Below are 121985 nucleotides of genomic sequence, written 5' to 3'. Positions count from 1 at the left end.
GAATAAAAAAAATTGTCATAGTTGGCTGAATGTTTGGGAAAACATGAAAACATGACACCCGGAAGGTGTTCCATTACAGAGGGTGCTCTTGTCTCTCTGGTTATGCAAATAAATACACAAATGCCATTAAGTCAACAGTTGGGTTATGGAAAAATTGAATAGGCCTACATGTCGGTCGTGATCAATGTTTTTTTAATGCAAATTAGAGATAACAATGAACTGAATATGGTAATATGTTTTTTATCCGACCATCTGTATCAGTTTAAAAGAAAAAACATCATGAAAATGAATGTTACCTGTTTAAGTCCAGAATTGCTCTACTACTGGACAGGACCCAAGCATGTGTGTAGCCTAAGTGTAACAGTCCCACCACAGCCATGCCAGCACAATTACGAAGCATTAAGGTTCCTTTTTATTTATTCAATATGATGTGATTTGTGATATAAATTTGGCTGATCTTTGTGAAAGCTGCATGAAAACATGACACCAGGAAGGGGTGACATTACAGCAGGATGGTGATGTCTCCTTGGTGATACAAATAAATACTGAAATACATTGAATTCAACCTGCCTTAAAGGGTAATTCCGGTGTAAAATGGATTTGGGATATGTTTTGTATGATAACGAGTTTAAACATTCGTTTTGGATCACAAAAACCGCATATTGACGCATTTTACAGTTGGCTGTTTTCAGCCGATTCTATCAAAACGCTATAAACTTGGAACGATGGGGGCACTGGTTATGGTAAAAGCTAAATCGCTATTTTAAACCACTTAGAGGGCTAAAAGTATCCCGACACTTCTTTAGTAGTATAATAAGGGTCTTAACCTATAAAACGAAGCATTGAAACCTTTGTAAGTGTACAGATTGTTTATTAAAAAGGACATTTTATACACACAATACCATCAGTAGATCACCCGTCGACACCATTTAGTTTTTAAGACTTGATAAGTAGATTGGCGAACACAGAGTTTGCGTGTTACTGACGAATGTAACAATCTCTATGTTCGTCAATCTACCTATCGAGTCTTAAAAAGATTAAGTTTGCAACTAGAGGTTGAGCGAGTTCGAAAACTCTAGTATTAATAACATAAGTCATCTAGCTTATTTGTTTATCTGAAATGCAAAGATTATCTTTTGCATTTCAAAAATAAATCAACATTCTTAAAGTTGGTGCCATGTTTTCTTTGATAAAAAAAAACAGTGTTACCCTTTATGTTTTATTTTATGACAGCCGATAAAAAACGACAGTGTTACCCCTTATGTTTTATTTGATTAAATACGAGAGGCTTACCCCTTACGTTATATTTCATGAAGGGCAATAAAAACCGACAGTTACCCCTTACGTTTTAATTGACGACGGCCGATGAAAAAAACGACAGTGTTACCCCATACGTTTTATTTGATGACGGCGGATAAAAAAAACAACACTGTTACCCCATACGTCTTATTTGATCTTATACAATAAAAAACGTATAACCTTGGTGAAATGGATTTTGATTATCCTGTGCATCATGTAACAACATGTTAAAGGATCTTGGGGTTAAGTCCTCTGAATGATATTAATAATTTAAAGTCAACCAAATCCAGGAATTAATCTCATGGATTTTCTCAAGGGCCTTGTGTGTTCAATTTATATATTGATTTCATATACTCTTTAGTTTCTCTAAATGATAAACCACGTGTTTCTTTTGTTTTAAAGAAAAACAAAGTGACCGTATCCTCTCAAAATTTTTATCAAAAGAAAATGAATCATTAACAAGTTTATAAAACAGTGATCCAGTTACATAAATAAATTGATATTACTGTATCAAACCTTAAAATTCCATTTCATCAGCAAGTTGAAACAGTGGTACAATCTTTTTACGCAATATAATAAATAAAATGATCATAGTTATTTTATAAACAAGGGAGCTAGTAACAGACCTATAGTGAGGACAGGGGAAAGTCACACTGATCATTTTCACAGAAAAACAAGAAAAAAGGGCTTTTAAAGCACAGAATACAGAATATAAAAACGAAACTAGAGTAAAAGAAATTTGTTGATTTGTTATTTTTAAATGAACAAGGTTTGGTAGTTACAAATGGTCATTTGGTTATTTTAAAGCAGCCAAACAAATGAAAAAACAAAATCATGGACCATATACAGTAGGCTATAAAAAGCTGAACAGTCAAGACCTAAACAGTTACTTTCTGCCCCGCACAAAGTCTGTATCACAACAGAGGAGGCAAATATACATTTCTTGGGCCTAAACAAGTTTTCCTTTAAAGGCCGACAAAGGGCAAGAAACCAGTTTTACTGTACCCATGTTATACTGTAGTTTTAAAGGTAAAAATTTTAATTAAAGAGAAATTCCACTGTCAAGCAACATTAGCTTGTTCAACAGAAAAAGGCATACATGTTTAAGGTTCCCCTTTTATTTTTTTTTGTCTTGCAAGCAAATCAGCAACAAAACTGGTAGTTGCACTATAAGGGTAAAAAAAAAAGTAAAGAGTAGAGTTGTAAATCGCTGTTGATTCAGGAAGAGCTTGGAAAAAACGACAACAGACACATTAGCCACCTTGCTACCTAGCATAGCAGACACTGAAGTAGTAATAGTGGACTTGTTGTAGTCCAGGGTGAAGCAGAAAGCAGTAGCTGTGCCATTCCAAGTTATAACGGGTAGACTGGTGGACATATTACATCTACGAATAGAGATTGGCCCACCAGTGGAATTTTCCTTATAAAAGGCCCATAACAGAGCGCTATGGGCCTTATTCACATAGTGGCCATCTTTGGTCCTCCTTAGAACCAAGATGGCCGCCTGGGGAATGTGGTCGGCTGTACGCCTCGTGCCCACTGCCTCCGTCCGTTGACTGATCCCCATTGACTTTGAATGGGGACGGACGCGCAATGCATTGTGGATCCGTTCGCTCCGTCAAAAAGTTGAAAAATTTCCAACTTTTTCGGCAGCGACGGATCCGTCATCCAATCAGATCGCCTATGCAAATGTGTGCAATGTCTCGGGCTCAGAAACGTAAACAGCGATGGGACAGCGATGGCTGACTGACTGATTTATCAAAGAGTTCACAAAATTTTCCAAAATGAAAGGTTTCTCGTTATAAGTTCGGCCTTTAGGGTGCACTCACACTAGGCCATCTGGCCGTGGCCGTGGCCGTTTTCACACCTAACCGTGCTCAAATCTGCCAGTGTGAGTGTGGCCAGTCTGGCCAGGCCAGGCCAACTTGGCCACTTGGGAGAGGTGTGCTGCTACGGTACGGGCCGCCACGGTACAGATGCTAATGAGCCGACACGCGCACACTCACGGCTACGCAACCTGAGCTGGATGACGTATAGCCCATGCGATGACCATGGACATAATAAAGGCGACGAGCCTTCTTTCCCATTAAACGTTAAACTTGGCGTCAAGCGGTTCAACTGTTGGTGTGTTCTCTGTGTTGTTGTCCATTGTTGATAAAACTCTGACTGGCGGCAGACTTTATTATGGTCCATGCAGCGGACGCTTGGTGATGACGTGTGAGGATGTGATGACGTATGTACAAGAGCCTACCGTGGCCAGGCCACAGTTGCGACGGCCAGATGGCATAGTGTGAGTGAAGGCTAGAGAACAATGGGGCCATTTGAGCACGGTTAGGTGTGAAAACGGCCAACGGCCACGGCCAGATGGCCTAGTGTGAGTGCACCCTTAGGCCCCGTCCACACGAAGCCGATTACATGGCGAAACCGCAAAGATCTTGTACGGTTCGGCCTTCCGCCACACGAAGCCGGCAAATCTGCTGACCGAAACTGTAAACTTCTGAAACCACCCTCGGAGGTGGTTTCAAATCTACCCGGTTTCGTTTTGGATTCGTGCTGACGCCTGAAACCGACTGAAACCGTAAACCATGACGTCATCGCCCCACCCCTCGACCCTCTAGCCAATGACTGTTAAGCCCGCGGAGTCTCAGAACTCACAGCAACAAAGATTTCCGTAGCAGAAGCAGCGGCCCTTATGGGCCTGGAATGTACGACAGCGTTTCTACAGATCTACCCGGTTTCGCTTGACTCCGTCTTTACGGAGATACTCCGAAACCGGATAGATCGAAACCGTAACGGTTTCGCCTGTTTCGGCTTCGTGTGGACGGGGCCTTAGAGTAGGGGTTGTGTCCTATGCAACCTATGTCATTTTGAGAGGGATGTCATGTGAGTTATAATGTCATGTATCCCCTCTGATTATCGATAATTCATTATTGATAGCCTAATTGAATGTTGTCCCTGTCCCAGTGTTGCACTGGAGCGCACTGGAGCGCACTGTTGGATAACCCTCTGGAGACCAGGGTTAAATTCCTTCTGATGTTTGTTTCTAATGAATAATGAATGTAATAATGAATATGTCATATACGACCTCCGACCGTATCAATTACCCACCGACCATGTGGAAGCGGAGAGAGCTGTCGACTAAAGCTCTGGACACCAGGTTTCAGGTTAACTTTCAATTGAATCCACAATTGCATGTATTTGTTTATGTGGAAATATGGCTCTATTTTGATCTCTGTATCACACCATGTACAATATTCTTGACTTATCGAGTTGAAAAATATAAATATGAAAAATATATGATGTAAAAAAAAAGCGCAAGTATGGGTTGCGTGTGGAAAATCGATATAGTGGCCCTTTAAACCGGCAGCCATGTTTTGATAATCAATTGATGGACTTGTTGAGGTTGCGAAAAACTGAGCGTTGTTGCTCCTCTTGTGATGATGAAGATGTCGGGAGGAAGATAATGGGGTGGCGGTCCGAATTTCTGTTTCTGCATCCATCCTCTAGTATTATGTTTTATCCGACTTCTGACGGCTGCAGTTGTGGTTTAACGTACAGAAAAGGAGGGAAACGCTCAGCGCCCGGAAATAAATAAATATATCGACGGTATTTGCAAGGTAGGTTTGTTTTTAGGAGCGCATTATCCTAAGACAAATAGAATAGTGATTGTATACACGCGTTTTGTTTGATAATAATGGAAACTGCTTTATTTTGTTTATAATTGCAGCCTAAGGTGTATTTAGCGTTTAGTTATTTGTCGTCGTTGTTATCACTACTACCATGCATGAAGCAGTAGTGCAACACGGATTCTCACTGGCCCTTCTATTATGTTCCGAGTCCTGTCTGATTTTTCCTGCCTGCTCTCTCCCTGTTTACCCCAATCGTCATCGGTGTTCGGGGGGGGGTTATAATACCCGTCAGCTCGATGTGTATTTACAGAAATAAACACTAGGATATCACGTTGCTCCCACACAGAGGCAGCAGCGTCTGGGTGGAGATGGCGTTCATGTCCCGTTTCTCCAGGTCTAGGAGCAGCTCAAGGAGTCCGAACAGGAAAGACTCGGAGCGCGTCTCGCCGATCCTGTCCGTGTCCGAACTGGAGCGGCTACTGTACACGGGGAAAACCGCCTGTAACCACGCGGATCAAGTGTGGCCGCGGCTCTACATTGGCGACCAGTGAGATTTGATACATTTCCATTTTACTATTAAAGCGTTGCACATAGTTGGCCTATTCAAATTATTTGGCATATATGGCGTAATTTTATTATTTATGTTCCGTGTGTGTGTGTGTGTGTGTGTGTGTGTGTGTGTGTGTGTGTGTGTGTGTGTGTGTGTGTGTGTGTGTGTGTGTGTGTGTGTGTGTGTGTGTGTGCCAAATTGTGTTCCTCTAACTCACCCCCCCTTGTGTGTGCTTCACAGGGACATTGCGTCGGACAGGCGCGAGCTGGCTAAACTGGGCATCAGCCACATCCTCAACTGTGCGCAGAGCAAGTGGCGCAGCGGTGCCGAGTACTACGCCGGCATGAACATCACCTACCAGGGCATCGAGGCCCACGACTCCCCCTCCTTCGACATGAGCGTCCACTTCTACCCCTCGGCTGAGTTCATCCACAAGGCGCTGTGCGGCGGAGGTGAGTGGGACGCCCAAACAGATCGCGACTGACACCAGAGAGACACTCATGGAACAGTACTGGTAGAGAGCACCAATGAATCATATGGTTTACACCTCGTTCCTCTAAACCAAACCACACCACAGGCACACGCACACGCACACACACACACACACACACACACACACACACACACACACACACACACACACACACACACACACACACACACACACACACACCAAAACACACACACCTGCCTGCACACCTGTGCATAAATACACACAGACACATTACAGATAAATGATTGTTCCATTTTATGTGTGTGTGTGTGTGTGTGTGTGTGTGTGTGTATGCGTCTATGTCTGTGTGTGTGTGTGTGTGTGTGTCTGTGTATGCGTCTATGTCTGTGTGTGTGTGTGTGTGTGTGTGTGTATGCGTCTATGTCTGTGTGTGTGTGTGTGTGTGTGTGTGTGTCTGTGTGTGTGTGTGTGTGTGTGTGTATGCGTCTATGTCTGTGTGTGTGTGTGTATGCGTCTATGTCTGTGTGTGTGTGTGTGTGTGTGTGTGTGTGTGTGTCTGTGTATGCGTCTATGTCTGTGTGTGTGTGTGTGTGTGTGTGTGTGTGTCTGTGTATGCGTCTATGTCTGTGTGTGTGTGTGTGTCTGTGTATGCGTCTATGTCTGTGTGTGTGTGTGTATGCGTCCATGTCTGTGTGTCTGTGTATGCGTCTATGTCTGTGTGTGTGTGTGTATGCGTCCATGTCTGTGTGTGTGTGTGTATGCGTCCATGTCTGTGTGTGTGTGTGTGTGCGTCTGTGTGTGTGTGTGTGTGTGTGTGTGTGTGTGTGTGTGTGTGTGTGTGTGTGTGTGTGTGTGTGTGTGTGTGTGTGTGTGTGTGATGGACCAGGCACGGTGCTGGTGCACTGCGCGGTGGGCGTGAGCCGCTCGGCCAGCCTGGTGCTGGCCTACCTGATGATCCGCCAGAACCTGACCCTGGTGGAGGCCATCCGCACGGTGAAGGACCACCGCGGCGTCACCCCCAACCGGGGCTTCCTCCGGCAGCTCAGTGGCCTGGACGGCATCCTGCGTGAGAGCCGCAGGACTTCGCCGTAGACCCCGGGGAACCCCCCCCCCCCACCCCCGCCACCGCCGCCACCCGTTTGTCTTCATCGGGATCCAAAAAGACAATGTCAGACCCCCGAACCCTGGGACCCCCGAACCCTGGGACCCCCTCCGACCGCTGTACACTGGGAGCACCCTGGATTTGGGGATCCTTTGGTTTTAAGGATCCCCAATTTTGGTGTGTTTTGTGTTCCACTTTCTTGAACCCTTTCTGCGTGTTCTGCGCGCGACCTCTGCCCCACTACCGACTAGATCCCGATTCATTTTGGGGTCCCGACCTTTTAAGTCATTCTTCAGTCGGCAATATATCGACACACGTTCTCATCTTCTAAAAAACACATGAAACATGAGGTCGAAACATATTGGTAATCTGAGCAATTACAAATATTTTGTCCACAAACTAGGAGAAAACGTTTTTGTTATCGTTTGTACGATGTCAAAAACATTTCATGTTTGCTTTTTATTGATGAGTTCAAATCGACTTTTAGATTTACTTCAGGTAGCCCTCCAGAGGGCCAATCAGATGTCTCGGGGGGGCATGTGCCACCCCAGGCCCCCTCCCTTGACAAGCCCCTGCCAAAGACCCCTCTGTCCTTCCTGGAAGAAAAGTCTCAGTCTCACCGAAGGCTGGTACAAGCCGACAGGTAAGATCTTATCTGCTCTGTTCTGCTTCCAGAACCAGGTTCCTTCATCCCAAACCATGCCAGGCGTTTGAATTCCATCTTGATTCCAGAGAAGTGAGGTAGCAAAAGGTTGTGGTGTCGAATGCAATGGCATGCAATTCCCTTTACCTGTTAGTTATGTCTCAGAGACGATGCCTATCTAGGAATCTAACTCAATGCGGTAAGATACTAGCAATTCATCTATTAATTGGTGTAAGCATTGGTGCAACTACAAATACGTAAGTATTCAAACAAGTGTATAGGCTTCAACCCTTTCCTTTGGTTCATATGCTCACGTTTCATTATAACTTTCAGAGCTACAGAATGGCTGTTAATTCCAAATGTGTACTTCACACTAAAAGACTTAAAAGTCAGGCGGTATGGTACTGTTGGTATCGTCACCAGTATGGATCAGTATAGCTTTCACTTTAATTTGACTCATAATCTGTCCACAATACCTACTTAACTAATTGTTTTACTGTTGCACGTTAATTGTATTTGTATTTTTATTTATTCATTCATTTCACATCCATCCTTTACCTTTTCAGAATTGGTGGAGGCAAACCTTGGGCTACTTAATGCTTACAGGAGCCTCTAGTGGACAACGGTGATCACTAGCACATTATTTTAGTACATTATACCATTATTCAGATGACCCCAGATCGTGTCTGTTTACAAGAACACCGTACAATGACTGTTAGCCCTTTCAGAAAACATTTGAAAGTGATCATGTAGTGTTTTACTAGCACATCAATAGTTTGAAGCAGAGCTACAGGTAAGAACGCTGCCACACATTACCAGTAAAAAGCTACAAACTGCCTGGGTAACGGACCAATCCTCATGATAAAGGATATAACTTCAGGTTTTACGGTTTGATTATGCTACAAAACGAGTCTTAATATTGTTAAATGTTTTATCTAGTTTGTGCAGATAATACTAATAATTCCAAGACAATGAAAATTTGATTATCTGATGCTGATGCGGTCCAAATCATGTTGAAATTCTGTTTTATTAATGAATAATTATGTCCACAACAATGTTTGACCTTGGATGGTTTTGTGGTCTGTGTTGTTTGAGTCCAGCTGTGTTACGGCGTTTATCGCATCTGGGTGACAAATGTGCTGTTGAAGTGATTTATTTATTTAATTTTGTAAAAAATGTAACTGACGGCATTAAAGCTTGGAGAAATAGAATGAATTCTCGAGGAATTACTACGTATAGTTTAGTATCTTATTAGCTGTCTACGCTGACATTTTTCAACATGGTGACTGAAAGTATATTTAAAAAGGCATTATTTGTTGTCCTTGAGCATGAATCCCAATTTTGTTGTAGCTTTGATATCGATGCATAGGAATCCAACTTTCTATTCGTTGTCAGTTAATACTGCCATTTTGTCAAAATGTTCTCGACTGATGTTAGAATTTGTATTCAGTTCAGCCAAAAGCTATGGATTCCTATTCAAATCTGTCATTTGATGTGATAGCTTGGTTGTATTGGTCTGCACTTTTGTATTTGTCTTTTTTATACACTGAATGGTTGCTCCCAATTACTGTTTATATTCTTGTACTTTTAATTTTCCTACAGACAAAACATTTTATTGGATTTATTTATGGTCTTTTTTTTTATTTTTCTACAACTCAGAGATGAATTTGAAAAGTTGCATTGCAATGGAAGTATTTATGCCTTAATCCATATATGTATCTGTGATTATTTATGTGGTGGTGTTCCTTGTCTTATTTTATTTTGCGCAATGTTGACTATTGAGATTATTGTTTTGATAAATTATGTACTGTCCAAAATTCCAAAAATAAATTAATACAAAAGTCTTGTGAAATGGACGCTAGCTATTTCCATTATTGTGGTTAAGAACAATAAGTTGGCATGAAAACATATTAGTGCTGCCAAACCAAACTGAGATGGATCTTGGTCCTTCACGTGTTCAGGCCTTTGAGGAAGAGGTCAAACCAATTTCTCTAACCGGTTTTTATATACCACTGCATAAAATTGTGTAGAGTTGTTTTATCGCGGTTATCGTTTAGAAATAAGTGTATTATGTACGAATGTCAAGCCCACATCAATAACAAATTCTACTTCCGGTCTGAAATGACAAAAAATAAAGGTCACCATTAGCCTAGAAATCTAGACACCCCTAGCGGCAGCAAATTTTATTTGCAGCCAGGGAGGCTGCTGATGCTGGCGAACAGCTGTCTTTCGACTCGGCTTTGGCCGCGACTCTTCAAGACTTGAAGTTATCATTTTCTTTGAGAAATGAACAAAGAACTGCACTGAAGTCTTTCCTGGAAAAGAAAGATGTATTTGGAGTTTTGCCGACCGGATACGGTAAAAGTTTCGTCGTTGGTCTCCATTCTCTCAATCCACCATTCGCAACATTTCCCCATGGAAATTTCCATCGCTTCAGGAAAAAAAACATAAGGGGTTATGTTTTTTTCCATGACGACCAATAAAAGACGACAGTGTTACCCCTAGTGTTTTTTTTCATGACGACCAATAAAAACAACAGTGTTACCCCTTATGTATTTTTTCATGACGACCAATAAAAACAACAGTGTTACCCCTTATGTTTTTTTTCATGACGACCAATAAAAAACGACAGCGTTACCCCTTATGTTTTTTTTCATGACGACCAATAAAAGACGACAGTGTTACCCCCTATGTTTTATTTGATAAATATCAACCCTTATGTTTATTTCATGACGACTGATATAAAACGACAGTGTTACCCCTTATATTTTATTTGACAAAAACAACAGTGTTACCCCTTATGTTTTTTTTGATAAATATCAACCCTTATGTATTTTTTCATGACGACCAATAAAAACAACAGTGTTACCCCTTATGTTTTTTTTTTTTTCATGACGACCAATAAAAAACGACATTGTTACCCCTTGTGTTTTTTTTCATGACGACCAATAAAAAACGACAGTGTTACCCCTTGTGTTTTTTTTCATGACGACCAATAAAAAACGACAGTGTTATCCCTTGTGTTTTTTTTCATGACGACCAAAGTAAAATAACAGTGTTAACCCTTATATTTTATTTGACAAAGACAACAGGGTTACACTTTATGTTTTTTTTCATGACGACCAATAAAGAACAACAGTGTTACCCCTCATGTTTTTTTTCATGACGACCAATAAAAAACCACAGTGTTACCCCTTATGTTTTATTTCATGACGACCAATAAAAAACAACAGTGTTACCCCTTGTGTTTTTTTTCATGACGACCAATAAAAACAACAGTGTTACCCCTTATGTTTTTTTTCATGACGACCAATAAAAACAACAGTCCATTAAATCCATTAAAACATAGGGAGTAATAACACTGTCGTTTTTATCAAATGATACATGAGGGGTGACACTGTTGTTTTTCTTTGGTCGTCATGAAAAAAACCATAAGGGGTAACACTGTTGTTTTTTATTGGTCGTCATGAAAAAAAACATAAAGGGTAACACTGTTATTTTACTTTGGTCGTCATGAAAAAAAACACAAGGGGTAACACTGTCGTTTTTTATTGGTCGTCATGAAAAAAAACATAAGGGGTAACACTGTTGTTTTTATTGGTCATGAAAAAAAACATAAGGGGTAACACTGTTGTTTTTATTGGTCGTCATGAAAAAAAACATAAGGGGTAACACTGTTGTTTTTGTCAAATAAAATATAAGGGGTAACACTGTTGTTTTACTTTGGTCATCATGAAAAAAAACACTAGGGGTAACACTGTCGTCTTTTATTGGTCTTCAGGAAAAAAAACATAAGGGGTTATGTTTTTTTCCATGACGACCAATAAAAGACGACAGTGTTACCCCCAGTGTTTTTTTTCATGACGACCAAAGTAAAACAACAGTGTTACCCCCTATGTTTTATTTGATAAATATCAACCCTTATGTTTATTTCATGACGACCAATAAAAAACAACAGTGTTACCCCTTATGTTTTTTTTCATGACGACCAATAAAAAACAACAGTGTTACCCCTTATGTTTTTTTTCATGACGACCGATAAAAACAACAGTGTTACCCCTTAGGTTTTTTTTCATGACGACCAATAAAAAACCACAGTGTTACCCCTTATGTTTTTTTTCATGACGACCAATAAAAAACCACAGTGTTACCCCTTATGTTTTTTTTCATGACGACCAATAAAAAACAACAGTGTTACCCCTTATGTTTTTTTTCCATGACGACCAATAAAAAACAACAGTGTTACCCCTTATGTTTTTTTTCATGACGACCAATAAAAAACGACAGCGTTACCCCTTATGTTTTTTTTCATGACGACCAAAGTAAAATAACAGTGTTACCCCTTATGCATCATTTGATAAAAACGACAGTGTTACTCCCTATGTTTTAATGGATAAATATCGACAGCGTGACAACAGTGTTACCCCTTATGTTTTTTTCATGAGGACCAATAAAAAACGAGTGTTACCCCTTATATTTTATTTGACAAAGACAACAGTGTTACACTTTATGTTTTTTTTCATGACGACCAATAAAAAACCACAGTGTTACCCCTTATGTTTTTTTTCATGACAACCAAAAAAAACGACAGTGTTACCCCTTGTGTTTTTTTTCATGACGACCAAAGTAAAACAACAGTGTTACCCCCTATGTTTTATTTGATAAATATAGACCCTTATGTTTATTTCATGACAGCCGATAAAAAACGAAAGTTACCCCTCATGTTTTTTCCATGTTGACCAAAATAAAATCGACAGTGCCACCACTGTCTACGTTTTTGCGGGGATCCAATAATGAGCTGTTTAAAGTGTTAACATCCGACCTTAACAATGCACCAACAAGACACCGGACATAGGCATCACGAAGGTTATACTTGACTTTATAATTCACATGAAATATATACAATAGTCTTCCAACAGACGACATCAACCGGACTTGAACCCCGGTCTCCAGGGGATTAGGCAGAGTGCACTCCACTGCACCACTGAGGCGATGAAGTTACACAATAATCAATCATCAATAAAGAGGATATACATGACATTAAAATGTATGTGTGTATTTCTATTATTTTCCTTATGTTTTTTTTTATGACGACCAATAAAAAACGACAGTGTTACCCCTTATGTTTTATTTGACGAAGACAACAGTGTTACCCCTTATGTTTTTTTCATGACGACCAGTAAAACACAACAGTGTTACCCCTTATGTTTTTTTTCATGACGACCAATAAAAAACGACAGTGTTACCCCTTATGTTTTTTTTCATGTCGACCAATAAAAAACCACAGTGTTACCGCTTATGTTTTTTTTGACAAAGACAACAGTGTTACCCCTTATGTTTTTTTTCATGACGACCAGTAAAAAACAACAGTGTTACCCCTTATGTTTTTTTTGATGACGGCCGATAAAAAACGACAGTGTTACCCCTTACGTTTTATTTGATGACAGGGAATAAAAAACAACAGTGTTACCCCTTTTGTTTTTGTAATTGTACTATAATTGCGCAATTTGGAGGAGCTGGGGATCGAACAACCAACCTTTCAGTTACAAGACAACTGCTCTACCTCCTGAGCTAAGCCACCCCCTTTATAATGCTACGACAGTGGTACCACTTATTTTTTATCTGATAAAAAACGACAGTGTTACCCCTTATGTTTTTTTTGATGACGGCCGATAAAAAACGACAGTGTTACCCCTTATGTTTTATTTGATAAAAAACGACAGTGTTACCCCTTATGTTTTTTTTGATGAAGGCCGATAAAAAACGACAGTGTTACCCCTTATGTTTTATTTGATAAAAAACGACAGTGTAACCCCTTATGTTTTTTTTGATGACGGCCGATAAAAAACTACAGTGTTACCCCTTATGTTTTTTTTGATGAAGGCCGATAAAAAACGACAGTGTTACCCCTTATGTTTTATTTGATAAAAAACGACAGTGTAACCCCTTATGTTTTTTTTGATGACGGCCGATAAAAAACGACAGTGTTACCCCTTATGTTTTATTTGATAAAAAACGACAGTGTTACCCCTTATGTTTTTTTTGATGACGGCCGATAAAAAACGACAGTGTTACCCCTTATGTTTTATTTGATAAAAAACAACAGTGTTACCCCTTATGTTTTTTTTGATGACGGCCGATAAAAAACGACAGTGTTACCCCTTACGTTTCATTTGATAAAAAACGACAGTGTTACCCCTTATGTTTTTTTTGATGACGGCCGATAAAAAACGACAGTGTTACCCCTTACGTTTTATTTGATGACTGGGAATAAAAATTGACAGTGTTACCCCTTATGTTTTATTTGATAAAAAACGACAGTGTTACCCCTTATGTTTTTTTTGATGACGGCCGATAAAAAACGACAGTGTTACCCCTAATGTTTTATTTGATAAAAAACGACAGTGTTACCCCTCATGTTTTTTTTGAGGACGGCCGATAAAAAACGACAGTGTTACCCCTTACGTTTTATTTGATGACTGGGAATAAAAAACGACTGTGTTACCCCTTATGTTTTATTTAATAAAAAACGACAGTGTTACCCCTTATGTTTTTTTTGATGACGGCCGATAAAAAACGACAGTGTTACCCCTTATGTTTTATTTGATAAAAAACGACAGTGTTACCCCTTATGTTTTTTTTGATGAAGGCCGATAAAAAACGACAGTGTTACCCCTTATGTTTTATTTGATAAAAAACGACAGTGTAACCCCTTATGTTTTTTTTGATGACGGCCGATAAAAAACTACAGTGTTACCCCTTATGTTTTTTTTGATGAAGGCCGATAAAAAACGACAGTGTTACCCCTTATGTTTTATTTGATAAAAAACGACAGTGTAACCCCTTATGTTTTTTTTGATGACGGCCGATAAAAAACGACAGTGTTACCCCTTATGTTTTATTTGATAAAAAACGACAGTGTTACCCCTTATGTTTTTTTTGATGACGGCCGATAAAAAACGACAGTGTTACCCCTTATGTTTTATTTGATAAAAAACAACAGTGTTACCCCTTATGTTTTTTTTGATGACGGCCGATAAAAAACGACAGTGTTACCCCTTACGTTTCATTTGATAAAAAACGACAGTGTTACCCCTTATGTTTTTTTTGATGACGGCCGATAAAAAACGACAGTGTTACCCCTTACGTTTTATTTGATGACTGGGAATAAAAATTGACAGTGTTACCCCTTATGTTTTATTTGATAAAAAACGACAGTGTTACCCCTTATGTTTTTTTTGATGACGGCCGATAAAAAACGACAGTGTTACCCCTAATGTTTTATTTGATAAAAAACGACAGTGTTACCCCTCATGTTTTTTTTGAGGACGGCCGATAAAAAACGACAGTGTTACCCCTTACGTTTTATTTGATGACTGGGAATAAAAAACGACTGTGTTACCCCTTATGTTTTATTTAATAAAAAACGACAGTGTTACCCCTTATGTTTTATTTGACGAAGACAACAGTGTTACCCCTTATGTTTTTTTCATGACGACCAGTAAAACACAACAGTGTTACCCCTTATGTTTTTTTTCATGACGACCAATAAAAAACGACAGTGTTACCCCTTATGTTTTTTTTCATGTCGACCAATAAAAAACCACAGTGTTATCCAATAAAAAACCAATAAAAAACCGCTTATGTTTTTTTTGACAAAGACAACAGTGTTACCCCTTATGTTTTTTTTCATGACGACCAGTAAAAAACAACAGTGTTACCCCTTATGTTTTTTTTGATGACGGCCGATAAAAAACGACAGTGTTACCCCTTACGTTTTATTTGATGACAGGGAATAAAAAACAACAGTGTTACCCCTTTTGTTTTTGTAATTGTACTATAATTGCGCAATTTGGAGGAGCTGGGGATCGAACAACCAACCTTTCAGTTACAAGACAACTGCTCTACCTCCTGAGCTAAGCCACCCCCTTTATAATGCTACGACAGTGGTACCACTTATTTTTTATCTGATAAAAAACGACAGTGTTACCCCTTATGTTTTTTTTGATGACGGCCGATAAAAAACGACAGTGTTACCCCTTACGTTTTATTTGATGACTGGGAATAAAAAACGACTGTGTTACCCCTTATGTTTTATTTAATAAAAAACGACAGTGTTACCCCTTATGTTTTTTTTGATGAAGGCCGATAAAAAACGACAGTGTTACCCCTTATGTTTTATTTGATAAAAAACGACAGTGTAACCCCTTATGTTTTTTTTGATAAAAAACGACAGTGTTACCCCTTATGTTTTTTTTGATGATGGCCGATAAAAAACGACAGTGTTACCCCTTCTGTATACTTGACTTTATATTTCACATGAAATAGATACATGAGTCTTCCAACAGATGACATCAACCGGACTTGAACCCCGGTCTCCAGGGGGTTAGGCAGAGTGCACTCCACTGCACCACTGCGGCGATGACAATACAAAATAATCAATCATCAATAAAGAGGATATACATGACATTAAAATGTATGTGTGTATTTCTATTATTTTCCTTACGTTTTTTTTCATGACGACCAATAAAAAACGACAGTGTTACCCCTTATGTTTTATTTGACATAGACAACAGTGTTACCCCTTATGTTTTTTTTCATGACGACCAATAAAAAACCACAGTGTTACCCCTTATGTTTTTTTTCATGACGACCAATAAAAAACAACAGTGTTACCCCTTATGTTTTTTTTCATGACGACCAATAAAAAACAACAGTGTTACCCCTTATGGTTTTTTTCATGACGACCAATAAAAAACGACATTGTTACCCCTTATGTTTTTTAAAAAAAACGACAGTGTTACCCCTTACGTTTTATTTGATGACGGGGAATAAAAAACAACAGTGTTACCCCTTATGTTTTTTTTGATGACGGCCGATAAAAAACGAGTGTTACCCCTTATGTTTTATTAAAAAAACGACAGTGTTACCCCATACGTTTTATTTGATGACGGGCGATAAAAAAACGATAGTGTTACCCCTTATATTTTATTTGATAACGGGGAACAAAAAACAACAGTGTTACCCCTTATGTTTTTTTTGATGACGGCCGATAAAAAACGACAGTGTTACCCCTTCTGTATACTTGACTTTATAATTCACATGAAATAGATATAAGAGTCTTCCAACAGAAGACATCAACCGGACTTGAACCCCGGTCTCCAGGGGGTTAGGCAGAGTGCACTCCACTGCACCACTGAGGAGATGATAATACACAATAATCAATCATCAATAAAGAGGATATACATGACATTAAAATGTATGTGTGTATTTCCATTATTTTCCTTATGTTTTTTTTCATGACGACCAATAAAAAACGACAGTGTTACCCCTTATGTTTTATTTGACAAAGACAACAGTGTTACCCCTTATGTTTTTTTCATGACGACCAATAAAAAACAACAGTGTTACCCCTTATGGTTTTTTTCATGACGACCAATAAAAAACCACAGTGTTACCCCTTATGTTTTTTTTCATGGCGACCAATAAAAACAACAGTGTTACCCCTTGTGGTTTTTTTCATGACGACCAATAAAAAACGACAGTGTTACCCTTTGTGTTTTTTTTCATGACAACCAATAAAAAACGACAGTGTTACCCCTTGTGTTTTTTTTCATGACGACCAAAGTAAATTAACAGTGTTACCCCTTATGTTTTTTTTCATGACGACCAATAAAAAACAACAGTGTTACCCCTTATGTTTTTTTTCATGACGACCAATAAAAACAAGTGTCATGTTTTTTTTCATGACGACCAATAAAAAACGACAGTGTTACCCCTTATGTTTTTTTTCATGACGACCAATAAGAAACGACAGTGTTACCCCTTATGGTTTTTTTCATGACGACCAATAAAAAACAACTGTGTTACCTTCTGTTTTTTTTCATGACGACCAATAAAAAACAACAGTGTTACCCCTTATGTTTTTTTTCATGACGATCAATATAAACAACAGTGTTACCCCTTATGTTTTTTTTCATGACGACCAATAAAAAACGACAGTGTTACCCCTTATGTTTTTTTTCATGTCGACCAATAAAAAACCACAGTGTTACCCCTTATGTTTTTTTTCATGGCGACCAATAAAAACAACAGTGTTACCCCTTATGTTTTTTTTCATGACGACCAATAAAAAACGACAGTGTTACCCCTTATGTTTTTTTTCATGACGACCAATAAATAACAACAGTGTTACCCCTTATGTTTTTTTTCATGACGACCAATAAAAAACGACAGTGTTACCCTTTGTTTTTTTTCATGACAACCCATAAAAAACGACAGTGTTACCCCTTGTGTTTTTTTTCATGACGACCAAAGTAAATTAACAGTGTTACCCCTTATGTTTTTTTTCATGACGACCAATAAAAAACAACAGTGTTACCCCTTATGTTTTTTTTCATGACGACCAATAAAAACAACAGTGTCATGTTTTTTTTCATGACGACCTATAAAAAACAACAGTGTTACCCCTTATGTTTTTTTTCATGACAACCAATAAAAAACGACAGTGTTACCCCTTGTGTTTTTTTTCATGACGACCAAAGTAAATTAACAGTGTTACCCCTTATGTTTTTTTTCATGACGACCAATAAAAAACAACAGTGTTACCCCTTATGTTTTTTTTCATGACGACCAATAAAAACAACAGTGTCATGTTTTTTTTCATGACGACCAATAAAAAATGACAGTGTTACCCCTTATGTTTTTTTTCATGACGACCAATAAAAAACAACAGTGTTACCCCTTATGTTTTTTTTCATGACGACCAATAAGAAACGACAGTGTTACCCCTTATGTTTTTTTTCATGACGACCAATAAAAAACAACTGTCTTACCTTGTGTTTTTTTTCATGACGACCAATAAAAAACAACAGTGTTACCCCTTATGTTTTTTTTCATGACGATCAATATAAACAGTGTTACCCCTTATGTTTTTTTTCATGACGACCAATAAAAAACGACAGTGTTACCCCTTATGTTTTTTTTCATGTCGACCAATAAAAAACCACAGTGTTACCCCTTATGTTTTTTTTCATGGCGACCAAAGTAAATTAACAGTGTTACCCCTTATGTTTTTTTTCATGACGACCAATAAAAAACAACAGTGTTACCCCTTATGTTTTTTTTCATGACGACCAATAAAAACAACAGTGTCATGTTTTTTTCATGACGACCAATAAAAAACGACAGTGTTACCCCTTATGTTTTTTTTCATGACGACCAATAAAAAACGACAGTGTTACCCCTTATGTTTTTTTTGATGACGGCCGATAAAAAACGACAGTGTTACCCCTTACGTTTCATTTGATAAAAAACGACAGTGTTACCCCTTATGTTTTTTTTGATGACGGCCGATAAAAAACGACAGTGTTACCCCTTACGTTTTATTTGATGACTGGGAATAAAAATTGACAGTGTTACCCCTTATGTTTTATTTGATAAAAAACGACAGTGTTACCCCTTATGTTTTTTTTGATGACGGCCGATAAAAAACGACAGTGTTACCCCTAATGTTTTATTTGATAAAAAACGACAGTGTTACCCCTCATGTTTTTTTTGAGGACGGCCGATAAAAAACGACAGTGTTACCCCTTACGTTTTATTTGATGACTGGGAATAAAAAACGACTGTGTTACCCCTTATGTTTTATTTAATAAAAAACGACAGTGTTACCCCTTATGTTTTATTTGACGAAGACAACAGTGTTACCCCTTATGTTTTTTTCATGACGACCAGTAAAACACAACAGTGTTACCCCTTATGTTTTTTTTCATGACGACCAATAAAAAACGACAGTGTTACCCCTTATGTTTTTTTTCATGTCGACCAATAAAAAACCACAGTGTTATCCAATAAAAAACCAATAAAAAACCGCTTATGTTTTTTTTGACAAAGACAACAGTGTTACCCCTTATGTTTTTTTTCATGACGACCAGTAAAAAACAACAGTGTTACCCCTTATGTTTTTTTTGATGACGGCCGATAAAAAACGACAGTGTTACCCCTTACGTTTTATTTGATGACAGGGAATAAAAAACAACAGTGTTACCCCTTTTGTTTTTGTAATTGTACTATAATTGCGCAATTTGGAGGAGCTGGGGATCGAACAACCAACCTTTCAGTTACAAGACAACTGCTCTACCTCCTGAGCTAAGCCACCCCCTTTATAATGCTACGACAGTGGTACCACTTATTTTTTATCTGATAAAAAACGACAGTGTTACCCCTTATGTTTTTTTTGATGACGGCCGATAAAAAACGACAGTGTTACCCCTTACGTTTTATTTGATGACTGGGAATAAAAAACGACTGTGTTACCCCTTATGTTTTATTTAATAAAAAACGACAGTGTTACCCCTTATGTTTTTTTTGATGAAGGCCGATAAAAAACGACAGTGTTACCCCTTATGTTTTATTTGATAAAAAACGACAGTGTAACCCCTTATGTTTTTTTTGATAAAAAACGACAGTGTTACCCCTTATGTTTTTTTTGATGATGGCCGATAAAAAACGACAGTGTTACCCCTTCTGTATACTTGACTTTATATTTCACATGAAATAGATACATGAGTCTTCCAACAGATGACATCAACCGGACTTGAACCCCGGTCTCCAGGGGGTTAGGCAGAGTGCACTCCACTGCACCACTGCGGCGATGACAATACAAAATAATCAATCATCAATAAAGAGGATATACATGACATTAAAATGTATGTGTGTATTTCTATTATTTTCCTTACGTTTTTTTTCATGACGACCAATAAAAAACGACAGTGTTACCCCTTATGTTTTATTTGACATAGACAACAGTGTTACCCCTTATGTTTTTTTTCATGACGACCAATAAAAAACCACAGTGTTACCCCTTATGTTTTTTTTCATGACGACCAATAAAAAACAACAGTGTTACCCCTTATGTTTTTTTTCATGACGACCAATAAAAAACAACAGTGTTACCCCTTATGGTTTTTTTCATGACGACCAATAAAAAACGACATTGTTACCCCTTATGTTTTTTAAAAAAAACGACAGTGTTACCCCTTACGTTTTATTTGATGACGGGGAATAAAAAACAACAGTGTTACCCCTTATGTTTTTTTTGATGACGGCCGATAAAAAACGAGTGTTACCCCTTATGTTTTATTAAAAAAACGACAGTGTTACCCCATACGTTTTATTTGATGACGGGCGATAAAAAAACGATAGTGTTACCCCTTATATTTTATTTGATAACGGGGAACAAAAAACAACAGTGTTACCCCTTATGTTTTTTTTGATGACGGCCGATAAAAAACGACAGTGTTACCCCTTCTGTATACTTGACTTTATAATTCACATGAAATAGATATAAGAGTCTTCCAACAGAAGACATCAACCGGACTTGAACCCCGGTCTCCAGGGGGTTAGGCAGAGTGCACTCCACTGCACCACTGAGGAGATGATAATACACAATAATCAATCATCAATAAAGAGGATATACATGGCATTAAAATGTATGTGTGTATTTCCATTATTTTCCTTATGTTTTTTTTCATGACGACCAATAAAAAACGACAGTGTTACCCCTTATGTTTTATTTGACAAAGACAACAGTGTTACCCCTTATGTTTTTTTCATGACGACCAATAAAAAACAACAGTGTTACCCCTTATGGTTTTTTTCATGACGACCAATAAAAAACCACAGTGTTACCCCTTATGTTTTTTTTCATGGCGACCAATAAAAACAACAGTGTTACCCCTTGTGGTTTTTTTCATGACGACCAATAAAAAACGACAGTGTTACCCTTTGTGTTTTTTTTCATGACAACCAATAAAAAACGACAGTGTTACCCCTTGTGTTTTTTTTCATGACGACCAAAGTAAATTAACAGTGTTACCCCTTATGTTTTTTTTCATGACGACCAATAAAAAACAACAGTGTTACCCCTTATGTTTTTTTTCATGACGACCAATAAAAACAAGTGTCATGTTTTTTTTCATGACGACCAATAAAAAACGACAGTGTTACCCCTTATGTTTTTTTTCATGACGACCAATAAGAAACGACAGTGTTACCCCTTATGGTTTTTTTCATGACGACCAATAAAAAACAACTGTGTTACCTTCTGTTTTTTTTCATGACGACCAATAAAAAACAACAGTGTTACCCCTTATGTTTTTTTTCATGACGATCAATATAAACAACAGTGTTACCCCTTATGTTTTTTTTCATGACGACCAATAAAAAACGACAGTGTTACCCCTTATGTTTTTTTTCATGTCGACCAATAAAAAACCACAGTGTTACCCCTTATGTTTTTTTTCATGGCGACCAATAAAAACAACAGTGTTACCCCTTATGTTTTTTTTCATGACGACCAATAAAAAACGACAGTGTTACCCCTTATGTTTTTTTTCATGACGACCAATAAATAACAACAGTGTTACCCCTTATGTTTTTTTTCATGACGACCAATAAAAAACGACAGTGTTACCCTTTGTTTTTTTTCATGACAACCCATAAAAAACGACAGTGTTACCCCTTGTGTTTTTTTTCATGACGACCAAAGTAAATTAACAGTGTTACCCCTTATGTTTTTTTTCATGACGACCAATAAAAAACAACAGTGTTACCCCTTATGTTTTTTTTCATGACGACCAATAAAAACAACAGTGTCATGTTTTTTTTCATGACGACCTATAAAAAACAACAGTGTTACCCCTTATGTTTTTTTTCATGACAACCAATAAAAAACGACAGTGTTACCCCTTGTGTTTTTTTTCATGACGACCAAAGTAAATTAACAGTGTTACCCCTTATGTTTTTTTTCATGACGACCAATAAAAAACAACAGTGTTACCCCTTATGTTTTTTTTCATGACGACCAATAAAAACAACAGTGTCATGTTTTTTTTCATGACGACCAATAAAAAATGACAGTGTTACCCCTTATGTTTTTTTTCATGACGACCAATAAAAAACAACAGTGTTACCCCTTATGTTTTTTTTCATGACGACCAATAAGAAACGACAGTGTTACCCCTTATGTTTTTTTTCATGACGACCAATAAAAAACAACTGTCTTACCTTGTGTTTTTTTTCATGACGACCAATAAAAAACAACAGTGTTACCCCTTATGTTTTTTTTCATGACGATCAATATAAACAGTGTTACCCCTTATGTTTTTTTTCATGACGACCAATAAAAAACGACAGTGTTACCCCTTATGTTTTTTTTCATGTCGACCAATAAAAAACCACAGTGTTACCCCTTATGTTTTTTTTCATGGCGACCAAAGTAAATTAACAGTGTTACCCCTTATGTTTTTTTTCATGACGACCAATAAAAAACAACAGTGTTACCCCTTATGTTTTTTTTCATGACGACCAATAAAAACAACAGTGTCATGTTTTTTTCATGACGACCAATAAAAAACGACAGTGTTACCCCTTATGTTTTTTTTCATGACGACCAATAAAAAACGACAGTGTTACCCCTTATGTTTTTTTTCACGACGACCAATAAGAAACGACAGTGTTACCCCTTATGTTTTTTTTCATGACGACCAATAAAAAACAACAGTGTTACCCCTTATGTTTTTTTCCATGACGACCAATAAAAAACGACAGTGTTACCCCTTGTGTTTTTTTTCATGACGACCAATAAAAAACGACAGTGTTACCCCTTATGTTTTTTTTCATGTCGACCAATAAAAACAACAGTGTTACCCCTTGTTTTTTTTCATGACGACCAATAAAAAACGACAGTGTTACCCCTTGTGTTTTTTTTCATGACGACCAAAGTAAAATAACAGTGTTACCCCTTATGTTTTTTTTCATGACGACCTATAAAAAACAACAGTGTTACCCCTTATGTTTTTTTTCATGACGACCTATAAAAAACAACAGTGTTACCCCTTATGTTTTTTTTCATGACGACCAATAAAAAACAACAGTGTTACCCCTTATGTTTTTTTCCATGACGACCAATAAAAAACGACAGTGTTACCCCTTGTGTTTTTTTTCATGACGACCAATAAGAAACGACAGTGTTACCCCTTATGTTTTTTTTCATGTCGACCAATAAAAACAACAGTGTTACCCCTTGTTTTTTTTCATGACGACCAATAAAAAACGACAGTGTTACCCCTTGTGTTTTTTTTCATGACGACCAAAGTAAAATAACAGTGTTACCCCTTATGTTTTTTTTCATGACGACCTATAAAAAACAACAGTGTTACCCCTTATGTTTTTTTTCATGACGACCTATAAAAAACAACAGTGTTACCCCTTATGTTTTTTTTCATGATGACCAATAAAAACAACAGTGTCATGTTTTTTTTCAAGACGACCAATAATAAACGACAGTGTTACCCCTTGTGCTTTTTTTCATCCATCAAGACACCGGACATAGTCATCACAAAGGTTATACTTGACTTTATAATTCACATGAAATAGAGATTAGAGTCTTCCAACAGATGACATCAACCGGACTTGAACCCCGGTCTCCAGGTGGTTAGCCAGAGTGCACTCCACTGCACCACTGAGGCGATGACAATACACAATAATCAATCATCAATAAAGAGGATATACATGACATTAAAATGTGTGTATTTCTATTATTTTCCTTATGTTTTTTTTCATGACGACCAATAATAAACGACAGTGTTACCCCTTATGTTTTATTTGACAAAGACAACAGTGCTACCCCTTATGTTTTTTTTCATGACGACCAATAAAAAACAACAGTGTTGCCCCATATGTTTTTTTTCTTGACGACCAATAAAAAACAACAGCGTTACCCCTTATGTTTTTTTTCATGACGACCAATAAAAAACAACAGTGTTACCCCTTATGTTTTTTTTCATGACGACCAATAAAAACGACAGTTACCCCTTAGGTTTTTTTTCATGATGACCAATAAAAAACCAGTGTTACCCCTTATGTTTTTTTTCATGACGACCAATAAAAAACATCAGTGTCACCCCTTATGTTTTTTTTCATGACGACCAATAAAAACAACAGTGTCATGTTTTTTTTCATGACGACCAATAAAATACGACAGTGTGCCACCCCTGTCGACGTTTTTGCGGGGATCCAAACATGAGCTGTTTAAAGTGTTAACCTCCGACCTTAACAATGCACCATCAAGACACCGGACATAGTCATCACAAAGGTTATACTTGACTTTATAATTCACATGAAATAGAGATTAGAGTCTTCCAACAGAAGACATCAACCGGACTTGAACCCCGGTCTCCAGGTTAGGCAGAGTGAACTCCACTGCACCACTGAGGCAATGACAATACACAATAATCAATCATCAATAAAGAGGATATACATCACATTAAAATGTATGTGTGTATTTCTATTATTTCCCTTATGTTTTTTTTCATGACGACCAATGAAAAACGACAGTGTTACCCCTTATGTTTTTTTCATGACGACTGATAAAAAACGACAGTGTTACCCCTTATATTTTATTTGACAAAGACAACAGTGTTACCCCTTATGTTTTTTTTTTTTCATGACGACCAATAAAAAACAAGTGTTACCCCTTATGGTTTTTTTCATGACGACCAATAAAAAACGACAGTGTTACCCCTTATGTTTTTCTTCATGTCGACCAATAAAAAACCACAGTGTTACCCCTTGTGTTTTTTTTCATGACGACCAATAAAAAACGACAGTGTTACCCCTTATGTTTTTTTTCATGAAGACCAATGAAAAACGACAGTGTTACCCCTTATGTTTTTTTCATGACGACTGATAAAAAACGACAGTGTTACCCCTTATATTTTATTTGACAAAGACAACAGTGTTACCCCTTATGTTTTTTTTTTTTCATGACGACCAATAAAAAACAAGTGTTACCCCTTATGGTTTTTTTCATGACGACCAATAAAAAACGACAGTGTTACCCCTTATGTTTTTTTTCATGAAGACCAATAAAAAACAACAGTGTTACCCCTTTTTTTTTTTTTCATGAAGACCAATAAAAAACAACAGTGTAAGCCCTTATGTTTTTTTTCATGACGACCAGGAGAATCCTTGAGAAAGAAAGCGAGTCCTGAAACACCAAAATGCGGTCAGTCTCTTACTTATTTTTTCACAATTTAGCAAACTTTGTACGAAAATAAAGCGTTCATGCCTCCAACACACACCATAACCCTTTGGTGTATAAGATATGGTGTATGTTAAACACGCGTTGGATTAATTTCATGATTTCACTTTGTTCAGTGTACAATGATTTCAACAACACTTTCTTTTCAGAACTTTTCTGTATTCTTATTAAAAATAAATCCTGTTTCCTTGAATCGAAGACCGAGGAACTGGGAGCTGAGTCCCATTGAACAGCCAAAGATCCCGCACGGATGAGCCCCTTCCCACCTGCAGGACTTCATTATTCCGTTTCGTCCTCCTCGGCCCCTCCGTCCATCAACAGCGTGTCTTCTTTCAATCCCCGATTATCCATATCCAAAGCCGAAACTCATTGCAAACATTTTGTTCATCCGTTTGTCCGAGGAAATACAAAGCCAGCAACTCTCACGACCGGTGGCGGTGGGTCATTAGGGGGCGCTAGGGCGCCGCCCCTCCGTGAAATATTCACTTGAATATCTGCCAACTATTAATAAACTATTATCATTACGAAATAAATCAACAAAAATACATAGCATTTATCCTCGATTAATTGTGTGACATGCTTGTCACTTCCAGCAACCATTTAAATGCGTCATGATTTGGGCTAGGCTAGTTATTGGTCATTCGAAATAAAGCCCTCCTCCAAGTCAGGAGCGCCTGACTTGGCCACGTTGAAGTCGATGTAAGCTCGCTAATTTTTCCAATTTTCAAGAAAATTCGCCCTCGGGTCGCACCAGTGTGCGCCCCAGTCCAATGGTATCGCTTTTTTTTTTTGTTATCACCACATGATGACAATTCAGCGAATCAAATAGGCTACTTCCCTCAGCAGCATTCGCGCACCACAACTACATGTAGAAAGGAGATAGATCGCTAACTAGCAGAGAGTTGTAAGCACTTTCCACCCTTTTCAGTGGAGGAATTGGACTCCCCAAGCAATGTTATACTTAAAAGGAGCAAGTAAGTTACATATTAATTTAGTCATTCGGCCTGTAGCATACAAACAAAATGAAGCAACTGGCCCATATTTCTAACTGCATTTGAAGTAGACATTGATAATCACAAAAAATGGACGCTACAGGACTGATCATGATTTGTCTCAATATCAGAATAACAATGGGTCAAATAGCAATGGCTGGTGGAATGGCCATGAGGTAGGTCTGTATATGCAGTGTAAGCTTGTCCAGGCCCTGCAAGTCGGGATGTAGGCTATGAATCTGAATGAAAAGTAGGTAAATATAGTGGCCATCCCCAAAATGCACCAGAATACAGGAAATCAAATCTATTAAATAAAAATAAAAATATGGGGGGGGGGACCTCAGACCCCCTGTCTATTACTGTGCCCCACCAACATGTTTGATCGCCAGCCGCCACTGGACGTGTGGAACGATCAGGAAAGTTATCGATCCTAACCCTACTGGCGTTGACAGCCTCAAACGTCACGCTGGGAACCGGAAGCTGTATGGAGGTGAAGGGGGGCCTGAGACTTGAGGTCTGAAGCTAGACCTTTGTAACCTGGCAAGCCAGACCCATATCGGAAAGATATTGGTTGCATGGCTGCAAATTAAATTTGCTGCCGCTAGGGGCATCTAGATTTCTAGGACGGTGCAGTGGACCTTTGCACAATGCTTGGAAGTTTACTATAAAATACCCAATTAAAAGTAGGATGCAAGGAATTCATCCCTGGCCCTTTGGAAGGCATTGTAAAAGCTTTCTCAACTAACATAATGTTCAAAAGAAGATGTTTTAAAATGGTAGTTAGTTTGCACTAACTATATCAAGACTCAATTAAACATGTTTTACTTTCGAACCTACTTCAATATTACCGACCTATTTTAAACGAAGCTGCTTGATCTTTGGAATCACATCAGCTTGAGGCAACAAGGCTCATGAAATATAAAGTAGCCCGGAAGAACCAATGCATTACAAATAGCTTAAGAGCAACATACAATCAACCTACCTCATTCTTCTCAACACCATCAATAGTTATGGCAAAGAAAACTCTTAATATCCCCATTTAAAATAAGGCATGCAAGCCGAACAATGATCTACTAAAACAGTATAACATGATCTGTTTAATATGCTAGTGTTGAGGGGTAGGGAATGAGTGGGACCAACTCTTAAAATTCCCAGATTAACCAGCCAGCAGACTTTTAACGTTGAACCCTGAAATTAACTAGCGTTCCAAAATACTTTTTAATTGGTCACATGCTTGTTTATTGACTCTGTGGGGTGTAACCATTCATCCAACAGTTAATAGACATGATACACATATTGGGTATCCTACACGAAAATAGGTCATAAACATTTGCCTCATAATAGGGCCGAATAATAAATGGTATTTTAATGAATATTTACTTTAGATGGTACAGTTGTCAGGATATTCAACGGGATGGACGTTTACAGATTTAAGTGCTCATGTTAAGGGAATGGTAATACACAAAGGCCCATTTAAAGTTGACCACAATCTGCGATATTGACTTTTGTTTTGACATTGCCACCGCTAGAGCCTTCTTTCTCCATCTTCTTGACAACATCCATTCCTTCCACCACTTCGCCGAAAACCACATGCTTGCTGTCCAGCCTGTAAGGAAAAATATCTTTTAAGAACATGAAAATGGGCAAACACATCGATTTGGCTGCTTTTGCATTAATTTAAAGCCTCAATGTCTAACATTTCAACCAGCTCATATTATAAAATGACCGGGCCGTATCTGTAGTCAAAGCTGATCGATGGGGATTCCATAATGTTAATAAAAATAAATAATGTGCTGGCCAGCCCATACCTCTCCCACCAACTCCCCCCACACCCAAAGCTACGCTACCTAACAGTCGACAGCCAGTAGAATGGACAGAACATTGTTTATTACCAAGTATGACTTTAAGAATAACACTGTTGTAGAAAACGGTCATTAGTTTGGTCAAAGTCTCAAGAATCAGAATTTAGATCGAAAATCTGAAGGCACTGCATCTCAAATCTAGGTTTCACTTTCTTCCGCATCATATTGGTTTCAACCAATCATGTGGCTGCAGGGTTCTGCAAGTGCGTTTTACGCCCTTACAGATAGAGACAAGTAAAACAGAAGCACATGAAACATACCAGTCAGTGGGTTTGGTGCAGAGGAAGAACTGAGAGCCGTTGGTGTTGGGACCAGCATTGGCCATGGACAGGATACCTGGACCGGTGTGCTTCAGCACAAAGTTCTCATCAGCAAACTTCTCTCCATAGATGGACTTGCCCCCTGTTCCGTTATGTTTGGTAAAATCCCCTCCCTGTAAAAAAAGAAAAGATAGAAATTAGCTCCGCAATTCAACCATTCACCCTTCTTATTTTTCTGCCATTGGGTGTGTGCAAATAGTAGATCCCTCCAGACATTCAGGTTTGCAGGGGTCCACAATGCACATGTCCACCCATGTTATGAATATGTATCTCAGAACCACAGCTCCAAGCAGATGCTTCCACAATGATGGAGGCAAGGTGCGCCGTGGTGCCTGAGGAATTCAAAAACCATTTTATCCCAAATAGACCTATTCTAAATAATGATAAAGAAGAAGGCATTAAGGCATTTCCAAGATAATGAGATGTTTCTGCTTTACTTCCAACTGGATTTGGCAACGGCGAACCGAGCAAGAGCGTTTAATCCGATTGTTTAACAACCTAAGGCCACACCCATATTTGGACATGATTAATGAGGCAGCCATGTCCAGACACGGAAAGTAACTTCGTAACGCAGGTTTGAATATCTGGATGATCTCACGAGGATAGCTGGGAGAATTAGAATTAAAAATACCTGAAAGCGCTCCCTTCATGAGCTAGGCAAGTTCTGTGGTACACACTTGATTTCGATAAGGGGCTTTCTATATTGCAGGTCAGACTTTCGCTACCTCCACTCTGATCAGATTTGGGGTGTAGCCAGAGTATTTGAATGATGTTACCTGGTACCCCAAAACGGCCAATAACAAAGAACCCAATGCAACAGCATGCATTTAACCCATCAAGGGTTCTCCTATAATAAGCATCAAAATGTCATTGATAACTTCTTGGATCAAGTTAAAAGTGTCGACAAATCAGAGTAGGACAATTAGAAGGTTTTTGCATTACCTGACACATGAAGTTGGTAATGATACGATGAAAACCGGAGCCTTTGTAGCCAAAGCCCTTCTCTCCTGTGCACAATGCCCGGAAATTCTCTGGAAACATAGATAAGTAATTGTACACAGACTTGCAAAAATATAGCATCAACTTTGAACTTGAATGTCTCAAACTCAATTTCCAAGCACGAAACACAAGGCACCATACGATTTATAATGTTTTAATAGTGACTGTTTTTTTTTTGTTGTTTTCTTTGTTGATTTTTTTTTAATTGTACATGCGTTTATTTTTCTATTGAGTTAACTGAGCCTGAGCCTTTACTTACCAGCAGTCTTTGGAACCACATCAGCCCGCAGCTGTAAACAGTAGATATAAATATAAACTGCATTACTTTTACCATGAACATATTTCCTAACCCCTTTACAGCTGAATGTTAAACCTAATGCATTTAACCCAAAATAAAATAAACATAATTACGATATAATGAATAATATTATCAAATCAAATGTTGGCCTACTATTGCAAGGGATACGGAGTGAACATTGACAACATATCAAATGTAAAATAGTAGGCTATTATAAGGCCTTATAATATTATTTAGCTTAAAACATAGCTTTTTAGATTCAAAGGCTATATCTAATTTATTGTTAAACATACGCTGATGTGTCGTGTTTACCTTCTTCGTTATTGCTGTCAGAACAATTGTTGTGACGCATAATCATTCAACATGTAAAATAACCACTAGTAGGCTACATGGGTAGCCCACACCGATTCGGATTAAATCCTAGAGGGCAGTTGTGCCTAACCAGTGTGGCAAGGTGAGGCGTGTTGTAACCGCCTCCCGTCGTTTACATCTAGGTGTGTCCTTAAACTTGAACCATAGGCCTCTATTCTGACACAGGCTACTGCAGCGATTGTGAGCGAGGGAAGCATGCGTTGAAAGTAGACCGCTTCCTGGTGCGGCCTACAATGGGCCTATATTTCCTACTATGCACGATGTGCTTCGTTGTTGATTAATAATTCCAAAATGCAAGTTATTGCTTCATTTCAATATATTTATTTAAAATAATGCAATTGCGAGTCCGATTGGTTTGAGCCTGCAACCGTGGGACTTTCTCGACTGCTGTATCCTACACTACATCATTTTTTTTGTTTGTTGCGACGGTCTTCTCTGTGTGAAACCGATTGTTCATATAACCTTATCCTAACGTTAGTTATGTGTCCAAGCGTATTCTTCATCTTCATTCCCTATATTGCAATGTCTCTTTGGGGTGTTGCGTGTCTTACCCTCATAATGGTTCGGAACCACAATAGCATACCCAAACCAACAACAAAGCCTAATAAAGACTGGCTACATTTGACGACAATTAAAGATCCAACTCCATCCAATTAAGCAACAAATGAATTAACATCAACATACCACCATTTCAATCCTGCCAGCGGGGGCACCTCCAATAGTGATGTCGAAGAAAACTCTAGGGTTTGCCATTTTTAAGGAGAGTTGGAGTCTTGCCAGGTTGTGAGACTCAACTGCGGAGGAATGGTCTGCACAGTCCTAGTTATGGGAGGAGAAGGAACGCCTCATTATTCAGTACACTGGCTGCTTTTCTGCGCGCGCGCGGAGAGCTCTGAACGCCAATGGCTTTAACCAATGAGAAACGTAGGCTGGTGTTACTGCTGTGTTATTTCAGTTTACTTTTAACCTACGTTCTGGGCGCTGTTCATATTAGTATTAATCATCATGGTCAAGAGGCTATTGGCAGCTAAGGAAACGCTTTATTTAGTAGCATATTTATTTATAACACGATGTAAAGCGCTTTGGGTGAAAAGCGCTTTATAAATGCAATACATTCTTAGTTATTACTTTTCCTGGTTTATTCCCGTTATTTGGATTCGAAACTTCGCCCATCAGCTTTCCACATACGTAATATCAGGAATAAATATCCATCCCTACTCTCAAATGTGGATTGTTTTATTTTTCAGTTACTTGTTTGCCCTCAATCGCAGGCCTAGGCGGCCTATGTTTATACATTTCATGTTTGCCTCTTCAATGTTATCGTGTGCGACGACATACTATATATATTATTAATTTTATTCCTATTATTATTCATTTACAATTATTCATTCAAATGGTTAAATTAGTTAAGAGAGGCAGCGATTATATGTAATCGAACCATGTGTAGACCGTTCAAGCTCTAGCAAATTCATTATAAAACTAAAAGATTACAAATAGAGACGATGTCGGACGCTTAAAATGAGAGCGCTGAACAGCTGTGTGTGACGGCTGCGTTCATCCATCAGACAATGCGTTGGCCCGCCAGGTTACCATCTCCATCGTCCTTGCTGTCCACTACACGGAGAGTTAAAAGCTCTCCAATGCACACAAAGCCATACGGGAGAGACAGACGGCTTAGCATGACAGCAATAAGTACAAGACACGTAGAACGTGAACACACTTGGGCTACTTCAGTCAGGCTCACAGCCCCGACAGACTGCCACCTGTCAGGTTCTGGTCCGACAGAACCCCGACTTGCGCAGTCTGTAGACCTAACTTTAGGCATCCCTCAGCGGGCGACCGGAACAAGAGCCCTACTTTCTCATTAATGATGTATGTAAATTATGCAAACCTGGAACAGGCCTAATGACAGCAGACAGCAGTATTGCATCCAAACATATGCGTTCATCTAAGATCGTTCTTTTAATTAGTATAACAGGGCTTTTGTAATCCTTAAAGTGCCAAATCCAGCAAGATCAAAGACACCTATTTCTGTAACGTTATCCCAGTTATTTTAAAAGGCCTGTACGGTCATTAACAACGCACCAGCCTCTAGACAAGGAAAAACACCCCAAACCCAGAAGGAAGGAACATGGAACAAAGCAGAGGGATCCATCCTTCCAGGGGTGGTTAGATACTTAAAATGTCACCAAGTTAGTAACGATGAATGGTGTGCCTTTATCCTCCCCGTGAGCCATGTTCAATTGGTTGTACAGTCTAGTCAACCATGACGAAATTATGTTCATCCAGAACATACCTGGTTGAGATGAAAAAGGCCCGATGATTCAGTAAGGGAGTGTGGTTTGTGTATTTATTGGTGGATTTAAGTTGAGCAGCTGATTGAGGTCAAAGAGGGGCACGTTTTTCGAGGGAAGTCTTGTTGGGTTACCGATGACTCAACGAATGAAACTAGTATGCTAGTGCAGTTACCCCTGCCTCGTTTCCGCTTCCTTTGAATTGAAATGAATGTTGACCGAAGGAAAGTGTTTTTAGTTCCTAGGCCCCCCTAGAGCGAAGAGCAACACGAACACACGGAGGGACAATGGAGCAGTCTGTATTGTGGTTGGTTTGGGGATCGTGCAGCTTGCTATGTAGAATGTGATATTTGATATCGCATTCGCAGCCCGTCTATTGAGCCCCTCCCAGTTAACAGGCGGGAGACTTCAGAATTCAAAACACTAACGGTCTTTCGCCTCCAACTGGCTTTGCCAATGTATGACGCGGCCTGGCGTGACTCAGATGTGGGCGGGGCTTTGGGAGTGACGATAGTGTCACTCCCAAGAATCAATTAAATCACTATGGATCAGTATTTAGATAGATCAAATACATCTGCAGAAGTCAACAGGCCCACTCAGGGCCGACGGACTGCGGGGGATAGTGAGGCAGTCCTGGGGGGCCCAAGCCAGAGGGGGGGCCCCATGGCAATAAAAAAAATAAAAATAAAATATTTTTAAATGATCCACCAGCCCATAGTGTTAGGAATCGCACACGACCACGTCTCCCCCCCCCTCAACAATTCAGCGCAAGGGGCTGGTAGGTGGAATTCGGGGGGAAGGCATCAGTACCTCTTGTATACAGGGCCCAGGATTTGGTGCCACGGCCCTGGGCCCACTTAGGCAATATTTTATGTGGTCACATGAAATCGAACGTTGATAGGATGGGGGAAGTAATTTTAAATAGTGTAGTATTTCTGAAAACTGCATGGAATGTTTACATTCAGAAATATATGCGCTGTACATCTCAGTGCTACATAGTGTGATCAACAGCAACTCCTGTAAAATAACTCAACGTTCCAAGCTTCTTCAATCCAACCAAATGTTAAATCATTTTTATACTCAGAATTACAAAAGATTCACTCACTCGCTTGCGAACAAAGAAATCATCTTACATTCTGCATGACTCATTTCTCCCAAACACCTTATCATCCATTGGAACCAAATCGGTTCCTTTGCTGACCTCATATTCTTGACCACCCGTTGTAGAGGTCCTCAGCATACTTTAGGACTTGATATTTTGTATGATTACCCAACCATACCAACAAGACCAACAATGAACCCTGAATGACTCGTCACTACAAAATAATTTACTTGATCACGCTTGTTAATTTACTGTTTATTATCAAAGGGTGTCACCAATCATCCAACAATTTATAGCAATGATACAGAGTATCCTACATGAAAAAAAAAAACATTTGCCTTATAAGTGGGCCGAATAATAATGTTTCTTTAATAATTGGTCAATTTAGATGTTGCAGTTAAGATATTCAAGGGGATGGGTGTTTACAGATTTAAGATGTGCTCATCTTAAGGGAATGGTAATACACAAAGCCCCATTTAACATTCGCCGCAATCAGCAATCACAATTTTAGCTTTTGGTTTGCCACCGTTAGTTCCTAGTTTGTCCATCTTCCTGACAACATCCATGCCTGACACCACTTTGCCAAAAACCACATGCTTGCCGTCCAGCCTGGAAGGAAGAAGAACTTGATGTTAGAACATGCAAATGTGATCAATTGGGCTGGTTTAGCTTCCCATTACAAGTTACATTTCAATAGTGTTAATAAAATCACCGATATATTATACAATTCAAATGCTGTCCAGACAGTACCCAGTCACGCCCTGCACAAAGCCAAGCTTCTCTAGCTAGTGTCAGTTCCAAAGACAGAACAGTTACTCATTGCACCTCAAAGCTTAACATGGAAAAGTGTTTGTTGTAGTTGGGTTGGTCAGTCTCACAAAACCCAAATTTAGATTAACATCCAAAGTACCTGGACATATCAGTGGTCAATGCTGATCGATGGGGGGTACCATGATATCAATAAGCCCACACCTATCCCACTCCCTCACCCGCCCACAGCCAGCCAAGCTATGCTAGTTAGCAACCCAGTTGCACTGCCAGTACACTTAATTACCCAGTTAACTTTAAGAATAACACCGTTTTAGTAGTCAGTAGTTAGTCGTAGTCTCACAAAATAGAATTTAGATGAATATCTAAAGTCTAGCTTTATTCTAGGTTAACAGGACGTTTCCCCTTCATATTCGTTTCAACCAATTATTTGGATCTCCACGTGAGAAATTAAAAGGCAGAAGTTAACTAGAAAGTGTCGGAAAAGGTTTTGAAGCAACATGTAGACTGGGTACTGTACAAATAACCACATTAAAAGCCTCAAGCCCTTGTACAAATTAGTTTTCTAGATTAGTCTAACAGCAAAAGGATGAGGCGCAATTCTGCCCACTGTAGTTGGTTTCCGCCCAGACGTTGTGCCGTCTCCACAATAAGTTCTGCCATGACATTAGGACTGCTGGGGCAGAGATTAGGTTGGTCGCAACAGAGAGAAGTATCAAATAAGCACATCAAACATACCATTGAGTTTTTGCTGTGCAGAGGAAGAACTGGGAGCCATTGGTGCCAGGACCCGCATTGGCCATGGATAGGATACCTTCACCTGTGTGCTTCAGCTGGAAGTTCTCATCAGCAAACTTCTCCCCATAGATGGACTTGCCACCGGTTCCATCGCCTCTGGTGAAATCACCTCCCTGTAAAAAAAAAATAGCACAAATTAGCTCTACCATTAAAACTTTTTCTTCTGCCAAGGTTAATGAATGATGGACAGACTTCCATTGGATGAACCCCACTACACATGCCGGGGCATTATTGGTTTACAGGGAAGCCTTGAGGAAGTATAATGCGACCATCCTAATCTTGAGGGTTCACATTTACTTTCCCTTTGCACAATAGTGCGACCTTGAACCCTTTGAAATCTTCCATAAAACAAAGAACTAAAGGACCAATCAGCACCGATGGAAGGAACTTTCAGTTCACAATGACAGAGCTCATCCATCGGTCACTTCAGAAGTGTAGCCCAATCTGACTATCACAATTAGGCTGTTTTGCTTTACCTGGCACATGAAGCCTGGGATGACCCGATGGAAACTGGAGCCTTTGTAGCCGAAGCCCTTCTCCCCTGTGCACAGTGCCCGGAAATTCTCTGCAAAAATAGATCATGTTTAATGTAATTGTATATCATATACACACACAAATGTTTGATAAAGTATCCGTTAAGGGTCAATACACTCATATTGTGATAATTTGCCTTTACTTACCAGCAGTCTTTGGAACTACGCCAGATTCCAGCTGCAAGAAACAGACATGTTAGTTCACATAACTAAATATACATATAAACTGCATACCATTACTCTTCTCATAAACGCTTCACAAATGAAGGTTTACGAATTCATTCGATTCAAAATGAAATATAATCCGTATTCGTCTACGACTGCAAGTTATTTAGAGGGATCATTTACAAAAGATGAAACCATGTGTAATCGTATCATAAGGCCTTATATTATTTAGCGTACAAAACATGTACCACGGGCTACAATACACAATTTACCCCAAATATTGACGAACATTTCTATATCAAGTAAAAATAGTGTAGGCTCTATTGATTTTATTGTAAAACATCCTGGTGTTAAAACCTTTGCTAAGGCTGCATGTTATCGGTGGAAACAATCCAACGATTGTTGAGGAAAAATCACGTGTAAAATAACCACTACCTGAAGGGGAAGCTTTGCCCGATTTATATTCAATCCTACAGCACGTTGGTACCCAACCAGTTTGCCGTGTTGCAGTCCCTTTAACTGCGTTTTCATCTAGGATCCGTTGAATCTCTACGCCTTCAACCATAGGCCTCTATTCTAGCAACGTTACTGCAGCGATTGTGAGCGAGGGAAGCATGCGTTGGAAGGAGACCGCTTCCTGTTTAGGCCTATACTTCCTACTATTGTGATTTGCCTCTTGGTTGATTAAAAATTCCATAATGAATGTTCTACTTCATATCCATACATATGAGTGGGATTGCCCGTCTGATGATTTGTATGAACCTGTATCCTTGGGGCATTATTTGACTGCTGTAGTTATATTCTACGGCCGTGTCTGCGGTGCGTGAAAGCGATTCTTCATACATCATGCTAATGCGCATTTTTCATAATCCTTCCCTAAACACCGATTTTGTGTTGGGTGTGGCGTGCATTATGTCCCAAAAAGGTTAGAAGCCACATAGAATACATTATATCCTAAACAAATATATATATATATCAACGATGTACAATAAAGTCGATCTTAATTTTTCGACAACCAAAGATCAAAATACCAATAAACATATACCGTCAACATACCTCCATTTCAATCCGTCCAGCTTTTTCACCTGAGACGGTGATTTCGAAGAAAACTTTAGTTGTCATTTTGAGGATTGGGTTTGAGTTCTCCAAGGCGGAATGCGGATGAACGGTTTGCTGGGGAACCTTTATGGGAGAAGCAGACTCATTGCCCGCTACACGTGGCGCGGTTGTGCGCATGCGCGGGGAGTTCTGAAACCGCGCAACTGCGTGGTTCCGGAAGTTAGAATCCTATTCATTGTCTTCTTAGAGGTTTTGATATTATCCATCCGTTACCATCCAATGTATACTTAACACGAACCATACTATTGTGAAACGATGCTATATGCTCATGGGGCCAAGTTAAAGAAACGTTTTCAGAAAAAAGAAAAAAACAGTTTGATTCGTGATGTCACTGAAAATAAGTACACCACCCATAACACAACGTCTCTGATTGGTGGAGCTCGCTATTACCGTTGAAACATTTACCGCACCGGCGAAAATCAAGGCGTCGAATAGTGGACTGGAGTCTGTCTAGTTTACCACAGCGCAACCAAGATTTCCCTTTCTGACGAGATGTGCAGTTATTATTTAAAGATGAATTCAAGAGTGTCCAAAGGGGGGAAATCACGCTAGTCACGTCAGTGAATTCAAGTCAGGCCATGTACTGGAGTTTAGGGTTTGTTAGGGCCAGCTCGTGGGTTGTCAGGGCCAGTATGAAGGAGAACTTGTGCCGAGTTTTAGTTTTTGGCTAGTTAGGTAGCTGCATTAGTTTATCCAATCATGTTGCAGTGCAGTGCATATTTAAAAAATACAATTAGCCTACAGAACATACCAAATTACATGTAGGGCCAAGTTAATGTTGATAACAACAAAAGCGTACAGTTAGTGAACTGTAACCAAGTCGACCAAGCTGTAGATTAAAAAGCTGTAACTGGAGAAAGACAATGGTGTAATAGAAGATAGCTAACCTTAGCTAATTTAGGTGTTTAAAAAGTGAGTGAAATAATAAGAAAAGTAGAAATAACATGACAACTATTTGGATAATATTATAAAGGTGTTACACCGTATTCTTTCAGGAGGGGAATAGTTGAGAGTTGTGATTGGTGAAACCAAGAGACACTTGGTTTGTACTTAGCCTTAAAGGCACCCAGTGCAACTTTCGAGGCTTAAAAATAAACATTCAATTTCTAGTCTTTTTTACACGTAGTAAGTTTCAATAACTCCATACCATTACATACCGACATTCAAGCAGCAAAGATGAGACGTCGTTGTGTGGTGAGAACTGATAGAAAATCGATAACAACAACAATGCCGCCATTTTCTTTATTTTTTGTAACCTACAATAAATAAAGCAGGCTTCCAGTCAATGGAAAAATGGCTTCTCCCCACCGGCGATTGTTGTTGTTTACGATTTTCTATCAGTTCTCACCACACAACGACGTCTCATCTTTGCTCCTTGAATGTCGATATGTAATGGTATGGAGTTATTGAAACTTACTACGTGTAAAAAAGACTAGAAATTGAATGTTTATTTTTCATTGAATGTTTACATAAAGTTGCACTGGGTGCCTTTAAGGGACACCGGTGTCAAGAGTGCAGGGTTTGGACAAGGAGCCATTCCATGTGCCCTGATAGTTGCAATTCGTCAGGTAGGATGTGAACCAGGATAGCCAGAGTCAGTGATGCTGAGTTCAGCTAGAGTGGCGAGGAGGATCCGTGAACAGGTCGTGGAGAATGAGAACTGATGAGAGGGACGAGGCTCCGTCTACACGAGCCCACTCTATCCCCGCGAGGAGGGCCATCTCAGTGGAGTTTGTAGTCTTGAAGCCAGACTGATGAGGGGCAAGCGGATTTGTAAGAGATAGGAGGACAATCAGAAGCATCTGGAGTTCATCTCAGAACTCTAAGTGTGTTCTAAGTTTCTTTCATTCAAACAAGGTTAAAACTTTGAAAATCACTGCACATCATACTATAAACTCTCTCTCTCTAACACACACATGCTTAAGTACATATCTACAAAGAAATTATCTTGCAACATCGTTATACGGCATCATTTTTATTTCTCCAAACCCATAAAATAATATAAAAAATAAATAGATTTGATTTTTTTTTATGTCCTTCGGCAGTGAAGATGTTCATAATGATTGTACAGGGAGGTTATTGAACCGTGACTATAATGAAGAGACATAAATTAAATGAGTTGAACAAATTGAATAGCTATCTTCCAGATGTTGAGATTACTTTATTATATCAAATTTAGAAGATTGGCTACTTAGGAATCTTTTATAATTTGTCTATAACAAAATAGTAGAATCTCTGTTCGTTTTTTGAATTAACTAATGAACAAAAAAAATAAAATGAATATTTAAATATATTTAAAGCTAAACGTATTGAGCTTTAAATATAATTATTTGTGCGTTGCTGATAAAATGTGTAAAATATCCAGAAATAAAGGCACTTAATTGGGCTTGGATTTAAAATCATGTAATATGTTTTTCATCACCCAAAATTGCAATGTCATTCTTGTTCCAACAGTAATTAACGCATGCAAAACTTGCATATTTTTCTGAAATGTTGGAAAAGCTACGGCAACAGCCACATCCAAGATCAAGGTCAATGTATACTGTACTACATTCATCAGGTAAAATCCCTTCAATGCCTCCTCTTCATTTGGATAGTATGTTCTCCCTGGTAACAGCCGGAAGAAGCAAATGTACAGCCGCACAGGTCACTGATCCCCCGAGGTCCATGGGAGGTCAAACGCCGTATCCAGGAACCGCTGGAGCTCCGCCAGGTGGGTTTGCTTGTTTCCTGTTGCGGGGGCTGCTGCCGGCCCGCGACCAGCGTACCTACACACACAAATAAAGACACGATGTACCTTCGGACATTCTTTGCTGAATAAATACGATAACTGTGAAAAAGACAGTTCACACCAAAATACAACGATGCGCTAAGGCGAAAAGTGGTCGTCACTTTCCCAAACCAATCGGAACGCGGCACTCACAGAACAGGGCGTGTGCGTGCGACGGCGGTGCGGATGCGAGGCTTAACGTAGTCGTGGTAACCCTGGTTCTTGTGCTCCTCCTGACACCACATCAGGTCGGCGCGGTGGAAGCGCTCCACCTCTCCCTTCACCAGGTCAAAGGGGAACGGGGAGAGCTGGGAGAGAGTGGAGCACACAGCGTGGATCCTCCGTTTACCATGCTGGGACGTGACCAGTGTTTGAAAGAGACATACTGTAGGTGTGAGTGTGTTTAGCCGTTACAAGCCGTTTTTTCAAAACCTGCCTCTTCTGACATCACAAGTGGGCGTGTTCACTTAGATGTGTGCTCGTGGTATAATATGTCACCTTTAAAGACATTGTTTGCATTGTTACATTTATATTTAGGGTATTTAGCAGACGCTTTCATCCAAAGCGACTCACGATGGTTCATACACACATTCACACACCGACAGCGGAGTCAACCATGCCAGGCGACAGCTAGTTTGTTGGAAGCAGTTAGGTTAGGTGCCTTGCTCATGGACACCTTGACACGCTCTGAGGAGCCAGGGAACGCACTAGAAACCTTTTGGTTATGAGGCAACCCGCTATATATCAATAACTAAGCCAACCCCAATTATCACTCACATACTCTTTAAGAATGAATGTGTGGAATGTGTTTCATACACAACAGCTATTACTATTATTAATAGTACGGTACTTCATTAGTTTAGCAGTAGTCATGCCGGCCACTAGGGGGGCCTATTGAGGGGTCCTATGGGCAAGTTTATCCTAAATACCATGGATGATGATATTATATGGAACCAAATAGTCAAAGATTTTCAATTCAAAATGTTTGGATTTAGAATGGTAATATTGAAAACGGGCAGGGATGTCAGAAGACAGTCAGTTATCTGTGCAGACCTGGTTTTGCTTTTTTTTCCCATTTAGTCGGTCTGAGACAGATGTCCAGTAGAGACGCCCAGTGGTTGATAAGCGTAACAGCCGATAGGAAATTAAACAAAGGAAGAATCTATTTATGGATGTTGTCCGTAAGATCCTTTAGTTTAATCAATTAGCTTTTCTATTTGTCACCTTTGGGTCTAGTGTGCAACCATCTCTACAGGGACATGGTTGTCAAAGTTTCACAAACTACTAGCCTACAATGCTATCTTTCCCCTATCTATCCTCCTCTTCCTCTTCCTCCTCTTCCTCCTCCTCCCCCTCCCCCCTCTTCCTCCTCCTCCCCCTCCCCCTCTTCCTCCCCCTCTTCCTCCTCCGTGGTTGGAGATGGAGGAGGAAGGAGGAGTTGTGGTTACCTGTTCAACGCGTACGATGGCCACCTGTTCCTCCATGCCTCTGTGTTTGCGTTCCCGAGCCAGCTCGTAGTAGACCTTCCCTGTGCAGAAGATGATTCTGCGGACCCTGTCTGGGCTTGCTAAGGGGGGCCCCTCTTCTGAAATGATGCGCTTGAACTCAGTGCCTTGGGAACACACACACACACACACACACACACACACACACACACACACACACACAGACACACACACACACAGACGCGCGCGCACACACACACACGCACACACACACACGCACACACACCAATCTACAGTTAGTCACTAGGATTTTTGTAGTGGGTGGAAGTTTATAAGGGCCAAAACAGCAGTAAACAAAGATAATGCTACAAGAGAGACCAGTTGTAACACCGCCTGCTTCCCCCAGAAGCAGCCTTCCCAGTTCGTGCTCCACCACTTTAATTATTTTACGGAGCCCGAAACCCTCACCGGGCAGCATCTGGTCGAAGCTGGACTTTGCCTCCGGGTGCCGCAGCAGAGACTTGGGTGTAAACACGATGAGCTGGGGCCGGAACAAACAAACAAGGGGGAAGAGAACAGAGAAGAAAAACTGCTGAATATAGTTCCACGTTTGACAGGTGACAGGACGATGAAAAGGACATGGCGCAGACCGTAGTGACAATGATGTCCTAGTTAGCCGTTTAGCAGACGCTTTAATCCACAGCGACTGACAGGGGGCTGTAGTGTATCATTAAGGGTCCATAACATAATAACACAACAGGAGTCGGGGCGTCTGGCTTGAGTCTGCCCGAGAGGTGATACTGAATACTGTACGTCGTGGGCTTCTTACAGGCTTTCTTAAGGGCTGCACAATCTGTCTGCGCAGCACGTGGAAGAAGTTGGCCGGGGTGGAGCAGTTGACCACGATCCAGTTACAGTCGTACAGCTGACGCACTGCAAAGTCCTCCGGCGGAAGTTTCTGGAAACATAAGACGATGCTCTAGTCAGACCTCATCAAAACCATGGGAGGAATAACATTAGGTTCCATCGGGAGCAGCAGCCAAACCATACCTCTGCATGCATTATACTTACTCATATATAACAAAGAATGTGTGTGTGTGTGTGTGTGTGTGTGTGTGTGTGTGTGTGTGTGTGTGTGTGTGTGTGTGTGTGTGTGTGTGTGTGTGTGTGTGTGTGTGCGTGCGCGTGTGAGTGTGCGTGTGCATGTGTGCGTGCACGTGTGAGTGTGTGCATGTGTGCGTGCACGTGTGTGTTTGTGTGTGTGCATGTGTGCGTTTATGTGTGCGTCTAAGACCCGCAAGGGACTCACAGGGAAAACATCTTGATCGTCGTTGCACATCTGAAGGAAGCGTTCAGGGCGGGCGGAGGAGTGTTCAGGACCCTGTGGGTCGGGGGGGGGGGGAGAAAGACCTGTCGTCACTTGTATGGAGTGTCTCTGTTCTTTCTCTGTTCTGTCTCTGCCAGGGCAGCATAGCTGCAACCAGGTGGAGCTGACCCTGGCGGTTGGCCAACAGAGCACGAGTACAGGAGTGTGTTGACAGAGCCTGTGTCGTTAAAAGAGGCACAGAGGCAAATCGAACCCCCATCTCTGGGCTAGTACCGCGAATCTCAGCGTTTATAACGGTGTACCTTAACTTAAACCGCCAACAGATCTGTGGAGAAGCTGCACCATCATTTCTCTCAAAATCGTACTGATGAAGAACACAAATCCAAGGTTCTGACGTTTTTTCACGAAATTGGAGTTGACGTTGCAGACTGGTAAACATACCATCTTCTAGCTTTATCTTTGGAAAATAGAGGGACTGACTTGTCTCTGCTAAACGTTTACAAGGATTCTCTCTATTTATTATAGAGAGAATCGTCAGCATACCGATCCCTGCCCAAATTCTAAACAATGAATAAAGTATCTAACAGAAGTCTGGCGAGCCATCACCCGCAACACAGCCACTCCTATTTCAATTCAAGCCATCGGATTGAACCGACCAATAGAAAACCAAAGGGTTGACTTGGGTCCCTACCATGCCCTCCATGCCGTGGGGCAGCAGCAGCACGATGCCGTTCTGCCGGGCCCACTTGGCCTGGCCCGGGCAGATGAACTGGTCGATGATGCACTGGGCTGTGTTGTGGAAGTCTCCGAACTGGGCCTCCCACAGCACCAGGGCGTTGGGGCTGGCCATGGCGAAGCCCAGCTCGAAACCTGGGAGGAAGGCACCCGTAAGAATAGCAAAGGAAACAAGTGCAACTGTCGCTCACACAAGCCCCTCCCACTCGCTCCGATTTGATTAGTCGAGGTGTCGCCAGACGGCTGGATTGAAATGGTAAAACCTTGTAACCCAAACCTCCCAGTAGCATTAAGGTAATGCAAATAGCATGTATTCACCCAATAGAGGGCATGCAATAGCATGCCTTTAATCCATAGAGGGCAATCTAAGTCCATATTAAAAACTCATCATACTGAAAGCTTTTTGCATTCAAGTTGAGATTTGGACCAGTTTCCATCCATAGCTGCCGTCCATAGCTCTTTTTTAGGGTTTGGTTTTCCCTCAACAGAGATATATATTGTATCGACCTCAGACGTTTTGGTAGTTCATCCCACATATGTGGTGGTGCCTAAAAAAATTAAATCGGCTCACCTTCCTTTTTCTGAACAATGTCTTTCCGAAGTGTCTGTACAACATTCCAAATGTCCCATTGGGGACCCAGAAGGTGAGAAAGGGCCTGGGTTTGATCCAGTACTCACCCAGTACCCCGTACTCAGAGAGGGAGCTGTTGCAGACGGTGTAGGGCGCCTGGTCTTTGGCGATGTGGTTCATGGGGATGCAGATGCTCTTGTCCACGTTCTGGTGGTGGAGAACGTGGTGTCGGTGACTGCGGAGCGACGACAACACACGCCACCGGTTACAAGCCAAAGTCACTATTCACTATTTAGCAGAAGTCTGTCGTTTAGCAGAAGTCATGCTAAGTCATTTAGCAGCGACTTACACTGACACAAAATGAACTCGCTCTCGTATTCTTTGAATTGAACCTATTACCGTGTCTCGTCAGATACCCTAACCCCCTTTACTCTCTCCTGCTCTCCCGGAGTGAGTTTCAAGAGATATGCTAGGATCTAACTATGAATATTAATAAATATGGACCCTTTCTTCCAAAGTGCTGCCATGTTCTTAGCTGCAGGGACCCCCTTACAGGGCATGGACCCCCTAACCCAGACACGCTGCACCAGTGGACGGGACCCCAGTGGGAGTGGACCCCCTAACCCAGACACGCTGCACCAGTGGACGGGACCCCAGTGGGAGTGGACCCCCTAACCCAGACACGCTGCACCAGTGGACGGGACCCCAGTGGGAGTGGACCCCCTAACCCAGACACGCTGCACCAGTGGACGGGACCCCAGTGGGAGTGGACCCCCTAACCCAGACACGCTGCACCAGTTAAGACGTACCAGACCGACTACGGAGCCGTGGCTCACCTGAAGGTTCCTCTCTCCGCGTCCTGTCCGCTCAGACGGACGTGGACCCCCTCTTTGAGCAGAGAGCCAAAGGCCATGTACTCGGCCAGGGCCCAGTCACACACGCGCTGCTCCACCATGGCCGCACGCGCCTTCAGGATACGACTGAGGCCTGGTGAAGGAGACGCAGACACACACAATGTAGAATAGACCACCGGGGGCGACCATACTGTTTCTGGTAAGAGGGTAAAGGAGAGGTTATGGGAGGGTACCTCCATGTATGGACCAATGGGGAGCGACCACTGCTGGGAACCATAGTGTAAAGGAGAGGTTATGGGAGGGTACCTCCATGTATAGACCAATGGGGAGCGACCACTGCTGTGAACCATAGTGTAAAGGAGAGGTTATGGGAGGGTACCTCCATGTATGGACCAATGGGGAGCGACCACACTGTGAACCATTGGAGGGTAAGGGAGAGGTTATGGGAGGGTACCCCCATGATTAGACCAATGGGGAGCACCCAATGCTGTGAAGCGTAGGAAAGGTCAAGGAGAGGTTATGGAGGGGTACCTCCGTGTATGGTGAAGGAGAGGTTATGGAGGGGTACCTCCGTGTATGGTGAAGGAGAGGTTATGGAGGGGTACCTCCGTGTATGGTGAAGGAGAGGTTATGGAGGGGTACCTCCGTGTATGGTGAAGGAGAGGTTATGGAGGGGTACCTCCGTGTATGGTGAAGTCCTTGTCGGGTACAGAGGAGGCGATGTTCCCGATGTGGCTCAGGTCCTCCTCACTGATGCCCGTAGAAGGAACGCTCATGCTTTTGGGCTGGCCGTCAAAGGTGAAGAAACCTGCGCACGTACATAGACACACATGCACAACCTAGATTTAGGTTTACATTTTAAAAGATCGGAATTGAGTGTTACAATTACACACAAAAAATACACATATACACGTTCAAAGGGCATCAATTACACAGGGGCAGACACACACACACACACACACGGGAGCCTACCGGGCCAGGGTGAATCCAGCCAGTGGTTGACGTGCAGGATCTTCTCGTCTTTGGAGCGAGTGTAAGCATCTTCACACACTTTGTCGTACTCTGCTACCATTTCCTGCAGACAGAAAATAAAAACCAAGACCAACCATTGTCATCCAGTAATAGTCCAGCTTTTACTTTTGCTACTTTAATTCTTTATTGGAAATGCAGTTACTGTTTCCGACCAGCATTTGCTACAGATGTATACTTAGAGGAGGAAGGAGGGTAGATGGAGGATATACATGCATATATATATATATATATATATATATATATATATATATATATATATTCTATGTTTTAGTGGCTAATTTTGACATTAACAATGCTGGAAATTATCAAAAATAGATATCAATATTTATGAAAATGTTCCTTGGTCTGAAAAAAACTAAATATGAAATAAGCGAAGAAATGTTAAGAAGGGGAAGAAGAGTGGGTCTTGACCTCATACTCCTGACTGGTGACCACCCCTTCAGAGATGAGGGCTGTGGCGTACTTCTGCAGGACTCCTTTCTGCTGCTTGATCTTCTTGTACATCAGCGGCTGGGTGAACATGGGCTCGTCCATCTCGTTGTGGCCGTTGCGTCTGTAACAAACCTACACATGTGTTTTATAATCAGTGTCAAAGGATTAAGATCTTCCCTTGCAGTAGGCAGTAGAGCAGCAGCATTGGTCCCATGAATCACACGGATAGGTTGTTGAGATGTTACACATTGGACCAGTCTATGTAGCGCCATCTTTTATTTTTTATTCTCATATTTATTGTAATTTTATCATTTTTAGTTTAGTTTGTGGTTGAACTGCACTATTTGCTGCTTTAACCACACATTACACACATTATCTAGATTTACCTTTGGGGATTCATTAATTGTCGTTATCTACAAGAAGAAACAGTCACACAAAGAAATTGGGGTAATTGAAATGCATTTTGTCCAAACTTAGACGACAGAGAAGGCAAAATCTTAGCCTTCATCAAGATTTTTCCGGGATATTTTTTAAGTAAAATTAAAACAATCTCAAATATTATTTTGGACAAATCATGTTGATGGAGGCGGGGATCTGTAGGTGCTTGATCTGCGAACACAGACTCGGCCGGGCACTGGCGACCTCTCCTGGTTCAGGAACCCGGCCTCCACTCACCAGGTCCACCACCACGTCCTTGTGGAAGGTGTTCCTCCAATCGGCCGCCACCTTGCAGACGTACACCACCGCCTCGGGGTCGTCGGCGTTGACGTGGAAGATGGGGGCGTTGACCACGCGCGCCACGTCGGTGGGGTAGGCGGAGGAGCGCGCCATGCGGGGGTCCGTGGTGAAGCCGATCTGACGGAGGCGGGGACAAGAGATGGAGGGACGAGCGGAAGATGAGTGGATCAGGAGTGTCAGATCCATCCTCCAGTAAGTGAACGTTTTTTTTGGTTTATTTTGTTAATTTTGTGTGTTTTATGTCCATTTTCCTGTTATACATTAAGCATATGTTTTATGTGTAATGGGTCATTTTATCTTTCGACTCGTACAAAGATGTGTGTAAGGTTATTTTAGTTATTCTGGTTATAGTTCCTTTTGGTGCGTCTGTTAACATCGGCCTATGGTCGACAGATGCAAAATAGCCATTTTGGCACTGCCCATGTCTGAATAAACCTCAAAATAAAATAAATAAACCCTCCCCTGTGACGTGGAAGGTGTTGGAGGTGGGCTCTACCTGGTTGTTGACCACAACGTGGATGGTGCCGTGGGTGGTGTAGGAGGGCAGGTCGGACAGGTGGAAGGTCTCGTAGACGACACCCTGACCGGCGAAGGCCGCGTCGCCGTGCAGCAGGATGGACATCACCTGGGAGAGCCAATCAGAACCAAGGAGCCAATTAGAATAGGAACAGGACTGACGGAGGGAGGGAGGGAGAGAGGGAGGGGGAGAGAGAGAGAGAGAGAGAGAGAGAGAGATAGAGAGATAGAGAGAGAGAGAGAGAGAGAGAGAGAGAGAGAGAGAGAGAGAGAGAGAGAGAGAGAGAGAGAGAGAGTCTCCTGAATGGCAACATGGAGGAGATCTCCCTTGAGTAGGGTCAATTGCTGGTTTAGCCAGCCAGGTTAAACCCCACCTAGCCCCAGAGTACAATGAGCCTGCCCTAAGCCAGGTCAGGCTGCTTAAACCAGCCATCATCCCCCACACACTCCCATAATGACCTATCTTCAATATTTGTGGTTTGATTGGATTTCCATAGATTCTGAAACTGCGGTGTACACAGGACCCACGTGTCCATAACACAGATGTGGTGAACCCACCCTCTTGCCCTCGGTGTCCCCGCAGTAGAACTGCTCGGCCTTGGTCTTCCCCTGGACCACGGGGTCCACTGCCTCCAGGTGGGAGGGGTTAGCCATGAGTGACAGGGTGATCTCCCTATCGGTCACTCGGTTCATCCTCCGGTGGTACATCCCCAGGTGATATTTCACGTCACCAGAACCCTACAAGAGGAGAAGGGGAAGAGAGAGACATAAAGTTTTATTGATATATTTATAGATACTTTTATTGAACAATCGTTGAAATGGCACAATGCACAATGGCACAGAGAAACATTACAAATAAACAATAAAGAATATATAGATCTGCCGTAATTGTATAAACTTCAACAACTTTGTCCTAATAGGAGAAATATAGTTTAAATCAAATTTGGACACCAAATTAAAAATACAGAGCAGAAAATTGACCAGTAATATGTGGAGAGATTGCACTGAAAACTATACTGAAATATTCAGACTTCGTCTGCAGCCTCCAGCTTAGAGTCAAACTGGCAGAAGATCTGGTCCAGCTCCGTGCGGATCACATTGGCCAACACGTTCAGCCTTCCTCTGGAGGGGAGAGGACAAACGTTTAGCAGAGAGAAGAGACCAGGCCGAAGGACCGACTGGACAACACCGGCGTCAACGTTTGTCACAGGTCATTGTGAAAAGTACATACTTTCACTTATAATCAAGCATGTTGACCTTTCCCCGTCACTGCTCACTTCATTCTCACTGCAAGACTACAATGGATACTACCACTACTGTGTAGTTATTATTTCATTTAAGATATGAGATATGGAATCTCTAGAGCTCCGTGTGACTCTACAGACAGTGGCTCAGTCAATCTATACATTTCCAGGTATGTACCAGGAGATGCCTAGACTCAGCATATGTTCCTCCGTTTGCTGTCACGACACTCATGCTGTGGCGGTGTTCACCTGTGGGGCATGCCCATGATGACGCTGTCCACGCCCCTCCCGCTGGACACGTCGATCAGGGTCTTCAGGGCGGGGATCAGCGCCTCGCAGCCCTCCAGGCCGAAGCGCTTCTCCGACGACCACTTCCTCTGCAGGAACTCCTCGAACCTGGGGGGCCGCAGGGGGACAGGGCCTCCTCAGTGGGGGCCTTCAGGGGCCTTCTCCGTGGAGGCCTTCAGGGGCCACCGCTGCACAATGGCTGCCTAGTATACATGTGTCTGTTGTTTTTTTTAAATAGTTTTTTGCAAAATTATTTTCTTTTTTTATTCTCCTATGATTTTGCTGCAACCCAATTTTCCGTCTGGGATTAAAAAAGGTGCTCTCATGTTTTCCAGAGACTCTTCTGGTATATTACGTATATGTGATATTAATATAACATTCATAATCCATATACTCTACTATTAAGTGATATTAATATAACATTCACATTGATATTACGTAAACTCTACTATTATGTGATATTAATATAACATTCATCATTATATGAACTATACTATATTATCATGTAATATTTATACAAAATTCATATTGATATAACATATACTCATATATTATGTTATATACTATATGAACGGAGGCGAGCCAACTTAGTTGGCTCACTCACATGTGTTTTACATAGTTACATAAGAGTAAACCAGGTAGAAAGAACTGCTGTGTTTGGCAAGAAAGACCAGTTCAGCAGCTTGAACATGTTTGAAATTCAGTTCTTTACTAGCACGACAGGGAAAAGCAAAGAGGGAGAATTTTAAAAAGGTTGCATCCAATTTTTTAAAGGTAGAATTCATTACCGTTGTACAAAAGCATATATGAAAAGGTACCTGGGATATTATATTCATTATATTTATCGATGCCTACATTTACCAGATTGCAAGGTAAATATAGGTCGAACCAGCATTTGTTTAACTTTTATTGTTCTGACAACTAATAGGCAGAATCGAAACTAGGCCTTCAGTACCGAGGTCATTTTGAAACCGAGAATGACATATAACATATACTTGCATACAAACTAGTTCTAGTGTTCTAATCCATCCTTGTTTTGGTCTAGTCATCCCAGGCCAAGACGTGTCTGTGATGACCAGCACATACCTGACAGGACCAGGATGTGTGTGTGGGCCAGGACTTTAGACACACCTTGTGGAGCGCACCATTCTGGCCAGCAGGGTCCTCTTCTCCTCCACACTGAAGTGCATGGCCCCGGGCCGCTCAAACCTCTCCCTGATCCACTGGCACTGCTCCATGTTATTGATGAACATGAACTCTACGCCGATCTGCTGGCAGTACGCCATCTGGAGGGGGGGGGGGAATGAGACGGAGGAGGGGGTGGAGGATGAGGGGAGAGACAAGAAGAAGAAGAAGAAGGAGAGGATGGAGGAGGATGGGAGAGAAGGAGAGGTAGGAGGAGAAGGAGGAGGGGTTGGAGGATGAGGGGGGAGACAAGAAGAAGAAGAAGAAGAAGAAGAAGGAGAAGATGGAGGAGGATGGGAGAGAAGGAGAAGGAGGAGAGCTAGGAGAAGAAGAGAGAAGAGCAAAGAGGAGGAGGAGAAGGAGGAAGAGGCAAAGACAACAACAATGAGAGAGGAGATTGAGAGGAAAGGTCAGTGGTCAACATCTCATAGGATCTGGTGTCCACCAACAGGAGGAACCTGCTGGGTGTTCTTCAGGCAGTCGGGCAGTAAGTAGGTCATGGACCGTACCTCCAGGCGGTGTATGATCTCCCTGAGAGGCAGAGCACTCTCATCCCCCCCGATGAAGGTGGTAGTGGGCAGCCGGAACACCTTGTCCAGGTCGGACTCCAGCAGGCCGTAGAACCCTGGGGGCAGAAGAGCCCCGGGCTGTTTACTAAGAGGAGAGCTCACTGCTTCATACACGCCCACGGAAATGATGATGACTGACACCAACCAAGTCAAAATGGTCATCTTTTTGACTTAGTGTAAGTCAAAAAGTCAATCTACGTTAGAGGGGGATAAACGTATCTACTTTCATTGACTGTGCAGCACTATGTTGGGGTGCACTAATACATGTATATTTATATGTATATATCATTTAAATATATGTATTTTTGGGCTTTATATTACCATGGGAATCAAACACCCAACCCCCTGACACACATTCTGTACCGTACTGGTTCAAAGTCAAAGTACTTTATCCATCAACTGCACAGTATAACACAGGGTCAATATTAACAGTGACATTCTAAGAACATGGCAGCAAACAACGTGCAGTTGGCCGAGAACCATATCGACGCCATACAGGACTACATACATCATATCACATGGTCCACTTGACCTTTGGCGAGCCCAAAGGGCCTGACGTCCTCCCGCACGACAAGTTAAGCAATAAAGCTGACACTGCCCTGTGGTGTTGAGCTGGGATACTGTCATCATTGTGTTAGGGGGAGGGGGGGGCGCATTTGAGTGTTGCACAAGAGAACTTTAGCCCGGCTATCCCTGAATCTATGGAGGGACACAGAGCAGCACAGTGGTGGTGTCGTCACTCTGTAATCTAATCAAAGCGTGGACTTCCACTCAAGTCCACGCTGAGATAAAACTGTAAACCGGCTGTCTGATTCCTTTCGACCAATCAAAGGTCACGATCAAAGGTTGGGGACTCAGGAAAAAAACACATGCCCTCCCCTCGGGATGAGGCTTATGTAAATCATAAGTTGCGTTCAATAACGCTTGAGCTTGTCTATTCGTCTCGTCTTGCCCATCTATTTCAGGAAAGAGTTCTGCAGAGAAAGATTTCAAATTCTAGCTGGCCAGGGGAACTGAATGTGATAGTCTGCTTTCAGTTCCCCCAGTCAGCTAGCATTTAGCATAAAGATCGCGGCTAACTGAAAAAGGCTCATAACACGGCGAGGGGGGTTAAGGGTTAGATTCCAGTGTGGGCCACCTCGAACAATGGTAGCCCACAGTGTTCTAAGACGGTTTCTATAAAATTGCTCACCAAAAGGCTTTATTATTTATATTTTCTTCGTGGAAATCAAACCTGCCGCCTTGGGGTACCTCTTGCAGACAGTTTATAGAGATAGTATGAGAACAACAGCCAACTCTTGACCCCTGGAGATCCACACGGATACACAGAGGGCTTTTAACACACTCCCATGGCCAATCAGACAGTGATGTGACACCTACACACAAAGCTGTTGTCCAAGCCCTCTGTGGGCGGCCGTGACTCGGTGACCTGGCTCACCCCGCCAAGGCCCTAGCTCAGAAAGAGCAGGCTGAACCCTACCAAGGCCTTTATGATGCTCTATTGTGGAAGCATCCTATTAGAAATCACAACAATAACCCTCTTTTGTAGTTCGGGCCCCAACTCTTTCGAGAGTACAATGCGAGCATGTTCTGTGGAGATATGTTGTAAAGGGACATAAACTCACGTGCACACGTGCACTCACACGCCCACTCAGAGACCATCCCACACACATTCAGACACACAGGCACACACACACACACACACACACACACACACACACACACACACACACACACACACACACACAAATTCGTGCACACACAAACACAGATGCACACACACACATACATCACACACACACACACACATATATAAGCAGAAATATATGCACAAGGTCAAAGTACAACAATTTCCATGCTTTGTCCCTATTATAAAAAGGGTATGAGTGTCCCACCTCCTGAATAGCTTCAATTAAAGGGGACGATTATTCAATAAAGCTTGATGACATGGAGCTCTAAACAAATGTTTAGACCAGAAGAGACTCATCATCGGGAACCATATCACCTGGTTGTTCTTTAATAGGTAGGTTATAAAATATAAACCATATCTCCCTTGGAGGTGATAAGCCCTTCCAAAGAAATAGACAAGAGCAGAATAAGAAGCCTCAGGGGATCATCCTGCACTGTGGGCCTTTCCCCTGGGTGTTTTTTTCGGCCTCTTGGGTCATCGGGGTACCGTCTAAATCCGAACCCTTACCCTAAAGCTAAATGCTTACATTAAAACCAAACTCTACACTAAAAACTAAGGGTGCACTCACACTAGGCAAAGTTGCCCTGTACCGTACTCAAGTATGACTGCGCTTTCTCCACAGAGACAATGCAGCGATATGATCATGAACAGTTCTAACTGGAGAGAAAGTTAAAGCCACGAGCTGCTGATCATGTGAGAGAAGGTGATGTAGTCGTATTAAACAAAGACGTTGAAGATGGTGCAATCTACGAGAGAGACGTCCTTTGCACTTGTAAATAGTTAATCGCGTTTGTAGCCTTACGCCCAGACGTCAACTTATTCTTGCATGCGGGTGTCTTCATTCATAAAAAAATCAAAACTTTAGGGAGAATGCAAATTATTTGTAAAGAGGTCTAGACTCCGTGCGCAGCCCCGCCTTCCCCAGTGAGCCAAGAAAGCCCGCGCAGTGACGAATGGGGGATTTTTGATCAAGCATTCAACTTCGCTACCGCAGCAACGTGAACCCACTCGTGAACCGCTGGCCTTCCTGTTGATTGTTTACTGGGACAGAAGAGTCGCATGGACTACACGTCGTCCAGCTCAGGTTGCGTATCTGTGCGTGTGCGCGTGTCGGCTCATTAGCATCTGTACCGTGGCCTGAGCACACCTCTCCTCTCTAAGTGTACTCAGGCCACGGAATTGAACTGTACTTGAGTACGGATGGCGTGCTCACGCTAGCCAAACGATGGGCACGGTACAGATGGCCTAGTGTGAGTGCGCCCTAAGAGTAGAACCAAATCCTAACCGTAAAACCTAAACCTTAAAAAAAACGTCAACCGTAATACCAAACCCTAAAACAAAACTAGTAAAACCCAACCCTCAAACCCCACCAAGAACCGAAAAAACCCTAGAACCGAAAACAAAACCTTAAACCCAACCCATTGGATCCACCAAACCCTAAACCTTAATTCAAACCCTAAATCCTAACGTTTACTCTATTGCCGACCCCAGCAGCTGAAAGGGCCTGGGTTCGAAACCCAATGTCGGACTGAAGGCCACCTAAAACCTAACCCTTACTCTATTGATAACCCCAGCAGCTGAAAGGTCCTTGGTTCGAAACCCAATACCTCCTTGAGCAGGACACCCTAGCCCCTAGCGCCTGCAGCTGAACGGCCAGACAGGAAACAGGAAGCAGCTGAAGGTTAGGCTCACCTACGTTCTGGAAGCCCACTTTACACGGAGCGTCGTCAAAGTCTACGCAGCTGATCTCTAGAGGGTCCAGCTTGGCTATGTGGTGTCCACGAACCTACACACACACACACACACACACACACACACACACACCCAATCACACACAGACATTTACATTTAGGGAATTTAGCAGACAATTTTATCCAAAGCGACTTACAATAAGTACATTTGTGACAGGAAGTGGAACAATATATTGCTGTTTGCTGTTAGGCGAACAGAAATCTTTTTTTGCTTTTTAAATATACCATCAATCAATGTCCTACAAGAGACATCGTGCTCTGAAGCCGGCGCTGTTCCGGTTCATGTCCAAACAAGCATTGTTAAACAGTCTAGATTAGCAGAACAAACAAGCCACCAAAGAGAACTAAGAGAGAACACACTAATAGTGTAGAGTTTCAGTTATCGTTCCACGTCTCCGCATCGCGATGACCACGCCGACTCCTCGACGCGGACGCCGTGAAGCTGTCGTGAACCTGTCTTGGTTCTGAGTCGGCTTTAAGTGAACATCCCTTGCTGCTGTGTCGCCTCGGCGCAAGGATAACATTGGGCGCACGTCAGGCCCTTGCGCTGGCCGCAAGGACGTAATGGGTCCGTAAACCCCCTTGTTTTGCGTCGACGTGGAACCATGACTAAGCCTTTACTTCTAATTTCACGGCTATGACTGCGAGTACGACAGACCACCTGTCTGGAGGTGGGTGGTGTAGGTGGTGCAGGTGGTGCAGGTGGTGCAGGTGGGTGCAGGTGAGTACCAGTCTACCTGGTAGGCCCGTATGAGGGACTGGACGGCCAGGTGATCTTCAATCAGCTTCTCCACGTCGGGCCGGGCCCCCACCACGGACTTGGCCCCGCCGGCCGGGACCTGGCAGGGGCCGGAGAGGCCGGGGGGGCTCTGGTAGGCCGCCCCGGGGGGAACCCCAGCGTTGGCGTTCCGGAAGAATACGTCCCAGGACTGAATAGATGAAGGGGGCGGAACGTGGGAATGTCAGGAAAGATATTTTTTTTTAAGATAAGGACGTTTTAAATGTTGAATAAATGAAAAGCATTTCTTTATAATTGCTGAAACTTTCTCCCCGGACCCATCTCATTAGTTATTAACCTTAACCTTTAGGTATTTGATATTCAGAATATTATTCACCAGCTGGTTAGTTTCCAGAAGACATAATTACTTGTCATGTGTCGAATCAGATAGAGTACATTGAGAACCCCTGTTCTAGGTGAACGGCCATTCCTCTGTTTATAATACAATTTAGATACTCAGTTTTAAGATCTGACTAAATTAACTGTGGTGACCAAATTGTTTAGCACTTCAGAGTACATAATAATCGTGATTTTAGCTGTGTTGTCCTTCATTAAGGACATGGTACAGCAGCATCGGTTTCTAATGGATGCACAGTATGTATGATGGTGTATGTCCTCATGGTTTATAACAGGTATTTATTTGTTTCTTGCTTGATTCATCTGTTATGTTTGCTGGATTTTATTTTAGGTTTTTGTGCATTGATACTTATATTTGCAGTTCGGCTGCTGACAAAAACAAGAACATAGAGCATTTATGAGAGCATACACACACACACACACACACACACACACACACACACACACACACACACACACACACACACACACACACACACACACACACACACACACACACACACCTTGGATCTATGGCTCTAATCTAGAGGATGTTATTTACTTAATTCACACACACACAGACACACAAAGACACACACACACACACACACACACACACACACACACACACACACACACACACACACACACACACACACACACACACACACACACACACACACACACACCTTGGCTCTATGGCTCTAATCTGAAAGAAAGTTATTTAATTAATGCGCGAGAACATGATGACAAGATTGAAGTTGCCATGGTGACACAAAGCCCTCGCCTGTAGTTTGTTTAGAAACACTTGTAATAGCACAGTAACGCATACCCTGTAAACTGTTAAATCATTATTAGACCAAATGATTAATGTGTCGAAGTGATTGTTTTATGAATGAATTCAAGTTAGCCACTGAGGGAAAGCAGGTGATGTTCTTCAATACGATTACAGGGGCCGTATTAGTAGTATGATTGCCTGGAGTTTTATTTTGTTTTTTAAATGTAGGCCTGCTACTTCAATTGTGAAAGGAGGTGTGTGTGTGTGTGTGTGTGTGTGTGTGTGTGTGTGTGTGTGTGTGTGTGTGTGTGTGTGTGTGTGTGTGTGTGTGTGTGTGTGTGTGTGTGTGTGTGTGTGTGTGTGTGTGTGTGCGTGTGTGGTGTGTGTGCTGCTGCCAAATGTTTACTTAAACCCCTCGACTGGTCATCGGCTGACCCTTCTACCTTGATGCGCTTGCATGAGCCAATTTGACTTGAATTCTGAATTCAGATTTTGACCCTTGCCTCAGTGGATATTGCACACACACACACACACACACACACACACACACACAATTCTATTAGTGCTGACTCAGCTCTCGACAGAAAGACGGAGACCACTCAAAGTGACACTACACACACACACACACACACATTACGTTTCTCAAACAGACTCGCGCGTGCACTTGCCTTGTGCACGTTCCCGGGATTCTCGAGCCACGCAAAGTACATTTCCTCCACATAGTTGGAGCTGGTTCCGTTCAGGAAAGGTTCGGCTGCCCCGGGCGCCTCCAGGCGTCGCGCGGACGGAAACGTTCGTAGTGCCCGTTCCCCTGGCCCCCCCTGCACGGGCTGGGACGCACACCTGGCGGTCTGGAGAGCAGCCATCGGCCGGAGCCTGGCTATGGTAGTCCTTAAATGTTGCATTCTCTTAAACGGCCGAATAATTAGCAGCAGTAGCCAGTTCAAAGAATAGTTCCACGGATGAGAGTCGTGGTTTCTCTTGGCGGGTGGGTTTTCGAAGTTTGTCCTTTCTGCTTTAATTTCGTTTGCCCCGACGCTCAACCTGAAAGTTGGAAAACGCCAATAACAATCATACTTAATGCATCAGAACATAGCCTTCTAAAGTCACGACAAAAGTCCTTTGCAAACTCCCTGAGATATTAATGAATACTTTACTTTTGGTTTGGGAACTTACCTTTATAGAGGAATAGAGGAGCCTATAGCAACACTCCCTCCGAAAGCCGCATTATGCGAGCAGGTGAAAGAAAAATAAAAAATAAAGGGTCGAGAGCACGCTGTGTGCTCTGTGGCGGAGGAGGCGCTGGCGCGTGTCCACAGCTCCCATCCGAGTTGTGACGTCATCCACTGATATTATGGAGTTGACATACAGGTCGCACTGTGCACCAAGGGTTCAGACCAACTGTACTTTTTTTATGCGAAAACCCTGATTTTCAGAATAAAGAGACAAACATGTGTGATTTTACGACAGTCCGTTGGTTGTGAATGTGTATTTGATCTTGGCCATTGTTCAAATGTTTATTTGTACTACACAAATGTCTTGTGTAGTAGGCCTACTAGGGTTTTTACTGTCTGCTAATATGCATGGATATTTTTTGAAATATTTTGAGGACTAGTCCAATTACTAATGAGGCGTCATATTGTCACATTATTGCAATTCTAAAGTTTTGTACCTTTGGACTCATTTTTTTCTGAATCGCATCTTTAGTTTGGTGTGTGTTGGGTTTAGCTCCCTCCCCTGGAAAAATGAGTTACTCTCTGAAAAATACCTGAATTTGTCCACATTTATTGAAAATGTATTCAATCATTGTGCTACTGTGAATCTTAACTCCTATATCTCCTTGGATGTACTTGCTGAGTCTTTTTAAGTACCTTCGTTTTTTTCACCATTGAGAAACAAACCCTGTTTGTTAATAATGAGTTGTAACCTGGAAAGGGGGGTCCAGCTCAATTGTTTAATGAACGTCTCTTTCTCATCCATGACAGCGTAATCATAGGAGAACAATACATCTTGTACAATTACAAAGATCAGAAAATATAGAAGCAGAGTGTATAAGTCACCAGCAGCCACCGTCAGAAATCAATCGATCGACCAATCCTAACACACAACACCCAACTCATCAGTGTATACTGTATTATTAACATGATTGCATGACATGCAGATAGTTCACCGTCTATAAGTGAATGATATTCATAAGTCATCACGTGGAAATGGTTTTACACGGTGTATCTTATAAGGTGCATACCCGACACTCTGTCATTTCATAACGGAAGTTTGTCAGGTTGTTTTATACGTAAAGTATCAAGTAGTAAGTAGCACAACGATAGCGTAGCATGCTGTAAGACGATTGATAGGTGGTAGGTGTGTCTCATCTCTCACCGAGCAGGTTCAAAGGTCACGGTGGATGGGTTATAGTCAGTGGGGGAAAGCGGAGGGGGGTGGGGCCCGACGATACTCAATCAAATAGCCATCGGATCAAAAGGTTAAAGGTTAGAGGTCAACACAGAGGATATATTCACACCGCTGCCGTGCTCGCGCACACATCAACATGACACGGGATTATTATGGTATTCATTCATAGGTAGATTCGACACGGGGTCAGTCTTAATCGTGCAGAAAACGGACACGGGTTCAATCCACAGAGGCACAGAGAGTCATGCACATTGTCTTAGAAAAGAGGGAACTCTTGAATCCAAATCAAGGAAGTTTGAATAAACCATTAAATAATATGTACAAGTTTTCAACGTTTTACGACAACCATAGACTGCAGGCATTTTAATATTGGTATGAGGGGTTCAGTTAAGTGGAAGGTGTTGTAGGTAAGATTCAAGAGCTTGAATTCCTAGATAATTTCTGTGATTTATAATGAAGATTGTAATTTTTTGTAAACGCCAGAGCCATCCGTCTGACCAGTGAAATGCGCTGTGAAAATATCTGTTTCTAGTGGACTGCACCTGCCTCCATATGAGACCAACTCAATCTTAGACCGCCCCTGGAAATTATCTGCCCAATCAGGGCATCTCCTCCCTAATTGGTTTGGGGGAATCTTGCCTGTCAATCACAGGTGGACACCTCTCAACGGCGGAGAAACGAGGGACGGAGAGAGAAGAGAGGGATTTCTTTTTTTTGTGTTGTTTATTTTCCAAGTCTCTCTTGTACTCTCTTTGCAACTCTCAAATCGTACCTACAGCACTGTTAATGGAGTGATCCGCCCAGATGAAGAGAGTGTGTGTGTGTGTGTGTGTGTGTGTGTGTGTGTGTGTGTGTGTGTGTGTGTGTGTGTGTGTGTGTGTGTGTGTGTGTGTGTGTGTGTGTGTGTGTGTGTGTCAGGCCATGAGCGTGTACCACTGTGGCCCCACATGTAAAGGTTTGTGTTCTGGACAGCGGCTCCATGAAAAGGGTCTGTTCAAGGGACCCTGTGTGGATGTTTGGCCCTGATCTGGTGAGTCGTCAGTGGGCATCGCGAGGCAGGAGCGGTCCTGGCCGGTAGAGGGGTGGTCCTGCTGGAGGCTGGGCGAGAGAAAAAGAGAGACGGCAGAGAGAGAGAGAGAGAGAGAGAGAAAATGAGAGGGAGAGAGGGAGAGGAAGGCAGAGGGAGAGAGAATTAGAGGGAGGGAGGCAGGAAAAGGCAAAGAAAGAACGAAAGAAACAAGATGAATAACAATACTTAAAGAAAGAAAGAATAGTATTAATAATAAGTGAATAACTAAAGAAAAAAGAACCAAAGAAAGACATTCACTCTCACTTTTTTAAAGAGAGACAGGCCAAACCGCTCTGGCAGTATGCAGCATCCTCACAGTATGGGGCCCTAAACGCACCACCACTGTTCCCATCCTTATGTGAATCTAAACCATGAGAGGATTAAGGGATGGCTCCCAGAGGAAGGGTAGGGCTAACGGGCCACCGCGGGCCACCGCCGTCCGCATGTGACCGGAGGCTCATGCAGTCATGTGACGCAGCCATGTGATGCAGCGATGCTTTGGGGGGGGGGGGGGGGGGGGGTGTACAGACCGCTGAGTCATCCATCAGAGCTGTCAGCCTCTAAGCATGTTGGAGGGAACTGACTTACATAGTACCTCTTGGTTTAAAGGACGGTTGACTCTATTTATAGGCTATATGTTGAGCTGTGTAAGCACAAGAGTTTGTTTGTGTGTGTCTGCGTCCGTCCGTGAGAGAGAGAGAGAGAGAGAGAGAGAGAGAGAGAGAGAGTCAGCAAATCAAATTTGCACAGCCAAGCAACGTCCTCCTAGATGTTGCAGACCACTGATTGGTGAATTGACAAGTGGTTCTGCGTGCAGCCACCGCTAACCTAGCTTAGGTTTGATCCTGATGAACATTGATTGACATTAAATCCTGTGTAATTGCTCTGCTTTCAAAGTTTGTTACTATTACAAACACAAGAGTAGTATAAACAATAACTGGTGATAACAAGGAGTTGTGTTCACTAGTTATTGTTCTAAAATAATGGGTTGACTTTTTATTTTGCCATGCATCATCCACCGTTGGTTTATAAATCTCCCTCCAGTGTTCATTCGGCGTCATGACACGACGCGTTGTTTTCAAACCAGGCAGAAGCAGTCGAGGCCCGATGTGTGTACCTCATCCCTGGAGGGGGGCGGCCGGGGCTCCAGAACAGTGGAAGTGGACGTTCTGCCACCGGCTCTCCCGGCGATGCCACACCCGTGTCTCTTCTGATTGGCTGGAGCGGGGGCGGCCCTGGCCATCCACGAACTGCGTGAGGCGGATGTAGGCGATGCAGGCGGCGTCGTCCCCGATGATGTGGACGTGGGGGTTCAGGATGGTGGTGTGGATGGGCTTACTGTTTTTAGACAGCACTGGAGGAGAGGAGAGAGGAGACAGGGGCGAGGAGAGAGGAGACAGGAGAGAGGAGGGAGGAGGGGAGATGACGGGTTAGGAGAGAGGAGACAGGGGCGAGGAGAGAGGAGATAGCGGGTAGGAGAGAAGAGACAGGGGCGAGGACAGAGGAGATTGGGGCAAGGAGAGGAGATAGAGGATAGGAGAGAGGAGACAGGGGCGAGGAGGTAGGAGATAGAGGGTAGGAGAGGGGAGACAGGGTGGGGAGAGAGGAGATAGGGGCAAGGAGAGAGGAGACAGGATGTGACTTTGCACAGGGTGCTCTCTTAATGTGTTCATTGACTGTGATTCTAATCACGCTCTGGAAGGCCTTACGGTTGTCAAAGTAGAACCTGTGGAAGTCCATCCCTTCCACCAGGTTTCCCAGTCCCTCTGGCTCAAACGAGGTCAGCCCGGGGTCACAGATCTTCCTGCATGAAGACATGACAACCCGTTCAACAGTACATAATACATTAGTATCATATATTATTCACCATTACTAGATGGGGTCAATGGGTCACATGTAGCTGGCACCTAGAACATTAAATCACATCGTGCTTCCCGGTGTGAAAGAAATGTTGCCATGACGACCGACTGATAAGTATCGCCACCTCAGGGATACTGTTGTCATGGATACAGTTGTCAGGGATACTGTGTTCGGGGATACTGTAGTCAGATATCCAATTGTCCTGGACACTGTTGTCATGGGTACAGTTGTCATAGAAACAGCTGTCATGGATACTGTTGACACGGATGCAGCTCTCCCAGACGTTATCTTCATGAGTGCAGTAGTCTTGGGATACAAACGTCATGGATACTTTGTCATGGAAACAGCTGCCATGGATACAGTTGCCATGGACACAGCAGATGCAGGTCTGTGCGGGGACGGGAGCTGTACTCACGCGTAGGCCTCGAAGTCGCCGTTGTTCACCGCCTCGATGAGCTGCTCGGTGATCTTCACTATCTCCTGTTTACGAGCTGCAGGGAGAGACAGTTTGAACTCTTTGAGTCTGGGTTTTATGTATCACACAATTTATTGACATGGAATTAGTTTTCATACAATATGTGATGGAAAATTGGTACTGGCCAGTTCTGTTTAAAACCAAATTGTGATCTGTCCAAAGAATTGTGAGACAACAGCTGCCAAATGGTTACTCATGCTTAATTAAGGAAATTAATAATACTGACAAATCCAAGTTTGTGTTTCGACAGACACGCACGCGCACACGCAGACGCACGCACGCACACACACACACACACACACACACACACACAAGCACACATTAAAATAAGAATTGCACAACACCCATGGCAGTATAGACAAGTTCCCTTCTTTCCTTCTTAGGAATATTTTCTAACACATGAATCACACTCATTCAGATGCAAACCAAGCGGTAGCATCAGACCTAGTCTATTCTATCTCAACCTTCTACATCCATCCACATCGTACTTCCTCTACGTCTGTCTACTCCCACTGTGTTTCGGATGTCCTCACTTCCTGATCTTTGTTTTGCCGTGCGAGTGTGACCCCCAGGCGCTATTCTCATACTCGTGAGGTTCTGACCCTGGTGATCCACTGTGATGGCTATGGTCTCTCTGCTCCTCATTCCACACTAGGTGTTTCGAATGCAGATTATTTGGTATATGTAATCTTTATCAAAAGACGATACAAAATAAAAAGGAGATCCCGAATGGTGTGTCTACCTTTCACGTCTTCATCCTCAATGGTGGTGCTGCTGCTGTCCGAAGATCCCTGGAGATTAATACAAAATATGTTTTTTATTAAATATGATTATGATTTTTTACAACAGAATATAAGCATGCAAATTAGCAGTGAAACACGTTTGTTTTGTCAATTCATGGCTCTGAAGTTTTGATTCACAAATATTTAACACCATAAACGCGGTGTCCATGGTGATAAAAAAATGCACAGCCATGTTGACATTCTTCATACACCAATTTACACCACATGCATACCCAAAGACTGACGCTCTAAAGGAAGACCCTGGACAAAGCCTCTCTAGGAAGCCATTCAGACTAGAGTGTGGTCACAGAGAAGACTCTGTTTCAGCCTGCACCTGGCTGACCGAGCTTCACATTTACCCCAGCGCCCTGGGTTTAAACAATGAGGTTCCTCGATCAGTACCCAGTGTCTTTATGAGGTCAATGGTGGAACGTGGATCAGACGATGTGTGTTCAACCTTTATTTGTATAGTGTTGCTATGACGTGAGGTTGGTTAACAGGAGGGCTGAATGGCTGAGGTCAACAGTTCTCAATCAGTGTTCTCACTCAGTGTTCTCACTCAGTGTTCTCACTCAGTGTTCTCACTCAGTGTTCTCACTCAGGTGTTTAGAATCAACAAACAACCACGGATCTGACCACACACACATAATGTTAGACATAGAAGAGCAGAGGTTTCAGTTCTTAACCAACAGTCAGAGGATTTTGAATGGAGACGACAGATGATGAAGAGAATGTAGAAAGATTACGAGAGAGTGGCAGAGAGAGAGAGTGACAGAGAGAGAGAGAGAGAGAGAGAGAGAGAGAGGTATACCTTGGTCCTATCCACTGGGTTATGGATAACGGTGGTCTGAGGCTCCTGGAGAGAGGATGAAGGAGGAGGAGGAGGATGAAGAGGACGTGAAAGAGAGAGATGAAAGAGAGAGATGAAAATAGATAGAAGGGCTGGATCAGTGTAAGTTTGGTCGAAATTATTTGAGCAAATAATTTGACACACTCAAAAACACACACACACACACACACACACACACACACACACACACACACACACACACACACACACACACACACACACACACACACACGCACACGCACACGCACACGCACATCTGTTCTCCTCCTTGCACAAATGCCCACACTAAAGTAAAGACTGTCATACAATGTTGTATCTGTCTGTCACAATCAACAGTGACGCCTGACAGAGAGAGACGACAGCTGCCTGCTTCTTTACGTAGGTAAAAGTTCAACCAATGTAAAGTTTCACTCTATTTCCTAGGCTTTTGTTATTTTTTCTCAACTTTATTTACTCTAAACCAAATTTTTGTAGTGTTTTATGAACTACATTTTTGTTGTGTTTTAAACTTTCGCCTAGGTAAAAAGTTGAATCAACATAAACTTCAAGGTCTCTGATTGGCTCAAGAATACAAATGTTCTCCGGCCAATCAGAGACTTTAACGGCGGGGCTTTCAGTGTTCAAAAATGGAGTAGCAATTCACCTGCCTTTCATTTTATTTATTGAGAAATATATAAAATAAATATATATATATTTACTATAAAAGCCACATATAGTTCAGAATCACAGTCATACTCCATTTCTAGCAAATACACACACAAACGACACACACACACACACACACACACACACACACACACACACAGTATACCAGGGCTGCGGTGGTCCCGCTTCCTTTGGGGCTGGTCACCGTGCTGTTTCTGGCGCTGTTGCTCTGAGGCTGAAGCACAGAACACAACAGTGTCTCTACTTTAACACATCACCAGCTCTCCTCTCCTCCCATGTCGACCGTCCACCGTTGTGGAGCCACATTGAAACATGCTGACTGGATAGGAGATCCACGACCAACGGTACCGAAACATGGTAAAAAATAGCCCTCGCTCCCAAAACCTCCTCAACATTTCTAAAGACTGCCTGCACTACCAGACAACGGCTCTGTAAACAAGAGGCGACGCCAATGCAGGGAGTGGGAACGTTCAGACATGGAATCCTATAAATCGTTCTGAAGCTGCAGGGATGACTGCAGCATGAATTCATGAAGACGTGTGTCATATTTCTGAAAGACAGGCAGACAGATAAACAGATAGACAGACAGGCAGACATACATTCATGCATTGACACTAAACGAGGACACCAAGGTTGAGACTCAGGCCATCTTCGGAGGGACTAGGATTATGCAATATAGATTAATAATTTCGTTAGAAATAATCTGAGATTAGCATCAGACCAGCGGAGGGAAAAGCAGCCGAGGATTTAAGGAGCCGAGATCAGGATGTCCCGGCGAGCGACCTGGCTGAACGGGAGTCGGTCATAAAACCTACATCTCTGTTCTATAGACAGTAAAACACACAGTGACAGGCTAGAATAAGAAGGGGATAGGTCAGATAAATATAAATTATAAATTATGAATAATGCCACAATAGTAATTTCAAACTATAATAGACCGTGACCAAATAACTGATCCCAAAATGACAGAAATTTTGTTTCAAAGATAGTGGCCACCCTTATACACAAACACACAGTCACAAACGCACAGTAAAACACATTCATGTCCAAAACATACACGCTAAAAAAAAAGCATGCAACCACAACAATTCTAATTGACTGGAAGGCGATGCACAACGCAGAATGTTAGGTGTCCCATTTAGGACTTGGAACACTTTAACATTCCCAAAACTTTGAGTTGTATTTGCGATGACCGCTGTATTGACTGAACTACTTTACGGTTACGGTTAAGAACACGGTCGAGAGACTACAGCAAGCAGACAAACAAACGGAAGAGAGACAAACAAAAAGAGAGAGAGGGAGAGAGAGAGAGAGAGAGAGAGAGAGAGAGAGATATACAGGGAGCAGGCCTCTTACCTTGACGTCCACCTTCTTATTCAGGAGACTCTTGGCTGCTACGGACAGACAGGAGGACACGGTCACAGAAGTCATGGTCCCAGCGTCCCACTCTAAGCGCTCTGGATCTACGCTGGAATACCTCCACTCAATCCCAATGCAACATAATCACTCATGTAGAGATGCTGCTAACTGCACAGCTCACTTAGTTTCAGCCTTCACTTTTAGTGTAAGGTTAAGTGGGGAAGCCTGTTGTAGTTTAGTCACCACTTCACAAACTGTGACGGTCTCTCTCTCTCTCTCTCTCTCTCTCTCTCTCTCTCTCTCTCTCTCTCTCTCTCTCTCTCTCTCTCTCTCTCTCTCTCTCTCTCTCTCTCTCTCTCTCTCTCTCTCTCTCTCTCTCTCTCTCTCTCTCTCTCTCTCTCTCTCTCTCTCTCTCTCTCTCTCTCCTCCCTTCAAAAATCTCCACCGGGGAATACATCCGGCGAGAGAATTAAGCCCTCCCTCTCAAAATATATTCAAACTAACCCCCCTCTCTACCACCCCCAGTCCTGCAAAATGGACATTTAAAAAGAGAAAATGAATCAAGGGAGACACACATTTAAAAAAAAAAAAACACCCACCTCAGAGCTCACTGAGGCATTAGGTAAGCAGAGTGCATCAAGTACAAAATAACCTCTGTCTGCGTTTTGTATTTATAATCTACACACACACACACACACACACACACACACACACACACACAGATGCAAACAAGTGCACAAACCCCCACACACACGCACAGATGTACAAGCACACACACACACACTCACTCACTCACTCACTCATGTGCGTTCCACACACCCACACACAGCACTGCTCGGGGATTAGGAGACTATAGGGAGAGTGGGTTAGACCTGGAGGTGCTTCATAATGTTTTTTGTTAATCTCCAACCATGGATTAGGTTCGTATAACGGGCGGGAAATTATGAAATGATGAAGACCAAATCCCTGCTAAGTGCTGCTGTGCCCCGGCGATGTTCGCGCTTGCGTGTCACGGTCTATTACGGTCTGTAGCCATGACAACCAGGGGTTCCTTTCAGGTTATCTTACTCCTGATTGGCGGTCACACATCCTTTGAGGATGTAGACACGTGTAAGATGTCTGGCGTGATTTGTCTTTATGTAACGGAAAAATAAAAAAATATTTAAAAAATTGCCAGGAGGCAGACGAAGGCAGAGAACATGAGTTCAGGGTCATATAAACAGCAGTTTGATGAAATGTCTGTCGCATGAAATGTTTTCTCAAACTGTGTTGTATCCCGGACACATCATTCTTTACACATAACGTTAGATACTTAGAATGTACTGAATATGCAATTACATTCTGTATCTATACATTGTACCTACTCTGAGAGATACATGATCTGATCTTTAATAATTTTTTTAACTTTGCCTCTATTTTATATATATATAAAATTACTTTTCTTATATTTTCTTTTACTCATCTATTATTTTATTATATGAACATTTTTCTCTGTGAAGCACTTTGAGTCTGCCTCGTGTATGAAAAGTGCTACATAAATAAGTTGCCTTGCCTTGCCTCTGTTCACATCCTCTACATGTCTGGCATATTTCCTGTACAATTGTAATTGTAATTACTCTAAGAACCTTATATCCTGCTTTACATACACTACGCACTTTGAGTCTCTTGAAATGTGCTTCAGAAATGCAATGAATTGTTATTATAATTACTATGACTCTGTGGCCTATTTTTGTACGTATCCTGTAATTTGGTTCATATCTTTCGCATAGTAATGTCAAACTGGTTGATTTGGTGTTTGCTGAACATACATCTGCACACTCATCCCCCTCCTGCATCCCAACATTAGATCACATCCCGCTTAATTATACGGCCCCCAGTGGGTTCAGATCTCAGCAGGTCAGACCCTAAAAAGGTTGAGGGTGCTTGGGGGGAGAAGCTTACCTTGGCAAACATTTCCGAAGCATTAGGGAAAGATTTGGGAAGAGAAATTAAAAACAAGCTGCTTGTGTGTGTGTGCATGTGTCTGTCTGTCTGTCTGTCTGTCTGTCTGTCTGTCTGTCTTTCTTTCTTTCTGTCGGTCTGTCTGTCTAATTGTCTGTCTGTCTATATGTTTATCTGGCTGTCTTTCTGTCTCTACGGCTTTCCAATTGTCTGTCCGTCTATCTGTCTAGCTATCTTTTTATCTATCTATCTTTCCATTTATCTGTCTGTCAGTCTGTGAGTCTGTCAGTCTGTCAGTCTGTCTGTCTGTCTGTCTAACCTTGTTCCACTATCCCTGCGGTGGTTCCAGCTACGGCGCTCATCGAGGCTGGAGCTGTGGTCTGTCGACCCACTGGAAGGGAGGGAGGGAGGGGGAGAGAGAGAGAGAGAGAGAGAGAGAGATGTACACATTAAAATACAGATTTAATCAAATTGAACTTACTGCTGATAGAAAGTGGGAAAAACTGCATCGAAGGGAAAAAAAGAGGATCCAACAAAAATGACATGTAAATTGTTTGCATGAACATCTGAGAAGCATTGCCTTCCAGTTACTGGTGTGTGTGTGTGTGTGTGTGTGTGTGTGTGTGTGTGTGTGTGTGTGTGTGTGTGTGTGTGTGTGTGTGTGTGTGTGTGTGTGTGAATTTGTGTATGTGTGTTAGGGTATGTGTGTTATGTATGTGTGCGTGTGCGTGTGCGTGTGCGTGTGCGTGTGTGTGTGTTAAGGCTGGGGGTAAACGATTATTTATCAAACGATTAATCGGGCGATTATTTTATCGATTAGTCGACTAATCTAATGACCAATTGGACGTTTTTTTTTTTTTTTTTTCTGTTGCTCGATTAATAAAAACCATAATGTATCTCAAATAAATACTTCTTAATAATATACTTTATTTAATACGGAACCCGTAAAGGGACATGAAAAAAATGTGTGCGCATACTCTCTTGCGCTCCGCCTCCAACTACGAGATGGTTAGTTACATCTTTCCTGCTGTCGGCTCCCAGACCGAAGAGCACAGGTGATACGTTCCCTCCAGGTCCGATGCGCTCTCGGGGGCAGCATGACCCTTCACTTTGACCGACAGTGAGTCTGCTTATAGGTCGGAATATGATGGAATGAAGCGGCCACCGATTCTTGACAGGCTGGGTATTTTATTCTTACACACAACCGGACTCGTTCATGACTTCACTAGACTGACACGCACGCTATCGCTCGCTCTCCTCGCTCGTCCACCTACTCGCTGACGACACACACACACACACACACACACACACACACACACACACACACACACACACACACACACACACACACACACACACACACACACACACACACTGCCAGTGATATGCGCACGATGTTTCCCCATGCTCATGAGATACTTTCTCGTGCGCACGAGATACTTTCTCATGCGCACGAGATACTTTCTCGTTTGAGATGCTCCAACATTGCCAAGAGTGCAAATCACAACACCTTTCCGTTTAGGACTTAACTTGAAGTATTTCCATACCTTTGATGATTTCGTGCGCGGACATTTTCCTTTATTGTGACTTTCGTCCATTTCTCCGTCGAAAATCGTCGACGGAGAAATTTGACGTCGACGAATTTTTGACGTCGACGTCATCGACGCATCGCTACAGCTCTAGTGTGTGTGTGTGTGTGTGTGCGTGTGCGTGCGTGCGTTTGTGCGTGTGTTTATGTGTTTCTGTGCGTGTGTGCGTGCGTTTGTGTGTGTGTTTATGTGTTTCTGCGTGTGTGCGTGCGTTTGTGTGTGTGTGCGTGTGTGCGTGTGAACGACGGTGTGAGTCCTGTCCTCCCATCAGCTGCACCCATCACGGTCTGAAGCACCCAACACGGTCTGCAGCACCCAACACACTCTGCAGCACCCAACACACTCTGCAGCGACCTGATAGGACGACCTCAGCCACTCACCGGAAAAGTTCCTGGACACCAGCATCGTCGTCAAAATGGCCCCCTGAAAAACATCCAAATGATTAATGACGAAGTACGAGACCAACAATGAGCAACCATGAGGAAGGACAACAAACATCAGTGGGGAAGTGCAGGGTTCTAGTTCTGCAGTGGTTCAGGTGAGGCACAGCTATGGTTCGACGTCGACGCAACGCAATGACCACGCAAAACAACCCTGTTTTGGTACTCTGTCGGGTTTTAGTGAGCGGACCAATCACAGCCCTTGATGCTGTGTCGCTTCGACGCAAGGTGACAATTTCTGGGAGGCGCACGTCCGGACCTTGCGGTGGACGCAAGGAGGGTCCAACAAGAATAGGTTTGTAAACCCTCTTGCGTTGCGTCAACGTGGAACCATAACCAAGCCTTTAGGGCACATGACCGTTTATCAAGGCCCATAGTTGGGAGACAAGCAGGAACAAACTGGGGCAAACCCTGACAATTTTTTTAATCGAAAACTTGACGAAGAACACTGCAGCACAAAACCTGTACTCAGAAGACCGCCTGACCGAGGAGGCATTTTATCATTTTGCGGAAGACATATTTGTAAGATCTCAGATGATGAATTGATATACAATGACATTTATTTATTTACTAGATTTATAAGTTAAGTTAAGTTCTCCACACACTGATCTAAAGGGTAACGATGTAATGGTCTGTTCAACCTCTCCTGTATCATTCTAGGCCAGCCAAACTAAACCAGTCAGGACATGCCACCGTCTTTACTTGTGTTAGACAGTATAATTAACAAATAATTTTCATTATTATTTGTTAATATTTTTTTCATAAAAACAGTGAAATAACCAGCAGAGAGATTGAAGTGCAGTTTGCATTTTTACATTTGATGAAAAAACAAAAGCAATAATCCCAGGTGGAATTGTAGTTTATTACAGTAACATCCAGAAGAACAAAAACATAAAACAATCACATAAAATAAGTGGAATCTGAACGTGTTCTAGTTACCTTGAGTTTCCTCCTGGCGTTGAACTTCTTGAGACATTCCACTGTCTCCTGTCTGTGCATCATGGAGGCCACAGTGGAACGTTGCTGAGGAGAGAGAGAGAGACACACAGAGAGGGAGGGAAGGGAGAGAGAGACACACACACAGAGAGGGAGGGAAGGGAGAGAGAGACACACAAAGAGGGAAGGAAGGGAGAGAGAGACACACACAGAGAGGGAGGGAAGGGAGAGAGAGACACACACAGAGAGGGAGGGAAGGGAGAGAGAGACACACACAGAGAGGGAGGGAAGGGAAGGGAGAGAGAGAGACACACACAGAGAGGGAGGGAAGGGAAGGGAGAGAGAGAGACACACACAGAGAGGGAGGGAAGGGAAGGGAAGGGAGAGAGAGAGACACACACACAGAGAGGGAGGGAAGGGAAGGGAGAGAGAGAGAGACACACACACACACAGAGAGGGAGGGAAGGGAGAGAGAGAGACACACACAGAGGGAGGGAAAGGAGAGAGACACACACACAGAGAGGGAGGGAAGGGAGAGAGAGACACAGAGAGGGAGGGAAGGGAGAGAGAGACACACAGAGAGGGAGGGAAGGGAGAGAGACACACAGAGAGGGAGGGAAGGTAGGGGAGAGAGAGACACACACAGAGAGGGAGGGAAGGGAGAGAGAGAGACACACAGAGAGGGAGGGAAGGGGAGAGAGAGAGACACACAGAGAGGGAGGGAAGGGGAGAGAGAGAGACTTAAGTTAACTACATTTCTGGGACCTGACTTTAAATACTGTTGTTTAATTTAGTATTTACGATAACCCTCCTTTTGGCCACAGCCTCGTTTTCAGGCGAGCAGGCCAAGCTTCAATGAGCTTCTAAATATATTGATGACATACCCTAGGAGCCTAATAACCACCATATATTTCTAATTCACGTGTGTGTGTGTGTGTGTGTGTGTGTGTGTGTGTGTGTGTGTGTGTGTGTGTGTGTGTGTGCGCGTGCGTGTTTGAGTGCATATGCGTGTGTGTGTATTTGTGTGTGCGTTTGTGTGTGTGTGGCTGTGTGTCAGTATGGGTGTCTCAGTATGCGTGTCTTAGTGTGTGTATCTCTCATCATGGGTCTAATGGTGTGTGTGTGTGTGTGTGTGTGTGTGTGTGTGTGTGTGTGTGTGTGTGTGTGTGTGCATGCGTACACAGATCCATGGGTGTTTCAGGGCCTCCTGAGCGGTGATCCTCTTGGACGGGTTGATGGTCAGCATCTGGTTGATCAGATTCTTCACCTCCGGGGTCACCGTGTCCCACTCTGGGGAGGGGAACTACACACACACACACACACACACACACACACACACACACATAACCACACACACACACTCACACAACCACACACACAGACACACACACACTCACAGACAGACACACAGACACACAACCACACACAGACACCCACACACAACCACACACACATACACAGACACACACACAGACACACACACACACACACACACACAGACACCAACACACTCACGCAACCACACACACAGACAGACACACAGACACACAACCACACACACATACACAGACACCCACACACAACCACACACACATACACAGACACACACACACACACACACACAAATGACGTCATCGACCAGCTTTACATTGTTTATTTATTTTTTTGCAGACTTTTTTGAACATGCATAAGAAGCAGTCCTCTTGGATATAAAAGCATGGCTGACGTTGACAGGTCCGCTTTGAGGCTGAAGCCTGCGGTGGTGTGTGTGTCTGAGGACTCACGTCGTAGGCCCCGGCTTTGATCTGCTGGTACAGCTTGTGTTGGTCTTCATCCCAGAATGGAGGATAGCCCACCAGGAGGATGTACAGGATCACTCCTACACACACACACACACACACACACACACACACACACAACCATGCTCACCCACACACACAAACATACAAACACACAAATGCACACACATCCACAAACGTGCTCACATAGACACACACACACACACACACGCACACACGCACACACAGAAACATCACATATAAACAGAGTTAGTAAAAAGTGGAGGGAGCACTAGGAGATTAAGTGATGAACAATGGCGGTTCAACACGGGGGCCTACGGGGGCCAGTGCCCCTGTAGACATGTCCCTGGCCCGCCCTCAGCAAACTCATCGAAGCAGAAGCGAGTATCCAAATGTCAGTATCTTTGCTAGGTCTAGGCTACACAATGTCGTGATGTTAACACTTATTTTCATCCGTTTTGGCTGCTGCATTGGGATAACAAATACATTTGAGTAAAGAGTAGTAGGCTATCTGCCCGTGTTAAGTAGGGAGGGATGGTTATGCAATTTTTCTTCTAATAGCAGCCATCATTGAATGAGGTAAGGACAGTAGAACAGGGAAGTTTCCTTTGAGCTCTTTAGACTGTGCAAGATTGCTGTAACCCTTCCTGTAAGCTCAGCCTCCTGGGAACACAGTTTCTCCACACTGACAGTGATAAAATAAAGAGGAACTGGCACATTGCTTTGCACTTTGTTGTACCCTGGAGTTTTTTTTTCAAATTGACACACTGTATATTGTACCCTGTACTGTATTTTTTATTTTTTATTGTTTATGGCCCTACCTCTCTTGCACGCTTGTACAAAACAAATGGTTAAATGATTCAGATGATTTAGGGCATAAGCTCCATCAATTTATGATAGTTTGACAGAAAAATATGGACTGGTGAAGTTATAAACTCTTGTACAAAATTAAATGTTTGATAATTTTAAAGTAAAATAAAGTTTATACTCATTAAATATAATCTGTTGCCTTTTCTTTGTTCACCTCTGGTTGAACACGGGCCCTTCCTTGGCCCCCCTAGTAAAATGTGTCTAGAACTGATGAATGACCGATGAATTAATGACGTGATTCACTGCTGTAGTGATGGACTAGATTAACAAAGTAACAGATGAAAGGTTGATCAGATGAACGGATTAATTTATGAATGTGTGAAGGGAAGAAGGGATGAACTGACCGCAGGCCCAGATGTCGACAGGTTTCCCGTACGCCTCCTTCCTCAGCACCTCTGGAGACAGGTAACCTGGGGTCCCGGCGAACCCTGAAACACACCGCAACAACACACACCTCAGACACACTTATGTCAACACCTGTGCGTAGTGCGTACATGTGTTGGTGTGTGTATTTGTGTTTGTTTTTCTATGTCTATGTGTGTGGGTGTGTGAGTGTTTTGTGGGTGCGAGTATGTGCTTCTGTTTGTGTTTTTTTTCCTGCTTCTGCGTGTGGGCTTGTTTCTGTGGGTGTGTGTATGTGTGTGTGTTTCTGTGTGTCTGTTTGTGTTTGTTTTTTATCTCTCCGTTCATCCATCTGTCTGTCTACCGGCCCGTGTGCATGCATGCGTGTGTGTATCTATCTCTGTCTCTCTGTTTCTGCCTGTGGATCTGTATGCGTGTGTGTGTGTGTGCGTGTGTGTGTGTGTGTGTGTGTGCGTTTGTAAGTGTGTGTGCAGGCAGGCATATGCGTGTAGTCCACCCACCAAACCAGGCCTGCTGCTCCCCCTGCACCTCGATGGCCAGGCCGAAGTCGGCCAGCTTCACCGCCGCGTTCTTACACTTACTGGCCAGCAACAGGTTCTCTGGCTGGGCCGTGAGAAAGCACACACCACCGTCATCACCTTCACCAGCACAAACAACAGTCCCACCTCCACCAGCACCACCACCTCTACCACCTCCATCACCACCCCTACCACCACCACCCCCACCCCCACCACCGCCACCAGGGCATAGGTTTTTACACTCAACGCTTTACTGGTGGAGGAACAACAGAGCATATGGTTCATCACAGACTTCCACTAGAGCTACTGCGCATTCCTCCAAGGGATTCACGTCCAGGATTTACATTTAAACTTAGATTTTGGCTATGTTTTTTATCCAAGGCGACTTACAATCGAGGCTCGGTACAATCGAAATTGGAGCAGCTAAATAAAGAATGTAAAGTGCTGTACGACAAAGTTTCTAAAAGCAATAACCCCTGGACAGAGTGCAGAGTGGCTGTAGGAATCAGTTAGTCTCATGGAGTTACCAGTGAGAGGAGGGGGGGGGGGGGGGGGGCATAAAGAGGTCACCATGGTAACCCCTCACAGGTCCCCATGGTGACACCAGTGGGGTATGTCATCCCAGATCAGATTAGTTCAACCGAGAATTGTTTCAGCACATTCAGCGAAAGACGTCGTGAATCAATATTTGAATCAATCCATTGTATTTTTAACAGAGTCATCATGATAATCTTAGTAACAATAGTGGACATGATGTCATCGTGCACACAGAACCCAGCAGATGGGCCGGTATTTAACAGATGTGATGCGTTATGATTTCTCGGAGTGACAATACAGTTGTCTTTGTTAACCGCAGGGGGTTCAATGCAGGGACAATAATGATTAACAATTCATTATTTATTAATGCCATCTTATTATGGCATTGAAAATCATGCCATAAAAGAGGCATGTGGGAAAAGTAGTTCTGGGCATATTTTTAATTATTTATCGAGTTATACCAATGCAATCATCAAAGGTTGTGTGACTTAACAACTTAAATGACATCCGAGTTATCCAAATCGATACCACAATGCATGCTCAAACTCAAGGGAATATTGCTGGCCTGCACACACATGCACGCGCACTGCACACACACACATCAATGCACATACTAGCACACAGGCGCGCATGCACATACACGCACAGAAAGATGCAAACATGCTTGGTTGAATTGGGCAGCCAGAGATTTATAAAGATTCTGGAATCAGGCAAAAATGAAACAATTTCGAATACAATATTCATAACAGATATGATTCAAATACACTACAATACAATACGCCTCACACACTCACAAACACTCACAGGAACACACACACACCCGCCAAATGCACTCACACACACACACACACACACACACACACACACACACACACACACACGGACACACACACACGCCCCCAAACACACGACTGACCTTGAGGTCTCTATGCACCACCCCCATCTGGTGACAGTGGAGCACAGCTTCCAGTATCTGCTGGATGCAGTGACTGCATGCAAACAGCAGGGGGAGCGGGTTAATCTGAGCATAGTCTGCCGAGCCGTCAGATTCATGCAAAGGAATGCAGCAGAAGTGTCTAATAAGTCCATTCACATGTGACAACACGCGCGCACCCACACACGCAGGCACGCACGCACGCAAGGCGCACAGACAGACGCATGTGTAGGCCTAGTTTAAATAAGGGATTTGGAATTTGGGGCTCTGATATTAGCTCCCGCATAGCAGAATGCAGCTGTTTGCACCGCATGTACTTTCAATGTGAGCAGTGTGCTCTGTAATGTGTTATTGTGTTTTCCTTACTTTTTGGGCTTTAGGTGTCAGACCAGCCTTTCAGGATTTCAAGAATCCAGAACATTACTGACAGACACACTCTCAGCGTTCTCCCTTCTCTACAAATAGCTCCTTTCCTGTCACTGTCCTCCTGTCGCGCTCCTCTCTTATCTTTCTCTCCCCCTCACTCCCTCTGGTGTCTCTCTCCCACTCTCTATAATAATAATACTCAGGTTAAAATATAGCCGTATGGAACAGCAGTCAGCGTTCGCATGGAGATGTCAGCGTTGCAAAGTTTTGTGCGCATCCCAAAAAAAGTAAAAGTACGGAAAAAATCGAACAACGGACCCGCAAGCACAGGCACAGCCGGGTGTGTTTGGTTCAATGCACAGGCAAACCCAAAGCATAGCAGTCGTGTAAAACCTCGTAGAGACGGTGTGAGAGACACGCGTGCACACACATACACGCACGCACGCACGCACGCAAACACACTCACACACACACCTTGAGGTCCCTGTGCACTATGTCATGTTGGTGGGTGTAACACACACTGTCTAGAATCTGATGGATACAATGACTGTGGAGACAAAACAACAGGGGGGGGGGGGGTGTAAAGAGAAGGGAGAGGGAGGGTTAGAGGCAACGATATTCATAGGGAAATTATGGATGGAAGGTTGACAGGGATTTTCAAAGGCCTGACCTTTGAAAAGCCAAAGTTCTTGGTTCAGGTTTGATGGAAGATAGCCAGTGCATTCCTTCTCAAGTCGGGTCGTGTTTCAATGTGTTCAATCGTAAGTGGCATTATCATTGTTAATTCCAACCGATTGCAGACCACATCCGCTTGGAGTGTCACGTCAAAACAACTCAGCTCCATTTGGGATGTTACTCTGAATTGCATCAACGCATCACAAAGGGTCCCGATTTATACCGCTGTAAGGTTCTGGGACGTGCAAACATCACATACACGACGGGGGAATGAAAACCACATTAAAGACGCCATGATGAGGAAAATCACACTTATACTTAGTCAAAAATAAAAACAATGCGTTCATTAATTGGCTTCCTCTCAATCTATGTAAGCTTGAACCAATAGCATTAGGACATGCCTGATTCTTTTTGCAGTATAAAAAAAGAACAAGGCCTAACACGCAGTGGCTTCGGGAGTTTTGGCCAGTTTTCTTCCCTCAAATCCGCCTTCCAAATCTGGGAGGTCTCAAATATCAGAGCTCCTCCGCCTCTCGCTGATCCCCTTATTATACTTGCAAATAGGCCCCATATTGCAGCAATACGACAGACACCCCGCCCCAGGTCATGGGGTCTTTAAGGACAGGGGGGGGGGGGTGCAAAAGAGGGCAGGTATGAATTCAAACATAAAAGCCCCACGAAATTATTTGTTGCATTTTTCTAAATACACACTCCAAGACTGCTCGGATACAAGGACACAGAGTTAAACACAAGTCTTAACGACCACACAGATACAAGGACAGAGAGTGAAACACAATTCTGAACACACACTGGAAGACCACGTGGATACAAGGACACAGAGTTGAACCGACAAGACAGTACGGGTGATGCATGCGTCCTGTGTCTGTCGGTCTGTCTGTCCGTAGCTGCTTAGGCGAGCCACCAGGATCTATCCTCCAGATACGTTGTTTAGCGCTTGCTCATCAGAATGCATCATGGGATTATTTCGCTGGCGATGCTCCGACATAAAGAGAGGGCAAGGGGGTTGTGGTCCTGTAACGTAAATACACCGTGACCTATAGGCTATCGGAAACTTTGCGCTGCCACGTCTCACATGAAAAATGCTGTGGCAGCTTATATAACGCTTATAACACTATGGCATGCATAGTGGACTCTCCACTATGGGGGGGGGTTGATCATTGGCCCCTGATGCTCGATGATCCAGAGGACAGAGCTCATGTTTACCTGGCGTCCGCCTCACTGTAGTACTCCCTCGCCACGATGTCCTCAAACAGCTCCCCACCGGTCACACTGCAGAGACACACATATACACCACCCTGAGGAGGGGGAGGGAGGTGGAGGTGGAGATGTGTGTGTGTGTGTGTGTGTGTGTGTGTGTGTGTGTGTGTGTGTGTGTGTGTGTGTGTGTGTGTGTGTGTGTGTGATAAAGAGAGAGCGAGAGCGAGAGAGAGAGAGAGAGAGAGAGAGAGAGCGAGATAGAGCTAAATCCCTGTTTGGAAGAAGAAAATGGCTGCATATGTGTGTGTGTGTGTGTGTGGGGGGGGGGGGGTTCAAAGTGTGTGCGAGCATGTGCATGTGTGTGTGCCTGCGCATATGTATCTGTACATTTGATTGTGCATTGTGTATTATTGGTGCACTCACACAGTGACAGCTGACACCAACAAAAATCACACACACACACACACACACACACACACACACACACACACACACACACACACACACACACACACACACACACACAAGTATGCACACACACAAACAATTAGAGACATGCGTGCGGGGAGATGCAGATGGGCTGAGAGGAGCGGCGCAGTGTGCTGGAGGATGAGGTAATGTCCACGGCGTCCAGACCCACCGATGCGTTATGAGATTCCATTCTGATGGCTGAGGAGCCCCACGAGCTCTGGACTGCAGCACAGCCCCAGTGCAGCCAGAGTGGGTGGGGGCCGCTGGTGTGCACGTGCACACAAGCAGAACACACCCAACGATATAATTGCACATACATACTGTATGTGTATGTACCCACACACACACACACACACACACACACACACACACACACACACACACACACACACAGAAAGATGCAAGTACAATGTCACACACACACACACACACACACACACACACACACACAAGCAAACAAACACAGAAAAATATAATCACATGTACACATGTCACAAACACACACACGCACACACACACACACACACACATACATACAAACACACACATAAAGACACAATCACACTGCCACACACACACACACACACAGAAAGCCAAACACTGAGTCATACAAACACAGTTGGACGCAAGTACGACACACACATGCAAGAACACATACATACACACACACACACATACACACGCAAACGCATGCAGGTGGGGGAAGTCCTCACCAGGGGAAACCCTTGCTGCAGGATTTTCTCCCGCTGTGTTGCCATGGAAACTGAATCCAATATGCGAGGGAACGGTAACTATGTGTGTGTGTGTGTGTGTGTTGGTCTGTGCGTGTGTGCGAGCGTGTGTGTTCGCACCGCAAGAAGGGGGTTGGCATGTTATGTAATTCGGAGAAGAGCATTAGAAACCGGTATAAGAAGTAAAAGAGAGACAGAGAAAGAAAGCGAGAAGAAGGGAGAGAAAGAGAGCGAGAAGGACGGATGGATAAGGGAAGAAAGCAAAACGCAAAGACTGATAGACTGAAAAGTGGGGGAAGAGAAGAAGGAAACTAAGGAAGACAGAAGGGTCTCGAGGGAGGAGGCGAGAGAAGGAACTCACAGATCGAACAGCAGGTAGTGGAAACCTTCCTCCGAAATACTGTCATGAAGACGAACTGCAAACCAGCACAGAGAGAGGAGGGAGATGGGATTAAAAGCACAGAAGAGAAATGACTAGAGCATGCGACAGAGGATATGCGGAAAAAAGTCAAAATGTCAAAAATATATGAAATGAGATAATTAGGATGATGCTATTTTGGATAGGGACAGTGTCAGTCGAGGTGCAGCCCAAAGGGCTTATTCTAAAAAAGAGCACTCAGACTCACCGATGTTGGAGTGTTTCAGCAACCGGCAGATCCTGGCCTCCCGGTCCAGTTTCTGGTGGTCTAGGAGACATTCCAGGGAAGACGGGTGAACACAACGTGTAAACAACACATTCATCATAACACTGCCTAACGTCTTGTACAGTACATTGAGTGTGTGTGTGTGTGTGTGTGTGTGTGTGTGTGTGTGTGTGTGTGTGTGTGTGTGTGTGTGTGTGGGGGGGGGGGGGGGGGGGGGGGGGGTTGTTAGTGCCACAACTCAACACGCTGGCTGAGGTAACCTAAAAGAGGATCTGGCTATAAACAGCATTTTATGTATTTATGCAGCATTTCCTCTTTTCAGTCCGAGAGACAAAGAACAAAGAAAAGTGCCACACATAAACCAACCCCAAAAATAATCGATATATTCCCAGAAAATAAAAAGAAAACACAAATATAGACAAAACTAAAACCCAAACCAACCGCCCTGTAGCCATTGACATTTCAACGTGTGCACCGTATGGATTCAGGCAGTCATGGGTCAATGACCCTCTTCCTTATGGTTGATTTGTTTATGAAGCGAGAGAGAGAGGGACAATTTGTGTGAGGGAACAGAGATGCTCTGATCCATTTGGGCCGAGTTAACCCCAGAGACGCTCTCCCGCGACTCTCTCTTTGTGTTTCAGAGACAGACGGTTGGAAGAGGACAGCGCTCTACTGTCCTGCCAGGGCTCTGTCGTTTAGAGGAAATCAAACAACTGGGATGGCTCTCTCTCAGTTACACACACACACACACACACACACACACACACACACACACACACACACACACACACACACACACACACACACACACACACACACACACACACACCATTTTTTTCTAGAGTAAATACACTTTGACGTGAATTCAGATGGAACTTTAATAGAAGCGGATGAAGTCAGCAGGTTTGCGCTGACAGCAACACCTCCTCGTGGGTGTCATTTTGGCAATTTCCTTTGGCTCTTTGCAGCATTATTAAGCTTGTTTAGAAAACCCTTGTGACACTTCAGCCAGCCTTAGTGTCCAACTAGCCTCCGTCAGAGGAAACACAAGTGGAATCAAACACTCAGAGCACCTGAAAACATGTCCATCCAACACCAGAGAAGGGACAACACAGCCCCTTTGTCTGTCCCAGGTTGGTTATTTGAGCCATTGAGCACTCAACATGGTATCATGCATTTCAGCAAAGATTGATTCTTATATTTCGTGAATGCATTTCAAACCCAATCTCGGAGCAGGACCGCCCGTGGATAACATGCTCACCTCTGGCCGAGAGCTTCTTGGTGTTGATGATCTTTGCTGCATACTCTTGGCCCGAGCAGAGTTTGACACAGCGGCGCACCACTGAAAAGGCTCCCCTGGGAAACGAGGGGGGGCAGGAGACAGAGGAGAATGACGACGGGAGACAGAAGTTCAGCTGCCTTCCCAGCCAGCTGAGTCAGTGTTACACGCTCGCTTTCGAAGCGCCTATAGCCCCCGACTGAAGCCCCCGACTGAAGCCACCAACTTAGCCTTAAGAGAGAAAGGGGGACTGTGTGACAAGCACAGGTCTTCCTGGCCCTTTTGAAGGTCTTTAAAGTGATTCTGTTCACATTGTTGCTGCTGGTTTATCTAGAATCCTTTACTTTTGAAGAACTCTGGGGAAGGATTGAAAGACTGCTCATTTAAAACCGACCTTGGGAGACCGTGTCCTAATATGCTGGGAGTGTCTGTTTGTGTGTGTGTGTGTGTGTGTGTGTGTGTGTGTGTGTGTGTGTGTGTGTGTGTGTGTGTGTGTCGGCCTGTTTACCCAAACCTCTCTGTAGACAGGTATTTTCATACCTGTCTACAGACATTTCCCAGCCCAAACTAATCAAAGACAAACAAAAATAACAGATCATTTTGTTTCACTGGTTCTAATTATAGCTTTTCTTTGGTTTGTTATGTAATAAAAAAAATACTTGAGTCAAAGCCCTGTCACCTAAAACACGTTTTGACGGCTATGGAAGTACATGGGGGCCAAATAGAATTCTGTTTACATCACGAGGGCTTCACGGTTCAACATGTGGGAACATGAATTAATAGAATTTGCAAAGACACAGCCGAGCCAAGCCATCCTGTTTTTCCACTAGTTGGCTACAGGCTCACATCTTCTGCTTTCTTCGAACGAGGCTAAGAACCCTTTTCCCTGACAGTCCACCACAAACACGTCTATCGTCATGAATAATAAATCAAGTCGAATGAATATTGTTTCTTTTTTATTTTATTTTTTGGGAGGGGGGGGGGGGGGGGTGATAGTGTTTGTATAAGCAGGGTACAAATTCCCTCCCACGCAACACCAGAGAGACATACCAAACATCTGCTTCGACACGTTCTGCCGTTTGGGCATGCAACATCCATCCGTCCGTCCATCATCAATTTTTCTGTACGTCCACCATCCATCCGTCCACGGGCATTCAACCAACACCTCATTAGTGAGCCAGCGCGGGGGTATCCCTCGCTTCTCCCCCTCTACAGTGGTCGAACACAAACGCACACACGTTCCCCGCATATAAGGACACACACAAGCGCGGGCGCACACACAGACACATACACACGCACTTACACACGCTCTCCGGATATAAGGAGCAGAGAAAGAGGCATAGTAAATACATATTGCCTATAGCCATTTGCGAATATATAAGGCAAACGATGAATAACTTCAAAGATGTAATTTCTGCACCCACGCTCAAAAAGCCGTTGGACGGATGAGGGTAATTATCATAGAATGAACTGATGCTGTACCGACCCATGCACCAGCAGACACTACAGCGCAATTGCATTCCGTGGGACTTTCCGCACAAGCGATTCGGAACATTAGCATGCGTAAATTAGCGGTCTATAAAGTGCAACATTTTGATTTGAATAAAGGGGAGAGTTTGTTCAAACATTTTGGGGGTAAAGCCATTAAAAGAGAGACCAAGAGGGGTTGCTCTGGCTGTTTTAAAAGGGACGCATCTCCATCTCCCTTCACACTATTCGGCAGATGTGCATTCCCCGGACCTCGCAGATTTACAATCGGGTGGATAAGTAGGAGTTAATAAACATGTAAGGAGGTCTTACTTGCCAAGTTCTTCATAAAGCTGGAATTCATCTGTAAAACGTGTGCAAGTAGTCACTGCCATATTTCTCCCGTGCTGCTGAAGCCCGAAATAGACGGTCATGCAGCGCTCTATGGTACCCAGTCTCCGCCCACACCAAACCACGCCCACGCCACGCCCACCGCTAACTCTCCGTCCCCGCGTCGGTCCACTGCATGTACCCAGAAAGCTATTTAAGAATAGCCGCGTTACAGCAAGAGCCGTGAAGAAATAAGATACACTGCAATGCCGTAGCCCTGTTTACAAATAACATTAAATAGGGTGATGATGAGAAACTGCAATAGCTTCGTTACGATACCAAAATAGCCAAGGAACTGACTGATTGATTGATAGGCCTATATTGCTGGTAGAACACCACAACCTGGGCTTGTGGAGGCTTTTAAATCGAATGATTCGAGTTAGTTTACCTTTTAGTAATTAAGAAGTCACTTTGACATTACAATTAATACAGAATGAGCTCATTAAGGATTGGGGAGGGATGGCTCCCATTACAGGATACAGCAACCCCACTATGCTGCCCTTTAGCTGCTATGGTAAGTCAATACAGGGACTTATGTTGTGGATTGCTTCCTCAATGAGAGCATCACACACGGCATGAAGTTTAGCATTGAACAAGAGTCAAGTCTGATATCAAGTAATAAAAAACTACTCAAATATTGAGTAGCCTCTTAGGATTTGGAAAGTCTCTCAGCTAATATTAACCAGTATGCAAGACCTACAGATACATTTTAAACATGGGTGACTGAAACCTCTAACCTAACATGCTCAAATTACCATCAGAGTGGAAACGATCCATTTTATTCATAACCATTTAATATTTTCACACAACTTTTACACAAAGAAGCCAAAAACGAATAGGCAGAAAGGCAAACCAACACATGAATTCAACCATCGACTCAATCCTCCAACAGTGGATAAATAAGTTCAATATTCTAACTGTCAAACTTTTTGGGATAACATTTGAGCTTTCCGGTGAGCAAGAGAGAGGCTCCATTAAAAACGCATTTAAAAATCAGTAGGACATTTTTAAAGCCAGGCACTGAAGTTCTCATCCAGGCACGGCTCTCATACCTCGTCCCTCACACCTTGTTTTGTTCTTAATCCCCCCCTTCTCTCCCCAACCCGTGCCCTGAAATAGCAACAGTTTGTAAGTAACCCCCTCGCTGTCCGCGCGGGGGGGGGGGAGCGTTTGATTTAGAACTGCACCGCGCTGGGGGGGATGTCGAACATGGTGGGGTCGAACTGCTGCCCCCGGAACGGCGAGCCCTCAGCGTCCCACCCCTTCTTCAGCATGTCGTGCACCTTCTGCGGGGACAAAAAAGAAACACACTTTTGAGGACCGCAGGGAGTACATGAGAGGTCCACTGAGTTTATGCGCCTCTGGAACCGAGGAAGGCCACGATTGAAGCGCAATACCGACCCCAACCTCACTCCACGACGGAAATGACTTCCTTTCCGTCTGCTCCCCTCATGAATAGACCCGCTATGGACTATGGCGTCACGTCGCTTTGTCACCTTAGCATCCCCTCAAAGGCTAAAGGCTCAGGATTATATTCCTCTGCCAATTTATAAGCTACTCGTTTAGCAGACTCTTTCAAAATCAGATACATTTAGGAGCAGCTAAGGGTTGAGCTTCTTGCGCACGGATAACAACAAGGATTTGGATATTGAGGATCCGACCTACGTAACACTTGCACTCAGAACACCCGAGTAGCCAGGACAGAATCCTGCAGGAATTTCTATTTCATTTGCGAACACGTCACATTGCGGACCGAACCAACTGCCCATGGGTTCAGAGCCAGACGGGGGGCTTGGGGAACGTACCATCTCGTGGCTCTGGGGCTTCCCTTGGAGCTTCTGGTGGTAGTCGAAGGAGAGCCGGTCCAGGACGGCGTGCTCCTCCTCGTCCACCGACGCCATGCCACGCTCCCGGTTGATCTGGTTAATGTCGATCTCCTTCTCGCCTTTCAGCACCGCATTCCACCACACCTCCCCGACCTTACTGAGAGACAGCTGGCATGGGAGAGGAACGCTGGGAGTTAGTTTGGTATTGGCAATCAGGGCACAGATCTGGTGATAAAATTTGGTTGGCAACTAGAGTGTATTTTGTGTGTGTGTGTGTGTGTGTGTGTGTGTGTGTGTGTGTGTGTGTGTGTGTGTGTGTGTGTGTGTGTGTGTGTGTGTGTGTGTGTGTGTGTGTGTGTGTGTGTGTGTGTGTGTGTGTCTCTCTCTCCCTGTATGGGTGTGTGTGTGTGTGTGCGTGTCTCTCTCCCTGTGTGTGCGTGTCTCTCCCTGTACCTGTGTGCGTACGTGTGTGTGTGTGTCTCTCCCTGTACGGGTGTGTGTGTGTGCGCGAGTCTCTCCCTGTACGCGTGTGCGTGGCTCTCCCTGATTGTGCGTGTCTTTGCATGTGTCTCTGTCTGTCGCTGCGTCGTGTGCGGGCGTCAATGTGTGCGGTTGTGTCGGTGCGCGTGTGCGGCACGCACCACCACACAGCGCCCTGGTTCAAGGCTCCACAGGGAGTTCTCCGTGTTGATCTTGTGCGGCAGTTCTCCCTCCATCAGCACTTGTTCCTCGGCGCCGTCCCGTACACACACGCGCACGCTGCCGGGCAGCAGGTTCACCAACACCTGGGGACGGCAGGGGAGACTCAGGCCAAGTCCACACACACACACACGAGGCCGGATGACTGCCAACGCTGCGTTCTTGGGTCAATGTGTTTTCCGTCCACACGGGCGTTCTCTAGGCAGACTCTTTAAATCTTCCTCGTAGTTTTCAAATCTTCGAAAGCCATCTATACTAAAGATTTTGCATGTACCTGTGTAGAGCACTTGGCTTTCCTATGATCACTGGTTCCAGTGGCCATTTTACGTCATTGATTTCCAAAATATACCCGTCTACACAAAAAAACGAATTAAAGATTTACAGATATGTCTATGTTGGAGTTCGTTTTCAAAGAGCTCTCTTTTCTGTGGTGGAAAAACACTTAAATGTTCCTTAAGTGTATCCATTTGTCCCTCGTAACAGACATGGCCTTAAGCGTCTTCATCACAAACACAGTCGGTTGTTTTTATGCAATGAAAGTGTTTCTTTCATGCCGAGTGAGCTGAAGAGAGAACAGCTGGCGACAGCTGGTGGTGAGGTTTTGTGTTTACCTGTCTGCCCTTGACAACCGTCTTGGAGACGAACACGCGGATCTCCACGTCCGTGTAGTCCTGGGACCAGCTGTAGTTTTCCCTTGTGGCTCCATTGTAGCTGTCTGGGTCTGCCTGGTACTGGGTCTGACTCCTGAAGCGCTCACGCACACACACACACACACACACAAAATTGAATTTGTTAATAGCCAAATTAATTGTGTACATCATGTCAACTGTTTTTGTTTGCAAAAACAAGTTATTGTCCTATGGTCTTTATTGTAAAACACCAGCTGATATTAAGGCCCAAGATCGATGAGGCCAATATATATCTATATATTATATTTGTAAATGCTAGAGCCCAAGATAAAGTTGCCACTAGCACTAGCAGCGAAGCTAACGTCGGCGCAAGCAGTTCACCGTAGGAGATGTTGCAAGTGCAAATTATACAAAATTATGGGCTGCAATGTACAACTCCCCCCTGTGTGTTCGTTGTAATCAGGCTGTTCTGCAATCAACCCTGCCCGTTACCAACTGCGAGGGCGAGAGATCCTTGTCTCCACTTAAAGGAGTTAAGCACTAACTCTGGACAACTATGAGACAGAAGTGGCAGTCCGCACCCTCCCTGATGGTCATTGAATCCAAACTAATCAAGGGAATTGACTGAGGATTTTACGACTTTGCCTGCACAAAGTCAAGAAAGAAGATGTTTTGCTAAAGGTGAGGCTTATTTAGCCTTATATCGGGCCAATTATCTGCCTCCAAGGTTGATTGGATATTTGTGGAACGGTTTTCTCTTTTAACTGGTTGCTCAGTTAATGATGCTTATAAAGTCTGTGTATGATTTAGGGATGTTAACCGATGACCGTTTGACCGATGGTTGACCGTATCAACATTAACCGATCAATCTTGTCGCTTGGCGGTTAAAAAAAAAATTGGGGTCAGTTTGGACTGTGGAGTGTGTGTTGGTTTCACTTCACACAAAAAGATGATCAGATGAGGTGACTCATTGGAAGTTGGACGGACACCACCTCTCTAGCCCACTGTTTAATTTCTCCTCAAGCCTTAATTATTCCCGCATGCGAGCGGCGGAGAATATGATCTCTAAATTATTATGGACAGTAGACTAAACGCTATAAGACTACATTTAGCCATCTCATTCCAAGACCTTTTGTGTGACCTAAGAAGTGAAAAAAAGTATCCCTCAAACTCAATTTCTCAGTCTCCTCCAAACTAAACAAGTGGCATCTCTTCGGAGCTGTCATTTTCTTAAATGAGCCGCGGCAATGTTTCAAATGGGCTCCCAAGGCTGCCCTATTCCGATTGGCCCCTGGTGAATCCCGCGCAGGGTCTCAACGAGGTCCACGCCATCTCAGACCATTGTGGGCGTTCGAGCCCGCTCTCTACACACGGTCAACTTGCAGTAAGCATGCCTCATGTTTCAATTCAAACACAGGTCGTACCACGGTTAGAGCCACTGCCTCTCACTCGGAGTGTGTGTGTGTGTGTGTGTGAGTCTGTGGCAGAACGGGAGCGAGATAAGCAGAGTTACGAAATATCAGCCGGCTGGCGCGGCTCGAAATGGCTGTTATATCAGATAGCACATTTTAATCTGATCGGTTAACGGGTTTCGATCGGTTAGCCGGTTTCAACCGTCTAATGAGGCTCGGTGGTCGGTCACGATACCTAGTATGAATGCATGTATTTCAGTATCAGTTTAAGTATGGCATTTGTAGGCCCATGTCTATCTATGTTGACTTTTTTATTTGTTGGGCACATCCCTTTTTCACGTCTAAAACCGGAGGAGGGGGGCAGGGTGGTCACCCTAGGGCCTACACGGTGTTAATTCGGGCCTAGGTGGGACAATGGCCAACAGAGATAAAAAGCTTATTTCAGAGTGTAACATTCTATAAGGAAACCTATCTTTTATTCATTTGACGCAGAAGATCACATCTTAGGATTGTTCAGGCATTTTCTGTGTTCTCTGCAGAAGCTGTCATGTTAAATCATTATCTGAATTGGATCACCCAACTTATTTCATTTAATTTAGCTTTCATCAACAAATGAGATTGTTTGTTGATGTGTTCAGTACGTTTAATTATTCGGTTCAGTTTGTATGTCATACAGGGAAGGGCAGAGAGTGATGACACACATAAAATACACTGTACTTTTATATCTGCACACTGGGTTAGCAGTGATGCATCCGAGTTAGATGACCAGTGGCCGGTGTTTCAGTTCAAGTCGTGACCGTGTTAACTGGTGACCCTCAGCCGAATGCTTCGCTTGTTGTCGTGGCTAAACCAGATGTTGGAAATCGGGACCAGACACGTAGCTGTCCTTGCGAATGCCTCTTTGATTTGTTGTTCATTTTTGGAGTGTAATTGGAAGAAATTTGTCACGTAGAACCGTTCTAAGCCGAAATAAATGGAAAATTAATGTTTAAAATATGATACATTGCGGGATTCGAATTCATACCATTGTGGGGAAAAAATATAACAAACCGCAATTCCATTCCATTGTGCCGTTGACCCACTAGGGAAATATCCGCCGTAGTATATTAAAATTCACAAATTCTTCTTGAAAACACAGATCAACTTGTGACCCTACTATCCATGTTGTTAAGACCATGCATTGATCACGTTTCCAAAAAATAAGACGCCTTTACATCCAGTTAATCAAAACCTAATGTTTCCCCCCACTGCTTGGGGTCACATTTTATTGAATAACTAATCAAAGAGGCATTCGCAAGGACAGCTACGTGTCTGGTACCGATTTCCAACATCTGGCGTAGCCACGACAACAAGCGAAGCATTCGGCTTACCAGTTAACACGGTCACGACTTGAACTGAAACCCCGGTCGTGCTGTGTGTTTATGAATACTACTCACGTTGCTGAAGCCGGGTCTGTGTTTGAAGCCTCTGCCTTGGCATCTTGGGACGGCTGGGGAGGACCACCAGCAGTAGCCTGTGGACTCGTGTCGGGTTGAGAGGAGCATGCAGAAGATGGCTCTGGTTCTGAGGAAGACTTCTCTACTCGGACTGCTTCTGTGTTTGGTTCAGCGTTGTCCTGCTGTGGTACTGACTCCACCAACACCTCCTGCTCTACGGGAGGCGGTGCTTTGGGTTCTTCTTTCTGTTTAAGCTCCTTCAGTCGCCTATCTCTGCCCTGTTCCGAGAGCCGTTCGAAGCTCTTAAACGCCTGCAAAGGGAACCATCAGACAACCATCAAGTGTGACTATTAAGTCCATGTTTTGTAAATTTGCCAACAATCTGAATGAACTGTCAAAACAAAAACCCTCTGTAGTAATCACATAGTTAGTCATATCGTCTACGTTCATAGTTTACGTCAATACCTTCTGAACCATCTTCTCTGCGATGCCGGGAGGGAAGCCCATTCGGTCGTTGGGACATGACAGCAGGCGGTAGAAGTCAGTTTTGCGGTACAAAAAGCCGAAGTAGACCTGTAGGAAGTCCTGAACGTTGCCGACGTGCTGCAGGATCCCCAGCAGCGCGTGGTCGTACATCTCTGTCATCTCGACGGGAGAAGACATCTTCACGGTGTTCGACGGAGTACGTCCTGATTACTTATCAATGTGTTTTCGTTTATAATTATCCGTTGTTCAGGCAGACAGGAGCGTGGACGAACGTGCAGAATGTTTAGATTTTGCACATCCGGTTGGTATGCTTCGAGAACGGTCCGTCAACAAATGTTTCTCCCCACAACAGTTCCCCATAACAAATCCTCAATCCTATAAAATAACAGTGAATGCAATATCATTTTAAAACAAAATTAACGTCAAAGTAAAACACGCTTTTTCAAAAGAATACACATCTGTCTTAATGAATACGTATCATATTATAAAATTCTTCCCATAATAATCCAAGTGAGTTGTTGAGGGTCGGGGGAACATGGCGGCGTCCTTGAGCAGCAGTCCGTGTGCGATGATGTTGGTAAGAAATGTGACTTTACTCTTTGGAATGGGTGTATGTTGTATATATTCTAGCAAACTATATATGCTGTGAATACAAATGTTGATCTGTTGATTTAATAAAAGAAAATAGCGGACTCGTGACGGACTAGTCCACAGAATAGTCTAGCTAACGTTAATTGAAACTCACTTCTTATCAAGAATGGATACAAAACTGAAAGATAACGTTAATATCCCAAGAAGGTTTCGTTCAGCATCTGATTTAATATAAATACACGTGAGCAGTTTCCTCTGTTTCTCTCTTTCTCTTTCAAAACCACACATGTTGGTAGGCTACTTTGTTTTAAAGGCTCAAAACGGGCTGTCAGAATCAAACATGGCAATTATAGGTAGTATTGTATGATTGATCGATGTGGTGTTTCACCATCTCCCTTCCTCTCCCAGAGGTCTTTAGTGAAGTCCGGTACCGTATGGAACAACTTGGGTGCTAGGGGCCTTCATGTGACTGCTGTACAGTGCAAGGTAACGAGTTCATATACTTCAATAATGAATCTTTGTCAACGTCAGTGAAACCTCTCATAAGAAGAAAAACATAAACTCATGAATTGTGTCATAGTGACATGCACGTTGGTCAACACTGCAAATTATTTTAGTCAGCTGTTGAAACAACTCCATAAAATGTATTACATTTATGTTTGGCTGTTTTGTTCAAGAACGTCTGTTTCTCCTCAATATGAAGAACCATGCGGCTCGTATCCGTGTGGGGAAAGGAGACAGAGGCGTGACCTACGAGCAGGCCCTGCACCCCCACCACATCGGACACCGCAAAGGGTGGCTCTCCCAGCACCCCTGTACGTCTCGGCTCACACTAGCCCACTGTGCTCATTGAGTTGTTTTACACAAGTGTTTGTTTAACATGCTATAGAAAAGGCCAACATCATTGGGTTGATCATTTTAAAAGTAAACAAGAAAATTAATTATTGAAGCATAGGGCTCAACCCTTACCCGCTCCTGAAGGACATATCTTAAAGGAGGATTATTTCATCAGGTGCGAGTGTGACTAGCCGTTACAAGCCGTCTTGAAAATTTGCCTCTTCTGACATCAAGTGGGCATGTCCACCTAGATGTATGACAGATAGATGAGCAACGTTTGCTACGGTCCACTGGGTAGGCAGGTAGACTGATCTATCCAGCACGCATCTAGATGGACACGCTCATTTGTGATATCAGAAGTGGCAGAATTTAAAAACGGCTTGTAACGGCTAATCACACTCAGACTTGGTGGTATAATATGTCACCTTAAATCACTTTGGATAGGGCATCTGCCAAACAGCAAAATAAAGTTAATGTGCATAAATATGTTCTTCCTTACCTTTCCAGGTAATCTCAAAGGAGAGGAGGGTGCGGCCGACCGAGCATTAGAAGACGTGTTCATCAGACGCTTCATGTTCGGAACGTTCCACGGTTGCCTTGCCAACGAGGTCGTCATCAAGAGGCGGGGCAACCTGCTCATTGTGTGCGCGCTGATGCTGCAGAAACTCCCACCGCAGAAGTTCTACTTTCTGACGGGCTATACGGAGTCATTGCTATCCCACTTCTACAAATGTCCAGTTAAACTAGAGATCCAGACGCTACAGAAACAGGCAGTGTACAAATACTTGTGAAAGTGTATTTTTTTTGTTTTGTTTGTGGTGTTTTTGCAGTAGTTAATAAACTGAATATCTTGATGTTTAAATCTTTTGTTTGGCATTTGACAGAAGTTTAATTTTGCGACATTACATAATCCCATGCAGCGATTCTATACATTAACCAATGTTTACAACATCAGGGGTGTTGAAAGAGATGCTCCTATTGAAAGAAACTAGACATCACTTCCTGTGCGTCCATAGGGTTTTAGTTTGGTCAATGTGGAAGACTGTTAAACATTATACACCCCATCACACAATCTATATAAAGATAGTTTTAATGAGTTCAAGGGTAATGAGAAGGTTGATAAAGTATTCTAGAAACAAACATTCTAAACTAAACGTCAATAATTCAAAAGGTATAGCATTTTCAATGTATTCTTTCACAACTCACTCGTGTTTGAATAATGAACTATAGACACAGTTACGTTATTTAATGTCAATTCACAGTCCAGGCCTTTGAAGTGCTTCAGTACATAAGGTAAAGAACGATTAAAATTACCTCAATAGTAAAAAAAAAAGGTTACATAAACAACATGGAAATTATCAGCAATATGTGTCTATCATCTCTCTTAGGTAAATATCAGACAGGATAGAATAGAATAGAAAGCTAGGATGTTTGACTTTTCACACCCTGTAAAATAAACTTCTGTAACTAGGCAAATACAGTCGTTGTGGACTTCTTATTATCTGAACATTGTTAAACAATAGAGAAGGAGTGCAATATATCTGCAATTAGTGCAACAGTACACAGTTCACTTTTTCAGTTGGAAAAGACTCAACAGTTCATGTAGGACAAAAGGTTGAGGCCCATAAGCAGTAGTTCTATCGAGCACTAGAAGTTAAGTTAGACACATCGTGTGTCATTTAAAAGGGCCCCTAACATATCTGATGTTGATTAACCATAACATAATCTACCTTATAATGACATCACGTGGGAGTGGGAGTGTTATAATGGATCGATCAGCCTACCAGTTCCTAAAGTCCCACTGTGTAGGCTGGTAAGTCATACTTTGTTTGGGATATGGCTTGCGATGGCTAATCAACGTCCAACCTGTTTGTATGGGGCCCTTTAACATCAACCAATGATAGCCCTACCGTTGTTAATCCCTTTTTGCATCCATTTGGTGCCGTTATTTGGTTGTCGTTTGACACAAACCATTGATACCGTTGTCATGGCAGCTACTACCTGCACAAGACTGGAGCTTGATCAGATGTTGGTTCATGGCTTGCAGGAGTGCTGGGTCCACCTTCTTAACGATGTTCACTAGCTGGCTCAAGTCTGATGTCAAATTGTACACCTCCACAAAGGACTGAGAAATATTGGAAAGGTAAAACACACAGAAACAGGATTTATTCATTGTGAAATGCAAATGGTTTAGCGAGCTAGCAACTACTCATAATTCATGATAAGCAAGCTGGCTTGTCAAACACACAAAAACAAGCTTAATGTGTTTTGGTTGAACATGATATTTGAAAGGAGAGGTTTTATCGTACGAACTTCATTGTCCGAAAACTCGCAGTACTGCAAGTTGATTCCAACGAGTGTCCTGACGCATGCGTAGGTGTTGTTGTAGGAGTCCTCACAGACGCAGTTGGGAAGACAGTGCTAGATCACAGATTCATACGTTAGTTACTCATCGACATCAATACAGAGATGAACAATGCTGATGAGTTGGACGTTTGGACTCACAGAGAGGCCACGACCGAGTTTGGGACAAGCAGGGTCCGGTACTGGGGAACCTTCTCCTGTGTGTTCAACCAGGAAACAAGACCGGGCGGGGCCGCTCCTCAAGGATGGGGCCTAACGGAATAACATCATTTAAACGAGTCCTGTGTTATTCAAACACTTTAAACCTAGGCGTCTTGCAGTGATTTCTGATGCATGTCAATAAGCAGCAGATGGAAGGTTAGGTAGCTTGATCAATGATGCCTACAGGTATGCTGCAGCCATCGGTGATCAACCTCGGTACATTATCAGCTGGGAGACAACGTCCGTTTAAACCAACAGAAAAACTGACCATCTGAGAGAGGAAAGACTGGCCGTCCATTATTGGCAAATCGGAGCCCGATATGTCCAGGATGGTGGGAGCCAGGTCAATGTTCAATACTGGTGCCTATGAGATTGGGGGTCTCAAATCAACTCAAATTGAACCACTGAAAGGACCATCCACATTTTTTAATAAAATCAGAGTAGCCGGTACCTTCACTATTTGTTTGGGTGCGATGCCTGGACCTCGCACCATGAGGGGAACCCGGATGTCAAACTCGTACAGCTGCCTCTTATCAATGGGCAGGGAGAACTGACCTGTAATGACAAAAGCAAACGCTTACAGAGCCAACAAAAACAAATCAATCAGTTACAGTACAAGGGTCCGGCACTAATTTTTTCTGATTGGCTGAGATTATTTCAGACCATATCTCCCGGCTTGGTGTTGAAGAATCAATAGCCCAGTCAAACCTGCGTGGAAGCCGTTATCCGAGGCGTAGAAGATGTAAGTATTATTGAGTTCCTTCGAGTCTTCCAGTTTCTTCACCAGCTTTTCCACCATATCATCTACTGATAGGAGAGTTTGCCACCTGCACAACACAATATTTTGATGGGTGTTTGTTTACACACTTGTATCACAAAATGTATCTTCTGTGGAGTTATCGTTATTTTGAAGTACAAAGTGCACCTCTTCCTGTACGCATCATCCAGGAAGTCCATCGAGCTGCCGGCCATGGGGTTAGCGGGCTGTCGCAGCAACCAGTGTTTGTCCTGAAACAAACGTTTACACATCCATATCCATTTTAGTACTAAGGAAACATTCAGCAGATCAACACTTTATCCAAAATTACTTGCATGATATTTTTGTTCAGACACTTGTCATTATTGAGCAGGGGGTTTATATGGGATTTAAATGGGTTATAGGGCATTTAAATCGTTATAGGGCATTAGGCGGTCTACCTGTAGGATGCCTACAAGTAGACTGCAGACAAAGGTCTTTTCACCTAGCAGCCATATCGATTAATGGCCACCCAGGTAGCATTAAGAATGTATTTTCATTGAGTTGTCATGGTTCCCTGAACCAGTCTACCATTATTTTCCCACCACACAAACAAAGCAGCATTAACCTGTTCTATCAAAAAAAAAAAACAGCCAAGCGGGAAACCCCCCCGTTTGGCTTTGGCTGAGTGTTCTCGACCTGATCCATGGCTTACCTTCCCCGGCTTGTTGAAGCTGCCATCGCGAGGAGCCTTGACATCGCCGAACTCCTTCTGGTACTGGGGCGCGGCGGTCCAGGGGGCGTGGGCGGCAGGCGGGGACAGCATCATGAAGAACGGCTGCCCGGGGATCCTCTTATCCAGGAACTCAAGGGACCGGTTCAACTGGAGCACAGGAGCACAGGAACAGCAGTCCATATATCATGTTTTAGTGCATAGCCAGGTCAATCGTTTATACAGTTGTCTGCTATTATAATTAAATTGACATTCGCACAAACAAGCCGAACGTGTGACATGACAACTCATTTGCATAATGTGCTGACCATCTCAATTGGATGAATCTGATGACAATGAAAACAGCAAGGCATCGTGGAATATAGTGCAGCAATACGTGTTGTTAACTTATTTTAGGGTGGATTATGGGTACAAAGAAGAGCAATATATAGTGATCCAGATACAATTTCGGGCAACACTGCAAAATGGTGAAAAGTATACTAATTTGAACTCAGCACAGGTTTAACCTATAGAAATGCATGTGGATTTCCACATGTAAAAGTGTGTTGGTCATACAGAAGGGTTTAACAAGCATGAACTCTGATCTTGGCATGCAAAACGATATGCCAACGGCAGGTTTTCGAAAAAAAGCTGGTATAACAGAAACCCATGACACATCCAGAATAAATAGGGAGGGCTTTGCATCAGATAAGGTTTTAAAAAATTGCTTCTGAAATAGTAAAAAAATAACATTGTTCCAACATGTCACAAAACAACAATTGAAAAAATATTCATTAAAAATGACCAAGGTCCCCCCTTGGGTTGGGAGTGATCAGGTGAAACCCTCCCATATAAAACTTTATGATTCAACAATTTTCCCTCAAGGATCGAGATAACAAACTTACTATGAGATCTGTGAAGTAATCCTTCTCATAGCTGTCTCCATGCTTCTCTTCCTTACCGTTGACTGAAAGACTGTAGTTGTAGTACTTGGTGTCTCCAACCTGAAGTCACAACACAATAAGTACATGACATTTTAATAACTGATGCCGCTGAAGATGCTTTCCCATTTAGTCTTCATCTAACAAATTTAAGGTCATTAAGGAGCAGATAGGGGTTGGACAGTGACCATTTACAGTTCATTGAGGAGCAGGTAGGGGTTAGACAGTAATAATATACAGGTCATAAGAGAGCAGGTAGGGGTTAGACAGTGATAATATACAGGTCATAAGAGAGCAGGTAGGGGTTAGAGAGTGATCCCATACAGGTCATAAGGGGGCAGGTAGGGGTTAGACAGTGTTAATATACAGGTCATAAGGGGGCAGGTAGGGGTTAGACAGTGCTCATAAGGAGCGGATAGGGTTAGGGCATCTTGCTTTAGGAGGCCAACAGGCAGACTGAGGACATTGGAGAAGGAACCCAGACCCTTCAGACTTGGACCCTGTACTGCCTGTCTGTCTGTCTGTCTGTCTGTCTGTCTGCCTGCCTGCCTGTCTGTCTGTCTGTCTGTCTGTCTGTCTGTCTGTCTGTCTGTCTGTCCGTCTGTCTCACCAGTGCGTGCCAGAGGTCCCATCCGGGTGGAACGTGCGCAAACTCGCCAGCCTCCTTGGTTCCATACTAAAACAAGAAGAAGACACAGAAGATGGTCAGAATTTACCCACGGCATATTTCCTTAATGTCTGTATGTTGACTCACTTTTCATTGCAGTAGTTGAACTACAGTAAACTATGAACCTAGTGCACCACAGTGCCGCCATAACTTTTGGAGATTACACTTTCTCCACAGACCAACTGATTTAGGAGAGGGAAGAATGCCGGTTGACTGAGCTGTGGTTGGTGGATCTTAATAATTTTTTACCTTGGAGGACAATTGCTAGAGGACTATCTGGAAGATTGGGAAGACAAGACTGCAGTGGCACAACAATCTGTACAAGTTACAGCAGCGTCTTGGAGGAAGACAGAACTGAAACTCCGCCAAAAACTGACACCATCATTCTGCTCTAAGTGCTTCTTTTATATAGAGTAGAGAGTTTTCATATACAGTATATATGCATATTGAACAGCAACCCCACCTGTGAGGTCAACAGTCCATGTGTAAATATTAATATTAATTCAGTCCCCATGCATAATTTATCATTGCATTATCTTTTAACTAATTAAGTGTGTGTGTGTGTGTGTGTGTGTGTGTGTGTGTGTGTGTGTGTGTGTGTGTGTGTGTGTGTGTGTGTGTGTGTGTGTGTGTGTGTGTGTGTGTGTGTGTGTGTGTGTGTGTGTGTTACCTGCTCCAGGTACTTCCCCGCGAAGAACGTGCGGTACTTCCGTTTGCTGAGGTAGACGGGGAGCGCCAGGGCCTCCGGGCCTTTCTGCCACAGAGGACTTGAGCAGTTGCCAGCCAGAGAGTCGTTCCTCACGGCGTGGTTGTGGGGGTAGTTACCCGTCAAAATACTGCTTCTGCTGGGACAGCCAAGCGCCGTGGCTGTATACTATCCGACAGACGTGGCAGAGTAGAGAAGACAGGACGAAATCAACGAGTCATTATTTTTAAGAAGCAGAAAGTAGCCTTATTGCGGGACATTTGACAACCGTATATGCAGCAGGTTGTAACAGAGGCTTGTACCCACAGCGTTTGAAAACGTCGCCCCCGCATCTCCTATCAGCAGTTTGGTTTTCTTCATCGGGGTCTGCAGAATGCACAAGGCGCTCACTTCTTCAACAACTAATGTGTAAAATGTGTTCATGTCACCGCAATAAAAACAAAATTGGTTTTATATTTTTGGTGTAGCTATTGAGGTATATCGACCAACTTTATTTCGAAACGTACCTCCTTATTTTTTGACACAATAGACATAAAAAAAACTCACCATTCCCCCCAATTCAACATCCTGGTCGTCAGAGAGGATCAGGACGATGTTGCTCGCTCCGCACGCTGCGTACCTGACGTTACAGGTAAACAGCACGAGGAGAAGGCTCACAGCTGGACACAGGCTACTCCCGGTCTGAGCATGTCTGGGCGGAGGTGTTCCCTCTGAATAGGCCATTTGAAGTATTGGGACTGTTGGACCAGACAGCCTGCTACTCGGTTGTGAAAAGTTGTGTTTTCTGCTTGTAAAGTCCAATCTCTCGCCCAGCGCACTGATTGAGCAAGTTGACATCTCGGGGGTGGGGACTCTCCGTGGTCATATGATCACATAGGTGTGTGTGTGTGTGTGTGTGTGTGTGTGTGTGTGTGTGTGTGTGTGTGTGTGTGTGTGTGTGTGTGTGTGTGTGTGTGTGTGTGTGTGTGTGTGTGTGTGTGTGTGTGTGTGTGTGTGTGTGTGTGTGTGTGTGTGTGTGTGTGTGTGTGTGTGTGTGTGTGTGTGTGTGTGTGTGTGTGTGTGTGTGTGTGTGTGTGTGTGTGTGTGTGTGTGTGTGTGTGTGTGTGTGTGTGTGTGTGTGTGTGTGTAAAACTACGCGCGTGGTTTGAAGTCCCCTGTAGCCTAGAGGCATGACTTCGAGAACATTTTGTTCCCGATTTTCATTACAGTGTAAGCTGTGAGTTCTGTGAGTTGCAATTTGCAACTATTGGCTTTGTGATTCACAATGAACACGTGTTACGGTGGATTAACAGCTAGTGGAGGATATAAATGAGATATATAATGTATTACAAAGTATAAGTAACTCTTACTTTGAGGGGCGTGGACAACAGACACGTGTTTTCTGTCAACACTGCTACGTCACCGCCAACCCGGAAAAACAATTGAGGTTCTACTGAGAGTTGTGCTTTCATCGGTTTACACATCATCCACATCTATTCAAGGGGAATACATTGATTGTATGGTTCACAAGCTCAAGAAAGTTTTCCAGTGGATCTCGTATGTTTATTCGGCGTTCATAGGGATGAACGTTTCAGGGTTAGCGTCGCTATGTGACATTAGTTCAGTAGTTCGGTTTCAAGTTATGGATGAAACCGATCACTTCCAAACTTTGAATCCGTCGGTATCCTAAAGTGTACAGATGTACCTTAAAGAGGGGATACACCTACTGAGATGTACTAGCTGTCAATTGAATGCGCCGGGAGAAATGAAATTTAACACGCAATATTGACTTCAACCATGGTACCTTTAAAACGAAGGAAAGTGGCCTCTTCAAACGGTGGTCAGAGTTGTGAGACTGACCCCAGTAAAGAAAGTAGTTTTCCACAAGCAGTGATCTTCATATTAGAGAGGAGAATGGGAGCGAGTAGGAGAACCTTCCTTGCACAATTGGGGCGAAGTAAAGGATTCAGAATAGAGGACACTTACAGGTAGGCCTACAGTATTTCGTTTGGTTTGTGTTCAATTCTTCTACTCCAACTATTTCCTAAACTGAGTCATGCCATTGCAAAAAAGTTAGCCAGAATGGTTTCAGTTCTTTTCAATTTCAACTGTGCAGTGAGTCAGTGACGTACATCATATCGGAAAACAACAGCGGGGACGAGGTGAGGACATGGTTGGGAGTAAGGGGACAGCATCAGTCCAGACCACCTGTCCACCTGCTTGACATCAGCTGGTACACGGAGAGCATGCGAGAGGGCCTACCTGTGGCCATACTAGATAGACACCGGTTACAGGTAAAGTGCTACTAAGAAACTAACTAGAGCTTTACTCTTACTCGTACGGTCCTCGTTTGTTCCTGGTTGTTATATTGTTTATCATTCTGGGTTTTTAATCTTGGTTACTTATCTTGCCTCATGCTAGTTCTTCCTATATTTCAATTCAGGACTTAAGTCAATATATTCTAAGAGCTATATATTTGACCACCTCAGAATGCTGTGTAAGAATAAGACAAAATGAAAAATAAATCATAGTAACTTACACAAGTTGTGGTTTTGTGCCAGATATAATTGAGTGGTATTTACTGTTGGAGTGAAAGCCCTTTTTTCGTTTTTTTAGGAGCAGCAGGGAGATCCTGTTGAAGCACCAGCGTTCTTAGCGGCCAGCTACGCATGTCAGAGGAACACGCCTCAACCTGGACACAATACCCTTCTCACTGTCAGTCAATACCTTCTTTCCCCTCCTGTCTAAATACATTTTTGGTGCATCAGTGCCAGATATCACAGTATTAGTGAAATATATAGGTTGGGGTCTGAACCTTCTAAACTATGCAGTTAAGGCTTGTGAGGGACCGGCGTGGTCACCCCACGTATCTGGGATACGGCCAACTGGGAATTTCGAGTGTGGGCAAAAATGAGGGCAATGGACTGAGGACTAAGAAAAAGTGAAGTTTTAATGTCTCCAAAACACTCACAAAAAATAGAGCAACGTTTCAAATGAAAAGGAAATGACTCCATCCGTCAGCAAACATAAACTCAGATAACATAACATAGCATAGCATAGCATAGCCTAGCCTAACCTAACGTCTCTCGTACTGGCCTCACGTCAAGCCAGCACCACCTTCAGCCCCAAACACCAAATGAAAAAGCCCTTAAATAGGGAAATGGCAATTGGACCAATCACGGCCGTATGGGCCAGACCATTAGTTGGGGAACATTATTTACCTAAAGCTAACAATCCAACATAACTGAACAGAAAGTACATTGTGTGAATACTAAATAAACATGATACTAAACAAACAATCACCAAATACATATATACCCACACCCTGTGCAGAACCTAAAGATATTTACAAAACAGCCGTTTCTATCAACACCCCCCTGGGCTATTCCCTGATACTCTGATCCTAAGCTCCCTTAGCATACTGCCCCCTACTGGGCCGGAAGACCAATTTTACACCAGCCCAATATAATATATACACACACAATATAATAATAATAATAATAATAATTTCTCTAAAGCGGGACAGTGAGAAGGGGGAGGATTTCACCTTCTCACAAGGCTTCAGTTTATAGGTTCATTCTCATAAATGTTTGAATCCCTGCTTTGAGAGGTTGTTGGTACCAACTATAAAGTACCGCAGTCTACCTCGAAGCGTCCTTGAGCAAGATGCCCTAAACCCCAATTTGCTCTTAAATGAAAAATACCTGAAATGAAGACACCTTTAAAATGACAAATACAGAATAACTAATACCCTCTCTCTGTGTGTTTTTAATTTGTTCCATTCTCCACCAGGCGGCCTTGTCCGTTCTGGCGGAGAGTGCGGAGCTGAACGGAGACGAGGGGAGAGGCCTTGCGTTCAGGCGGTCCGAGGGCCTCCTGCGGTCCCTGGACAGACGGGTCCAGGGGCCCGCTGAGCTCCGGGGGCTGCCCTGCCTGGGGGACCACTCACACCGGGTCATTCAGGTTAGAAGAGCCCCCCCCCCCCCAAACACACACACACACAACCACACACACACACACACAGACCCTGTCCTTCCTCTAATGTTCATCAGGATCTGCATTACTTTGCACTACAGTCATTTTTTCCGGATAGTGTTGGGGCTATGGTGTCAGACTCCCAGCTCAACGGTTCAGGGTTTGATCCCCATTGTCTGCCTGTGGCCCTGAACTCATCTGCTCACATGAATCTGAATTCACCACTCTGGACAAAAGCATCAGATTAAATAACTGAATAGTGCCCTAGTAAGTAGTACAACGCAGAACCAACCTCTCCGCAGTGTTGAGTGTTCCGTATCGATTCTCACAGGATCTTTTGGAGAATGGAGTGTCGAGTGAAGTCGAAGAAACGAAGTCGTCCCCGCGCTATAAAGCCATGAAGGTCTGTACGCCTAAATGAAATATCTTTGCATAAGAATATTAATTAAAGTTGAAGTATCCAGCCTTAATTGCACGATTCACTGGGATAACCAACCATTCTCAAAAATCTTTCCCTGGATAGGTGAAATATTAAAACAAAGTCTAGTCTGAAGTGGAATATAATGATTGTACTGTGTTATTGTTGACTTTCTACCATACATGTACCGTCTACTAATTAAGAAAGGGTCTCAGTTGCTGACAGGGATCTTTGGGGTGGGTGTGAAGACGGCTAAACGGTGGTTTACAGAGGGGATATGTAGCCTCGCACAGCTGGAAACATCAGGACACTCGCTCAACGCAGCACAACAAGCAGGTGTGTGTGTCTGTGTGTGTGTGTGTGTGTCTGAGTGTGTGTGTGTGTGTGTGTGTGTCTGTCTGTCTGTGTGTCTGTGGAGCTGTCTGTCTGTGTGTCTGTGGAGCTGTCTGTCTATGTGTGTCTGTGGAGCTGTGTCTGGGTGTGTGTGTGTGCCGGTCTGTCTTTCTGTGGGGCACAATAATATAATCTAAGCATCTTAATATCCTGGTCTTTTTCAGGTCTAAAGTACTACACTGACCTCAACCAACCGGTGAGCAGAGAAGAGGCGGACGCCGTCAGCGTGATGGTGGAGGGTGTGGTGCACTCCGTCCTACCAGGAGCGCGGGTTACCCTGGCCGGAGGATTCAGGAGGTATCCGGAATATTCCTGTTCCGGGATTTAAGCAATGTCTACACTTTGCTGGATTAATGTGAAGAGGCATTTCTTTAAGCCTGAAAATGATGATGTATGAGTGTTACGTAATCTAGCTGGTGGCGACCGGGTGAAGTCGGGCAGTCTCTGGTTAAGGGTCGGATGGACAGCTTTGGAAAATGCTGTCAATCCACACTTTGTATTTTTATATATAAGCCGACACAGCCTTAAAGCTATGAGAGGGAATGTATTTGAGAAACTTTTTTGGGCTTATTTTTGAAAGCTCTTACATTTTGACAACAACCAATAAATCAAAGACTCTAATTTAAAATTATTAAAATCCAATATCTGTGGCTGTCGTAGGCCTGTCCAATCATTTAATCGTCCCAAAGAAAATGATTGGATGGCCTACCTGTCAATCTACCTACCTACCAATCCCAACCATTTAATCGTCCCAAAGGAAATGATTGAATGGCCTACCTGTCAATCGACCTACCTACCAATCCCAATTACCTATTCATCCCTTTATCTATTGGTAACCAAATGTCTTTGACTGGTTTCAGAGGGAAGATGAGTGGCCATGATGTTGATTTTCTGATCACGCACCCTGACGAAGGAAAAGAAGAGGGACTCATTCATAAAATCATCGCCTGTTTGGAGTCTCGGGTAAATCAAATATTCCCGAATTTTAAATATGGAATTGTCAGAGTTGGATGGGACCTTTGATGACCTACATGTCCGTGAATGGAACCCTGATGTTCCTTTATCATTCCCAAGGGGCTTCTGCTGTACCAGCAGACTACCAGGAACACATACCGGGAGTCAGCGAAGGGTGCTGGCCGGCCCAGCTCCAGCATGGACCGCTTTGACAGATGCTTCTCCATCTTCAAACTGACCAATGACAGCAGTCCTGAGGTACACAAGGCGCGCTCAGGTACTATCGGAGTCATGCCGTTAAGGAGCTGGTAGGAGTATACATGTAGGAGGAGTTAGGGCAGCTAGCTAAAGGGAGACCGCAGGTTATACTGCGGACAATGGGGTACTATCCCAGAGGTCCCCTGGTCACAAGACTACCCTACCCACAGACCCCCCCACAACACACCAACACCCCTTCCTTCAGAAACAGGTCTTAAAGACAACATACCGGTTCATCTCAAGAAATCAAATGATATAGATAATCGAGTTGAGGGGGCATCATTTAAACCATAAAAATTCTGGCAGATCAATACACATTCCTCCCCTGTGTAGGTTTAGTCGCCGCCCAGATATCCTGTTTTACTCTGAAATGTGTAGATTCAAAGAGGCAGGAATGTCACCCAAGTCCTTCTCTAATACAGCCTTTTCTTGTTTGAGGAAATTGGGTCTGCACCCATGCCTGGGAACGTATGCGGAATCACGTTGTGTTGCCATTACATCAACGGGTTGTAAAATGCATCCACCGAATGGCATGCATTATACTACTTTACATTATGCCATTAAATAATTCACATCCTGGTTAATCCTAAGCAGCAGGATCCGGAGCGGGTTCGAGTGGAAGCGGACCAGACGGGCTCTGGGGGCAGACCCTGGAGAGCAGTGAGAGTGGACCTGGTGGTTTCCCCTATAAGCCAGTTTGCCTTTGCTCTGCTGGGCTGGACTGGGTCCAAGGTACGACTTAATGGCCTCCTAGCGATTTTAGTGGGAGTTCAATTCTCTTTTGTTTCTCCATTTATGTTTCTATGAGACATCCGTCACATCGAGAAGGAAAAAGAGAACTGGTATTCTGTTGCAGTTGTTCGAGAGGGAGTTGCGGCGGTGGGCGGTTCGCGAAAGATCCATGTCCTTAAGCAGCCACGCACTGTACGACAGAAATCAGGTAGAGAGACATACACCTTCCTGATAGAGAGAGAGGGGTTGGGCAGCTACTCAGCACTCTGTCCTGTAGCTTTTCAGAAACGTGGTCATGCAGCATAGTTTTCCTAGCTCCACCGATATCGATCGTGTTCTTTAATTGTACTCAGCCTTACTTGTAAGTGGATTAGGATAAAAGCAACTGTCAAATGACTAAGTAACTAAATGTGAAAGTCCATCATCTGCCTCCCTGTGTTTCTCCAGGAGAGGTATTTAAGAGCAAGCTCTGAGGAGGAGATCTTCGCTCATCTGGGTCTGGAGTACGTCTCCCCCACAGGGAGAAATGCCTGACCCGCTGTCCTTTCCATCCATTAAGATCTAAATTGCAAGCTTCCCTTCTGTAGTACACAACACAACACTGTTTGTGATAACCTAATGGATTATAATATGGTTAAATATTGATTGGTTTTATTTTGTATGCCCATGTTGATAGTAATATGCCAGTACCTGTTTGTTTCTGTATAATAAAATGCTGAAATGAAACGCATTAAAAGGATATGGTATCTATCATTTTTTTAATGTTGTGACCGCAATTGGCTCTTGAAAAATTGTTGACTGTTTTGAAACTGCATAATTTACTAGCCCGTTTTCAATAAATCGGAAACATAAAAAGCTTATGATCATTTTCAGTAAACAGGGTTTAGATGCATGAATATTTATGGCATTTCAGTAGCAGGGCTTGTGGTCCACCCCGCATAACAGGAAACCCAGAAAATTACCATAGCAACAGAATAACCATAGCGACCCGGTTGGATCCTTTGTGTGTTGTAGGCATTAACACTACTGACTTTCTGACAAAGAATACTGAAGGAAATACCAACCACTCGATTTATTTATTCAGTGCAATTTCAGGACTGTTGAGGTACAATGCATTAAGTATGATAAGTCATCAGGCAGGGGGTAGAGAGGGATAAGGAGAGAAATAGAGAGAGGCGAAATAAGGACCACAGCTGTGAGAAGCATCCCAGGTTTATGTATGGCAGTTGCTTAAACAACCACACACACACACACACACACACACACACACACACACACACACACACACACACACACACACACACACACACACACACACACACACACACACCTGTTGACCTGAATTCAAATCTATCCCCAGCAGGAATCTACTCTTCATTTGCATCTATTGTTGACAGGATCTTGTGTATTACCTGTTCATTGTATTCTGTGTAATTAAAGCTATATAGCTGTAAAGTAAACAAAATATATGTGTTGCTGTGTGTGCATATAAGATCGTGTGCACGTACATGCCTGTTTGTTTACTTGTGGTTGTGTGTGCACGTGTATGTGTGCGTATGTAACTGTACCACGTGTGTGTGTGTGTGTGTGTGTGTGTGTGTGTGTGTGTGTGTGTGTGTGTGTGTGTGTGCTCACTACATTGGCGTGTGTGGGTGTGTGTGTGTGCTCACTACATGGGCGTGTGTGGGTGTGTGTGCTCACTACATGGGTGTGTGTGTGCATGCCTGCTTGTGTGTGTGTGTGTGTAGGTGTTTCCGTAAATTTTTAACAGCCTCATTAACCTCTAAATAGTGTCCTCACTTCAAAGAGCCGCCGTTGCCTCTCACACCTCCAAGGCACGGATCACTCACACATATAGACACACATGCACGCACACACACAAACACACAAACAAACACACTCACGTGTATTCATCGCAGAGCATGATATATCGATCCACCATGACATCCCTCATACAAGACCATATATGACCAGTATTATGGAGTTCTTATGGCGGACAACATGCTTTTACGGTCCATTTTTATTGTCATGCCAAATCCCTCATTCACATGTTGTTGTGCTTTTGACGCCTGATGTGTGAACCGCTGGATGGAGACGACAGCGCTGCCTGGGCTGCGAGACGTCTATAGCGGCCGGGAAGGGATGCACTACCGGGGTATATGTAAGGGAATGAGTCAATGGATGTCCCTTTGACGCAATTACAGGTTTATGTTTTTCTTTTTATATATTTATTTATTTATTTTTACAGATAGATATAGCTTACTTTTACATTAACATTAGTAGGAAAAAAAGGGATCCATATTTAATGTATCTGATTATTATGTCATTAAATTATGTGGGGGACCAGAGACCCATTGCACATTCCACATTCAAAATGTCAGATTTATAAAACCATTGCACAATACCAAAAGTACCACAGGGAAAAGTTGCAGTGAGACCTGTTGTTAAAGAGAGGAATGGCCGTCCTTCGAATACATAACGTCCCCGAGGCATCCAAAAGTATCCCGGCAATTTGTGTTTCACCACATGAAAGACCCAGAAACCAAACAAACTCTCTAGACATCTCCATATCTATCTCCCAGCCCAATGCCTCCATCTCCCAGCCCGGGAGAACCGTTTAGCATGCAGAGCATTATTAGCTGGCCTCTCTGCACACTTCAAGTCCCGACTACCACGGTTCATTTGAATGTAATGATCCCAGGCAGTACTGTGTGTGTGTGTGTGTGTGTGTGTGTGTGTGTGTGTGTGTGCGTGTGTGCGTGTGCGTGTGCGTGTGCGTGTGCGTGTGCGTGTGCGTGTGCGTGTGTGTGTGTGTGTGTGTTTTATGTGCCCCTCTGTGCTCTCCTTTTGTCCATCCGACCATGGGAGTCGCTGCCCCTGCTAGTCCAGATCGACACACCTCGACCCCCCGCTACGGCCCCCGCTACGGCCCCCGCTACGGCCCCCGCTACGGCCCCCGCTACGGCCCCCGCTACGGCCCCCGCTACGGCCCCCGCTACGGCCCATCAAAGCCCCCAGGGCCTTCCTTTGAAGGGCTTGATAGGCATCAATGGAGCTGGGGAAGGGAACCTAACAGAGAGTGCTGCAGACAAGGCGGGCCAGCGCTGGAGACCATACAGGCAACGCAGATCAATGATTATTTAGGTGTTACACACGCTGCCAGCCCCCCTAGACCCCCCCCCCCCCCCCCGCCTTAACATCCCCTCACTCTCCCCCTGTCTGTCCATCTCTCTCCCGCTCTCTCTTCACATACACTCCAATCAGTGGAAGAGTGCGTTTACTTGCTTGAAATTTTGTCAATCCTTTTGGTCTATGCTTCACACACACACACACATACACGCGCACACACCCACACACACGCGCACACACACACACAGTGTTTGTGTGGAAGTGGGTTCCAGCTATTTTCTGAAGTGTGGGAATCTGTATTTTTTTGTGTTTGGGCTGGCAGTCCTGCGCAAATGAAGCATGGAAAGGAGTATCTGTGAAATGCGTGTGTCTGTGTCTATGTGTGTGTGTGTGTGTGTGTGTGTGTGTGTGTGTGTGTGTGTGTGTGTGTGTGTGTGTGTGTGTGTGTGTGTGTGTGTGTGTGTGTGTGTGTGTGTGTGTGCGTGCGTGCGTGCGTGCGTGCGTGCGTGCGTGCGTGCGTGCGTGCGTGCGTGCGTGCGTGTGTGTGTGGTTGATCTATTTTCACTCTGTACGATATTACTGCCAAACTTTCCCAGCCATCCAACACATGTGATCGTCTCGGGGAGCATGGCTGTCTGTCAAAGTGCTCCATCTCCATCTTCCCCCTGTTGTCGTTGTTATCGTTGTGGGTTTCAGGGCCGGCCGGGTCTCTGAGCCTGGGGGCCCGGGCAGTGTTTGTGTCCTTAACAGGCTAGCAAACAGGCCCATTAGAGATGAAAGGCTTTGAATTGAGCCAATCAAAGGGGAGCTCTGCAGGGAGTCTGTTACCCCACAGACAGCCGCTCGGAGACTGGGTGGGAGACAGTGAGTAGCACGTCTTCTCTGTGTTCCCCCCCCCCCCCCCCCCCCCCGCCCCGCCTGCCATAGACAGAGACAGATCCGTCTGGGAGTCTGCCGGTATCGACCGCATCACCTCAAATCAGAGTATGTTTTTTGTTTGTCCATTTGTTCGTTCATCTATTTATTAAAGTATTTGTTATAAAAAAGTTGGGGGCTTACTTTTATTTTTGGTCGCTTTCGTAATTTCACTCAGGGGCTGACCTGCGTGCACCTCTTCGTAGACCCTTATATGCGCACACGAACAGACACAGACACAGACACACACACACACACACAGGAATGTGTTGTAAAACTTAGTGATTACTGTTATGATTCTATCAAGGAACGTTATTAAAGATGTCTTTTTTACTTTCTCTCTCTCTCTCTCTCTCTCTCTCTCTCTCTCTCTCTCTCTCTCTCTCTCTCTCTCTCTCTCTCTCTCTCTCTCTCTCTCTCTCTCTCTCTCTCTCTCTCTCTCTCTCTCTCTCTCTCTCTCTCTCTCTCTCTCTCTCTCTCTCTCTCTCTCTCTCTCTCTCTCTCTCTCTCTCTCTCTCTGCTGTATAATGTGGCTGATAGGTATCAGTAGTGTTCCTGATAGGGTTGGGCTGAGAGTCTTTGATGTAACGTCTGGTGGGTGAACAAGATGCGGACAGGCAAAGACTCTCTGGCTGAACGGGAACTGGCAGCGACTGCAGAAAGGGACAACAATTGGGGAGTCTTGCAACAGACTGAGCCAAAAACACTATTGAAAAACGTATATTTGTGTTCATCACTTTATAGGAAAAAGGTTTATATTCTTCTCGAAAACGTTAGTGCTAAAGCATAAAATGGAAAAATTACACAAGATCACCCTCACAAACACACACACACACACACACACACACACACACACACACACACACACACACACACACACACACACACACACACACACACACACACACTCCATCAAAGCATGGCCAACCTAACCCTACATTCAATTTATATTTTTCGTTAGTCCTTTAAAAATAAATTAGATAAATTGCGAAATTATAAACAAGGCTCGTTTCTGGCGCCACGATTCCTAAAAATGGAATCAGCTTTAAGGTGAGGTCATCCCAACTATTGTCCCTCTATCATAGCTCTGAGAGGGGATCATGGGATCAAGTCAATTGGTCTGCCATTGAGTTGATAACGCGTAATAAGTGGCGTTGTGATCCCTCCCTGTGAAAAGACCCATAGCCTTCGCATTTAGACTACTATCAAGACGACCATTCGGATGACTAAAGACATGTATTTTGTGTGCAAATCGTGTAAAGGGGGCGGGGGGGCTGCGGTGCTAGCAATACATTGTGCGTTTAGGGATTAATCCGCTCAGTCTCAAAACGGTCCTCATTGATAAGATAATTGGAGTGCTCGCAGCGCTTGAATAGATCCGGGGGCACTGTGCTCTGCTATGCTATCTGCCCTCTCCCAGACGGCTGTCTCCGGGGAACCAGTGACGGCCGGTGCTAATAGCTCATTAAGAATACCGGCACTTCAAAGGCACGCGGGGGCTTTGATACCTACAAACGCCCAAGTGACGCCCGAGTCTCCGAGACGCAGAAAAACAGGCGCAACGCGCGGAATGTGTAGTTTTGTATTTTCCCATAAATGAGTTACTGAATCAATGTGCTTCTTATTTTACAAAAAAAAAGGTTGGTTTATTGGGCGACAGACGGTTTTATAGACATATATATCCTACATAAGATAAGGATACTCAAAGTTTAAATATTATTGCAAATAGCTACATCAATTCTCACCCATTACGCTTTATGGATTACTAATTCCCTCCTCCCATAAAGTCTGTTTCAAATTAGGGATTTGTAATCCAAAAGCCATGTAAGCCATTTCATATGTGGCAGGATTGTATTATAAAAAAATCAAATTGCAAGTTGAGTGCTCTGACTTAAATCACCAGTGGCATAATACCTTGCTAGATGGATCTTCAAAGGATTGTTTACATTTGGAAAGATCCTCATACACAAAATATGTCAGCATTTTTGATATACAACCATACAAAATAATGATCAAAACATATACACTTGTGGAGAGACACTGACTGGATTTTTAAGACGAATACACAAATACACAACACACACACAGACGCAGACTACAGTACAGTATTTACAACATAAGAGATAGTGGCATCAGATGAGGGGCTGTGTCTAGTGTCTTGTCTTTTTTAAAAGGATGGTGGGGGGGGGGGGGGGGGGGCTGGTAGACTGGCTGGAGCCGTAGGTAACAGCCTCATTGAGGGTGATTGTAACATCTTAATTACTCTAGTTGTGAAAACTAAAGGAGGGAGGGGGAGAGAGGGGAGGACAAGAGGCTTTGATCCTTGACGGAGGATGTCTTTAAAGAAAAAGGGAGAGAAAAGGGGAAGGGGTTGCCCTGGGAATAAAGAGGCGAAGCCGGTAAGCAGCAGGCCACTTCTAACTACTTCTCTCTCTCTCTGAGGACACTGGACAACACACACTGAGGATTTACCTGCCCTTTTCTGGATCCAACTTTCCATTCGTTTGAATTCACCCAGAGAAAATCCAAGGGGTTCTAATAGTTTGTGGTTCTCATCTGAAACAGTGTTTTGGAGGGATATCTAGAGTTGTAGACTGTATCTACGAGAAGCACTTTGTGACAATGAGGGGACACTTCTCTATCGAGTGGATGGCCAAGAGCAGCCTGTCTGCAGAACCAGGGAGCCCGTCGGTCTCAACCACCACCACCCCAGGATTCAGCACCTCAGGAACGCACTCCGAGACCCTGCCTGGCTTCTACTACAGACCCAGGCCTGGGACGGAGGCCAGCAGCGGCCCTGCCGTTACCCATGACTTCCCCTCCAACCCTTCCTTCCCCCCCAAAGAGGCCGGTGTTTCCAACCAGGAAATCCCTCGCAAGAGCAACAACCAACAAGGTAAATTCAATTATGAACCACTCACTTTAAACAAATTAATTACCAAATTGCTACAAGCGATTTTTACATTAGGAAAGACAAAGTTAAACTCTCTTCCTGCGAGTGGCGGATCCCAGATGAATGAGTGAATTAAAAGCTTTAAATGGATGAAAGCTAAAGTTGATTAAAGATGGAGTTGCACAGATTACATTGTATAATAACTCAATTTTCCCCTTCTTCCAGTGGCGGAAACGGAGACCGGTTTCAGCAGTGGCACGGAGGAGGAGACCTCCGGATACGAGAGCGAAGGAGGTCGCTCCCTCTCCTCCTCCACCTCCTCTTCCCCGGTGGCTCTCCCCCACAGCCGGGCCCTCCCCCCTCCTCCCTCCCCTCAGTCCAGGAGGCCCCGCACAGCCTTCACGGCGGAGCAGGTCCACAGCCTGGAGCGGGCCTTCAAGAAGAACGCCTACCTCGGCACCCAGGACAAATCAGAGCTCTGTCGAAAGCTCAACCTCTCCGACAAACAGGTAGCAGTCCGGCACTCGATCAACCCCTCACACAGGACCACCTTGTTCAGCCTCAGAGGTTAAATGATACACACAACCAGCATTTAGTAGGGCTCATTCATGGGTATCTATAAGTATTACTTCTGATTCTGGTTTTTAGTTATAAAGACACTAGACAATCCTGCCCCCATAAATATTGTAATGTACAAGGCATGACGATTTGGGATGGGCGAATCGCAAGAAACGGGGACAAGGCTATCTGATATTATGGAGTTTCACGTTAACCTAACTTCTTCTTTGGTTCCCCCCCCCCCCCCCCCCCCGACCAGATCCGGAACTGGTTCCAGAACCGGCGCATGAAGCTGAAGCGTACGGTGCAGGACGCCTTGGCCCATGCCTGCCAGGCCCACGCCGTGGCCACCCAGTTCCTGCACTACCCGGACCTCCCCGGGTACCGGCCCGCACCCTACCCCCAGTTCACTGCCTCCCCGCCGCTGCAGGAGGTCCAGTCCTCCGTCGCCGCCCAGCGCCACCTCCACCCGTACGGCCACCCCTCCCCCGCCACCACCACCACCACCACCACCACCACGGGCCTGCCCAGGGACTCTGGGTTCTTCCACCACCAGTACCCCACCCTTCCAGCGGGGATGGTGCTGCCAACCGCGGCGTCTGGGCATCTGATGGCAGGGTACCCGGGGGCGTACCCCACGCAGCATTATTAACCCTGCTGCTGGAGGAGTGGGGGGGAGGGTGCAATGGCTCTACCGGGTCATCTGAATGAAGCAATTTCATGGATTGAATCTCATCATTCCACCGTTTTATGAGTGAATATCTTTAATCAAATGCAGAAAAGAATGGAATGCATTGTAGAGATTTTATAAAAAGTTATAACTGGACCTTTTATATGTTGTTTGGGTATCGTGCAATAATGTATTGTTTCGTGTTTTGCTTAAGTTGATAGGTCTATTTGTGTTGTATTTAAAACGGAAATTGTAAATTGGTTGTGTTTATCTCGACTTTGTCATTGAATGTTTTGAAATGTGAAATTGCAATAAAAGAGTCTAAGGTTTATGTTTGTAAAACAATAGTTGCCTTTGTTCTACGTGCCTCTCACAAATATAATTCAATATGAGCAGATAATACAATTAAATCTTTGTTTAAATAAAATTTGTAATTCTACTACTCAAGGGTGTGGGATTTTAGTGAGCTCTAGCGCTGAGAATGTCGATTGTAACAAACTAAATACCCATCCGCCTCAAAAACAGCTACGGTCGCCTCTACTGGCCTGTGTAGGTATTCCAAAATAACGACAGCTTTTTAAGGAAATGCAATTAGGCCGTTCCTTGATAGAATCATAAATTGTATTAATTAGTCTAGAAAGCTATAGATCTAAACTTACAAGTAAACGAAATGTATTTAGTTTCTAAAACTATAGGGCTACGCTTACAAGTAAATCAGCGATTATCATTGTTACCATTTAATAAATAAAAAAGGTTTTCTCCAACGCCGTTTGTCCGTTCTTGCTTGCTGTAGAAATATGGAGTTACTTGCTTTGTGGAATGAGAACCGCTCCCTTTGTATATATAAAGGGCTCATTCAATAAAAACATAACGGTTCTTAGTTTCATGGGATTATACACCAATCTTAATAATTATAATACATTTGTGCAAAGCAAAGAGCGTTCCTTAAATTGCCACCAAATTATACGCACTACAGCTGAACAATTACATGTAGGCCTAGTAGTAAGAGGAGATGAGGTAATGCAATTGCGGGTTAGACTGTAACATAAAAAAAAGCAATGACACACTCACTTTCTATTGAGTCGCGTGACGCTGTGGGTTGGAGCAGCGCCAGTGAAGCAGCTCCATCATCTGGATATAATGAGTATTGCAATACAACATTTTCAAGGTGAAATGAAACCAACTGAAAGCCAACACTAATGTCACCATGAGAAGCCATTCAAGAAGCTCTAAATCACCAAATCTTAACACAACGCTGAATTAAGAAGTCATAGCAAAATGCATATACCATAGATATACCTTGTATGAGCAAAGTAATATGATCTTCTTAGTAATGTAAAAATATTAATGTTTAACAACAAAAAATAGATTTGTATCGACCGATTGAAACCATCTAATCCATACACGTTCTATCATATGCTTAACACAGGATAATCATTATGTTAAAGAGAAACTGAATTAACAAATAACTTTAAAAGGTTAGATAACTCACTAACTAGGCTTGAAGATTGCATAATCATGCAGCCATTAAGGGGGTGTTTACTCGTTTATTAAGACCATGCATAATCAGTATATAAAGGAACTATTGGCAATGAACATTGCAAAACCAATTCATACAAGTCTACCTGGTGGATGCGCGGGTGACTATGTTAGTAATGTAGATGTCATTATTGACATTGCTGCCTGGGCCACATCTATTGGTGTAGTCATCACCTTCATAGCCGTTTTATTTCACTCCCATTATTATATTATATTTAGAACAGATTGCCTGTGTAGTGGTGTACCCCCTTAAACCTTCCTAGACTGCAAAGGCGTATAGAGAATGTGGTCACATTTGTTATGTTTCTTGCTTGTATCAAAAATGCATCAGGGTCTTCATGGGGGCATTTTAGTATGGGTATGGGTATGGGTTTGGGTTTTAGCGTGAAAGTTGTGTTACATCCAATCGATATGTATATGTGTTAGATCAAGACGATAAATAATTTGCTAATGAACGTTTTACGTTATATGGTTTCGGTTATCTAGCTCCTCTGATACAATTATTGCAATAACAACGGAGTAACTGTATGCTACAATGTTATTCTAAATATGTTTAATGACTCCTAAATATCATAACAAGTACATTAGTTGAAGAGAAAAAATAAAAGTTGTGTGTCGGAATAACCGGAAGCTCGAGCTACACCAATGGTCAATGAGACACACAGCGAGTGGACGTGATTGGCAACATCCATTGACCAATGGCCGAGACGATTCTGCATGTACTGTGTTGGGTTGGCCAACGGAGGGCCAATGAGAGGGCCGCTAACTGATGGGGAAAGAGCGTACAGTGAGCGCCAGCAAAAAAAAGCAGAAACTGAATGGTGGTGCTGAAGATGGCGGATTGTGACAGTGGGAGCGAACGCGGTGGTAGCAGCGGAGGGGGAGGCGGTGGAAGCGGGTTCCAACACTTCCAGCGGGACCAGGAGACCCAGGAGTTGGCCTCCAAGCGTCTGGACATCCAGAACAAGCGCTTCTACCTGGACGTCAAGCAGAACAACAAGGGCAGGTTCATCAAGATCGCCGAGGTGGGGGCAGGCGGCTCCAAAAGTCGGCTGACTCTGTCCCTCTCGGTTGCAGCTGAGTTTCGCGACTATCTTGGGGATTTCATTGAGCATTACGCCCAGCTTGGGCCCAGCAGCCCGGAGCAAATCGCCCAGTCCAGCGTGGGGGAAGACGGCGGGCCAAGACGAGCGCTAAAGAGCGAGTTTTTAGTTCGGGAGAACCGCAAATACTACCTCGACCTGAAGGAGAATCAGCGGGGGAGGTTCTTACGAATCCGGCAGACCGTAAATCGTGGACCCGGCTTTGGAGTTGGGGGGCCTGTTGGCGGCATGCTATCCGGCCAGACCATAGCCCTTCCGGCCCAAGGGTTAATAGAGTTTCGAGACGCCCTGGCCAAGCTCATAGACGACTATGGGGGTGACGACGAGGAGTTAGCTGGGGGAACCGCGGCTGGTGGCCTCGGCGACCTCCCTGAAGGTACATCTATCATGGTGGACAATAAAAGGTTTTTCTTCGACGTGGGCTCCAATAAATACGGAGTTTTCCTTCGAGTCAGCGAGGTGAAGCCTAGCTACAGGAACTCAATTACCATCCCATTTAAGGCCTGGGGGAAGTTCGGCGGAGCCTTCAGCAGATACGCCGAAGAGATGAAAGATATTCAGGAGAGGCATCGCGATAAAACGTACGAGAGAAGAGAGGAGTCTGAGGCGGATGACGTGGATGACGACTGAGTGATGTGAGAGACAGCTGATCGTCCAAACTCGTCTACAGAAGAGTGTACTGCAGAATTCCGCAATGACGGTTTAGGTGCATGACGATTCGAGCTGAGATAGCCTACTAAAAAAAATGTCGTTTGTGGGGAATATTAATGTAAAGTTCTACAGGATTGGATTATTGTGAAAGTCACGTACTTAATGAATAACGACTTTATGTCTGGGGAAAAAAAGAAAGAAATTATGCTTTGAGAAAAAATATCCTGCTTAAACCAGCAAATCGGTTTTTCTACCTACAAAAAAGTACATATATTTGCAACATAGTTATATATATTTAAAGTAAGGGTTTTAAATCGACCCCGTTGTCATTTACTTTTCTGGTGGTCTGTCTGTAGAGAAAACCAGCATCCATTGTATTCATGTTCCAGCCCAGGACTCCAGAGTCGAATGTATGGGATTCTCCTGCCCATGCGTTGCCATGGCAATAGATAGATGGAGAGCAATATAGATTCGTTTCATATCGGGCTGAGAAGATAAATCCTAAAGTTCTGTAAAGTTACTGTGGGGAAGGGGATTAGCTTTTTTAAAAAAAAAAAAGCTTATCTGAAACTGAAACTAAACATTAACTTTAATGTGTGGGTTGATACCATCTCAACCAGACTTTTGCAAACGTCGAAATTGGACCACTAGTACAACGGATGGAGGTTGGCCGATTCACAAACGGATGTTGGAAGCGCCAGCAGCAAAGAGTCACGTCATAGTCCACGTACAAGCAGCCGCTGTGCTAAATCTGCTAAGATCTACACTGTGTGGAGGGAGGACCCATCCCGGTACAGTGCCCTGCACGTGCCCGGCCCACCAAACGGGAAACCAGGCATCCTCTCGTGCACAAGACTTTATACCACCAAAGCACTACTACAACCAGGAGAGACCTATTGTTGTTTTTTATTAATATGACACTGCGGGATTTCAAAACCATGTATAAAAAACAGCGATGTCTGTTTGACTCCAAGCTCTGCCAGCTCAGCGTTTCAACTGCAGGGGGATGAACACAAACCCACAGGGGACCATACCAGCCTCCCCATTGACACTCCAAGCCGACGCCTCCATTGCACCGGACACAGGCAAGCCTCGCGACAACTGGTGCCATTCAGGCCCCCGGACAGCTGACACAAAGATGGATGATTTTGTTTTGGCTTTCTTGTTTTTTCAAAAAAAAAAAAAAACTATATTGATTATAAACTACACTAAATGCTAGCTACACTATATGTAACGAGCCAGAAAAGATATTTTGAAATACATAATGTATAATGTAAATTTATTTCAAAGTAAGATTAATTTCGTAAAAAGAACCAATACCAAGACGGGACAGGAATGTTCACTTTTTTGTTGTTAAAAGAATCTCCTTTGTTTCCCCTAGAGTGAAGATATAACACTTGAATGATTAAAATGAAATTAAATGCAGCATATAATGATGTGATACTTGTAAATCATTTTCCGAACATACATTACACGTAAAAATGTTTCAGGGCACTGCCAAATTTTCTACTTTAGAATGACAAACAGAGTTCTCATAATTGAAAACGTAGGAACATATCACCTATATTATTGTTACTTTACAGCTATTTCCATCAGATCTAACTACATTTAAATTCAGAATCAATGTCCCTAGCGGAATGTAACCCTAGGCAGACGATATCCTGGGATTTGAACAGCTAAGGGTGGGCCTACCTCAATCCAGTAGGACGGGTTTGGTTTTAGTAAAGGTAAAAGTTTAAGAGTAATACAGTGATGGGAGGTTACACATTTTGTAAGCTAGCCCTTGTTTATATTAATCTTCATTTAATGGTTATGATACACCTGGGATGTCAAAAGTGGCTAGACTTTCAAATGGCTTGTAATGGCCATCAACTTCACACCTATGGCTAAAGGAAGTCTGGACGCTAGCTATCTACATCCAGTCTGATGAAGGACATTTCCAAATACAAACTACTCCGTAACAAGGACGCTTTGCACGTATCACATAAAGCCAAAGCTTCCTTTAGCAGTGTCTCCGTATATTAGTTATAAGTTTGTGTGTGTGAATGGGATGACGCGTGTTAAGACATTTGGAACCCCCCCTACCCACCCTGCTGTCATGGCAGCTGCTTCCCAGGGGCACTTGGTTAACCTTGTGAAGAGAGGAAGACGAAACCGTTCTATTGAATAAAACGGGACCCACACACACACACACACACACACACACACACACACACACACACACACACACACACACACACACACACACACACACACACACACACACACACACACTTCCATGCCTTAGCAATACCACGTTCATTTAAGAACTGAATCTCCAACGTCCTATGTTACTCAAGTCATGTTGTCTGGGTTGATCAATCTCTTTTTCTGGAGGGGGATGTAGCAGGGAAGCCGGGTGTGTGTGGGGGTTATTTTAATGCCGGAGGCCGAGTCAGACTGACATTCCTGATGGAGACAGTTGTGCCTTCAGCGTGCAAACACACACACACACACACACACACACACACACACACACACACACACACGTACACACACACGTGAGTACAACAGTGAGATTGTGTTGAGCGGACTTGGTATTTGCCATGACTCGGCTCACAGTCACTTGACTTCCTCCCCTAATGCCCTGATCCGGATCACTAGGCCTGCTACTAGACTACTGGGCTAATGTTTGTCATACATTCCTGCCTTTGTTCTAGAGTATAGTACTGTAAGTGAGACTATTTACTATAATATAGTATTTTGATTATTGTGTGTAAGAGTATTTTTTGTCAGCACAGTATTGTATGGGAGAGTATTGTGTTTAATACACTAGAGTATTGCATCTCATAGTATTATGAGTAATACAGATAGTATTGTATTTGAGAGTATTGTGAGTAATACATTCGAGAGTATCGTACATAAGGGTATAGTGTGTAATACATTAGAGTATTGCATGTAAAACTATCTAATACAGAAGAGAATATTGTGTGAAAGAGTTTGCATTCGAACAGCAGGGCTACTGCAGTGAGTAAGCTATGAAATACCTCACAGTGCAGAGAGCCAAATGGAACAGATTATATTCTGCAGTCTTATCCTCATGCCAGAACCACCATATGCACCCTAATGGATGTGTTTGTGTGTGCGTGTGTGCGAGAAAAAGTTAGGACTGATCACATCGCATGAATAACATCCTAGGAGAAAGACACACGTGAGCAAGCCCGGTCACATACGGAGGGGTCGGCACCAGACGAGGAAGGAGAAAGGCTGTTGTCTGAAGATGTGGAGCGGGGGGGGGGATGTGTAGGGCTGAGGGGGTGGGGGTGGGTGGTGCAGAATGGAGGGAGGGAAGGAAAGATAGAAGGGAGGACCGGAGAGGATGGGAGTGTGGAAGAGATTTTAGCTTAGTAAAGAGGAAGCCCTCTACCCTGCTCCAATGCCCAGCTGCTGAGTCTATATTTAGCCTCTGTTGCCATGGTCCCCAAACGTACGTGGCAGACCGACGTGCACTCGCACAAACACAGTGAGTGCACGTGTGTGTGTGTGTGTTACTGTGTGTGTGTGTGTTACTGTGTGTGTGTTACTGTGTGTGTGTGAGAGAGAGAGAGAGAGAGAGAGAGAGAGAGAGAGAGAGAGAGAGAGAGAGAGAGAGAGAGGAAAAAGGTGTGCGTCGGCTGCGGAGTACTTAATTCCCCTTAACATCTGTCTGTGTGATTCAACACAGTGTAATTTGAGGTTAAAATACAATTTCCAGAATGGCATTCCTCATATCATATGATAAAGTACGACCCACCCCCCCATCGCTGGGGTGGATACCATTCCACCCCTCTTGAATTTCAAGAATGAATGGAAGTTTTCCATGCGTAACAAACAAAACGACAGCACACTATGTGGCTGTAGACTAATGTGGGCACATTTAAAGTTCAAGTGCATCCAAAAATCTCCAAATGCATGTAGAGCAGAGGTACTTAGTGAACCATGGTGAGAGGGCGGGCGCTGAGAGACAGTCTGGATTACTGCCATTCACATATTGAACGTTGAATGAGTGGAGAGAGCCATGCCCTTGCATGCTACAGTATGCGTGGAATTCAGTCTGTGTAATGAACCGTACCAGAGCACTTCCTGCTTTATCTCGTATCAATGCAGGTCATGGGCATGACATAGATTCATATTTAAATATGAATTTCCACACGTATTTGTTTTTTAAGGATGCATGGCAGCAGAACACCTAACAAAGAGGCTGCTCATGAAATCATCAGCAAAAGGGCAACAGTAATTTGCATGCCCCAAATTAATATTTAAATAGGAAATTCCACACGCATTTGTTTTCAGGATGCATGGCAGCATAACGCATACAGAAAAGGCTGCTCGGAAAACATCAGCTCTTTAGTTCCGGCACAAAAGGAAAAAGACGATCTACACACACACTTTTCGTGCAACATATATTGGTATGGGTTGGGTAAAATATGATTGCAATAGAAATATGTATAATTTGCAAAAGGGATCAACATGTTCTATTTTTAAAATGCTACTATGTGGTTACTCATCTTTAATTCACAAACTGCTAAAATGATCCATATATTATTCCAACCACATACTCAATAATAAAGCCCTTATTGACATTATTGGGTGATTATAGAAGGGACAAAATTGGTGATTATATTTAAATCTTCCCATTAAAAGTAATAGGAGTGTTTTACTCCATTGTTATGGTGGAGAACGATACTATAGAGCCTCCCGCCAGGCAACGAGTAAAGCAGTATATTTTATTATCAATGATTATAATATAACTATGATTTTAACCTATGAGAAGAACATGAAATATCTCCCAGAGCTGGGTTGATATGGCTGTTTATCAGAGCAGACAAAGAACAAAACGACAGTACGTTACAACGGGATTGTGGTTTATTTCCTAGGAAACATAATTATTGAAACTTTAAAATGCAATAATCTGAATTCATCCAAAAAAACAGTCAAAGATATCTATACAAATGTAATCTAGAGATGAAGAAAAAGAAATGGATTACTCAGTAGAATGTGTGGCTGGCTGGCTGCAGGTAAATTTTATGGTAACGGTTTCCATTGAGAAGCTGTAACTAATTCCCCCCAAATACTAAAGCCTTAATACTAAATGTGACTAGATTCTAGCTTTTCAGTTGTCCAGTTTCAAACAAAAAAAGGAAACAAATGTATTTCTCTCAAGCAGTATGAATACAAGCTTATTTTGCACATTTACAATATTGATACTATTTCAAAAGGAGCATAACTGAGCAAAGTATGGTTACACAGGTGAAAAATATTTACTCCAAATCAAGATATAAGAATAATGGTCTCACTATGGAAATTTGAAATACTGAGTGACTAGAAGACCTCTTTGACATATGGTGCTATTGACACACCATAACCACCCACAAAGTGCATTTTGTCAACAAAATGTTTAAGAAAAGTATTGTATTTCAGTTGCCACCTTTTTCAAACTCAATTGGAAAAATATGTCACTAATGTATTTTTTATTTTCAGCATGGAACATTGATCCATTCCAATGGCACTTCACTGACACTGTGCAGTTAACGACTTATAAAGAGGCAATGACGAATATCGTAAAAGCCTGATTGATATCAGTCATGTGCAAATCAAATCTCATCTCAAATCTCACCCATATAATCCCCATGAATCACACGGATATCATTATATGCATACATGAACAGAGATGGCTGATGCTGGAATGTTATAGAAAACTAACTGGAATCATGAGGAGATGGAATGATGGTATTGGCAATGGTTGGTTCACACACACGCACACACACAAAAAAACACAAAAACAAACACACACGGAATGGAAAAGGTGTGGCTATAGATGTAGAATCATTGGTTTGAATCATGACACTGGCTCGTCATGCAAGACGCAACTTCTGTGTCTAAACAGACCAGGTCCAACCAACTCGTCAAACAGATATAAGCAAGTTGGAAGATTCAACGGCAGGATTTCAGGGCTGCCATGGTGACCTTGCCCTATCAAAGCACATACAAATAGAGTGGGCTGGGGGCATGATTTACCCCCTTGCGTTTGGAATAAATTACTGCAGCGCTTAAATGGAGTGACAAGGCATCCATCACTCGCCGTACTAATCAAGGAATCCTAGCCTGTGTGTACATAACGCATTGAATGAGGGTCTGCATCCGCAGCAAACGGAAACCCAGCAGGTCATCCGAAACTACCGGACCTTGTCTATTATCTATTTATTGAAAAATAAGCAAAAGTGTCCTTGGAACCGGGATCGCGTCGTCCCGTCTGAAGACTATCGAAACATATTCCAAAAATACCTGAATCTGTCTTCTTTTGAAGTATTACTACAGGAGCATTCTTACAATCATGCATCTAACCGGTAGAGCAGTAAAAGAGAGCAGTGTGACATCACTAGAGCACACACTGGAGCGAGCGCACACACACACACACACACACACTCACACACACTCACACACACACACACACACACACACACCAGCA

At 43.5% G+C, this 121985-nt stretch overlaps 12 protein-coding genes and 1 long non-coding RNA gene across 19 annotated transcripts in view; 6 read left to right on the top strand and 7 right to left on the bottom strand.

Annotated features, from left to right (window-relative positions):
- The first annotated feature begins 4621 nt into the window (after positions 1-4621).
- Positions 4622-9529, top strand: LOC132447518 (dual specificity protein phosphatase 26). The gene is made up of 5 exons (XM_060038323.1): positions 4622-4916; positions 5275-5475; positions 5719-5930; positions 6819-9067; positions 9128-9529. The coding sequence occupies exons 2-4, from the start codon at positions 5297-5299 to the stop codon at positions 7022-7024; spliced, it is 597 nt and encodes a 198-aa protein (XP_059894306.1). The 5' UTR covers positions 4622-4916; positions 5275-5296; the 3' UTR covers positions 7025-9067; positions 9128-9529.
- An 18461-nt stretch (positions 9530-27990) lies between these two features.
- On the bottom strand, positions 27991-31469 carry LOC132447383 (peptidyl-prolyl cis-trans isomerase-like). The gene is made up of 5 exons (XM_060038088.1): positions 31311-31469; positions 30216-30246; positions 29900-29988; positions 28898-29070; positions 27991-28381 (listed from the first exon to the last, which is right to left on the bottom strand). The coding sequence occupies exons 1-5, from the start codon at positions 31377-31379 to the stop codon at positions 28249-28251; spliced, it is 495 nt and encodes a 164-aa protein (XP_059894071.1). The 5' UTR covers positions 31380-31469; the 3' UTR covers positions 27991-28248.
- A 2793-nt stretch (positions 31470-34262) lies between these two features.
- Positions 34263-37503, bottom strand: LOC132447381 (peptidyl-prolyl cis-trans isomerase-like). Its single transcript, XM_060038086.1, has 5 exons — positions 37343-37503; positions 36269-36299; positions 36065-36153; positions 35529-35701; positions 34263-34631 (listed from the first exon to the last, which is right to left on the bottom strand). Exons 1-5 carry the CDS (start codon positions 37406-37408, stop codon positions 34499-34501), a joined length of 492 nt encoding a protein of 163 aa, XP_059894069.1. The 5' UTR covers positions 37409-37503; the 3' UTR covers positions 34263-34498.
- A 1861-nt stretch (positions 37504-39364) lies between these two features.
- Positions 39365-57349, bottom strand: ogdhb (oxoglutarate dehydrogenase b). The gene is made up of 22 exons (XM_060038075.1): positions 57113-57349; positions 55290-55481; positions 54494-54587; positions 51052-51167; positions 50489-50643; positions 49319-49465; positions 48857-48947; positions 48384-48563; positions 47806-47934; positions 47247-47426; positions 46551-46703; positions 46080-46182; positions 45787-45915; positions 45090-45240; positions 44361-44488; positions 43639-43817; positions 42930-43001; positions 42450-42578; positions 42089-42161; positions 41624-41787; positions 40329-40483; positions 39365-40173 (listed from the first exon to the last, which is right to left on the bottom strand). Exons 1-22 carry the CDS (start codon positions 57347-57349, stop codon positions 40053-40055), a joined length of 3078 nt encoding a protein of 1025 aa, XP_059894058.1. The 3' UTR covers positions 39365-40052.
- Positions 57350-57357: 8 nt separating this feature from the next.
- On the top strand, positions 57358-57668 carry LOC132447384 (uncharacterized). The gene is made up of 2 exons (XR_009523073.1): positions 57358-57494; positions 57631-57668. It is a non-coding gene; the product is annotated as an uncharacterized LOC132447384 (long non-coding RNA).
- Positions 57669-58384: 716 nt separating this feature from the next.
- LOC132447378 (calcium/calmodulin-dependent protein kinase type II subunit beta) lies at positions 58385-83724 on the bottom strand. Of its 3 annotated transcripts, none has more exons than XM_060038078.1 (21): positions 83032-83724; positions 81214-81308; positions 79932-79991; positions 79667-79721; positions 78110-78175; positions 76685-76757; positions 74356-74458; positions 73837-73920; positions 72608-72702; positions 72004-72126; positions 70827-70910; positions 69828-69870; positions 68178-68249; positions 65915-65952; positions 64704-64772; positions 63854-63898; positions 63003-63051; positions 62201-62276; positions 61635-61729; positions 61043-61279; positions 58385-59954 (listed from the first exon to the last, which is right to left on the bottom strand). In XM_060038078.1, the coding sequence occupies exons 1-20, from the start codon at positions 83130-83132 to the stop codon at positions 61044-61046; spliced, it is 1662 nt and encodes a 553-aa protein (XP_059894061.1). In that variant the 5' UTR covers positions 83133-83724; the 3' UTR covers positions 58385-59954; position 61043. The 3 variants fall into 3 exon arrangements, with proteins under 3 accessions (XP_059894061.1, XP_059894060.1, XP_059894062.1); XM_060038077.1 differs by lacking the exon at positions 76685-76757 and adding an exon at positions 75827-75899; XM_060038079.1 differs by lacking the exon at positions 76685-76757 and adding an exon at positions 75827-75899 and having other exon boundaries at positions 65915-65949.
- A 138-nt stretch (positions 83725-83862) lies between these two features.
- On the bottom strand, positions 83863-89920 carry nudcd3 (NudC domain containing 3). Its single transcript, XM_060038085.1, has 6 exons — positions 89556-89920; positions 89091-89401; positions 86225-86357; positions 85556-85699; positions 84894-85082; positions 83863-84374 (listed from the first exon to the last, which is right to left on the bottom strand). Exons 1-6 carry the CDS (start codon positions 89751-89753, stop codon positions 84264-84266), a joined length of 1086 nt encoding a protein of 361 aa, XP_059894068.1. The 5' UTR covers positions 89754-89920; the 3' UTR covers positions 83863-84263.
- Positions 89921-89943: 23 nt separating this feature from the next.
- Positions 89944-92397, top strand: mrps24 (mitochondrial ribosomal protein S24). The gene is made up of 4 exons (XM_060038087.1): positions 89944-90153; positions 90576-90653; positions 90871-90982; positions 91512-92397. The coding sequence occupies exons 1-4, from the start codon at positions 90112-90114 to the stop codon at positions 91793-91795; spliced, it is 516 nt and encodes a 171-aa protein (XP_059894070.1). The 5' UTR covers positions 89944-90111; the 3' UTR covers positions 91796-92397.
- gnsb (glucosamine (N-acetyl)-6-sulfatase (Sanfilippo disease IIID), b) lies at positions 92236-98178 on the bottom strand. Its single transcript, XM_060038076.1, has 13 exons — positions 97878-98178; positions 97638-97697; positions 97296-97499; positions 96569-96634; positions 95923-96021; positions 95021-95188; positions 94495-94577; positions 94278-94396; positions 94021-94124; positions 93838-93933; positions 93510-93620; positions 93318-93425; positions 92236-93129 (listed from the first exon to the last, which is right to left on the bottom strand). Exons 1-13 carry the CDS (start codon positions 98166-98168, stop codon positions 92950-92952), a joined length of 1689 nt encoding a protein of 562 aa, XP_059894059.1. The 5' UTR covers positions 98169-98178; the 3' UTR covers positions 92236-92949.
- Positions 98179-98553: 375 nt separating this feature from the next.
- Positions 98554-105512, top strand: polm (polymerase (DNA directed), mu). Of its 4 annotated transcripts, XM_060038084.1 has the most exons (13): positions 98560-99298; positions 99427-99604; positions 99927-100025; positions 101103-101273; positions 101617-101688; positions 101919-102039; positions 102261-102393; positions 102957-103059; positions 103171-103338; positions 103615-103635; positions 103906-104040; positions 104165-104248; positions 104488-105510. In XM_060038084.1, exons 1-13 carry the CDS (start codon positions 99108-99110, stop codon positions 104572-104574), a joined length of 1563 nt encoding a protein of 520 aa, XP_059894067.1. In that variant the 5' UTR covers positions 98560-99107; the 3' UTR covers positions 104575-105510. The 4 variants fall into 4 exon arrangements, with proteins under 4 accessions (XP_059894066.1, XP_059894067.1, XP_059894063.1 ...); XM_060038083.1 differs by lacking the exon at positions 103615-103635 and having other exon boundaries at positions 98554-99298; positions 101952-102039; positions 103171-103327; positions 103900-104040; positions 104488-105512; XM_060038080.1 differs by lacking the exon at positions 103615-103635 and having other exon boundaries at positions 98562-99298; positions 103171-103327; positions 103900-104040.
- Positions 105513-110292: 4780 nt separating this feature from the next.
- Positions 110293-112187, top strand: ved (ventrally expressed dharma/bozozok antagonist). The gene is made up of 3 exons (XM_060039089.1): positions 110293-110980; positions 111203-111486; positions 111795-112187. The coding sequence occupies exons 1-3, from the start codon at positions 110707-110709 to the stop codon at positions 112185-112187; spliced, it is 951 nt and encodes a 316-aa protein (XP_059895072.1). The 5' UTR covers positions 110293-110706.
- Positions 112188-114498: 2311 nt separating this feature from the next.
- Positions 114499-116939, top strand: LOC132447332 (transcriptional activator protein Pur-beta-like). The gene has a single exon (XM_060037943.1). The coding sequence runs from the start codon at positions 114563-114565 to the stop codon at positions 115475-115477; it is 915 nt and encodes a 304-aa protein (XP_059893926.1). The 5' UTR covers positions 114499-114562; the 3' UTR covers positions 115478-116939.
- A 3421-nt stretch (positions 116940-120360) lies between these two features.
- Positions 120361-121985, bottom strand: part of LOC132447625 (metal transporter CNNM3) — a 12582-nt gene continuing 10957 nt past the window's right edge. For both annotated transcript variants that reach the window (XM_060038505.1, XM_060038506.1), the window contains one exon: positions 120361-121985. This exon is cut by the window's right edge and continues 731 nt beyond it. The gene's annotated coding sequence lies outside the window, so the exon portion shown is untranslated.

Source organism: Gadus macrocephalus, chromosome 19, assembly GCF_031168955.1.
Source record: "Gadus macrocephalus chromosome 19, ASM3116895v1".
In the NCBI taxonomy this organism is placed as follows: Eukaryota; Metazoa; Chordata; class Actinopteri; order Gadiformes; family Gadidae; genus Gadus; species Gadus macrocephalus.
The sequence above is the reverse complement of the archived record's forward strand: the minus strand, read 5'-3'. Positions and strand labels throughout refer to the sequence as shown.

Bases quoted from the DNA above. Each gene is read 5' to 3' on its own strand.
- LOC132447518 (XM_060038323.1), top strand. From the start codon at position 5,297: ATGGCGTTCATGTCCCGTTTCTCCAGGTCTAGGAGCAGCTCAAGGAGT. The intron at 5,476-5,718 runs GTGAGATTTGAT...TGTGCTTCACAG, and splicing joins CGGCTCTACATTGGCGACCA to GGACATTGCGTCGGACAGGC. The intron at 5,931-6,818 runs GTGAGTGGGACG...GTGATGGACCAG, and splicing joins CAAGGCGCTGTGCGGCGGAG to GCACGGTGCTGGTGCACTGC.
- LOC132447383 (XM_060038088.1), bottom strand. From the start codon at position 31,379: ATGGCAAACCCTAGAGTTTTCTTCGACATCACTATTGGAGGTGCCCCC. The intron at 29,071-29,899 runs GTAATGCAAAAA...CTTTTTTTACAG, and splicing joins TTACCAACTTCATGTGTCAG to GGAGGGGATTTTACCAAACA. The intron at 28,382-28,897 runs GTATGTTTCATG...TTTTCCTTACAG, and splicing joins TGCACCAAACCCACTGACTG to GCTGGACAGCAAGCATGTGG.
- LOC132447381 (XM_060038086.1), bottom strand. From the start codon at position 37,408: ATGACAACTAAAGTTTTCTTCGAAATCACCGTCTCAGGTGAAAAAGCT. The intron at 36,300-37,342 runs GTATGTTGACGG...TGTTTCTTGCAG, and splicing joins CTGGACGGATTGAAATGGAG to CTGGAATCTGGCGTAGTTCC. The intron at 35,702-36,064 runs GTAAAGCAAAAC...TTTTTTTTACAG, and splicing joins TCCCAGGCTTCATGTGCCAG to GGAGGTGATTTCACCAGAGG.
- ogdhb (XM_060038075.1), bottom strand. From the start codon at position 57,349: ATGCAACATTTAAGGACTACCATAGCCAGGCTCCGGCCGATGGCTGCT. The intron at 43,818-44,360 runs GTGAGTACTGGA...CCTTCCTCCCAG, and splicing joins CTCTGAGTACGGGGTACTGG to GTTTCGAGCTGGGCTTCGCC. The intron at 43,002-43,638 runs GTAGGGACCCAA...CCCGACCCACAG, and splicing joins CCCACGGCATGGAGGGCATG to GGTCCTGAACACTCCTCCGC.
- LOC132447378 (XM_060038078.1), bottom strand. From the start codon at position 83,132: ATGACCGTCTATTTCGGGCTTCAGCAGCACGGGAGAAATATGGCAGTG. The intron at 78,176-79,666 runs GTGAGTTCCTTC...GTGTCTCTGCAG, and splicing joins CACTACCTGCTGTTCGATCT to TGTGACCGGTGGGGAGCTGT. The intron at 63,052-63,853 runs GTATACCTCTCT...ATTAATCTCCAG, and splicing joins ACCCAGTGGATAGGACCAAG to GGATCTTCGGACAGCAGCAG.
- nudcd3 (XM_060038085.1), bottom strand. From the start codon at position 89,753: ATGTCTTCTCCCGTCGAGATGACAGAGATGTACGACCACGCGCTGCTG. The intron at 85,700-86,224 runs GTAAACACAAAA...TGCCGTCCCCAG, and splicing joins CGGTTGTCAAGGGCAGACAG to GTGTTGGTGAACCTGCTGCC. The intron at 85,083-85,555 runs GTGCGTGCCGCA...CTCCCATGCCAG, and splicing joins AACCAGGGCGCTGTGTGGTG to CTGTCTCTCAGTAAGGTCGG.
- mrps24 (XM_060038087.1), top strand. From the start codon at position 90,112: ATGGCGGCGTCCTTGAGCAGCAGTCCGTGTGCGATGATGTTG. The intron at 90,654-90,870 runs GTAACGAGTTCA...CTCAATATGAAG, and splicing joins TGACTGCTGTACAGTGCAAG to AACCATGCGGCTCGTATCCG. The intron at 90,983-91,511 runs GTACGTCTCGGC...TTACCTTTCCAG, and splicing joins GTGGCTCTCCCAGCACCCCT to GTAATCTCAAAGGAGAGGAG.
- gnsb (XM_060038076.1), bottom strand. From the start codon at position 98,168: ATGTCAACTTGCTCAATCAGTGCGCTGGGCGAGAGATTGGACTTTACA. The intron at 93,934-94,020 runs GTACCGGCTACT...CCAATCTCATAG, and splicing joins CACCCAAACAAATAGTGAAG to GCACCAGTATTGAACATTGA. The intron at 93,130-93,317 runs GTTCGTACGATA...AATATTTCTCAG, and splicing joins GCGAGTTTTCGGACAATGAA to TCCTTTGTGGAGGTGTACAA.
- polm (XM_060038084.1), top strand. From the start codon at position 99,108: ATGGTACCTTTAAAACGAAGGAAAGTGGCCTCTTCAAACGGTGGTCAG. The intron at 102,394-102,956 runs GTATCCGGAATA...GACTGGTTTCAG, and splicing joins CTGGCCGGAGGATTCAGGAG to AGGGAAGATGAGTGGCCATG. The intron at 104,041-104,164 runs GTACGACTTAAT...ATTCTGTTGCAG, and splicing joins TGGGCTGGACTGGGTCCAAG to TTGTTCGAGAGGGAGTTGCG.
- ved (XM_060039089.1), top strand. From the start codon at position 110,707: ATGAGGGGACACTTCTCTATCGAGTGGATGGCCAAGAGCAGCCTGTCT. The intron at 110,981-111,202 runs GTAAATTCAATT...CCCTTCTTCCAG, and splicing joins CAAGAGCAACAACCAACAAG to TGGCGGAAACGGAGACCGGT. The intron at 111,487-111,794 runs GTAGCAGTCCGG...CCCCCCGACCAG, and splicing joins TCAACCTCTCCGACAAACAG to ATCCGGAACTGGTTCCAGAA.
- LOC132447332 (XM_060037943.1), top strand. From the start codon at position 114,563: ATGGTGGTGCTGAAGATGGCGGATTGTGACAGTGGGAGCGAACGCGGT.